This window comes from Hyperolius riggenbachi, chromosome 12 (assembly GCF_040937935.1).
Source record: "Hyperolius riggenbachi isolate aHypRig1 chromosome 12, aHypRig1.pri, whole genome shotgun sequence".
In the NCBI taxonomy this organism is placed as follows: Eukaryota; Metazoa; Chordata; class Amphibia; order Anura; family Hyperoliidae; genus Hyperolius; species Hyperolius riggenbachi.
The window spans coordinates 24,984,450-25,128,628 of record NC_090657.1 but is presented as its reverse complement, the minus strand read 5'-3'; the positions used below and the strand labels follow the sequence as shown (position 1 = coordinate 25,128,628).

Here is a 144,179-nt window from a genome sequence, read left to right as displayed (position 1 = left end):
CTAACAGACTTGCGGTGGCCACGGCCAGCGGGGGGGGGGGGGGGGGCTTTAAGAGGGGCTAGCAAGTTGCCAGCTGGGGCTGAAGCCTGGGCAAGCCCCAGTGTAGCGCCGCCACTGGGCTTAAGTGTCCCTCTTTCTAAAAACAAAACGTTGGGAGGTATGAGAGTGGTTTGGGGGGGCCCAATGTAAAACTTGCCCTGGGTCCCAAAGACAATCTGTAAGAAGGCTTACGAGGATGAGGAAGCCTCATTATAACCCAGAGGCTTCCTCATGCCGAGGTGGGGGAAGATGATCGGGGGGGGGGGGGAATTAGTCAGTGCAGCGCTTGCCCATTGTAAAACCTTTTTGCACCCTCTCCTCAACCAGATTTACATTCTGAAATTCATCACAGGCAAATATGATCAAATCTCTGCTGCGTGCACCACTTTAGCAAATCCTGTGTATAAAACAAAACCATACAAAGTGTAAACCTGTAATGGGTTTGTTTAGACTCCACATCCAGCAAACAACAATTGTGTAGGGTGGTTTAGGTGCTCAACATTCTGTGTCCCCCTCACTGTGGACGCTCACTAGATTAAGACCACCTCAGAATCCGGGTGGATCTAGCTCTTTCTATGTATTCCAATAGCGATCAACAGGTATCGGACGCACATCAAAGTAGGAAATCTTAAACTTTTATCAATCTTAAACTTTTATCAATCTTCAGCTCGATAAAAATATAGACAGAACATAACTGCAGCACTTCTGTATCCAGAAAGTTTCGACAGCACGTAACAAGCCGCTGTGCCCCCCTTCCTGGCTGCTACCCCCTCCAGCTCCACCTCGCGCCCCCCCCCCCCCCCCCCCCCCCCCCCCCACCGCCAGACGGGCCTGAGGAACCTGCCTTACCCTCGCCTCATGGGCAGCCCAGGGCTGCTTATTATCAAATATATCGTATTGAATAAACTTTGTTTTCAGAATTATAATGCATAAATAATAGTTTTGACATTTATTAGCTTACAAATATATCGCTTTTAATATTACAGTTTTAAGATTTTTAATGCGTACGTTATTGTTAAGAAATGTATTAGGTTAGGAATATATCGCTTTTTGCATTCATGTTATTTGCAGCGAAGAAGGGGAGGTCTTAGGGTTAGGCACCACCAGAGGGGTCTTAAGGTGGCCATACACCATACAATTCTTTACATATCTGTTCAATTCAAGAATTGCAATCCGTTTTTCTGACCGTTTGTAACATTTCAAAAATATGACCAATGTGCCACACATCTATGTTAAATTTTTCCCCAATTATGATGAAAATGATTGGAAACCGAGAAAATTGCTAGGGTGTGTATATTAATAAATTGACAACCTAACACACCATACAATCTTTAGAAAAATTGTAGAAAAATTTCCACCATCTCGGATCAATAAAAAAATACAAGAAAATGGGAAAAACCATTGGATTTTTCAGTTGAATGAAAAAAAAAAAAAAAAAATAAGCTTTTGATTTTTTTGGGGGGGAGATCCGATGATATTTATCAAAGTACCGTAAAATTAGATCATTTTATTTTATCGTTTGTGACCACCTTTAGAGTTAGGCACCACCAGGGAGGTCGGGTTGGGCACCACAGGGGGGGGTCTTAGGGTAGGGCACCACCGGGGGGGGGGGGGGGGGGGAGTCTTAGGGTTAGGCACCGCCAGGGGAGTTTTAGGGTTAGGGACAGATACAGCGAGGGTTCTGTGTGATAGTAGGGTTAGGTATAGATGTAGTAAAATATCTAATATTTACACATTTACTATGCCTAATACAAGTGTAAATATCATTTCATTGTTAGATCTTTTGCAATTTTATTACCATTATTTCAACAGATTTATTAATCTATCTTAGATTATGATGAAAAAAATAAAAATATTGTTCTACATAATCTCTTACATTTTCATCTATCTCGCACCCTTTTTGACATGCGTATGCCATCACTGACCCCCTTTCTATTACTCCTCATCACACACCACTATCTGTTAATACTTGCCACTGTCTGCCACCTACTGCCTGTCCCTGGAATCTACCTTCCTACTTTCCATCACTACTTTCCTACCACTAGAATTTAATTATCACTGCCTGCTGCTAGGATCTACTGACCACAGCCTGTGTTTGAAATTCACCGTTCACTATCTGCAAGCCTCTAAAATCTACCGATCACTATTCACTACCTGCCTTTTGCCAGAATGTGACAATCTGCCTGCCAGGAGATTTTATTCACTACCTTTAAAGTGAACCAGAGACGAAGCACCCTCATGTATTTTACCATAAATATCAGTGGGAACATTAGAGAAAACACCTCCCCTGCTCTCTGTTTCATTCTTCACTGTTCAGCTTGCTTCTTATCAGCCCTGATAAAATCCCTGACTGAGCATTCAGTCTGGCTTTGCTCAGGAATCATTATAGCCAAGTCTGTCTTCTCTGATGTCTTTTCAAGCCCAAGCCTTCCCCCTTCTGGCTCTGCTATAATGACTCAGCTATAATGATTCCTGAGCAAAGCCACACTGAATGCTCAGTCGGGGATTTTATCAGGGCTCATTAGAAGCAGGCTGAGCAGTGAAGAATGAAACAGAGCAGGGTAGGTGTTTTCTCTAATGTTCCCACTGATATATATGGTAAAAATACATAAGGGTGCTTCGTCTCTGGTTCACTTTAAAAACAAACTATATTTAGCCATTATTTTGAAGAATTAATTTTTACCATTCTTAATCCTATTTATACTGCCCGTGACACCCTTCTTGCAGTTTTCTTCTTTCACATTGTTTTGGGCAGCAGAATACACAGAAACCTTTTTCTACATTCACATTTAGTCTAATTCAAAAGGCAGCAGTAAATGCTTCTCTGCAGACACTAGTGCTAGCCCCAGATTATATTCAGATGGTCCCAACAATTGGTGTGTACTATAGTTGACTATAAGGACCTGAGGGAACGAAATAAACTGCCTGGATTTAAACTACCTTACTTGCTGTCTGTATAATTAAAATATATATCCACATCTGTTTTGTTTTGGAATACTATACGTAGATTACCACATGATGGTGCTGTGGGACAGCTGTAGGAGAATGAATAACCAGAAAGCCCTATAGCACTGTTTTCACATGTGGCTTACCACATCGTCGCAGAGGAAGCAGGAAAAAAGGGCGCATGCGGCAAGTGGAGTAAATGGGTGCCGCCATAGGTGCCAATACAAAACAGGGGTCATTGAGGGCTAGAGCAGAAATTTGGGAGCCAGATATACAATCGGGCATCGCGGGTGCCCAAATACCACTATTATGCGCTATTTAATGTTTTGTTGTGTTTTTTTGTGTGGTGCGCGATCATCGCACCCCACTACGGCTTGGAGGGAGGGGGTGGTAACATTAGCTAGCTAGGTTGTGCGGGTGGGGGGTTAGTTTTAGGGATTAAATAAGTAGTGTGTGGGTGCGGGTGGGGGGTTAGTTTTAGGGATTAAATAAGTAGTGTGTGGGTGGGGGGGGGGGGGTTAGTTTTAGGCATTAGGTAGGTAGTGTGTGTAGATTGGGGGGGGGGGGGGGGTAGTTTTAGGCATTAGGTAGGTATTGCGTGCAGGTGGATTAGTAGCATTAGGTAGGTAGTGTATGCTGGTGGGGGGGGGGTAGGTAGTGTCTGTGGGTGAGGAGGTTAGTGTTAAGCATTAGGTAGGTAGTGTGTGGGTGGGAGGGTTAGTTTTAGGCATTAGGCAGGTAGTTTGTGTGGGTGGGGAAGTTAGCTTTAGGCATCAGGGCTCATTCACACTAGGAGCTGATCCGTGTGTTTTGACAGATCGCTCCCAAAATGCGTGTAGAAAGAGAACATTCCTGCCAGGGGAATTAGAACTACCGCTGCTAATCAGCGTCGCACCACAACTTCCTGACGTCACACCACAGGTCATAATGCATGCATGAAATTGGGGTCATGCACATGTTATGTAATGTGAAAGAGGCCTCAGGCAGGTAGTTTGTGTGTGTGTGTGTGTGTGGGGGGGGGGGGGGTAGTTTTAGGCATGGAGGGGAGGTTAGGGTTAGGCCGCAGGGAGAGGGTTCTGTGCTAGTACGGTTTGTTTTGGCCATAGTAAAATATCAGGATTTAATATCAATATTCTACGCTTTTTATAGTAAAATATTGGTATTTAATAACTATATTTTACTATTGGCCCTAACTAAGCGCCCACATTTCCAGGCGCCCTTAATTGACGTATGCCTCGGAGAGCCTATTGGTCCAATGCACAGTCCGTCTTCATCACCTGGCCATGCTCCTTGGCATGGAGAACGCAATCATACTGGGCATTTACAAATAAGGTCAGTGTATGCTCAATAGAACAATGCTGCTATTGCGGGTCTTAAAGAAACGGGGAAAAACATAAAGTGCGAGGTTAGGCGAAGAATAATCAAGAAATGATTGATATTTGCCATGTAATTTGTTCATATTGTTTGATCTGCAATCAGCCTGTACATAATCATCTTTACTACTGGCGGACATGAAAGAAAAAAAAAAAAAAAAAGACAGCAATAACTGCTATTATGTACAACTACACCCAGTAACAATGCAACAGGCTAAGGTTTTTTATAGTCATACAAATGCACAGAGGGAGATACTGGTGTGCTTGGCAGTTGTAAGAAGCCGCTATTTCCCACAATGCAACGAGGTTCACAGGCAGCAAACTGTCAGGACCATGGCCATGACATCACACTGTGGGAGGGGTTTCTCCACAATATCAGCCAAACTACCCCCCCCCCCCTCCCGTGATCGATTTGAGGAAAGGTAAAGATTTCTCACAGGAAAGTGGGTATCAGCTACTGAGTGGAATGATGTTCAGTCCTTGGTTACAGTTCCTCTTTAAACTCTGTCCATGAGCTCTTCCTTCTACTGGACACACGTGGACCTTACCTGTGCATGCCCGGTACGGAGGTGTTCATCTGCTGCGACTCACAATTGTAAGGAACGTATTCGCTGAGTCGAATAGGATGTAGTGGGAGCCTGCGCTGGATTGGTGCGCTGCAGGAGGATGCAGGAAGCCTGAGGACTATCCAGTGGCTTCCCACTACTGAGGAATCTAGCTTCTTTTATATTTTCACTCCGGGTGTCCTTTAATTAAATTGTAATATGAACATAGAGGCTGTCCTAACAAATAACTGAGGGAACTGGACAGAACCTCCAATTACAGAGAGTGATTAACGTGAAACTGTTGTACGATGATTCACACGGATGTTTCGCTTCTAATCCTCCTATGTGATAGAGCTAAATGGCTAAACGCTGCCTATCATCAGATTAGGTAGAGATTGGTTTGGTTTTGTGTTCTGTTCTTTTAATTATTCCATAGAATTTGTTTCCCATCCATAAATACTGTACAGCGGATGTCAGTCACTATTAATGCTATGCGTCATGGTCAGTGTTAATTTCCATCCATAATTATGTTGTACAGCAGCTAGCAATTATCACTGGTAGTGAATGACGTTAATTCCTCCTTTACATGTGTAATTGTATAATTTTATGCAATTATACACAGTACATTGTGCACCATTCTGCGTTTGGAAACCTCTAATAAAATGTGTTTTAAAAGAAAAAAAAACTGGGCATAAACATAACAGGCATTCCCAAAACCCAAAAAAACTGTTGTCGGTGGGCCCCACCCCATCCCTGCACATGACCAACCACACATCAAATACACCCACCCCTCAAAGTAAGCACAGTGCTAGGTCTCCTTGGCAGCTCTATCACGTGACCAGGGCCGGTTCTAGACCTTTTTTGCTGTGAGTCTGTGACAAACTGCTCACCCTCAGCCAGGCCTGGATTTACCTCACAGGAGCCTATAGGAACAGATGTCCTGGCACCTGAGACTTCGCTCTCTATGAACCTGACAAACCTCCAAACTGCACCGCAAGTGTACTGGCTAGTGGCTACCCCAGCTGTCACTTTTCCCTTACTTCCATTGCCCATCATAGGTAGCTACAGGTGCCCCTTAGTATTAGAGAGCCAGAAAAACCGTCAATATTAAGTAGCTAGAGGTGCCCCCAAGTATTAGGTAACTAGAAGATCCTCAGTATTAAGCAGCTAGAGATGCCCCTGACTGAAGGAAGATCTCATCAGTGGAATGCTGAGCTGGGTGAATAACCTCATTTACACTCATCAGGACTTTGCATAGGAAAGGAGGGAGGTAGGCACTGGGGGAGGGGAGTATGCCGGCTTTCCATCATCGGGCGCCTGTAGGCAAGTGCCTACAGTGCCTTATGGTAAATCCGGCCCTGCCCTCAGCCACTCCATTCCTCCTCAGGAAGGTACACAGTGCAAAAATGCTGCCCTTGAAATCTCTGCACCTGATGCAAATGTTTCACCTTGCCTTATGTGAGAACCTGCCCTGCACGTGACATGCATTGAGAGGTGGACAGTGGCAGCACAGAGCGTGTGGCTGGTAAGAGGAGACCTGACAGCGCTGGAGCGAGTAAATATACACTGCTCTGCTGTACTTGCTCTATAACATGGGAAGATGCAACAGCCCTTATAGTCCCTGCTCACCCCTTCCTCTCTTCCAGTGGGCTAGTGGACCTGGACCCCTTTGCTCCAGAACACCAGTGCAACGGCTCTGAGTATAAACCCCCCGGCTGTACATAAAAGTCACCAGGATCACTGTGAACATAGCTGCAGCCTCCTTACCAAGCTCTCTACCCCCACAAAAATACTTGGCCCTGGCGGTATTGTATTTACTTTCATAGGGGATGGGACCACCTGCAGTCCCCACCAATCTATCCACTGGCTGAAAGTCACTGGGGAGGGATGACTGATGGGAAAAGCAATCATACACGACCCTCCATCATCTCCAAATGCAATTCTAAAAATGTGTGATCTAGGGCATTAAAAGCTCAATACCAGAAATCAATTTTTCTTTCTGTTCCTCCACCTCTACCTAGAAATGGTCTTCCAACTCATAGAGCACACCATACTGCAGTGGAGAGCTCTCGTGGGTTTTTGACACGGCACACATTCTTAGGCCACACCTTCTTTCTACGGCAAAGAGCAGGTTGAGTAGCAAGCCAACATACCTACTCTTACAGGCTAGAAACATCCATGCCAATTCCCCAAAGACATGGCAGTAGTGATCGTAATGGTACATTTTTGCTTTCGCGTAACATTGCTTAATTTTTGTAATGATTACGACTAATAGCAAAATCTTAATTGTGAAAAATTACACAAATTGTACGTAATTACAAGCATATACATCATTTTTGTAACTATTTTCGTAATAGCGTATTCAGAATTATGCACAATTTACATAAGTATGACCAATTTTCACATTATTTCGATTACAATTAGTTTTCGTGTACATATGATAAATTAAACAAAATTAAGAGCAGGCCTATACTGTGGTTGCAGGAACTGCAACCCACCTTTGTGAGTATATAGCTATATAACTTTATCCTCCCTATACCTGACAATACTGCACCATTGAACTCCCAGTCTCTCCCTACTTCTCACCTAGGTATTCTTTGGTCCCTACAAGAATCGCTAAAGAAAACCCCTCTATACATTTTTAAAACAGAAGTAGTGGTGCATTGTGGGTAACCACGGATGTTCACTTAAAGCTGAATTATCGCAAATACCTTTTGTTTTAACTACTTACTGTAGTATATTCACGGCTCGGCAAAACTTCACTTGAAGTACCAGGACCGTGAACATAAGTCTTCAGCGGCAGGCGGCCGCTGCGCGCGCTCCCGTCGCTGCCTGTTAACGGACAGATGAATGGGAACGCAGATCCCCGATTCAATGAACGCCGGCATCTTTAAGACGTCTGCATCCATTTCATCTTTCTGTTACAATGCACGCCTTACTTCCGATTCACGTACGTAAGGATAAATAATGACTGAGGACATCTTGTGGCCAAATAGTAACACTGCAGCAAAAAACATTTTATTTAATAAATACCTACACTTACATCTAAAAATAACTGTTTCCCTAAGAGGTCTAACACACCTTATCAGAGAACACTCCTTATCAGTGTAGCATAGCGAGCGCTACGAACCTGCAGGGGTTTAGGGCAGGACGAGTGGAGCTCTCATCAGTGCCAATTAGCAGGCATAAGTTCATAGCGCTCGCTATGCTACTCTGATAAGGCGTGTTATCTCAGATAAGGCACGCCATTTGTCTTAGTGAATCAAGCCCATGGTGTGCAGAAAATGCACACAGAAAACTGACAGACTAATGTGCTGAGCTCCCAGCTCCCAGCTTCTTATTACACTCACTGTCCTAGGATGGAGCAGAACTGGCTGTGCAGACTCCTCCAGCAGCATCACTACAGTACACAGCACTTGGGGAGGGGGTGGGACTCTGCAGACTCCTCCAGCACACAGCACTGGAAGGGGGTGGAGAGGTTGGGGGCGCTGTAGAGACCCTGCTGCACACTGAATAGTGACTATCTACAAATCTTGTCTACAAAACTTTGTATTATTCCTCATCAGTGGCTGAGCAGATTCAGTCATTAAAACAATTGTGCAGAGAGCAGAAAGCTTTTTTTCTCTGCACCCTTAGTTGTCAGTCTCAGGATAGAGAACATTTTTTCTAAACTGCCAGAAAATTTACAGCGTCTTTTTAGACAAGTCTACCTTGGAGGCAACCCCTGTAGTGCTTGTGGTTTGAAATACCTCTAGAAGGGCCTAGGGTAGGGAGTCACAGAAAAAGTGGGGAGCTTGGGCACCCAGAACCCCCCTGTGCACATGCCTACGAAAGCTTGCAAAAAAATCTTGTACGGTTAGGCTCTGTTCCCACTAGAAATGTGTCCGCCCTCTGCTCACTGCAAGCCGTACAGTGAACGTCTCCTATGTTATACATAGGAGCCATTCACTCTTGACATACAGCAATGGATCCGCGGGATCTGTTGCAGTTATCGGAGTGTACTTCTGCCCAGTCTGCAATAGTCCCAGGCAGGCGGATGCATCTGACCCGGGCTGCGCAAATCGCTGCTGCTTGGTACCTATATACAGGGAAGAAGCATGGGGATCCCCATTGGGCTGCAAAAGACCAATGGAAATCCTCAGCAAAATGAGAATTCTCAATGGTTTATGGTGAACCAATGAAAATTCTCCCTGTTGCTAGGAAGAATTGACCTATGCAGCCCTATGGAGAGCCCCATGCTCCTGCTGGCCCCGAGGCTTATTTCAGTGTGGGACCGAGCAGCAGCAACACTGGTGCACAGCAATCGATTCGGATGGCAGGCGGACGCTAAGCGGATGCTAAATGGATGGCACACATCCACTTAGCGGATATGCTCAATGGGCTCTATTCTGAAAGAGCAAAAATTTCCGCAAAATTTTACCGCTATATTTCCGCCAGCGGTAAACTCTGCATTTTTTCCACATTCACTAATATTTTCCGCATGTTTTCCGCATGCGGGAAAAAATATGCGGAAACAGCTATTATTCATGCGGGAATCATGCGGTAAAAAGGTCGCATGAAAAAGTGTTTAAAAAAAAAATTAAAGTCCAGCAAGCACAGCCCTTAACCTCCTGGGCGATAATCCCGAGCTGAGCTCGGGGTATATCGCGCAGGAGGATTTCTCAGGCCCTGGTGGGGCGATTTGCTGCGTGTAACTTCCGATCGCCGCCGCTCGCCGCCGATCCGCCGCTACCCGCCGTGCCGCGCAGCCCCCCCCCCAGACCCCTTGCGCAGCCTGGCCAATCAGTGCCAGGCAGCGCTGAGGGGTGGATTGGGACTCCCTCTGACGTCACGACGTCCATGACCGGAGAAGCCCAGCAGGAAATCCCATTCTGAACGGGATTTCCTGCTTACTCTGATCGCCGAAGGGGGGGGGATGCCGCTGCGCAGCGGCTATCATGTAGCGAGCCCAGGGAAATCCCATTCTGAACGGGATTTCCTGCTTACTCTGATCGCCGAAGGGGGGGGGATGCCGCTGCACAGCGGCTATCGTGTAGCGAGCCCAGGGCTCGCTACAGGATTTAAATTTTTTTTAAAAAAAGTGCTGCGCCCCTTCCTGGGCGATGCAATTGTATCGCCCAGAGGGTTAAGCCATCAGACTTCATTAAAGTCAATGGGATGCGGAATATATCACCTACTACTTGTAGGTGATAAAAAAAAAAATCGATAAATGACGAAATGATGCGCCTGAACATTTTTGAGAATTGATTTTTTATTGCGGAAAATACCGACTTTTGCGGAAATTTTTCCGCATGAATCCCGCAATTTTACCGCACTTTTTCCGCATGCGGAAAAAACATGCGGAACATTTTGAGAATGTCAACTTGACGGTATTTTGGTCGCAAACTTCCCGCATGTATTTTACGGCATGCGGGAAGTCTTTGAGAATAGAGCCCATTGTGGCCTCAATTCACTAAGCTTTATCAAACACTTTATCAAACGTTTGATAATGTACCTCATGGGTAAAATCTCATTTTGATTTTACTAAGGTGTTATATATTTATCGAATGTTTTATCGATAAAACGTTCAATAAATCTATAACACCTTTACCCATGAGGTAAATTATCAAACGTTTGATATAGTGTTTGATAAAGCTTAGTGAATTGAGGCCTGTGTCCATGTTGCATCCGCGCTAGTGGGTACAAAGCCTTAGTAATGGTATCACCTAAACAGCTTTTGTTATGACTTCAGTTTCTCTCTATGAACAAATTTAGTGATCATGCAGAACATTCCAAGGGTAAGGTCACAAGGATACAGTTGTAGAGGATTCCGTGGTCACTGTGGTAGAATAAGCAAGGTTTGTGTACCCATAGACAACCACAGAGCCACAGATAGAGTAGTCCAAATGTCACCCAATCACAGTGGCTCTGTACAGTGTCACTCATGTACAGCATGTATAGTGTCACTCATTTGCCATCACTGGCCCAATTACAGCCAGACCATGTACAAAAGAAAAGGAGAAACGGAGAGCTCACAATATTGTGATAGGTTTAACATAATGAGTAAACGTTTAACCACTTGAGGACCCAGCCTTTACCCCCCCTTAAAGAGACTCTGAAGCGAATAATTCTCGCTTCAGAGCTCATAGTTGGCAGGGGCACGTGTGCCCCTGCTAAACCGCCGCTATCCCGCGGCTAAACGGGGGTCCCTTCACCCCCAAACCCACCCCCGCAAAAGTTGGTCGTAAAATTGGTCGTATATTTCCTCTTCCTGGAGGCAGGGCTAACGGCTGCAGCCCTGCCTCCAGCCGCGTCTATCAGACTCGCATCGCCGCCTCTCCCCCGCCCCTCTCAGTGAAGGAAGACTGAGAGGGGCGGGGGAGAGGCGGAGATACGCGCTGACAGACGCGCGTGGGGCAGGGCTGTGGCGGTTAGCCCTGCCCCAACCAGGAAGAGATCCCCGGCTGCTCGAAGGGGATTTGTGAGGTGAGGGACCCCCGTTTAGCGGTGCGATAGCGGCGTTTTAGCAGGGGCACACATGCCCCTGCTATCTATGAGGTCTGAAGCGAGATTTATTCTCGCTTCAGACTCTCTTTAAGGACCAGCGCTGATTACTGAGTTCTGTGCTGGGTGGGCTCTACAGCCCCAGCACAGATCAAACATTAGGCAGAGCGACAAGATCGCCCCCCTTTTTTCCCCACTGGGGGATGATGTGCTGGGGGGGTCTGATCGCTCCTGCCTGCGTGTGGTTGGGGGGGGGGGCCCTCCACCGCAGGATTCCCCCTCTCCCTCTCCTCCCTCCCCTTCCCCGGAGATCGGAGGTTGCACAGGAACGGATCTGTCCTGTGCAGCCTCTAACAGGCTCCTGGCTGTCATGTGACAGCGATCCCCTGCCGCTGATTGGCCGTGGATCGCTGATCTAGTACAACGCTGCTACTGTTAGCAGCGTTGTACAAATGTAAACAAAGTGGATTATTTCCGCTTGTGTTTACATTTAGCCTGTGAGCCGCGATCGGCGGCCCGCAGGCTATTCACGGAGCCCCCCGCTGTGAATTGACAGGAAGCAGCCGCTCGCGCGAGCGGCTGTTTCCTGATTAATGGTCCTGCAGCTACCACTTTGCCGACACGCATTATGAGTGCGCGGTCGGCAAGTGGTTAAGAAGGATAAATAATACTCACAAACAAGGGTTACCACTCAGGCAAACACTGAAAAGGCAAGTGGGGAGATTTGACCTGACCCCACTCAGGTCAAGAAATTGCTCTCGGTAGATAGGAAAAGTAGGGGATAACACCCTATAAATTTGAACAGAGGTGCCAATAATAAAATTTGCTAAAATCCATTTAAAAACGGAGATAGTGGTGAACTTACCTCCCCAAAAGTAGACAAGATTCTGTAGATTAAGTCAATAATTTGCTTTATTTGAATTCTCCACGATACAATGCATTTCGCAGGTACAATCCGGAGCAGTGCTTTTCAGCGCTGCTAGATTTGGGCGCAGCCGGCGCCTCCATAGACTACAATAGGAATCATTCCTATTGTAGCGCTCAGTGAGTAACGTCGCCTCCGTCAGAGGACGGAGCCGAGGTTGCTTAAAAACATAATAATTTGGCCTCCAGCAATCGCTGGAAGCCGAATTATTTCATTCCCCCACTATCCATGGCGGGCCTGGAGGGGGAATAGTAATTAAATCGGCCCGGACTTGTGCAGAAGCAGGATCAGCCATATACCGCTGTATCCTGCGCCCAAGTCTACCGGTGCCAATTTCAAATGTACTCGGTACAATCCTACTTCATCAAGCAGATATCAAAGCAACTATAATAGGTCTAGTAGCAAACCAAGCACCTCTGGGCCAGACGTCCTTGGCTTGCTACTAAACTTATTATAGTTGCTCCAATATCTGCCTGATGAAGCAGAATTGTACCTGTGAAATGCATTGCTTTGTAGAGCGTTCAAATAAAGAGATTTGTTGACAAAATCAACAGCAGCCAGACTATGATCAATCAGCTATATTCATAACATGAAATATATATGGAACACTCATCCCCAAGTCATTCAGAACAGAAGACAGATGTTGAATCCATGGTGGCTACATGTAGACTGTATCAGAGCTTGCTCCATATGATGCTGCAGGTCACAGTATTGTTCCCTGAGAATCCCGCATGCGGAAAATGTTTAGTGAATGTGGAAAAAATGCGGGAAATTATCACTGACTGTAATATAGCAGAAAAAAACTCTTACCGCATGTGTGATTATGAATAGAGCCCAATGTTACTGAACACTGTACACATTTACTGCAACATTACCGAACAATTACTGACCGCTTATCAACCGTTTTACTGCCTTTTTATTGAACATTAATCGCAAGTCAATCACACTCAGTAAATTTTTAGTGAAGACAAAGTTTGGTAATCACTGGAGGTATTTTTGGGACCAAAAAAAAAAGTTGCCACACGTTATTGTGATTAGAGTTGAATGTAAAAGAAAGCGCACTGTGTGTGAATTAGGAAATGTGGCCAGCCGGCTGTAGAATGATCTCACCTCAGATTAGTGCTCGCTAGCCCGTATGGGTGTACCAGCTCACAGACCTGTCCCCTTAAAGGAATACTATCGATTCACATATTTTTTTCAATTGACACAGGAATTGTTTGGGAAATGCTGCTAAGTACTGGTATATACATTTTAGTAGCAACTTTGTTTACTGTTAGCAAAACACTTTCAAAGTTTACTGACGCCTAAACTGACGGCTGACTGAGCCGTGAGGAGAGGGGAAATTCCCCTCACACTTCATCAGTTAACTATGTGTAGCGCTGTGTGTGACAGAGAGAGAGCGCTCCCAACGAGTACATTTGAAAACGGCACCGTTAGACTTGGGCGCAGGATCCAGCTGTTATACGGCTGATCCTGCTAATTACTATTCCCCCTCCAGGCCGCCATGGATAGTGGGGGAATGAAATAATTCGGCTTCCAGCAATTGCTGGAGGCCGAATTATTGTGTTTAAGGAACCTCGGCTCTGTCTTCTGACGGAGCCGACGTTACTCACTGAGCGCTGCAATAGGAGTGATTCCTATTGTAGTCTATGGAGGCGCCGGCTGCGCCCAAATCTAGCAGCGCTAAAAAGCACTGCTCCGCTCCCAACAGCTGCAGATCCTGTGTCCTGTGTTTCTGACTGAGGTGTCTGAAGAGAGCAGAGGAAATGTAACTAAGGGCCCTTTTCCACCAGCGCGTTTGCGCTGGCTGAATCGCAAAGACGCAAACCGCTAGCGATTTTACAATCGCTACAGTTTGCTTTTTAACATAGGAATCGCGGTAGGTCATTTCCACTACCACGATTCTTTTTTGACGGGAACGCGAACGCACGGTGGAGCGATATTTGCCGCGATTTTGCTATGCAGTGCATAGCATAGCAAAATCGCGGCCGCGAACATCGGGGAATCGCCGGTAATTGCGATTCAGCAATCGCTAGCGTTCAGCGTGAACGCTAGCGACTGCTAGTGGAAAAGGGCCCTAATTGTCACAGCTTTTCATACTGTTTTTGCTTTCAGAGTTTGATATGTTTGATATTTGCTTTCTGTAGTCTGATATGCAACTCTGGCTGTGCATTGAAGCAGACACCCCTTCTGCAATTGATTTGTCCCAATATAGCTAAATCCTACCCTCAATAAATTACAGTTTTTGCCTCTGATATTTAACATGAAAAGTAGGAAAATGTTTACACAGCTACTTAGACATTATTTGCACACTGTCATTTTAGAACACTTGGGTATCGATAGTATTCCTTTAAGCCAGGACCCAGGCTCGTGACTACGTGGATTCCTTCGCTCCTCTCAGCTGTGGATACTAGCACTGCTCACCTTGCAGTCACCAGCATTCTGCACTATGCAGGTGCTCAGGCACTAATTGTAAGAGTATCTTTCCTCTTTGGAGGAATTAGAGCACAAGCCATATTCCACCTTCCAGCACAAGCATTACCTGTACTCTGCGGGTGCTCCTTAGCTGGTGGTGTATAATGCAGTTGGTAGGGTGAGGTGCAAGTCTGTGCAAACAACAATACACGGGGAAGCCGTGAATTGTAAAGATCCATTTATTATAACATATTTTGCAAGGGACAGAGCCACCCCTTCTCCTTTGGACAAATGTTTAACCACCTACTGAAGCATTGCTTAAAGGACTTACGAGGCCATAATGTCTAAAAAAGCAAAGTACCTGTAAGCTGTTTAAATGCACGGAGGACGCCGTCCGCGCCCTCCGTGCAGTTCCGCCGGGTCCCCTTCCTGAGATCGCCCCCAGCGCCGACCCCGACCCCCCAGGCCGGGTCGGGCTCTCGTGCCGCTCTCAATATGGCCGCTTCCATTGGCCGCGGCTGCGCAGTCCGCCTGGCCGCGAGTGCGGCTGCGCAGCTCTACGGCCAACCCCCCGAACCACGCACTGTAGCGTGGATCGGAGGGGTTGGCCGTAGAGCTGCGCAGCCGCACTCGCGGCCAGGCGGACTGCGCAGCCGCGGCCAATGGAAGCGGCCATATTGAGAGCGGCACGAGAGCCCGACCCGGCCTGGGGGGTCGGGGTCGGCGCGGGGGGCGATCTCAGGAAGGGGACCCGGCGGAACTGCACGGAGGGCGCGGACGGCGTCCTCCGTGCATTTAAACAGCTTACAGGTACTTTGCTTTTTTAGACATTATGGCCTCGTAAGTCCTCAATTGGCTTAACGATGGAAGTCACATGTTAGGTAGTTTGACTAATAGGTTTCTGCATTTTTTAAAAAATCCTATCAGAATGAAGTATGCAAATAGGATGAGGACCATGATCCTCTGCTCTGTATCCTATCAGAATGAAGTATGCAAATAGGGTGAGGACCATGATCCTCTGCTCTGTATCCTATCAGAATGAAGTATGCAAATAGGGTGAGGACCATGATCCTCTGCTCTGTATCCTATCAGAATGAAGTATGCAAATAGGGTGAGGACCATGATCCTCTGCTCTGTATCTTATCAGAATGAAGTATGCAAATAAGCTGCATATAAGCAGAGTTTATACATCTTTTGATAGTTATATGAGTAGAATAAATTAATCAGTCTCATTTTAAAAGTCTAATTAAAATCATTAAAGTAAAACTCCAATAACAGTGTTGGGTTAAAATAAGTTTAAAATTGCATTAAAGCTGGTATATATTTCCAAATTAGGGTATCAAGGAGCATAAGGGTAAAAAGTTTGATTGTGATGTAATGGGTTCTATTTACAATAAAGGCAGCCATACACTGGTCGATGTGCCATCAGATCGACCAGCTGACAGATCCCTATCTGATCGAATCTGATCAGATAGGGATCGTATGGCTGCCTTTACTGCAAACAGATTGTGAATCGATTTCAGCCTGAAACCGATCACAATCTGTTCAGCTGCTCCTGCCGCCTGTCCTCCCCCCGCGCATACATTACCTGATGCGGGCTCCTGGGCATCTTCTCCACGCTGCACCGCTCTGTTCTTGCTCCATCTCGGCGCTTCCTGTGTCACTCTGTGACCAGGAAGTTCAAATAGAGCGCCCTCTATTTGAACTTCCTGGGTCACTGCAGTGACCCAGGAAGCGCCGGGATGGAGCGGGTGCAGCGCTGAGAAGATGCGGAGAAGACGCCCGGGAGCCCGCATCAGGTAATGTATTTTTCATCGGATCGGCCGCCGCTAGCGACGCGCACTTTACCCGCGGGCGATCGAGGGTAATTTCCCGCACGGCGCGATCGACGGACCGATCCGATTTCGGGAGGAAATCGGATCGTCGGCGGCGTTTACCGCGAACGATTGGCAGCAGATTCGATCCCAGGATCGAATCTGCTGTCGAAACGGCCGGGAATCGGGCCAGTGTATGGCCACCTTAACATTTGTGGCAATTCTTTTTTGGGGTGAAAAATTACTTCTAGTGAAAATTAGTGATTTTTTATTGAGTATTCATTAAAAATTTACTGAGTGTGATAATTGTTTGATAAAAGTGTGATAAAACAGTCAGTAATATGTACGGACGTACGGAGACAACCCAGGAAAGCCTGTCACATTTAAAGTGGGAGCTGAACTCTTGCACAGGACAGAAGGAAAACATATAGAAATGCACCCTGTATGTATATAATTTAGCCTGTCTAATTCCCTCTCATCTGTGAATAATCACAACTGTAATTTGAGCTCTCAGCTGTGCCAGCTGGCTGCCTCAGCAAAGCAGCTAATTTTTAAACACAGGATGTTACTCCTATGTCTGCTTCCATGGAACCTGGAAGTACACACAGTGGAAATGTTTTGCTGGATTTGTATCAGCTGTAACAAAGAAATGTTTTCCTTTATAGGTTATTATGTTGTTGCTTATCTTTTAGAGCAGAGATGAATTTCCTCCTCGGCATCTATAAAATCATCTAAAAGACTATATGAGGTGTGAAAGTGCGCCTTGAGATTAGACACACTCGTCTTCTCTGCCTCCTTCTATGTACAATGGACATAAACTCGAGCAAAACAAGCTGAAAAGGCTCCACCCTGAAGGCCAACAGCAGAGAAGTGATAATTATCACCTACCATTTGTAGGTGATAAAAAAAAATCCTTAATTAACACCAGCTAGTCCCTGCGTACAGCAGGGATATTTATCTCTGTGTAGCTGGGTCCGGGCTTTTTGCTACTGCGCATGTGCTTAGCACGGACCCAGCCTCACACAGACAGGAGGGCAGGGACAGGCCCAGGGAGCCAGGCGAATGGCTGGGTTTGCGTCGGGTGTGCGCGCGACACGCGTTGGGTGCGCAGCACATGCGGCGGACGGTGGCGAAAAACACAGACCCTAGAGCAGAGGCGGGACAAGGTCCTCCAGCACCCAATGCTGAGACGCCAAAGTGCGCCCCTCCATCCCTGCCACCCCAGCCATCACACACTGATTGCTATTAGACTAAGAGGCGCCACAGGGCCCACAACCTCCCCAACACCTTAATCTCTAGTTATCTGGCTTGCAGTCACTGCCATGTATCCCCTTTTCTTATTTCTTTCTGCTTCAAACACAATTAGGAATGACAGCTGAATTAATTCTGCGCCCCCTCCTACACTGCGCCCTGAGGCTGGAGCCTCTCCAGCCTATGCCTCGGCCCGGCCCTGCCCTAGAGCTCGTTTTTAAACAGGCTTGGGTCTGCTAGTTGGAGATAAATTTGGAGATCATTTAAGTGGAGATGCATGCATATGGGCGCCCGATCTCCTGCAAAACCCCTCCCCAGTACTTGATGCCAATTGGCGTTAGGCGGTCCTGGGGCTGACTAACTTATATAATCAATTTACAACTCCATGCAATAAAGAAATCTAGAGGATTCTCCAGATGGAAATGACACCAAATGGCCTGAATATTGCTCTTGAAAATATGAATCAATAAATGTAGCAGATGTTTAAACAGCCTTTCATGCAGTACACAAGTTTTAGAACTTTTTGCAATTTAATCCATTTATTTAAGTGTGTAAATTTTTTATTATAGCTGTGTCTTTTGTTTTTATTTTGTAATTTTTACCAACTTATTACAATTTAACATTTTCATTAGTATATAAGTGGCACAAATTCCATGCTATATCATTATCAAGTTTATCTCTTGTTTTCCTTGATACCCTAATTTTAAAATATATAAAAACCTTATGGTGATTTTTAACTTATTTTAAACCACACCTGTTATTTGAGTTTTAAATTTAATGATTTTAAACCGACTTTTAAAATAAGACTGATTAATTTATTCTACCTATATTATTATTAATAATATTTATATACTCTGCTTATATACAGAGCAGAGGATCATGGTCCTCACCCTATTTGCATACTTCATTCTGATAGGATACAGAGCAGAGGATCATGGTCCTCACCCTTTTTGCATACTTCATTCTGATAGGATACAGAGCAGAGGATCATGGTCCTCACCCTTTTTGCATACTTCATTCTGATAGAATACAGAGCAGAGGATCATGGTCCTCACCCTTTTTGCATACTTCATTCTGACAGGATACAGAGCAGAGGATCATGATCCTCACCCTATTTGCATACTTCATTCTGATAGGATTATTTAAAAAATGCAGCAACCTATTGGTCAAACTACCTAACATGTGACCTCCATCGCTAAGCCAATTGACTATGTATTTAAGCAATGGCTCATTGTGTGCTCAAATATTTGTCCGATGAAGAAGCGGTGGCTTTATCCCTTTTGAAATGTGTTACAATAAACAGATCTTTACATTATACGGCTTCGCCATGTATTGTCATTTGCACAGACTTGCACCTCCCCCCTGACAACTCCATTATAGACCACGAGGTAACGCTTGTGCTGGAAGGTGGAAACCGCCTTGCACACCAATCCCTCCAAAAAGGGAAGACGCTCTTACAATTGGCACCTGCTGTGGCCACTGAGCACCTGCATATAGTGCACTAGTGATTGCAAGGCGAGCAGTGCTATACACAGCTGCGAGAGGAGAGGAGCGAAGGAATCCCCGTAGTCACGAGCCTGGTTCCTGCCTCGAAGCCTGGGAGCTGGTACACCCATATGGACTAACCATCACTACAGTGAGGTGAGATCATTCTACAGCCAGCTAGCCACATTTCATAATTCACACAAGTGCGCTTTCTTCTACTTTAGGCTCTATTCGCAATCACAAATGCAGTAAGAGATTTTTTGGTACTTATCCGTTAGCCGGGTGCATCCTCTAGGTGGCGACAAAACTCCACCAGAGTTACATCTTTCCCTACTATCCATGTCAGCCTAGAGGGGGAATAGTAATTAGCGCCACCTGCCGGATGCGCCCGGCTAACGGATAAGTACCGATTTTTTTTTTTTTTTTTTTTTTTTTTTTTTTTAAACACTATATTACCGACAGTGATAATTTCCACATTCACTAAAATGTTTTGCATGTATTCCACATGTGTTAACAATGCGTAAAAAAATGAGGAAACATGGGTAATTACATAGTAACCCTGTGGATGCCATGCCTATAAAAGTGGCATAAAAACAACTTTTTGGAAAAAAAAATTAAGTCCAGCAAACACAGCGCTCAAGGCTACATTTAAGTCAATGGGAAGCAAAATATATCACCAAGTACTAGTAGGTGATAAAAAATCGGTAGTTAACCACCTTAGCGTTACGGACGAGCTCAGCTCGTCCATTACCGCCCCGGTGGATATCGCAGCCCCTGGTGGGTCTTTTTTTACAATTTTTTTTTTTAAATGCGCAGCTAGCACTTTGCTAGCTGCGTGTTGAATTTGACACACCGTGAAAGACGCCCCCCCCCCTCCCCAGACCCTCCCCAGACCCTCAGCGCAGCCTGGCCAATCACCGCCAGGCTGCGCTATGGGGTGGATCGAGACTCCCCCTGACGTCATGACGTCATTCCGATTGTTGCCATGACGACGAGGGAAGCCGTAAGAGGAAATCCCGTTCAGGGCGGGATTTCCTGTTGGGTATGATCGCTGGCGGCGATCGGAGGGGTGGGCTGGATTCCGCAGGGAGGGGGAAATCATGTAGCTAGCGCTAGGCTAGATACATAATAGAAAAAATAGGTTAAAAAAAACCACCTGCGGCTGAGCGCCGCAAAAAATCAAACCGCCAGGGTGGTTAAGTCAGAAATAAGGCGCCCCTTTTTGTTTGTGAATTTTGATTTATTTTTTTTTGCAGAAATTACCGACTTTTAAAGACTTTTACTGCACTTTTTACGCATGCGGGCAAATAATGCGTACAATTTTGTGAATGTCAAGATGGTCTTATTTCAGTCGGGAATTTACTACAACTGCATTTCAGCATGCGGAAAATGATTGTGATTAGAGCCCTAAGTGCGCTTTCTTCTACTTTGGGCTCTATTCACCATCACATATGCGGTAAGAGATTTTGTTACTGCTATATTACCGGCAGTGATAACGTAAGTATTTTTACTGCATGGGAAAAAATTTGGGTAAACATACGGAATTCTATAGTAAACATGCAGAAAAAAAGTGGCAAACAAAAATTGTCAAAAGAAAAATATTAAGTCCAGCAAACACAGCGCTCAAGGCTCCAGACTCCATTTAAAGGGAAGCTAAACTGAGAAGGATATGGATTTTTCCTTTTAAAATACCAGTTGCCTGGCTCTCCTGCTGATCCTATGTCTCTAATACTTTTAGCCACAGCCCCTCAACAAGCATGCAGATCAGGTGCTCTGACTGAAGTCAGACTGGATTAGCTGCATGCTTGTTTCAGGTGTGTGATTCAGCCACTACTGCAGCCAAAGAGATTACCAGGACTGACAAGCAACTGGTATTGTTTAAGGCTAGTTACACACCAGGGCGTTGCGTTTAGGGGACGTTATAGGGCACATAGCTCACTCTGGCGTCCGTGATGCCGTGATGCGTACTCTTGGACGCATGCGGCATCACGTGGTCCCGCCCGGCCAATCGCCGCACAGAGCGGCCGCTCCAGGAAGTAAACACTGCATGTCACTGAGTGCAGTGAATATTAATTAGCCATGTGCCCGGCCGCTCTCCCCTCCTCCCCAACATGACTGAGCATGTGCAAACAGTCTAACGCGGCTTAGCCGCAGAGAACGCACAGCATGCAGTACTGTGCTGCGTTACAGTGTAACGCAACGTGGGCAGTGTGAACAGCCCTCTTGTGTTACATTGTTGTGCGTTGGGGGAGCGTTACAGGCTGCACTAACGTGCGCCTGTAACATCCCTGTGTGCAAGAAGCCTAAAAGGAAACATCCATATCCCTCTCAGTTAAAGTTCCCTCTCAGTTCTTACAATGGGAAGTGAAATATATCACCAAGTACTTGTAGGTGATTTAAAATCGGTAGTGTGACGCGGATTACGTCACACGCCGGCCGCCTCGCATCATCACGGCGGCCGGCGTGAAAGCACTGCGCATGCGCGATTACAGCGCGCATGCGCAGTACTTTCACGCCGGCCGCCGTGATGATGCGAGGCGGCCGGCGTGTGACGTAATCCGCGTTATATGCGGAAGAAGCAGCCCGACACTCGGGAGAGTGTCGCCCGGGCTGCGGCCTGTCAGCCATTCCGGAGCGGGGAGAAGGAGAGGAGCCAGGACGCCGGCATGGGACCTCCCGACCAGCACTGGGCTGGAGAAAGCCCCTGGTGAGTACAACTTTTATTTTTTAGATGAGCTCGGAGTCCCTTTAAGTCAGAAATAATGTGCCCCTTTTACTTTTTAAATTTCGATTCATTTTATTTTTTTTTGTGGGGGAATTACCGTCTTTTGTAGACTTGCCGCACTTTTTACGCATGTGGTAAATAATCATGCATAAAATTTTGTGGTCTTATTTCAGCCAGGAATTTACCGCAAGTGCATTTCCGCATGTGGAAAATGATTGTGAATAGAGCCCTTTGTCTCCATATATTGCATGATATACAGTATATTATTGGTATTTGACTGTCCTTTTCAGTATCTGCATGTCATTATTTGCCTGCTGGTATTATCTGTCTCAGGGGCATAACTAGAAAGACTGGGAGCAGAGCAGCCAATGCAAACACAGTAAGAGTAAGGGAGGAAATGATGTCCGGATTGGCTTCAAGATAGACACAGACAATAAGAATTATTTTCTCTTTTTTTACTATAGAAAAACCACTAAAATAAAATAAAAATGTGGACAGCGCAATACATGTTATGTAAGTAGAGCAAGTATTTATCTACTTATATACGTGTTGTTGTTTTTTCTAAGATAGTATGGCTGACAGCTCCACTTTAACAGCCCCCCCCCCCCCCCCCCCCCCCACACACACACACACCTCCCAATGTTCACACCATCACTTCCCTACTCCTGGTGATCCTCACAGCCTGGGAGGCCATCTAACAAGGGTCATAAAACAAGTGTGGACATCATAATCCTCTCACCCATAATAAGGATAGCCACAAAAACACTGATCTGGAGGACGGACCCCTTTATCAGAGGGAGTGAAGTAGTAATTGGGGCCCCAGCTCTGGGCCCCCTTGGCTGCTCCCCTCTTGGCCAAAGTCTCCTACTGAAAAGGTCTCTTGTGTCAGAGAGGTAGATCCCTTAACCAGTCAACAAGGGAAGTGAAAAGTACAAAGCCAACCCTGACTGTAACGTAGTGTTCACTGTGCAGAATAACCAACTGCAATAACAGTTCACTGTACAGAATAACGATGTAACTGTAATGCCAATTCACTGTACAACACATTTAAGGCTTGGTTTACACATAAATCTGTATATTTCTGCTCTGGTCTAGTCCTGTCAGTTTTGCACAAGTCTTCTATCAGTTTTACCTGACTGGGCCGGAAAATGTACACTTTTTATATGTGAACACACCAATAGAAACGCGTACAGAAGTGATGTCAGCTGTTAAAAACAGACAGGACACCTTTTTATGTGGGAACCAAGCCTAATATACTGTAGTGTCAGTTTACAGTACAGGCAAGTATGCAGGATATGTAGCTATAATGTCACTTTACAATACAGGCATGCTTGCAGATTATGCAGCTATAATGCCAGTGCAGTATACAACAGGCTTACAGGAATCTACGCAAAGGGCTCAAATTCACTAGCAGTGATTTCTAAGCGCTAGTGATTTGAAAAAGCTCTCGCTAATGCAATGCTATGTGGGATTTTTATAAAATCACATCGCTCAGGTGGGATCACACCCCATAGCAGTACATCAGCAAGAGCTTTTCAAATCACAATGCGCTCAGAAAATCGCTCCTAGTGGGTTCCAGGCCCAACTCCTAGCTTGTGAAAATACATGGAACCATCAGGTCTCTTTGCCCCCATTGCATTCATACATCTGGCATTCCAATCAGCCAATCAGCACTTGTTATCCCTGATAAACCCTTCCACTGCCAATAGATAATCAACACACCCCCTTTTTTTTAATGCAAAGGGCATGTAAAGTTTTTTTTTTTATATGGATTTTGTACATCCTAATAGCTTTGCATGAATATTTAGCAAAATATTTTCTGTAAAATACAGTAAACATTATATTATTTATATAGCACTGACCTCTTCCGCAGCACTGTACAGAGTATATATTGTCTTGTCACTTAACTGTCCCTCAGAGGGGCTCACAGTCTAATACCTACCATAGTCATATGTCTGTATGTATTATGTAGTGTATGTATTGTAGTCTAGGGCCAATTTAGGGGGGAGCCAATTGACTTACCTGTATGTTTGTGGGATGTGGGAGGAAACCAGAGTGCCCAGAGGAAACCCACACAGACACTGAGAGAACATACAGATTCTGTGCAGATAGTGCCCTGGCTGGGATTCAAACCAGGGAGCCAACGCTGCAAGGCGAGAGCACTAACCACTATGCCAATGTGTGCTGCCCATTATATTGGGGAATGTACATATATCTCAATCTTCCAAATTCCCACTGAATGACTTTGCATTAGTAGATAACAAATGTCTAAATTTTAGCCTCCTTGGCGGTAACCCCTACCTACACTTGGGGTAGCCGCAAGACGCTCTATGCAGAGCAATGCGCACAGCAGGCGTTTCAACTCACCTCCCAGGGGATCCAGACGTCGGCGGCCATTCTTCTTCCGCTCCACCGAGGCTCTGCTTCCCCCTGGTGAGATCACCGTCTGTCGTCATGACGACAGACGGCAATCTCACTTTAGGGTTACAGCGCCACCCGGAGGATGGAGGGAAAACTGCAGCACTGGAGCCAGGGCGGTGAGTGATTGCTGGGCTGCTGCAGATATCTCTGGCAGCATGATTTATTCCCAGGTTTTAGGGTCTGAAAGCATGCAAAAAAATTGCACCACTTCTGGAACCTTAAAATCCGGAAAAAAGAATCATAACACCAAGCGGGTTAAACTGATTAATAAATTAAAAACTAAATTTTAAACTGACTGATGAACTTTGACTTAAATGGACCAGAGGCCAAAGATTAAAAAAAAAAAAAAAAAAAAAAAGACCAAAGTAGAGGAAAGCCTCTGAATCTTTCTGAGGCTTCTACACTGTGCTTTAGTCCTCCGTTGCTGCCTGGGAGCCATCAGCTGATCGAGTCCACTTAGGGCCCGTTCAGACTACAAAGTGCGGACCGCAACGCATGCGGACCGCAACGCGTACGAACGCACGCCATCCGCGTTCATATGCGTTGCGTGGCTGATCCCATCACTGAAAAGTGAATGGGACAGCCGCGCGTTTTTGTAAAATCTGCGTGCAGCATGCGTTCCCGGACCGCACAGGTCTGGAACGCATGCTGTGTGAACATCAGACATTGCACTCCATGCAATGTCTGATGTCCTGCGTGTCGGCCCCCCCGCACGCGTTTCCAAAACGCATATGGAAACGCGTGCAGTGTGAACGGGCCCTTACTGCACAGGCACCAGCCATACTTGCTCAAGTGCAATTCAGCCACACTCGTGCTTGAAGAGAAGTGTGGCCCCCATCATATTAGTGACAAGCCCTTATCAGCAATCTTGGGAGGGTTGGCAATGGGGATTGGAGCACTTCATGCGCAGCCTCATCAGGATCCACTCTTCTTAGGTATGTGTATGGTTTTGTACCCAAGCTCTGGCTCAGGTACACTTTAACTTGGATGTAGATTAAAGGACCATCAGAACAGCTCACCATACATGCCTGCTCCCCCTGTTTCTCATCATCATTAGGGCTCTGGTATCCTTTAACTTCCATTTTAGTTGAAACATTTTAAGTTGTACTGTATTGATGGCACAGGGGCATGCAAGCCTCCATCTAACAGAATGTGTGGCAGGCCCTCTTTATGGATACATCTGAAGTCTCTTTATAGAGACCGCTGCTTACTATGTCATCAGAAAGGGTGAGGAGATGCAGCTTCTCTCACTTGCCGTACAGCAGCCAGTACTGCCTCTGGCCATGACCACAGAAGTGACCCGTAACATCACTTCTGCGTCCGCTGTGAAGTGACTGTGATGGCTGTGAGGCATTGAGGATTGGAGGTGCCAAGAGGCTGTCCACCAAAAGTCAGATGCTCCAGCGGTGAGGGGAATTGGCAGATTAAGTGGCTGTCACAGCTATTAGCTTGTTTTCAGCCCACTGACTTCACAAGAATTCCTAGTCACTAACTGGCAGTCAAAGTTAAAGTAGAACGAACGTCAAATTAACATGTCCACTATACAGCAAAGTGCATAGTAACACCAGTGAGGGCTTCTTTACATTAGAGGGAATTGTTTTGTTTTTTAGCGCTGGCGATTTTAAAAATCGCCTTAACAGCGCTTGTGCAATGTCCGCTTATGTGAGTGTTCTCACATAAGCGATAAGCTTTCTATCCAATCGCAAACGCGGCTCCTGCACCATTTTCAGAGCGTTTGCGATTCAATAGAAAGGACAGGAAAAGCACTAAGAGCTTGAAAAAGCACTTTGAAAAGCGATTTCCCGAGTGCTTTTAATGAATAAATACATTGTATGTATTCATTTCGGGGGCAAAGAGCTCACTTCCTGACTGAAGTCAGGAAGTAAAAAAGAAAAAAAAGTTATACAAAAGTGATTTTCTAAGTGAAAATCGATCTGAAAGAGCTTAGAAAAGTGATTTATAATGTAAACAAGGCCTTGGGGATGGTCAGATATGCCTATTTCCGATTACGCGTAAGTTACGATTTCCACCAATGCTAATTACCGATTCTGCGGATTTCTGATTTAGATGCTTCCATTTGTATTCTCTGATTGGTCCAATGCTTCCGCGTTCTGGGATTGTGCGAAAATGACCTGGTAGCGGTAATATGGTATGTTAGCAGAAATCTGATTTCCATGTTACAGTAGTTAGGGCCCGTTTCCACTTGTGCGTTGTGATTCCAGTGTGGAAAACGCATGTGCGATTTCGCATGCGGATGCGTTTTTCCATGCGTTTTTCCATGCGTTTTTCTATGCGATTTCGCATTCGTTTTGTGGCCAAGCGTTTTTAACCATGTCAATGCTGGTGTGCTTTTTACATTGTTTTTACGCAAAAACGCATAGAAAAACGCATGGCAAAAATGCACACGTTTTTCCTATTACATTGTACCGCTTTGCGGTATGCGAATTCTGAGGGCTCTGCCGTGCAGATTTTTTTTCTGCACAGAAAAACGCTCAGAAATCCTGACAAGTTGAAACAGCCCCATCCACTTGTATTGGTTATGCGCACATCTGCATGCAGGAAACGCATGCAGATTCGCTCTAGTGGAAACGGGCCCTAAGGGCTGGAACCCACGAGCGGTTTTGTGAGCATTTCTGGAGCGATTCAAAACACTAGCGTTTTGCCAAGACGCTCAGCTAATGTTAATGGATGGAGCAACTTTCACTGGAGCGATTGCGCTTCCTGAAATCGCAAACGCAGGACATGCAGCATTTTGGGAGCGTTTGCGCTTCAATGTAAAGTATATCATCGCTGGCGTAATCGCTCATCAAAACTTGCACGGAGCGATTTTGCAAGCGTTTTAAAGTTACTGCACACTGTTACAAAATTAAAATGAATTGAACGGACCAATCAGACATTAAAACGCTAGTCGCTAATCGCTACACAACCGCCGGCAAATTGCTTACACTTTTTAAAAACGGTCCCTTAAATGCTCATGAAATCGCTTACAAACTGCTCATACAAAACGCTAGTGATTGCGATTAGCGATTGCGTTTTGCAGTGGGTTCCAGGCCTAAATGCAGATTTTTAATAGGAGATGAAGCTATTTAATTCAAATTACAGTGTGCGTTCCCATGTGCTGCGTTATAATGCAGCTGCTAACATCCTAGTGCAGGATGCATGCATGAAAATGAAGCTGCTGACATATATGATTTGATGCGTTGAGAGGCGTGCTTCCATGTGTTGCAACGCGTGCACAAGAACCCGTTCCTGCATGCGTTTCCCAGTGTTAATGATCCCTGCTAATGAAATGGAGGTGAGCCCACTAGAGTGATTGCGATTTTGAAAATCCAGAACATGCAGCATTTTGTGAGCGTTTCGGCTCCAGTACATAGTATGAGTTGTTGTAATCGGCAGAAAACGCAGCTCAAATCGCTACCAAAAATGGCAACTCAGGCCTCTTGCACAAGACATGCAATTCCGATTTATTTTTTATACGATCCGATTTTTGATTCCGATTAAAAAATGTAGCAGCATGCAGTGCTTTTTTTAATCGGAATCAAAATTCGGATTGTGTAAAAAAAATTGTGCAAGAGGCCTCAAAGCGCTAGCGGTTTATGATTTCAAGTTTGTCCCAGCAAAAAATCGCATTGCAATCACCGCGCTTATGATTGTGTGACTAGCCAGAGAGAGATTTCTCATCTGTGAACCCATGCTATGCATCTGAGTGAACCTAACTTGCCTAATCTCCATGCTCCATCCAGTGACTGACTAAGCATTACCTGGTACTCCTACTGTGCTGCATGATCTAGTCTTTCTTGTATTCCTGTATTGTCATATTGCTGTATGTCACCCCTAAATATTGTCTGTAACCTAAACTAATGTCCAGCGCTGCATAATATGTTGGCGCTTTATAAATAGATAGATAAATAAATAAATCTCCATAGTAGAGCATTGCTGCAGACAGTTTGTTTCCACAGACTCTGAGTAAGGGCCAGTGCACACCAAAAACCTCTAGCAGATCCGCAAAACGCTAGAGGTTTTTGAAGCAGATTTTCAGAGCGATTCTAGGCATGTTTAGGTCCCATTCACACTTGAAAGCGCAAAACGTTTTGCTTGAGTGATTTTTCAGCGGAAAAATCACTTAACACTGCGGCGAATTTTCTGCGATCGAGTTTATCTCTATAGCACTGAAATGCGATCGCTGGGAAATCACCTGAGAATGGTGCAGGTGATGCCTTTGCGTTTTGCCATTTTGGGCGATTTGCGGCGATTACCGCAAATCGCCCAAGTAAGAACGGGCCCATAGGGTTTAATTACTCTAGCGCTTTCAAAAGCGCTAGCGTTTGAGCGTTTTGCTGAAATCGCTGGCAAAATGTTCAAGTGTGAATGGGCACTTAGAGAGGTTTTCTAAACATGCCTAGTGTTTTGAGCGTTTTTGTGTAGCACATTTCATATATTGTTACAGTAAAGCGGTTACTGAACAGCTTCTGTAACAAAAACGCCTGGAAAACCGCTCTGATCTAGGTTTTTCAGAGCGGTTTGAGCTTTTCCTATACTTCACATCGAGGCAGAAATGCATCTGCAAACCGCAAAAATGCTGCAGGACCCACGTTTGCGGTTTGCTAAGGGCCCTTTCACACCAGAGGACTTTTTCGGCGTTTTAACGCCTCAGCCGAAGTTGGCGTTTTCCAAGGTAAAATGAAAGTCCATAGACTTTCATTTTACCTTTCACATCTAACTCGGCGTTTTGGAGCGTTGCATTTCAACGCTCCCAGGAGCTTTTTTAGGGCTGACCGCAGCGTTTCTCTTTACAATTGATAGTAATGTGTTGGCGTTAAACGCCTTCAAAACGCCTTGAAAACGCAGCCAAAACGCAGCATTTTAGCCTTTTTACCACTGCCTGTAGCGTGAGAGCAAACCGCTGGTGTGCACCAGCCCATTGAGATACATTAGCCAAGCGTTTTCACAGGCGGCAGCTGTTTTGAAAACACTACCAAAAACGCTTGGTGTGCACTAGACCTTATTTATGGACCACAAAGACAGTAGAAATAAATTTATGAATGGACTGTCTGAACATAATGGTAAGCAGCAGTGAGTGTCATACAATGCAAGATGCATGGGTGTGGCCTCTGGACAGACAGCGATTACACCCAGGATAAACACACACCATATGATCTCGTTTCCATGACAACAAAGGGAAGGGTTTCTATTCACGCCCACTTCTGATATCCCGGAAGTGGAGAAGCCGACCGAGTCCTGCTGCTATTCCAGTGTGACTGTGACATACTAGGCGGGGAGGGAACTAGGGAACTGGAGGTTCTGTGTCAGGGAAGGCGCTATCAGAAGAGCACCATGGTTAGCCGGGGACTGGTATATATGCACTAGCAGCGCAGCAGGTGCGGGAGACGTGTCACTGGAGGAAGTCTGCTCACAAGTCTCCTAGCTGCAGGTGGGATTCTGCTCTCCTGCTTATTAGTGCTTGTGGATAGAGTCATGTAATGAGCTCGTCATAATGTGTGTTCTGTATGTCCCATGCTGCATTCCTTATTTATCCAGCATGAATGTCTATGCCTTGTCTATGGACCACTCCTGGCTTTTTTAGGTGGCAACTCATACTTTGTTTTTGTTGCAAGTGACTGGCTGTCATTGCTTAGATCACGTTCTGGGAAACACTGCATATAACACTTTAAAGTGAAAACTACTTATTTGAAAATGGATAGATGGTCTGTGTTGTGCAATTGTTTTATTTCAGTATCATTTCAGTTTTCACTTTAATCTGTATGTCTTGAATTTGTACTGTCTTTTCTGTGCATTATGGATACTGCAGGGATGTTCATCTCCAGTCCTGGAGGGCCTGGTCCTCGCACAATTTTTGGCATACCTCTAGTTTACTGATAAGACTGAATCAGGAAAGATGTGCTTCATAAAATATTATATATTTCTCAGTTTATCCTAACCTAAACACTGGCATGGATATGGCCCTTAGGACTTGATTATACAATATACATCTAACTGCATGAGTTATTGGATGCACAGGGCAGAAGCTTATTTGTCATGTTCCATTGCATCTCTGGGCTGGGAATCTAGTTTGTTTAGAGCAGCCCTGTAATATTGTTTGGGGATCTGCTTTAAAGCACTACTGTTGGGGGTTCGGGGGAAAATGAGTTGAACTTACCCGGGGCTTCTAATGGTCCCTCGCAGACATCCTGTGCCCGCGCAGCCACTCACCGATGCTCCCACCCCGCCTCCGGTTCACTTCTGGAATTTCCGACTTTAAAGTCGGAAAACCACGGTGCCTGCACAGCTGTGTCCTCGCTCCCGCTGATGTCACCAGGAGCGTACTGTGGAAGCACAGACCATACTGTGATGTCAGCAGGAGCGAGGACACGGCAACGCAGGCACAGTGGTTTTCCAACTTTAAAGTCGGAATTTCCAGAAGTGAACCGGAGGCGGGGCCGGAGCATCGTTGACTGGCTGCATGGGCACAGAATGTCTGCGGGGGACCATTAGAAGGCCCGGGTAAGCTCAACTCATTTTCCCCTGACCCCCCCCCCCCCCCCCCCCCCCCGCCCTACAGTAGTCCTTTAAGAAAAAATGAGTGCATTGTCCCCTTTTGTTGCCAACTGTTCTTCCTCCTCCTCCTCTCTCCATATAACATCATACCCTGTTCAGGTGTAGCTGTGCTGTGTTTGTACAGTGTTTTTCCCCCAAACTCACTGTATTCATCAATTAAACAGAAAATGAGCATATGTATGTATGTATGTATGTATGTATGTATGTATGTATGTATGTATGTATGTATGTATGTGTATGTATGTATGTGTATGTATGTATGTATATGTATGTATGTATATGTATGTATGTATATGTATGTATGTATATGTATGTATGTATATGTATATATATATATATATATATATATGTATATATATGTATATATATGTATATATATGTATATATATGTATATATATATATATATATATATATATATATATATATATATATATATATATATATATATATATATATATATATATATATATATATATATATATATATATATATATATATATATATATATATATATAGCTCTGTGGATTATGTATGCAGTACATGCATGTGTTTTATATGTAAATTAGTCTATGGGTATTTTAAATAAGCTGAAATAAAGTTTGTCATTAATCACTGCAATGTACAGTATAGAGCTAATCTGAAGAAAATTGCCTTCTCAGCAATAGTGGTGTTCCACTTTAAAGGTGGCCATACATTGTCAGATGGCCACCAGATTCGACCATCTGATAGATCCCTCTCTAATCGAATCTGCCCAGAGAGTGATCTGTTACCTGCCATGTACTAAAGATTTTCAATAGATTTCAGCATAAAATCAATTGAAAATCTGTGAAGTCTCCTCTGTTTGATGGGCCCCACATCTCTCCCCTTATGTAATATGTACCCCCCCTACCCCCATGCTCTGGTCTTATAACGCAGCTTACCGCACTGCAATGAAAAGTGTATGCGACGTTAGCGTTGCAGTGTAACGTGTAGCGTTATGGTAACGCACTGCTGCAGAGCAATACCTCTCCACGCACACATTACCAGATACAGGAAAGCATACTTTTCATTGCCTGTATGCTTTACTGTACCTACTTTATGCGACAGTAACGCAACGTTAATCTGCATTACCACTTTTTTGTTGTGTTGTAATGCTGCGTTGCAACTTTAACGTCGCATCACAATGCAACATCTTACTGTGAACCTAGCCTGAGGGCGCCTGTGACCCCACCACATGTACTGAAGTACATGCGTCGGGTGCACTGGGTATAGGTTTCCCAGCGGCAATGGAGAAAGATGCGGGAGAAGGCATGGAACTCTCACCATGGGCCCAGGGTTACACATTTTACGTGGTGGGTGGACCAGCTGGGGGTCCGTTGGCTGTCGGGCAATTGAACAATGCTAGCGCCACGCACTCCACTGATCCCTTTCAAGTGACCTCTTTCTAGCCAGTGGCATAGCTAAGAAGCTGTGGGAGCCCCCCAAGCACTCTCTATATAACAATTGATACAGCGCACCAAAACCTGCCAATGGCAACTACAGTGTCAGAGGTGCAAGAAGGAGATTGGGAACAGCTTGCCACTGGAAAGATACGTAGAGGGCGCACTTCTCCTGCGTAGCTGGCCATGACTGACGTCAGTGACAAGACCCGGTTCCCGAAGCTGAGGACGGCGGCGTGGGAAAGATCAGAGCAGATGGGACTGGAGGAAGCCCCAGGCATGTATAAAATCTATTTAAATATTCAGCTCTGAGTCCCTTTAAAGGACTTACGAGGTGAATTGCATAAAAAAAGTTACTTACCTCATTACAAAAGCAGACCTCAGGGCAGATGAACAGCGCCTTCCTTGTCGTCTGGCGCTTTATCAACCTTATACACTCTTCATTGTAGGTCCTGACCCTCCCCAGGGTCGCCTTATGACTAACTACACTGCCAGCAGAGAATACAAGCGCTGAGCGAGACTCGGCGGGGCGTGGCTGGTTGGCAGTGCAGTTAGTCATGTGGGGCCGCCCACATGACGTAAAATATAGCGCACGGAGTGAGGACGGACACGGGCAGGGCTGTAATCCTGCGCTGCCACGGCTATGCGAGCAGCTCAGAAGGTAGATTTTTTTTAAAGCTGCAATTCTGATAAGGCAACCCTGGGGTGGGTCGGGACCTACAATGAAGAGTGTATTATGCTGGGCATACATGGTTCGTTTATGCGCCGGTATCGAACCAGCGCGTCACTGCTCGTGCGCACGGATCGATTCCCGCTCGTCCCCATGGGCGCTTCTTATCAGTGCTTTGTTTTTTTCTATTGTCCGCCCACGGGGATCGAGCTCTGTATCCATCCGCTGCGGTGATCGGACAGGTTGGATCTTATCAATCGAGCCATCAGCGGCTTGATTGATAAGAACTATCTAACCGTGTATGCCCACCATTAGGCTGATAAAGCGCCAGATGACAAGGAAGGCGCTTTTTGTCTGCCCTGAGGTCTGCTTTTGTAATGAGGTAAATGACTCTTTTTTTTTTATGCAATTCACCTCATAAGTCCTTTAAAGGGCAACTGAAGTAAGAAGGATATGGAGGCTGCCATATTTATTTGCTTTTAAACAATACCAGTTGCCTGGCAGCCCTGCTGGTCTATATGGCTGCAGTGGTGTCTGAATAACACCAGGAACAAGCATGTGGCTAAACTTGTCAGGTCTGACAATAATGTCAGAAACCCTTGATATGCTGCATGCTTGTTCAGGCTCTATGGCTAAAAGAATTAGAGGCAGAGGATCAGCATCCTTCTTACTTCAGTTGCCCTTTAAGTATTCGGGAAAGTAAAACAAAAGTCAAAGGATCTGTGGGAAAAGGTAGTTGAACCCTTTAAAACAGGAGAGGGATATAAGAAAATATCCAAGGAATTGAGAATGCTAATCAGCACTACTCTAATTAAGAATTTTAAAATTATGGGTTCTTTTGAAAGCAAACCACAGTCGGTAGACCAACTAAAATTTCAGCCACAACTGCCAGAAAAATTGTTCAGGATGTAAGGAAATAAGGACAAGTTCAGGTTAAATACGGGACTGTCTGGAAGAAATGTGGTGTGGTACTTTTAAAGCGACTCTAAAGCCAATTTTAAAAACGGCTTTTTACCTTTTATTTATGTTAGCCAGGTTTGCCCTGTGAAAACGCAGCTATCCCGTGACAGAACAAGGGTTTTTTAACCCCCAAATCCCCTGGGGCACATTGCGGGGAGCGCTTCCGTGAGAGGCAGAGCTTTTGGCTGCAGCTCTGCCTCTACTCACGTCCATCAGCGCAGATCGCCGCCTCTCCCCGCCCCTCTGTCTTCCTTCACTGAGAGGGGCGGGGTAGAGGCGGCGATCAGCACTGATTGACACACATGGAGGCAGAGCTAAATCCACGATCAAGAAAGTTGTGGATTTTGCACTAGGGATTTGCGGCGTAAAAAATCCTCGTTCTTCTGCGGGATGGCAGCAACGGGCAAACATGCCTAACATAAAAGGTAAAAAGCCGGTTTTTAAGTGCCTTCAGTGTCTCTTTAAGATGCACAATAGGGAGGCACTTGAAGATACTGTAGATCAGTGGTCCTCAAGCTAAGGCCCGCGGGCCGAATGCGGCCCCCTGAGGCTTTTTTACCCCCCCCCCCCCCCCACACACACAAAATGTATTACATATAGATGCGGCAGTAGTGCTGGCACCACGTTTCCACATGGAGGCCAGCAAGAAATCAATTGCTGGCTTCCAATCCAATTCCACATTAGGTGGCACTGCTGTCCAATTGCATGGCAGGTTGTCTCCTGGGTATGCTTCACTGTCTGGTGCACAAAAACATTGTGGTAGTGGTGGGGTGGTTGGAGGTAATATAAAAGCAGTGTGCGTATGCGTGTGTAGGGGTAGATCATTTTCAGTCCTTGCAATTACTGGGCAAAGTGGGTTGTTTTGGGGGGACTTTTGAAAATATGTATTTTTAACACTGATTGCTTTGCGTGTGGGGATGGTGTTTCAGGCGCTGTTTACTCTACCTAGGTTCAATGTAAGGGTTTTTCCAAAACATTTTATGTACGTTCCGGCCCCCCAGCAGTCTAAAGTATGTTGACCCGGCCCTTAACTCAAAAAGTTTGGGGACTCCTGCTGTAGATGGACTGCATGGTTGAGTTGCCAGAAGAAAGCCATTACTATGCAAATGCAACAAAGTATCCTGCTTGCAGTATACCAAACAGCACAGAGACAATCCTCAAATCTTCTGGCACAGAGTCATTTGGAGTAATGAGACTAAAGTTGAACTTTTTTGGCTAGAACCATAAACTCTACATTTGGAGAGGAGTCCACAAGGCCTATTATGATAGGTACATGATTCCTACTGTGAAACATGGTGGTGATTATGGTTAAGAATCATAAATTCTGCTATGGTATGTAAACTTATGTGCAAAACCATACATACATACATACATACATACATACATACATACATACATACATACATACATCTTAAAGAGACACTGAAGCGAAAAAAATATATATGATATAATGAATTGGTTGTGTACTATGAATAATTACTAGAAGTTTAGCAGCAAAGAAAATATTCTCATATTTTTATTTTCAGGTATATAGTTTTTTCTAACATTGCATCATTCTATAATATGTGCAGATTACACAACACTCAGCATTCAAAATGATTCTTTCAGAGCAGTCTGTGAACTAATGACCTCTCCTCTGCCAGAGGAAAAGTAAATAGTCCAATAACACTTGAGATAATAAAAGTCAGATATCAGCCCTCTCCACGACTTTGAAAGTCGCAGAGCTTAATTGCTTTTTTGCATAGAGATAACAACTAGAGTTTCTTAACTCTTCCTGTACTGGAAACAATTAGACTGATGTATCTGATCTTAATGTTCTATTTCTTAGCTGTACTACACATACAAATCATATCATAATTTTTTTTCCGCTTCAGTGTCTCTTTAAAGCCCTATTCCAGGTAGGCATGCATACATACATACAGTGGCTTGCAAAAGTATTCGACCCCCTTGAAGTTTTCCACATTTTGTCACATTACTGCCACAAACATGAATCAATTTTATTGGAATTCCACGTGAAAGAAAGACCAATACAAAGTGGTGTACATGTGAGAAGTGGAACGAAAATCATACATGATTCCAAACATTTTTTACAAATCAATAACTGCAAAGTGGGGTGTGCGTAATTATTCAGCTCCCCTTTGGTCTGAGTGCATTCAGTTGCCCATAGACATTGCCTGATGAGTGCTAATGACTAAATAGAGTGCACATGTGTGTAATCTGTCACTACAAATACAGCTGCTCTGTGACGGCCTCAGAGGTTGTCTAAGAGAATATTGGGAGCAACAACACCATGAAGTCCAAAGAACAAACCAGACAGGTCAGGGATCAAGTTATTGAGAAATTTAAAGCAGGCTTAGGCTACAAAAAGATTTCCAAAGCCTTGAACATCCCACGGAGCACTGTTCAAGCGATCATTCAGAAATGGAAGGAGTATGGCACAACTGTAAACCTACCAAGACAAGGCCGTCCACCTAAACTCACAGGCCGAACAAGGAGAGCGCTGATCAGAAATGCAGTCAAGAGGCCCATGGTGACTCTGGACGAGCTGCAGAGATCTACAGCTCAGGTGGGGGAATCTGTCTATAGGACAACTATTAGTCGTGCACTGTACAAAGTTGGCCTTTATGGAAGAGTGGCAAGAAGAAAGCCATTGTTAACAGAAAAGCATAAGAAGTTCCATTTGCAGTTTGCCACAAGCCATGTGGGGGACACAGCAAACATGTGGAGGAAGGTGCTCTGGTCAGATGAGATCAAAATGGAACTTTTTTGGCCAAAATGCAAAACGCTATGTGTGGCGGAAAACTAACACTGCACATCACTCTGAACATACCATCCTCATTGTCAAATATGGTGGTGGCAGCATCATGCTCTGGGGGTGCTTCACTTCAGCAGGGACAGGGAAGCTGGTTAGAGTTGATGGGAAGATGGATGGAGCCAAATACAAGGCAATCTTGGAAGAAAACCTCTTGGAACCTGCAAAAGACTTGAGACTGGGGCGGAGGTTCACCTTCCAGCAGGACAGCGACCCTAAACATAAAGCCAGGGCAACAATGGAATGGTTTGATACAAAACCTATTCATGTGTTAGAATGGCCCAGTCAAAGTCAAGATCTAAATCCAATCAAGAATCTGTGGCAAGATCTGAAAACTGCTGTTCACAAACGCTGTCCATCTAATCTGAGTGAGCTGGAGCTGTTTTGCAAAGAAGAATGGGCAAGGATTTCAGTCTCGATGTGCAAAGCTGGTAGAGACATAACCTAAAAGACTGGCAGCTGTAATTGCAGAAAAAGGTGGTTCTACAAAGGATTGACTCAGGGGGCTGAATAATTACGCTTACCCCACTTTGCAGTTATTGATTTGTAAAAAATGGTTGAAATAGTGTATGATTTTCGTTCCACTTCTCACGTGTACACCACTTTGTACTGGTCTTTCACGTGGAATTCCAATAAAATTGATCCATGTTTGTGGCAGTAATGTGACAAAATGTGGAAAACTTCAAGGGGGCCGAATACTTTTGCAAGCCACTTTATATCTTAAAGCCCTATTCCACGTAGGCATTGTTTCCAACCATTATAGTGTTTGCACATGCGCAGACATACACATTTAAACCCGTGTGCCTGTAGTGGCAGTACAAGTACAGTTGTAATTTAAAAAAATAAAAAAAAATGGACAGCTTAAATCCAACGCTGGGCAAACTGCTGTTGCTCTGGCCCGCCACCAGTCTGTCAGATTCCTCTCTTCCCCCCTTCCTTGCAGAGTTGTGAGCTGGCGGAAACAGGGGGACTTAAATCGCTCCGCATCGCTGAATCCAGCGTCACGTCTCCATGGCAACAGTGCATCACATGACACGACATCGGGACGTGCCAGTGTATTAAACGCTGGTAGCCAGAGTTTATATCTCCCTTTACAATTCTGGGCATACATTGCTGTAAATCTCACCACTGGAATTTACAAGAAGCAAAAGAATTCAACAGGTCATTCAACCTGCTTGTTCAATGCACACCTGCCACATAAAATAGGTTTATTGCTACGACAGAGATTTGCTCTCTGTATCCTGTAATTATGGTTTCTCATTGAAAAGCTGCGTCCTAAATTTCTGTGGGTGATTTCGTCCTCTTTCTTCTAATTTTTCTTTGGGTCACAGTTCAGCTATTTTTGCAATGCAAATAGCCGAAATGTGACAAAAAAAAAATCTGTGACGGAAGACATCATCATGGTATTGCTAAGGTTATATACAGTTATATTGTAATGGAATGTTCAAAACCGACGCGGCAACAGTGCAGTGGGATCCGCTGGCATAAAGCAATACGTTTCTGTACTGCTAATAGTGTGCATGTTAACAGGTGCAGGAAAGCATACTTGACATGTATGTTATGCATCACTGTATTGCACTGCACATATAATATGCAATGTGATTTCCCCCCCCCCCCCCCCTCCCCCCCTAGAATGTTTGCTTGAATGGGGAGAAAGTTTGCTACACTTCTCTTGTTATCTGTATGAGTGACTGACTAAGCATTACCTGGTACTCATACTGTGCTGCATGATCTGATCTTTCTTGTATTCAGGTATTGTCAATTTGCTGTATGTCACCCCTAAATATTGTCTGTAACCTAAACTAATGTCCAGCGCTGCATAATATGTTGGCGCTTTATAAATACAGAAAATAAATAAGTACTATCAGGAGCAGGGAGAGGTTGAATACCATGGAATATGTCAGCGCTTTATAAATCATTAATAATAATACACCTGCAGATGCCCTATCTGTCAGTAAGAGTAAACGGCTGTGACTGAATGCCCCTGTTCAACTTTTATTCCAATCCTTGTTAACACTGTGCGGAATTTTGAACAGCATCAAGTTTTGTCTGGTACTTGCTGTTAGGGACAGATTTACCATCGGCCGCCATCAGGAGGGACAACTAACACTTGTGAGGGGCCCGGGCCCTTCTGTGCAAGCTGCTTCCCCTCTGTGTTGCCACTGCATGAGCCCCTCTTTCCATATCAGACCTCTGATCAGCGGTAGAGACAGACAGCACACGCTACTTGCGCCCGATGTATGTAATCCAAATGTGGAAGTTACCAATGACGTCTGATGCTTGAATGGAGAGAGGGGCTCAGGCAGGAGACAGCAGGAAATTTGCAGGACAGGTTGCCGCTTATCTGAAGTAAAAGCATCCTATCCCTGCCTGCACTGCACCCATCACGCTGCCCCAGCCTGCACCCTGTTTGCACCAAGCAACCTGCCCCTGACTGCACCCATCGCCCTGCGCGAGTCTGCATCCTTCCCACATACAGCACCTTGACTGCACACAGCCAGCACCCTAACTTTTACATGGAGGGGCGCAATTACAGTGTTTGCCATAAACGCTGTATTACCCAGATACACCTCGTCCCAACTGTGTTTAAGAATTGAAATTGTGATTCCAGCTTTGACGATCACATCTATTTTTTTTCTTCTCCCCCCCCACACACACACACACAGTAATAGGGGGTGGCTAATAATGCTACTCACCGTGCCTCTCACCTACGCAGATCGCAACACCAGCTCTGATCTCCTCTGTCTATGGCATGTGGGTAGGGGGAAAGAATTGGGGGGGGGGAATGTGTTAGGGGCCCCAACATTTCTGATGGTGGCCCTGTCTACCATAACATAACAGTTTAACATAAACATAAATCCGTGTCCAGGCCAGTTATTATGAGTAAGTTGGCAAACAATGTCCTGGCTTGGAAACATTTAAATTATTCCATCACTTCTAATCCACATAACGTGTATGTGCACCCTAAGGTTTCTATGGCCATTACCACCATAGCACCCATTACACAAATCCCAGGTGAGGACAGTGTTTTCTCTTTAGTTTGCAATGAGTGATGCCTTGATTCTACAGAAAATTGTGCTCACTCTTGAAATTTTGAAAATGTAAGATGAAACCTGTAACTTTTAAGGTTACTATTTAAAGTGGATGTAAACTGGAAAATTCCAAAGTAAAAAAGCCAGAATGACAATTACTGTTCCCACTTTTCTTCAACCAATGCAGCGGCATCTTATTTCTGTACTAAGCAAAATGTAAAGATGTCCGCTCTGGAGGGCCCCATACAATGTCTGGCACTGGGAACACCGTGGTTGGCACCTCTGCTTTCTGTGAGAGGCCGGCTTAAGGAGACAGATGTATAGAACCTCTCAGGCCACACCCATGATGCTGGGCATACACTGCTCGTTTTTGGCACTCGATTCTCCCGTTTGATCATTTTGCCGCTCGATTCCGCAGTCGATTCTCTTATTTTACACTTATTTTTCTTATCTTTTTCCATTCACTGCAATCCGGAATTGAGCAGTGAGACGATCGGGTGGGAGATCGGACATGTCGGAAATTATCTATCGAGCCATCTTAATGGTTCATAAATGAGCCGTGTATGCCCAGCATAAGGATGGCCACCATATTAGACCATCAGATAGATCCCTGTCAGCTCAAATCTGATCTGAGAGGCATCTATTGCAGCCACACACTAGGCATAGATTTTTAATAGATGTCAGCATGCGATGTATTAAAAATCTTATCTAAGCACAGCACTGCACTGTTCCTTGTAGTGCGACATTATGGGCTGTCGCCTTGTCATCACTTATCAATATCTTCCATCCAGCACAATTGTGGCACCAAATGCCTTTTTTTTTTTTTTTTTAATATATATTTTCATGAAGCAGTTCATTTCCGCACCGAAGCTGGGCACCGCTATAGCAGAAATGCTATGCTGCGCGCTCCGCGTATAAGTAATTCAGGTATCCGGCTATTGCCAGACCCCGAGCACCTCCTCCCTCCGAGTTGCTACAACTTGGAGGGGGAATAGTATTTAACGCCGCCGAGGAGTTAAGCGGCAGCAGGGAGGGCTGTCATTTGGCTCGCCCTGCACCGAACTGGCCAGTGGCGAAGTAACATGTACCCATTTTATTTATGCTATTGTAATTGCTTCCTGTTACGATTGTTTGGATTTTAGGTCGGCTTTAAAGGAATACTATAGGGGGATAGGGTGAAAAAGAGTTGAACTCACCCGGGGCTTCTAATGGTCCCCCGCAGACATCCTGTGCCTGCGCAGCCACTCACCAATTCTCCGCCCCCTGCAGACATCCTGTGCCCGTGCAGCCACTCCCCAATGCTCTGGCCCCGCCTCCGGTTCACGTCTGGAATTTCCAACTTTAAAGTCGGAAAACCACTGCACCTGCGAGGCCATTTACTCACTCCCAATGACCTCACCAGGTGCTGACTGCGCAGGCGCAGACCGTACTGGGCCTGCGTAATACTCTGCTGGTGACATCAGCAGAAGCGAGGACACGGCAACACAGGCGCAGTTGTTTTCAGACTTGAAAGTCGGAAATTCCAGAAGTGAACCGGAGGCGGGGCCAGAGCATTGGTGAGTGGCTGTGCGGGCACAGAATGTCTGCGGGGGACCATTAGAAGCCCCAGGAACGTTCAACTCTTTCTTTTTTCTTTTTTTTCCCCCTACAATACTCCTTTAAGATTTTTTTGTTAATCTGCCAGTGCTGTTTTTTTAAATTGAAGGGCTTTGATCTACATGGAGCTCTGGGCAAAACATAAGAAACTTATTAGAAGAACGCACTCACATGCTCCATTGGCATCTATATAACTTCTGTTGATGGCACAGATTCATTTAGTTGTGTGACAGACTAACATTAGAGTCGTTGTGTCGCCCAATGCCCTTATTACATAGTAGGCTGTGTGCTCCTTTCCATAGTGGCTGAAACAGCTGGGAAAATGCCAGGAAAACATTTTCTATAGAAAACTGTTGTAGCATTAGACTTGGTACTATTGTTCTGCTATTTGAGGAATTCGGTCAGCATGACACTTACACAGCAGTAGAAAACTGGTGAATATGGATTGTCTGGTCAGCAAAGACTTATTAGGGGCCTGTTCATGCTATATAATGAGATTGTGGTATTAAAAAAGTAATGTATTCCCATTACTGGGGATGTTTTTCTTGTAAGCAGGGAAAACCTGATATGACACAGTTCAGCTATCATCTCCGTGGTTGAACAATGAGGATTTAAGAAAAACTTTTTTTTTTTATTTTAGAAAAGAAACAATTGGCTCTTGGGTGCATGCAAAAAAAAAAATCACTTTTATTAAACCATACTCAAAAAACCCAATAACTAGAAAGTATGCACATAAATCACAAAATACTATATAACCCCAAACAAAACCACTAACTCTTAAAGAGAATCTGTACTCTAATATTCTTACAATAAAAAGCATACCATTCTATTCATTATTTTCTCCTGTGCCCCTCTGTGCTGTTTCTGCCACTCTCTGCTGCAATCCTGGCTTGTAATTAACAGTTTTAGGCAATGTTTACAAACAAACTAACCAGCTTCTAATAGGCTCAGCTAAGCATAGTGTGTGAGTCATTCAGAGTGTGCAGGGGGCCTGCAGAGGGTGTGTATCACTTCTACCAATCACAAGCAGCCCTGCACATTCCACACAATCAATCCTTAGCCCGACAAACAGGACAGAGGAAAGATACATTGATTTATTACAGAGACAGTGCAGTTAGGAAAGACTGCAGTAAGCCAGAGCAGATTAGAACAGGCATAGGAACTTATAGGATAGAAGAACTAAGGCTGCAAAATTTGTTACAGAGTCTCTTTAAAGGAGGCCCCCTCCTGTACACTGGAGTAAAAGCATGTAGTAAGTCACTACAAACTGTGTCCATCCAGACTGATGTTTAAGATATCGAAATTGTTGATCTCAATCCTAGAGTGAAAATCCACTGAAATGACAATAATGCAGGAACTGATCCCAATCGCAGAACTGTCCAAAAGATGGATACTCTGAATGCAGCTGCACTCAGTGAGTAGTGAGTCCACAACGGCGTATCATCACACAGGGAATCATCAAGCTTCCATCTGTTCCACTGCTCTGGACTTTGGTTCACACCTGGTGCTCTGAAGAGGACATCTTTTAGCTGTACTGGATCTGTGAATGGGATCTGTCTAGCTGCTGTCTTCCCTGATATGTGTTTAGTCTCTGTGTGATGATACGCCGTTGTGGACTCAGTACATGCTTTTAGTGCAGCCGCATTGAGAGTATCCAATTTTTGGACAGTTCTGCAATTGGGATCAGTTCCTGCATTATTGTAAATTCAGTGGATTGGTATTTTCGCTCTAGCATTTAGACTGTGACAGTTTCGGTATCTTATACAGTGGAATTTTGGTTTGCGGGCATAATTCTTTCTGGAAACATGCTTGTAATCCAAAGTGCTCTTATATAGTATATGGGCAGCATGGTGGTTAGCGCTCTCTCCTTGCAGGGCTGGGTTCCGGGATTGAATCCCAACCAGGTCAACATCTGCAAGGAGTTTGTATGTTCTCCCCGTATCTGTGTGGGATTCCTCCGGGTACCTAAGGTTTCCTCCCACATCCCAAAAACATACAGAAAAGTTAATTGGCTTCCCCCTAAAATTGTCCCTGGACTGATACATACACTACACGACACATACATAGACATATGACTATTGTAAGGACTAGATTGTGAGCCCCTCTAAGGGAAAGTTAGGGACAACAAGACAAACAACATTTATATTGTGCTTTTCTCCTGGCAGACTCTACTAGGACGCGCTCTATAGGCAGTAGCAGTGTTAGGGAGACTTGCCCAAGGCCTCCTACTTAATAGGCGCTGGTGTACTGACCAGGCAGAGCCGAGATTCGAATCCTGGTTTCCTGTGTCAGAGGCAGAGCCCTTAACCATTACACCATCCAGCCACTTATTAGGGACAAGACAGTACAGTGCTGCCTAATATGTCGGCGCTTTATAAATTCTTAAATAAAATGGCAAAAGCAGATTTCCTCACAAGAATGAATGGAAACCCAGGTGATTCGTTCCACAATTCATAAAACAGTTAAAGTAAAATAAAAATGTCAATGCAAAAACGGTATCATTGCCATCTGTTAGCTCACCCCAACCTATTTGTGTCTCCAGTGACAGTTGATTTTGCCTACTTTTGAAGATTTCATGGAAATGTGATTTTGCACATTCTCTACACTGAGATTCTGTACAATCCTGCAGTGCTAAAGGGAGAAGAACTATCGGCTCAGTTGTGATAGCATCTGTCTTCACCCAATTCAAAAATGGATCCGTGGGCGATCCGGGGGATCCAGCTTGAAAAACTGAACGGAGAGTTCTGGATTTGTTGGGACTTCATGGATTCCGGATACACAGAGGAGTAGTGGCAGGCAATTTAAAAACTGATCTCCCTCTACACAGACACAGAAATGGAGGGAGATCCATTTTGCCTGCTGCCTGCTCCTCCCCTCAAATCATAGGTGTCCCAAGGTAGGCAGCCAGGAAGAGGGGCAGCGGGCACAGAGGAGAGGAGGGAGGTCGGACACCCCACCCCTTCACCTGGGTCCCCCCTTCCACGCTCCCTCTCCAGCTAGTTTCCTTAAAATAAAGCCTGTAGCGAGCGGGAAACTCACTTCCTTGCGTCCCACCACTCGCTGCGTCACTTCCTGCAATGCTGCCCTCTATACTTCAGTGGGCGGCATTGCAGGAAGCCACGCGGCGAGCGGTGGAACAAGGAAGTGAGTGAGTTGGCCGTTCGTTGTATGCTTGATTTTAGGAAACTAGCTGAAGGGGGAGCATGGAAAGGAGGTCCCAGGTGAGGAAGGGGGGGTCCCCCCCTTCCCTGCCGCTGTGCCCGCTGCCCCCCTTCCTGGCTGCTTCTCCCTCCAGCATGGTGGCCCACTCCCCACCCACGGCTATGGGCACAGATCTCTTTTGCAAAACATAAACGGACTGGAAACGTGCTGCAAAATGGCAGCACGGATCCGCTTCCTATCCGTTTACGTTCCGGTTTACAAAACCGGAGCCCGAACCGCGGATTGCGCTCTGCAACCACACGTAGTGTGGACCAAGCCTTACTCAATCCAAGGTTTTACTGCACATCAGTCTGTGGATGGACACTATGTGAAGACTGCAGACTCACTACATGCTCCTACTCCAGTGTACCGGGGGGGGGGGGGCTCTTTTAAGAGTTAGTGGTTCTATTGTGCTATTTATGTGTGTACTTTCTAGTTATTGGGTTTTATCGAGAATGGTTTAATAAAGTGATTTTTTTTTTTAATTTTTTTTTTTAATTTTTTTTTACACCAGCATGCACCCAAGAGCCAATTCTTTTCACTGGCTGCTTTTCTATGTATTTGCTGACATGGTGCATGTTAATAATTACATAAGAGGGAGTTATACATTTTTTGATTATCTGTCTGATTATTGATCCATTTAGCCTCCACCTTTATGTAAGTTGTTGCTCTTTCTTTTTAATTTTGCCCTTTTCTACTACACAGGTTAATAAAATAATTGTGTGACAGTTTCTGTAGCGTATTTAACCACTTCGCATCCAGACCTTGTTTCCCCCTTATTGACCAGAGCCGTTTTGATGTTTTAGTTACTCAGCAATAACGTTATCCCTACTCATGACACTTAAATGATCTATATACCGTTTTTTTTCAAGACAAACTAGACTTTAATTGGAGAGTATTTTGTACTAAGAAAATTGTTTTTTTCTATTCATTTTAATGGGAAAAAAGAGGGAAAAAATTAAAAATGCATGTTTTCTCAGTTTTTATCGGTTTCAGCTTAAAAATAAAGTGCTACGGTCATAAAAACCATGCCACTAGTATTATGTCCCCCAGAATATATAGCCAGATGTGTCCCCAGTATCAGCCCCTCCCAGGATAGTCAGATATGTCCCCAATATAAGCCCCCCAGTATAGTCAGATGTGTCCCCTGCATTTGCCACCCCCAGCATAGATCGTCAGATGCACCCCCTAAGAATAGTGCCCCTAATTATAGCCAGATGTGCCCCTGGGATCAGCATTCCCCCATTTTAGCCAGATAAGCCCCCAGGATTAGCACCGGCCCCCCATCATAGCCAAATGTGCCCCCGGTATTAGATAACCCCCCCCCCCCCCCCAGGGTAACCACATGTGCCTTACTATTAGACACTCCCCCCCCCCCCCAGTTAGCTAGATGTCCCCCAGTGATCTTAACATCCCCCCTTTTTAAATAACCCCTCCCCCAGGATCGATAGCCAGATGCCCCCCTCCCCCAATCTCCGTGCATAAATAGTAAAAAAAATAAATAAAAAAAAATAAATCCTCCAGCGTGCAGCCTCACTCACCTTACCTCGTTCCTGCGTCGATCCTGAAGCCCGAGCCTCCGACGTCATCAAGCTGGGACCCGGGTATTCGACATAGCGGGGCTGACTGCAGAGCGGGGATCTGAGGCTCGGGCTTCAGGATAGTCGCAGGAACGAGGTAAGGTGAGTGAGGCTGCTTGCTGGAGGATTTTTCTGAACTATTTATGCACGGAGGGGGACAGATGAAGGATCGCTGCAGTTGACTACTGCAGCGATCGTTCATGGGAGGGGGGTGGACTAATTGGCTATAAGGGACATGTTCCCTTTCGCCAATTAGTAATGCAGCTGACAGTGCCGGGGTCCTGATCGTGCACAGCAGGGCTGCAAACAAGTCAGTATATCTACGCCATTGTGGATTAGAGGGTGCCACAGCTGACGTAGATATACTGTAGCAGTGGAGGAAGTGGTTAAGAATAATCAATCATAATATGGGGTTGGAATGGGATTCTCTGCTTATGTAGCCGTGTTAGTTTCAGAAATAATTGGCCACAAACACAGCTTGTAGAGAAAGTAGAAGAGCTGTGTATGCAGCACACGTGCAGCAATGGCACAATCTGATTTAATATATTGGGTTTGTTTGCATCCAGAGGTCTGATTGGGCCTGCTGAATGTTACTGGGTGCCCCAGGGTGCTGCTCCCTCCTATCTCTCTGACAAATTAATAAATGGAAATGCAATACAGGGGAGAGATAATTGGTTTATCTTGCACACGCGTATGATGTTCTTGGCTTGCAGACGTAGTGTCCCCTGGCTCTGTGCTACCTGCGTCATCTCTGCACTCCCCCTGTTAACCTTATCTGTGACAGACACTGCGTTCAGCAGTGCACTAATAAAATAATCACAGATATACATCGAACACACAAGCAGAGCACTCGCATCATTTTCCACATATGGATTTTGGAAAGCTGTCTGTGTGACTGTTGTAAGAGGTTTGCACTGTTTGAAAGTAAATATTTATACATTGGATGACCTTTGTGATGTACGTGTGACGTTTGGCCGCTGTCTTGATGTGTTTGTGCACAGAAATGTCCTCAGTACCAGACAGTTGTGGCTGACACATGCCCCATATTGTTGCAAGTAAAGTATATATGAGAGTAGACCTGTGATGCAATGGGTTCAGCCTTGTAAATTGTAGCAGTGTTGAGCTAGTAATGAACATGGAATAGGATACTAAAGAGTACCTTAAGTGAAATACATCTGGCTAGTTTAACCATTTCAGCCCGCAGGTATTTTTCAACTTCTGCATCAGAGCAATGTAATTCATTCGCCAATAACTTTGTCCCTAATTATCACAATGAATTGAGCTATATCTTGTTTTTTTCGCCACCAATTAGGCTTTCTTTGGATGGTACATTTTGCTAAGAATTATTATTTTTTTTTTATAAATGCATTTTAACAGGAATATTAAGAAAAAAAATTGAAAGCATTCATTATTATTATTATTTATTGTATTTATAAAGCGCCAACATATTACGCAGCGCTGATTATTTCTCAGTTTTCGGCCATTATACAGTGGGTTGCAAAAGTATTCGGCCCCCTTGAAGTTTTCCACATTTTGTCATATTACTGCCACAAACATGAATCAATTTTATTGGAATTCCACATGAAAGACCAACACAAAGTGCTGTACACGTGAGAAGTGGAACGAAAATCATACATGATTCCAAACATTTTTTCAAATAAATAACTGCAAAGTGGTGTGTGCATAATTATTCGTCCCCCTTTGATCTGAGTGCAGTCAGTTGCCTATAGACATTGCCTGATGAGTGCTGATGACTAAATAGAGTGCACCTGTGTTTAATCTAATGTCAGTACAAATACAGCTGCTCTGTGAGGGCCTCAGAGGTTGTCTAAGAGAATATTGGGAGCAACAACACCGTGAAGTCCAAAGAACACACAAGCCAGGTCAGGGATCAAGTTATTGAGAAATTTAAAGAAATGGAAGGAGTATGGCACAACTGTAAACCTACCAAGACAAGGCCATCCACCTAAAGTCACAGGCCGAACAAGGAGAGCTCTGATCAGAAATGCAGTCAAGAGGCCCATGGTGACTCTGGACGAGCTGCAGAAATCTACAGCTCAGGTGGGGGAATCTGTCCATAGGACAACTATTAGTCATGCACTGTACAAAGTTGGCCTTTATGGAAGAGTGGCAAGAAGAAAGGCATTGTTAACAGAAAGCATAAGAAGTCCCGTTTCAGTTTGCCACAAGCCATGTGGGGGACACAGCAACCATGTGGAAGAAGGTGCTCTGGTCAGATGAGACCAAAATGGAACTTTTTGGCCAAAATGCAAAACGCTATGTGTGGCAGAAAACTAACACTGCACATCACTCTGAACACACCATCCATACTGTCAAATATGAATAAACATACATATATCCAGGCACATCGCCTCTAGTTAGGACATTAAATAAATTTTTAGGGAAAGGGAGGTGCAGAAGGGGGTGTGGCTAGAAACAGCAAAAATCAATTAACCCTAACTGCATTCTTCTGTGAACTAAAACCCTGGCTTTTAATTTAGCAGTAGGGATAACAGTTGTGCCTGGATGAGTAAATCTGTGAATGCATTTGTTTGAACATTTGCATGTGAGTGTGCGAAGGGTTAATTGATTTTCACTGTCAAATATGGTGGTGGCAGCATCATGTTCGGGGGGTGCATCTCTTCAGCAGGGACAGGGAAGCTGGTCAGAGTTGATGGGAAGATGGATGGAGCCAAATACAGGGCAAATTTGGAAGAAAATCTCTTGGAGACTGCAAAAGACTTGAGACTGGGGTGGAGGTTCACCTTTCAGCAGGACAATGACCCTAAACATAAAGCCAGAGCAACAATGGAATGGTTTAAAACAAAACATATCTATGTGTTTAGAATGGCCCAGTCAAAGTCCAGATCTAAATCCAATCGAGAATCTGTGGCAAGATCTGAAAACTGCTGTTCACAAACCCTGTCCATCTAATCTGACTGAGCTGGAGCGGTTTTGCAATGAAGAATGGGCAAGGATTTCAGTCTCTAGATGTGCAAAGCTGGTGGAGACCTACCCTAAAAGACTGGCAGCTGTAATTGCAGCAAAAGGTGGTTCTACAAAGTATTGACTCAGGGGGCCGAATTATTACGCACACCCCACTTTGCAGTTATTTATTTGTAAAAAATATTTGGAATGATGTATGATGTTCGTTCCACTTCTTACGTGTTCACCACTTTTTTTGGTCTTTCACGTGGAATTCCAATAAAATTGATGCATGTTTGTGGCAGTAATGTGACAAAATGTGGAAAACTTCAAGGGGGCCGAATACTTTTGCAACCCACTGTAGCTTTGAAATAATACATGCTACATAATTAAAACCCACATATTTTATTTGTCTTTGTTGTCTCGGTTATTACACAATTTAAATTATGTCCCTATCACAATGCATGGCGACAATATTTTATTTGGAAATAAAGGTTCGTGTGTTCAGTTTTGCATCCATCACTATTTACAAGCTTATAATAAAAAAAAATGTTCGTAATATACCCTCTTCACATGCATATTAACCACTTCCGGATACCGGGTGGTTTTGCTGATCGGTGCTGCGTGGGCTCTCCAGCCCGCAGCACCGATCAACTAGCAGCCAGGCCGATCAGACTTCCCCCCCCCCCCTTTTTTCCCCACTAGGGGGATGTCCTGCTGGGGGGGTCTGATCGCCGCCGGCTGCTTGCGCTTGCGGGCTGGGCTCTCTTCAAAGCCCCCCTCCGCAGCGCTTCCTGGCCGCCTTCCCCTTCCCTCCCTCTACCTCCCCCTGTGAGCGGCGCAGGACGGAATTCCGTCCTGCGCCGGATAGGATAGGCTTCAGCCTATCAGGTGCCGGCGGTCCCCGGCCAATCAGAGGCCGGGGATTGCCGATCTCCGCCACGGCGCTGCTGCGCAGCAGCGCCGTATACATGTAAACACCGGGGAAGATCTTCCCCGTGTGTTTACATTTACCCTGCGAGCCACGATCGGAGGCTCGCAGGGTGTTCACGGAGACACCCTCCGTGAACTGACATGGAACGGCCGCTCATACGAGCGGCCGTTTCCATGCAATCCACTTCAGGATTCAGGGGCGTAGTTAAGCGTACGCCGAATCCTGAAGTGGTTAAAGTTCAGACCCTTAGGTAACTTTGTTTTTATTGTAATTTTTCATTAAAAATTTTATTTGGGTAATTTTTGGTGTGGGAGGTAAGCAGTTATTTTTAAATATAATAATGTGGGTTTATTTTTGTAAAAAAAAAAAAAAATAGTATGTAGATGTAGTTTTACTATTTGGCCAAAAGATGGCCACAGTGAGATTATTTTTTTTAAAGCCCTGGAAGCAAAGTGCTCGCTTCCAGGAAGTATAAGGACGGGAAACTTTTTTTTTTTTCAATCAGAAAGACAGCGGTTTCTCCTGGGGACTTGGATCAATGAAAGGGAACCATGTTCCCTTTCATTGATCTCCGGGCTAATGGGGGGGCAACACGTGTGTGCACGTGTGCAATCGCGCAGCAGTGCTACACCAGTGACAATAACATATAGGCGGCTTAAATGCCAGTAACTTCAGTGGAGATCAATTTAATACTAATAATATTTTCTATGGATTAGTTTGTTCCCCTGTGGGTCTATATGTGGAGCGGGTGTCTCTAGATAATATTTTTAGATACCAATGAGGCACCGTTATGTATTTTACCACATGATCCCCCAGGCGAACAATCAATCTATTTAGGATCATTCTGACGTGGCTCAGTTTATGATTAAATGTTGTTTAGGGGCCTGTGACCCTGGTTGGCTGCTTGTTTTTAATTGTTTTTAAAGTGAACCTAAAGTCAAGTAAAAAAAAATGAATTAACTCACCTGGGGCTTCCCTCAGCCCCCTGCAGCCGATCGGTGCCCTCGCAGCCCCGCTCCGATGGTCCAGGACCCGCCGGCGAACACTTCCGGTTTGGCCGTCTGAAATCTGGCTGACTCTGTCAGTTGCGAGGCACTGTGCATGTGCGGCCATATTCCTCCATGATTGAGCTCCCGTGGCCAGGAGCATTCTGCGCATGCACAGTAGCAATGTTTACTTACTGGGCAAGCACAGAATGCTCCCAGCCACGGCAGTGTGATGGAGGAAGTGCACGGCACGTGGCCTTGCATTCGCAGGGGGACAGTGGATACATGGAGCAGTGTGAAATGACTGTGAGGGAGCCAGAACTACTGCAAGGGGCTGTAAGATACCCCCTCCCCCCCAAGGACATCTGTATGGCTGATATTGTGGTGAAACCCCTCACAGTGTGATGTCAGGGCCATAGTTCTAACAGTTTGCTGTCTTTGAACCTCCCTGTATTGTGGGAAATGTGGTTTCTAACTGCCAAGCAATCAATATCTCCCTCTGTGCATTCTGTACAGATTACCTGGCAGGCCTAAAGATGTCGCTACCTGTGATAGATTTAAGAATGTAAATCGGGATGAGGAAAGAGTTTAAAATGGGCAAACGCTGAGTAAATATTGTAGTAAAAAAAACAAAAAAAAAACTGTTTTATTCATTGTTCTTTTCACTATAGTTCCTTCTTAAGGCAGAGTAGATGCATCTTTCTTTCCTATACACAGTGGAAGTATTGCCTTATTTCTCCCTGATATCCTAATTGCCACTGTTTGGGGAAAGTTGTCAGTACTTGGTTGATCCCTGTTTTAAAAAAAATTAAAAGTTTGGATAGAAATGATCTGTAAGCAGTGGTAATGGGCATCGTTGTCTTATACTCCGTTGTAATTGCATGTGAGTGAGGAAGTTGTGTGTTTTTTTTTTTTTGTTGTTGTTTTTTACAGCAATGGGATTTACTGTTACAATTTTTGTATTAAGGTTTTGCATAGTCACTGGGACTGCTCTGTATAATTCGAGAGAGCAGTCTGACTCCACCCACTTGTACGCTGAGCTGCTTATACCCCATGTCACCTGTGCTAGGGCTACTACTACAGGGAGAATATTGTGCAGAGCTCGATCCAGCTTTTTATCCTACAGTCAGACCAATGAGCAGAATTTACACAAGCTTGTTTTACATGGAGGGGTGAGCGGATGGAGCCCAATTGTGCTAGGGGAACACAGTAGCAGATGTCTGAATAAAAAGAATGTAGCCGATTTATTCCTCTGAGCAAGTTGGCTACATTGTGCGCGGGACAGTTGTACAGACATTAATCTGTCCCCCAATTCCAGCATTAAATGTAAATTTAAGGCACGTTTTTCTGAGAGCCGCAAAGCTGGGTACTTGCCATTCAGTATTGAATGTGAAAACAAGTTTAGCACATCAACCTTAAAGCAGATCCGAGATGAAAAACTAACTATAGCAAGTAACTTGTCTATATATATCAACTAAAGTTTAGATTTAGTTTACACAGCATATCTAGCTGCAAACAGCTTCAAACGTTTATGATTATTTATTCCTGTGATACAATGAGGGCAGCCATGTTCTCTTTGTCACATTGTCACAGGCTGAGGGCTGGAGATGCTATCAGCTTGCCTGTGTGTAAATTCAGTCCCACTCCTCCTCCGCCTCTGAAATCTCTGGCTAGTAACCTCCTCCTCCTCCTGCCCAGACTGAGCTCCCATAAGCCCTTGCTACAGTGCCAAGGCATTGTGAAAAGCTGTGGGCGAGGCTTGTTTAATTTTATAAGGAGTTAGAGTATTAAAACAGAACAAAGTATTTGGCTTGAGGAATGCCCTACAAACTATATGAAAGGAACACAATTATGCAATGAGTAAAAATTTATCTTTGATCCACTTTAAAGAGAACCCGAGGCGGAGTCCTGACAATGCAATCCACGTACAGAGGCTGGGTCTGCCTATACTGCCCAGTCTCTGTTGCTATTTCAATCCCCCCTAAGTTCCCCCTGCGCTCTGCAATCCCCCATAAATCACAGCCGGGCTGTGTTTACATCTGTACTGTCGCTCTGCGTGCTCCCCCTGTCTCCTGTATAGCTTCGGTCCCGCCCGCGTCCCTTCCCTCCAATCAGGAGGCGAGGGAGCTGCAGACTGACAGTACAGAGATAAACACAGCCCGCTGTGACACACTGCGTGTCGGCAGCGCGGCTGTGATTTATGGGGGATAGCAGAGCGCAGGGGGGGCTTAGGGGGATTGAAATAGCAACAGAGGCTGGGCAATATAGGCAGACCCAGCCTCTGTATGTGGATTGCATTGTCAGAACCCCACCTCGGGTTCTCTTTAACTCTCCGCTTGGAATTCAGCAGCAACCCTATTACACTCAGATACCTGGGCGTGCAACAAGTCACTTGTAAACTCTCCTGGGATGCCTCTTGGCTATACAATTTTGGTTGTACAATATTGTTAAATTTTATCAAATCTATGCATAAGGATTAACTGAATATACTTTGAAAGGATACTTAAGGTACTAAGGGTGCGTTTCCAATTCCATTATTTTTATTGAAAAATTTTGACATATACAGAAAGAAGAAAGTTATGGTTAGGTTACATAGTTACATAGTTATTTTGGTTGAAAAAAGACATACGTCCATCGAGTTCAACCAGTATAAAGTACAACACCAGCCTGCTCCCTCACATATCCCTGTTGATCCAGAGGAAGGCGAAAAAACCCTTACAAGGCATGGTCCAATTAGCCCCTAAAGGGAAAAATTCCTTCCCGACTCCAGATGGCAATCAGATAAAATCCCTGGATCAACATCATTAGGCATTACCTAGTAATTGTAGCCATGGATGTCTTTCAACGCAAGGAAAGCATCTAAGCCCCCTTTAAATGCAGGTATAGAGTTTGCCATAACGACTTCCTGTGGCAATGCATTCCACATTTATTTATTTATTTATTTGTTGTATTTATAAAGCGCCAACATATTACGCAGCGCTGGACATTAACATCTTAATCACTCTTACTGTAAAGAACCCTTTCCTAAATAAATGGTTAAAACGTTTTTCCTCCATGCGCAGATCATGTCCTCTAGTCCTTTGAGAAGGCCTAGGGACAAAAAGCTCATCCGCCAAGGTATTATATTGCCCTCTGATGTATTTATACATGTTAATTAGATCCCCTCTAAGGCGTCTTTTCTCTAGACTAAATAAACCCAGTTTATCTAACCTTTCTCGATAAGTGAGACCTTCCATCCCACGCATCAATTTTGTTGCTCGTCTCTGCACCTGCTCTAAATATCTTTTTTGTAATGTGGTGCCCAGAACTGAATTCCATATTCCAGATGTGGCCTTACTAGAGAGTTAAACAGGGGCAATATTATGCTAGCATCTCGAGTTTTTATTTCCCTTTTAATGCATCCCAAAATTTTGTTAGCTTTAGCTGCAGCTGCTTGGCATTGAGTACGATTATTTAACTTGTGGTCAATGAGTACTCCTAAGTCCTTCTCCAAGTTTGATGTCCCCAACTGTATCCCATTTATTTTGTATGGTGCTAGACCATTAGTACGTCCAAAATACATGACCTTACATTTGTCAACATTGAATTTCATCTGCCATGTATGTGCCCATATAGCCATCCTATCCAGATCCTGTTGCAATATGACACTACCTTCCTGAGAGTTGATGATTCTGCACAATTTTGTATCATCTGCAAAAATAGCAACATTGCTCACTACTGCATCTACTAGGTCATTAATAAATAAATTGAAGAGCACTGGACCCAGAACAGACCCCTGTGGGACCCCACTGCTAACAGTCTCCCATTTTGAGTACGATCCATTGACCACAACTCTTTGTTTTCTGTCCATTAGCCAGTTCCCTATCCATGAACACAGACTCTTCCCCAGTCCTTGCATCCTCAACTTTTGCACCAGACTTTTGTGGGGAACAGTGTCGAAGGCCTTTGCAAAGTCCAAGTATATCACATCTACAGCATTCCCAATATCCATATTAGCATTCACTACCTCATAAAAGCTGAGCATGTTAGTCAAACAGGACCTGTCTTTAGTAAACCCATGTTGATGCTGAGAAATAAGATTATTTTCTACTATGAAGTCATGTATAGTATCTCTTAGTAACCCCTCAAATAGTTTGCAAATAGGTTAGAACAGTGTACATGAATTATTATATGTTGTTACAAATAGTATATAATACAGTAATACAAAACAAAAACAATGGTGCATGGCAAGCTTTAATAGTAGACATCATAAGTTCAAATGTTTATTGCGAAAGTCTAAAACACTGTCCCAATAAGTGGGAGTAGTCAAGAACAATACTTGACATAGTCTTGCTATGGAATGAATACTGTGAATTTAAGGGGAATTGTAATATTACAATTCCCTTATGAGTTAATTAAAGGGGGTATTTCTCTGTTTAAACTATCAATTCCACCAGTGTCCTTGGGTGAGGGTTCTCATTCCCAAAGAGTATCATGTTCCGATCTTGGAGGTCATATTGGACTTGTTACACTATAAGACTCATATGTGTAAAGCTTCGTATTAAGGGTGCGTTTCCACTAACGCGAATTCGCATGCGTTCCCCGCATGCAAATTCGCATAACCAATAAAAGTGAATGAGCCTGTGTCCACTTGTCAGGAAAACGGAGCGTTTTCTTGTGCAGGAAAAATCTGCTCAGCAGAGCCATCCGAATTCTGACACCGCACACACGCATGCGATTCGCATACAATGTATTTAATAGGGAATTCGCATGGTGTTTTTTCATGCGAATTTTCATGCGAATTTGCATACGATTTCGCATGGAATCAATGAAAAAGCACGCAGGCACTGACATGGTTAAATTTGCACACAGCGTCATCCATGCGAAATCGTATGTGAATTTGCGGTAAAATTCGCATACAACCGCATGCGATTTCGCTCCTGCATGCGAATTCGTCCACGGAGAATCCGCGGCGATTTCCCACCGCACTAGTGGAAACGCACCCTAAGAGATAATAATAATATCCTGATGGAAGTGTTCATTTATAATACAGGGATAATTGGTTATGGATGAGTATTAACAGCTGCTTGGAGCTGAAAGAGCAGTCCGTATCAATGCTTGTGTTTACATGGACCACAGGAAGTCTAAATATCTTCCTGTATCCATATCCTTTGCACAATCACAGATGTAAGGGGAGGGCGGATGTTGGACATGAGGGAGGAGCCTAAACATGCAGCTCATTTAGCCCCCTACAGTAGAGCAGGTGCCTGTAAAGCACTGTATACTATCTGTTATATGATGATTTTTTTTTTCTTCACAGGTAAAGAGACCTTTCGCTCTTCACGATGGAGGAGAGTGTTGCTCGTCAGAACACTGGCTCGATGCCGTACCTAGTTGCCACATCTCAGGTGTTGGGGGTGGCAGCGCTAGCCATCACAGGGACTTGGCTGTCCCATTACAGAGGAGGCTTTTCCTGGGAAGGAGCAGAACAGTTCAACGTCCATCCACTTTGCATGGTGCTGGGAATGGTATTCTTGTGCGGTGATGGTGAGTATGTGTGGCAATCCTCCTACTTAATGATATAAATAATGCACTGTGCAGTTCATATGTCATATATACTGGTACATATAACCTGTAGTCTGTGTGACTTTCACCATGTCATTCTTTTCCATGAGTTATGGGTTCCAAAATGTAATTTCCACTTACTTTAGGGATGGTTCAGACGATGGACTGTTAGGGATTGTCCCCTGTAGATAACGCTAGGGATACACTGTCGTAATGGAGATGAATGGGAACGTTCATCTCACAGCGTTTAGTCATTCGCCGTCATTACGTCAAGTGACGCGGCCGAGCAAGTTTTCCCAGAAGCTGCATGAAATGTCTCTTCATGCCCGGCGGATCGCTCAGGAACAGCCGTATCAGTCTGACGACAGAGCGTACACACGCCGGACTGTCGCTGGCACGCCCACCCAGCGGGAGGCAACGACGGACCCGTCGTTGCCTAAAGTCTGGCGTGTGTACGGACCTTAAGTTGATTGTGTTTGTGGTTCTATTAAACTTCCCTAGGCTCTAAACTCCAAGTGACAACAAATTGTGATTAACTGTATCAGTAGCAGAAAAGCGTTTGAGCGAGATGAAATGAGCTGCCGGGAGCAGTTGGTGTGAACCATCCCTTAAATTAAACCCGTGACTTGGTAAATGCAAAAAATGGATACTTAACTAGGGAGGGAAAAGCCTCTGGATCCTAATGAGGCATCCGTAGCCCTCCTCTGCAGCCCTGTTCCAGAGCTGGGACCCCTTAAGTATAGCATCCCTGAGCACGAGCACTAGAACCGTCTGGCTCTGGTGGAAATGGCCTAGCCCGATCAGGTCTATGCTATTGCGTTGGTGCAGACGGGCCGCGCCTGCTCAGCAGTGTGGACCCAATCCAGCCTGGCTTTTTTCCAATGAAAGCTGAGCGGAAGGGTGCTGGTGCGTCTGCTCAAGCTGCTGTTTTTTGAGGGTCCCAGTCCTGGAGTAGGGATGCTTCTTTAGGATCCAGATGTTTCCCCCTCCCAAGGAATGTATTTCCTAGGGGCTTTTTCTGCCACAGGTACACTTAGTTAAAACTAAGTTTATTTATGAAGTAAGGAGGTAGTAAGTCCTTGAGAGTTTCAAGTACTGCAAAATAGTAGTTAATGTAATTACTGGTGATCAAATAACCACACAAGACAAAAAAAAAAAAAAAACAATAATGCAGTCTATTGGCATTGTTGATTAATGGTTCCTCAAACAATTGTTTATAGTGAAATGGTAAAAAAATACAGTAATCACCGTAAAACAGAAATCATTTTACATGTAAAGTGGTCACAAAAACATGGACTATAAATGAAATCTCTGTTTATGTATGCTGGGGTTTTGCTGGTCAAAGTCCACAGTGTGGGTTCTGTAGCCAGTTTTTTTCTGGCTGAGATTTCTCTTCTCTAGTTAAATTTAACGTTCCTTCTTAAAATACAAAAAGTGGGCACAGGCTATTGGCAGCCTGATTATACAAACGGTTACTTCCTGACTCCGATTTCTGCTAAAAACAAATCAAAAGTTGTTTACAGCAGTACCCTGCTGATTTTGTACTGACTGAAGTCTCTAGTGACCCCGAGCAGGATCAATAGGCGTACAGGTACAATTGTGTATATGCAGAAATGGAGTGCAGCCATGTTGTGGCATTGATTCTGCCAATTAGTTCTTGGCATGGAGGCTTGCATAATAGGTCCATTAAAACAGACCTTACAGTGGATCTGCTGTAAGAAGGTTGCCTATAGCTGTAGTTTGGAGGAGAGCGCTGTAATCAGCAGAGTGATGCAAGTTATGAGGAGCATTAACTCAGAAAACAGAAGCTGATAGTTACTCGCGTTCAGAAATGACATTATGATAGGTTAATTAAGGTGCCCCCATACATTACTTGATTTGCAGCATCGATACCTTACCTGACTGATTCGATCGTAATGATCAAATATGCTCCCCATAAAATGCTGACATCTATTGGAAATCTGTTTGAATACAAAAGCAGCAACCTATTCCCCTCTGATCACATAAGGATGTATGTAATGGTTGAATCTGCTGACCCTCTGCTAGCGTATGAGTGGCTCATCTATAGTATGTAGGTAATCAACTTTATGGAATGCAGGATCTCCCTCCTCATCCTCCCACCTCTGCGATCCTCCATATCCTCCATCTCCTATTCTATATTCCATCCTCTATCCTACCTCATTCTCCCTCCAAACCCAGGCTTTTTTTTTGGGGGGGGGGGGGGGGGGTCTTGGGGGGTAGGTAGGATTCCTAGGGATTAGATTATGAGCTCCTCTGTGGACATATAGTGACATGACTATAACTCTGTAAAGCACTGCAAATTGTGTAAGTGCCATATACATACATATTAATATGGTAGGACATTAGACTGACAGGTAGGATTAGATTGTGAGCTCCTCTGAGGACAGTGACATGACTGTACTCTGTAAAGTGCCATGGAAGATGTCCGTTAAATATAAATACATAAGTCTTTAGAATGAGACCGTATCGGATTTTGTATTTTTTTAGGAGGAGGGTGGGAGAGAGATGGTGAGCCAGAGAGAGGAGATTGGGAGAGATTGGGGAGAAAAAAAGAGAGTGGGGGACTGGTAGAGAGAGGAAAGTGAAAGACAGTAAAGGGTAAGAGACATGAGTGAGTGTCTGTGGGGAAGAGTGGCGGGAAGAGAGAGGAGAGGCGAAGAATGAGAGACAGGAATGGGGAAGACAGAGAGACGCACAAAGGACAGACTGAGGGGGGATAACTGGTACCCAAAAATCCCACCTCAAACTTGGCTATGCTCATCCACCATATCTTTCCTCCTCCTCCATTCTCTTGGATCCTCCATGTTGTGGCTTTATATATCTATATCTATGTAAATAACTGAACTCCACTAGTACAAGAGTTCTCTCCATTCACTGTGTAACTTGTGCTGTCCTATAATATGGAGAAAGGAACAGCCACAAAATATATTGTCAGTATCAAGCCCTTGACTGAAAATTACTCACTCTGCCGTTGCTTGAAAAGTAGATTATAGCATGAAAAGGTTCTGCCTATTGATTTCAGTAGCTTCTCACGTAAAACATAAAATATCTTGCTTTTCCGTGAGGCTGGAGTTATTTTCATGGGACTAGATTGTAGTTCAAACTTCAGACTCAAGTGAAGGATAATGCTAGCTACACACCAGACAGTTTTCTGTTAGGTTTTTTGTTCCAACATTGTGGAAAAAATCTATCTAGCAGGTAAATCTAACAGAAAAAGTAACAGAAATTTGTATGGTGTGTTCCTAGCATAACATCGTTGCTTTGATGTGCAAGAATGAGTAGATCATTCTGTGGAAAGGATTTGTACTGGAGCATGTGTGTTGTGGTACTGTAGAGAAAAACCTGGTGGGTATATTTATAAAGTGTCAAGAAAACTGTGCTTCATATGCTGCCTTGCACTACTACCTATAACAGTGGTGAACAATAGAAGCCTCAGTGTATCTGTAATGGGTGATTTTTTATTTATGATGGTTTAAGTAACATTAACTGCTGTAATGTTCTTCCTATTCTGCCCTCTGCTTGCCCTCCATAGGCTTATTTGAGCTATATGATGCATACTGTGTGACCTAGCTAGCTGGTGAGGGAGTATCCTAGCTCTTAGACAAAAAATAACCATGGCAATTAGGAACTCTAGAATCTAGATTAATGAAATGAAATGAAAGCCCCCTGAGTGGGAGGGGCTTGCACCCACCTCTGCTGCCTTATTGCAGTTTTGCCAACAGGTTTGCTCAGGCTTCCGAGACAGGCTACAAAATGAGTCCTCTCCTAGCATTTGTGTTTAAAAACCAAACTATCTTGAAGCAGATAGCTCAACACTGTGGAAATACAGTAAATGTGTAATGCCTTACACCGAGTGAATATGTTGAATAAATACTTCAGGGAGTCCCTACTACTGTATTACATAGAATGGTAAGATTGGACAAAAAGATTAGATCACTAGTTGGCACCCCAAGGTGCAGTATGCTCATGCTGGATCCACATACCTTTGTGTGCTGTCTTCAATATTCAAAGCAGGAAAAGGCAGGCTTGCTAGGATGTTCCATCCCATCGCCCTCCCAATCCTTCACCTTCCCCTCCCCGTTCACTCCCATAACAGAGGAACTGTTACATAATTCATACAATATATATATATATATATATATATATATATATATATATATATATATATATATATATATATATATATATATATATATATATATATATATATATATATATATATATATATATATATATATATATATATATATATATATTCTTAAATTTCACAGTAGAGTATTGTACCGTTTTAGCCATCAGTAAAGGCAAGATGATTTGGTATCATCCTGATTCAAAACTTCTTGCTTAAAGAGGAGCTGTTAGGTATAAGGTCTCAGAGAAAAAAAAAACCACATATATCAGTAGCTAAATATTGGCTGTACTTACATTACATATGCATTTCACTGTCCACGTTTGGATTTCACAGAATTTTTATATAGTATATGCAGAGATTGATGCTCCTGACAGCTCATGGCAGGCTCCATGTTTGTCTGTCTTGTATGAAGCCAATTGTGATGTCATATCCTCTTACCCTGCTTCCTGATGATTTGACTCACAAAAAAGGTCCGGATCAAAGATCCTAATGGTTCATAATCCGGACAACACTACTGTGCAGTGAATATTAATTAGCCATGTGGCTAGGAACAATAGCGGACTCATGCAGTATACTCTAACGGAACATGTGCCCTGTGAACAGCACATTGATTTTTCAGTGCTGTGAGCTGGGCTGCAAGATACAAGCTGCTGTAACATGAGCCTGTAACTTCTCACTGTGAAAGCAACCTTGTGAATAAAGAGGATTGCTGTTCAGCAAACATCAAAGTAAGAGAGATTTTTAACTTCAGTATATTTTGGCTTTTTTCTAATCTGTTTAACACAGGGAATAGAGGTTTAAATTAGCTTTTGCAGCCTGACAGTTACTCTTTAAATGATTTAGTCAGTGGTTGTCCATTGTAAAATCTTTCCTCTCCCTGATTTAACATTCTGAAATTTATCACTGGTGGTGAATTGTTGGTGGTGACGGCGATCTGTACGGAATGTTTATTGAGAGTTCTATGCACGAAGGGAGAATGTTGCTTGCTTGGCAGTTGGAAAAAAGACATGGTTTCCCACAATGCAATGAGGTTCACAGAAAGCAAACTGTGATGACCATGGTCATGACATCAGTCTGTGGCAGGGGTTTCAACACAATATCAGCTATACAGACCCTCCCCCCCCCCCCCCCCCCCCCCCCCCGATGATCTTTTTGAGAAAAGGTAAATATTTCTCATGGGGAAGGGGTTACCAGCTACTGATTGGCATGAAGTTCAATATTGGGCTAAAGTTCCTCTTTAAAGGACACCTAAAGTGAGAGGGATATGGAGGCTGTCATATTTATTTCCTCTTTAGCAATACCAATTTCCTGGCAGTCCTGCTGATTCTAATACTTTTAGCCATCAATCCTGAAGCATGCAGCAGATCAGAAGTTTCTGACATTCCTATCAAATCTGACTACATTAGCTGCATCATGCCTGTTGCTGCTCTTATCAGACACTATTGCAGCCAAATATATCAGCAGGACTGCCAGGCAACTGGTACTTTTTAACCTCCCTGGGGTTTCATATCTGCTGGATTTCTGTGCAAAAAGTGATCCAATTAATAATTTTCTTAATTTTTTTTTTTCTTGTAACTTACCAAAATGTGTCAAGCAAGGATCTAGTATACATTTTGAGTATAATAAAGCTTGAAACGCAAAATCAAATTTAAAACTAAATTTAAAAAGGACACCCCCCCCCCCCCCCCCCCTTCCCTCTACCCCCTCTAGAGATGTTGTGATTTTGGCAGGATGAGGAGAAGGCTGATTATACTTGGGACACATCCATGCAGAAGGCATTGGAAAAATGAGTTTGCCTTGGTGTTGATGTGCATTGTACAAGCATCATTGAGCATTGGTAATCTTACAAGCCTACTACTCTCATTTTCTGTAGGAATACCACTTTGCTGTTCCAGTATCAACCGTGTCTTGTCTGACAAATCTGATTTGACTTAAGTGGGTAGGAGCATGTGTATCAGCAGGGCCCATGTCAGCATTACAAAGAATCGTTTTACATAGAAAATGCCACTTTCTTGCTAGAAATAAACCTGTTGCTCTGAGCTTTGACATCCTCTGTGTGTCTAGCCATAAACAGAAGTTGTGTGTCTTACAATCTGTGTGCACCAACATCATGTGACTCCTAATTTGAGACTGTCAGCAGAATAAAGACATCAGATAGGGTGTGGCAAGAGGCAAAACTACAAAGCAGCTATGTAATCAGAAAATAGGAGTGCACTATGTAGCTGTAACATTACTAAGTCTACATCTCATGCATTGACACATACTTGTGATTACCAGAATTATATCAGGCTGACCTATTGCATGTCTATCTACATCACTAAAAATGACTAATCTCCTAGCTCTGGACATTACCTTGTAAGCTCCGCAGACATGAGTAGCTGAATGGTCTGTGTACCATGAGCATGAATATAAATGTATTTTATAATAAAAGCTTGAATAACTAGTATGCAACTAGGCTGTAGTTTTTCATCCATATTTTTAGCAGGCTAAATTTTACTGGCAAGAATAGTTCTAAGGCTCTTATGTGTGTTGTGTTTAGTCACATGATAGCTGAGATGTGTCCCTGTGCAGGTTTAGCTACTCCTGTGTAGTCTTTCATCTGTAAATGCATGTAAGTGAGAAATGTAGGGCCTTTTACTCTGTTTACTTTGTGTTGTGTTCCTCTTGGCTGCAGACAGATCACCTGCTGCTGTGAAAGTGTTACAGCACACAGCCTGCGGCAGCTTCACTGACTCCTGTGCACTCCTGTTTGGTCAATAAAGCAAACCTGTATTAAGATGGGATTAAGTTATACTTATAAATGCACAGTTTAAATTAAAGCGGATCCGAGATGAAAAACTAACCATAACAAGTAACTTGTCTATATATCTTATCTAAAGTTTAGATAGTTTACACAGCAAATCTAGCTGCAAACAGCTTCAGAAGTTTATTTATTCCTTTGATACAATGACAGCGGCCATGTTCTGTTTGTCAGATTGTCACAGGCTGAGAGCTGGAGATGCTATCAGCTTGCCTGTGGGCAAATTCGGTCCCCTCCCCTTCTCCCCTCTGCCTCTGAAATCTATGGCTAGTAAACTCCTCCTCCTCCTGCCCAGACTGAGCTCCCATAAGCCCTTGCTACAGTGCCAAGGCACTGTGAAAAGCTGTGGGCGAGGCTTGTTTAGTTTATAGGGAATTAGAGTATTAACCACTTCCCGACCGCCCAACGCACAGAGGCGGCCGAAAAGTGGACCCCGCAAGGACCAGCTCATGCACAAAGGCGGCGGTCCTTGTAGGGGCATGGGCGGCGCGATCGCGTCATTCGTGATGCGATCGGCTGCTGGGGACTGGCTCCGCCCACCTCGCGCTGTAACCCGCCAGCCGTTCGGAAGCGCCGGCGGGTTACTAGCACCCGGATCGCCGCATACAAAGTGTATAATACACTTTGTAATGTACACAAAGTGTATTATACAGGCTGCCTCCTGCCCTGGTGGTCCCAGTGTCCGAGGGACCACCAGGGCAGACTGCAGCCACCCTAGTCTGCACCCAAGCACACTGATTTTGCCCCCCCCCCTGCCCCCTGATCGCCCACAGCACCCCTCAGACCCCCCCCCCCCCCCCCGCCCACCCCCCAGACCACTGTTTGCACCCAATCACCCCCCTAATCACTCATCAATCACTCCCTGTCACTATCTGTCTTTTTTTTTTTATTCCCCCAGACCCCCCTCAGACCCCAGCCCTGATCACCTCGCCAGTGCATTGCTTGCATCTATTCCCCCCTCTAATCACACCTTGAGACACCCATCAATCACCTTCTTTCACCCCCTAGCACACCTACCCATCAGATCAGGCCCTAATTTGCCCTGTGTGGGCTCCTGATCACTCGGCCAAACCCTCAGATCCCCCTCAGACCCCCTTCCGATCACCTCCCCAGTGCATTGATTGCATCTATTTTCCCCTCTAACCACCCCCTGAGACACCCATCAATCACCTCTATCCATCAGATCAGGCCCAATACAACCTGTCATCTAAGAGGCCACCCTGCTTATGACCGGTTCCACAAAATTTGCCCCCTCATAGACCACCTGTCATCAAAATTTTCAGATGCTTATACCCCTGAACAGTCATTTTGAGACATTTGGTTTCCAGACTACTCACTGTTTTGGGCCCCTAAAATGCCAGGGCGGTATAGGAACCCCACAAGTGACCCCATTTTAGAAAAAAAGACACCCCAAGGTATTATGTTAGGTGTATGACAAGTTCATAGAAGATTTTATTTTTTGTCAAAAGTTAGCGTAAATTGATTTTTATTGTTTTTTTATCCACAAAGTGTCATTTTTCACTAACTTGTGACAAAAAATAAAATCTTCTATGAACTCGCCATACACCTAACGGAATACCTTGGGGTGCCTCCTTTCTAAAATGGGGTCACTTGTGGGGTTCCTATACTGCCCTGGCATTTTAGGGTCCCTAAACCGTGAGGAGTAGTCTAGAAAACAAATGCCTCAAAATGACCTGTGAATAGGACGTTGGGCCCCTTAGCGAACCTAGGCTGCAAAAAAGTGTCACACGTGGTATCACCGTACTCAGGAAAAGTAGTATAATGTGTTTTGGGGTGTATTTTTACACATACCCATTCTGGGTGGGAGAAATCTCTCTGTAAATGGACAATTGTGTGTAAAAAAAAAAAATCAAACAATTGTCATTTGCAGAGATATTTCTCCCACCCAGCATGGGTAGGTGTAAAAATACACCCCAAAACACATTATACTACTTATCCTGAGTACGGCAATACCACATGTGTGGCACTTTTTTGCAGCCTAACTGCGCTAAGGGGGCCAAAGTCCAATGAGCACCTTTAGGCTTTACAGGGATGCTTACAATTTAGCACCCCCAAAATGTCAGGACAGTAAACACACCCCACAAATGACACCATTTTGGAAAGTAGACACTTCAAGGTATTCAGAGAGGACCATAGTGAGTCCGTGGCAGATTTCATTTTTTTTGTCGCAAGTTAGAAGAAATGGAAACCTTTTTTTTTTTTTTTTTTGTCACAAAGTGTCATTTTCCCCTTACTTGTGACAAAAAATATCTTCTATGAACTTATGAACTCACTATGCCTCTCAGTGAATACTTTGGGATGTCTTCTTTCCAAAATGGGGTCATTTGGGGGGTATTTATACTATCCTGGAATTCTAGCCCCTCATGAAACATGTCAGGTGGTCAAAAAAGGCAGAGATGCTGGAAAATGGGAAAATTCACTTTTTGCACCATAGTTTGTAAATGCTATAACTTTTACCCAAACCAATAAATATAGGCTGAATGGGTTTTTATCAAACACATGTTTGTCCACATTTTTCGCGCTGCATGTATACAGAAATTTTACTTTATTTGAAAAATGTCAGCACAGAAAGTTAAAAAAATCATTTTTTTTGCCAAAATTCATGTCTTTTTTGATGAATATAATAAAAAGTAAAAATCGCAGCATAATATATTACAGTGGTATTAGTGCTCAACAGGACTCTCCTATATGTTACTTGTAGTTCCACTATTGTGATTGTGCCACACAAACAATCATATAATACAGTGCAAATTTCCCTTAAAACTCTCCAGGATGCAGTACATAAGAAGCCTACTATTTAAAAGAGGTAAAAATTCTCATAACACTCTCCCAAACTATATATGCAAGCAGTCTGTTAAGGGTTTTAGTCCATTCTCCTTTGGCACCCTTTTCCTAGACTTCAATTTCCACTATTGCCTCTCTACAGCACATATAACTAACACTCGCAAAAGTCCTAGTTTTCAGGTCCAAAAACCAAACCGTATCAGCAATGGGGAGAAATCTTCACAGCTGCATGTTTTATCCTCATAAATACAGTATATCTGCTCACCGACTCGAAATGCCAATCACAACAGTTGGCTTTAATCGCTTGTGGCCCAGCCTGTCAGGTATCTCAGATTCTTCTCTGTTTCCAACCGTTTCTCAACCGTGCCAGATCTTATGGCTGATCCAATCTGACCAGCATGCTCGCTTGTAAACCACCTTTGTTCTCTTTCACAGCGTTCGCATTACATCAGGCACCTTAGACTCAAACAAACGAGTTGCATAGCGTAATACTGTTTATTCCACTTAAAAAAGTTAAGATTGCACTCACAATTCTCCAAATAAAATGCGCATATAGGTAAAATCCACGTGGTGTAGCGTCTCCTTCCGTGTTTAGGCTCCGCCCAAATAGTTTTGTCACGGATGACTCATCAGGGGCAAGCAGAAACACCTGATCAGCATATGCTTATTTAGGGTCTATGGCAGCACTGGGCAAACTTTGGGCCATAGCCATACATTTCTTTCCTCCCTCTCTGCAGATTTGTGAGTGACAATAACAGAGGCTGAACACTCACCTAATCGCCATTTGTAACGTCAGGTCTCCAAGCCATATTACATGCTACCACGTCCTGATGGTGTGTCACGTGACACCCTGTTGCCATGGAGACCAGACTTGAGTGTTAACCCCCTCTAATTGCCGCTCGCCATTCTGGAAGGAGGGAGATTATTTTTTTTAAAAAGGAATGCGGCCCATATTCTGCAGCTGGCTAAACTTTGCCCAGGCCTGGTCTGTGGCTAATAGTGGCAGAGGATCAGCAGGCTAGCCAGGCAACTGGTATTGTTTTTAAAAAGGGAAATAAATATGGTAGTCTCCATATCCCTCTCACTTCAGTTGTCCTTCAATCTCTTCAGGAAACTGAGTTTGACCAAGTGACTAGCTCAGAGAAGTTCTTTTGCATAGATTATTCATTTTGTTTTTGTTTTTTCCTAAGTTGTGGCACAGATGTCACTCTTCACCACCCCCCATGCTTCACTGTGCGTGTGAGTACTGTAATCATGGAGAGGACACTGGGGGTGCTGCTGAAGAGTGAAGTCAGTGCTGGAACGCATGGAGCTGGTGAGTGAGCATCCTCTAAGGTGCTACACGCTGCTGCAGAGGGAGTTGCCGCTAGTTATACTAGGGGCACCGATACTTGACTACCAATACTGGGGGCGACTATACCTGGCTACCTATACTGGGGCTGACTATACCTGGCTACCTATACTAGGGGTGACTATACCTGGCTACCTATACTAGGGGTGACTATACCTGGCTACCTATACTGGGGGTGACTATACCTGGCTACCTATACTAGGGGTGACTATACCTGGCTACCTATACTGCAGGTGACTATATCTGGCTACCTATACTGGGGCTGACTATACCTGGCTACCTATACTGGGGGTGACTATACCTGGCTACCTATACTGGGGGTGACTATACCTGGCTACCTATACTGGGGGTGACTATACCTGGCTACCTATACTGGGGGTGACTATACCTGGCTACCTATACTGGGGCTGACTATACCTGGCTACCTATACTGGGGCTGACTATACCTGGCTACCTATACTGGGGCTGACTATACCTGGCTACCTATACTGGGGCTGACTATACCTGGCTACCTATACTGGGGCTGACTATACCTGGCTACCTTTTCTTGGGGCACCTTTACCAGACTTCCTATACTGGGTGCACCATTACCTGGCTTACTATACTGGGGGCACCTTTACCTGGCTTACTATACTGGGGGCACCTTTACCTGGCTTACTATACTGGGGGCACCTTTACCTGGCTTACTATACTGGGGGCACCTTTACCTGGCTTACTATACTGGGGGCACCTGTATCTGGCTACATATACTGCTGGCGGCACCTGTATCTGGCTTACTATACTGGGGGCACCTTTACCTGGCTACGTATACTGCTGGGGGCACCTGTATCTGGCTACGTATACTGCTGGGGGCACCTGTATCTGGCTACGTATACTGCTGGGGGCACCTGTATCTGGCTATGTATACTGCTGGGGGCACCTGTATCTGGCTACGTATACTGCTGGCGGCACCTGCATCTGGCTACGTATACTTGGAGGCACCTTTACCTGGCTTACTATACTGGGGGCACCATTACATGCCTACCTACATTGGAATCAGCTATACCTGGCTACCTATATGAGGGCCAGCTATACCTGGCTATCTACACTGGGGGCCATATACAGTGGAGGAAATAATTATTTGACCCCTCACTGATTTTGTAAGTTTGTCCAATGACAAAGAAATGAAAAGTCTCAGAACAGTATCATTTCAATGGTAGGTTTATTTTAACAGTGGCAGATAGCACATCAAAAAGAAAAAAAGAAAAAATAACCTTAAATAAAAGATAGCAACTGATTTGCATTTCATTGAGTGAAATAAGTTTTTGAACCCCTACTAACCATTGAGTTCTGGCTCCCACAGAGTGGTTAGACACTTCTACTCAATTAGTCACCCTCATTAAGGACACCTGTCTTAACTAGTCACCAGTATAAAAGACACCTGTCCACAGAATCAATCAATCAATCAATCAAGCAGACTCCAAACTCTCCAACATGGGAAAGACCAAAGAGCTGTCCAAGGATGTCAGAGACAAAATTGTAGACCTGCACAAGGCTGGAATGGGCTACAAAACCATTAGCAAGAAGCTGGGAGAGAAGGTGACAACTGTTGGTGCGATTGTTCGAAAATGGAAGGAGCACAAAATGACCATCAATCGACTTCGCTCTGGGGCGCCACGCAAGATCTCACCTCGTGGGGTGTCAATGGTTCTGAGAAAGGTGAAAAGCATCCTAGAACTACACGGGAGGAGTTAGTGAATGACCTCAAATTAGCAGGGACCACAGTCACCAAGAAAACCATTGGAAACACATTACACCGCAATGGATTAAAATCCTGCTGGGCTCGCAAGGTCCCCCTGCTCAAGAAGGCACATGTGCAGGCCCGTCTAAAGTTTGCCAATGAACACCTGAATGATTCTGTGAGTGACTGGGAGAAGGTGCTGTGGTCTGAATGATTCTGTGAGTGACTGGGAGAAGGTGCTGTGGTCTGATGAGACCAAAATAGAGCTCTTTGGCATTAACCTGCTGAGCGGTCTGGACGAGCTCAGCTCGTCCAGTACCGCCGGAGCCTGCCGCTCAGGCCCTGCTGGGCCGATTTGGCTCAAATAAAAAGCAGCACACGCAGCCGGCACTTTGCCAGCCGCGTGTGCTACCTGATCGCCGCTGCAGTGCGGCGATCCGCCGCATGCAGCGGCGAAAGAGGGTCCCCCAGCCGCCTGAGCCCAGCGTAGCCGGAACAAAAAGTTCTGGCCAGCGCTAAGGGCTGGATCGGAGGCAGCTGACGTCAGGACGTCGGCTGACGTCCATGACGTCACTCCACTCGTTGCCATAGCGACGAGGTAAGCGAAACACGGAAGGCCGCTCATTGAGGCCTTCCGTGTTACTTCTGGCCGCCGGAGGCGATCAGAAGAACGCCTCCGGAGCGCCCTCTAGTGGGCTTTCATGCAGCCAACTTTTAGGTGGCTGCATGAAATAGTTTTTTTTTATTAAAAAAAAAACCCTCCCGCAGCCTCCCTGGCGATCTTAATAGAACACCAGGGAGGTTAACCCAACTCGCTGTGTTTGGAGGAAGAAAAATGCTGCCTATGACCCCCAAAACACCGTCCCCACCGTCAAGCATGGGGGTGGAAACATTTTGCTTTGCGGGTGTTTTTCTGCTAAGGGCACAGGACAACTTAATCGCATTAACGGGAAAATGGACGGAGCCATGTATCGTGAAATCCTGAACGACAACCTCCTTCCCTCTGCCAGGAAACTGAAAATGGGTCGTGGATGGGTGTTCCAGCACGACAATGAACCAAAACATACAGCAAAGGCAACAAAGGAGTGGCTCAAGAAGAAGCACATTAAGGTCATGGAGTGGCCTAGTCACTCTGGACCTTAATCCAATAGAAAACCTATGGAGGGAGCTCAAGCTCAGAGTTGCACAGAGACAGCCTCGAAACCTTAGGAATTTAGACATGATCTGCAAAGAGGAGTGGACCAACATTCCTCCTAAAATGTGTGCAAACTTGGTCATCAATTACAAGAAACGTTTGACCTCTGTGCTTGCAAACAAGGGTTTTTCCACTAAGTATTAAGTCTTCTATTGTTAGAGGGTTCAAAAACTTATTTCACTCAATGAAATGAAAATCAGTTGCTATCTTTTATTTAAGGTTGCTTACCGAACAAATAGATCGACTGAGGATGCCATCTGTGTAGCTCTCCATGCTGCCCTCTCACACCTGGAAAAGCCCAACTCCTATGTTAGGATGCTCTTTGTTGACTACAGCTCAGCATTTAACACCATTGTACCTAGCCAGCTGACCAACAAACTCCATGCACTAGGTCTTGCTCCCTCCATATGTACTTGGTTATTGGACTTCCTTACTAATCGCCCTCAAACTGTCAGACTAGGAAAACAGACTTCCTCCACCCTTACCCTGAGCACTGGCGTGCCACAGGGCTGTGTATTAAGCCCTCTCCTCTATGCACTTTTTACCCATGACTGCCAGCCTATCCATACCTCAAACGTAATTAAGTTTGCAGATGATACGACTGTCATTGGGCTTATATCAGACAATGAGGAAGCTGCATACAGAGAAGAAGTTAGGAACCTGACTGCATGGTGCGACATTAACAACCTGTTATTAAATACAAAGAAGACCAAAGAAATTATTCTGGACTTTAGGACCACCAAAAAGACTACTCACCTACCGCTAATGATCAATGCAGAGGCTGTGGAGAGAGTTTCCAGCTTCAAATTTTTGGGAGTCACCATCGCAGAGAACCTGTCCTGGGCTGACAATGCTTTAGCTCTAACTGGCAAAGCACAACAACGCCTCTACTTTCTGAGAAAACTAAGGAGCGCTAACCTCCCACAGAAGCTGCTGGTTAATTTCTACAGATGCACTATAGAAAGCGTTCTGACCAATTGCATGGCTGCCTGGTACAACAGCTGCACGAAGGCTACTAGAGAAGCCCTGCAGCGAGTTGTTAAAACAGCAGAAGCCATTATTGGCACTGAACTACCATCACTGGAACTTTTGTATAATACTCGCAGCTTGAGAAGGGCCAAAAACATTGTCAAGGACAACACTCACCCTGGAAATGCCCTGTTTGAGCTCCTTCCATCAGGTAAACGTTTTAGATCAATCCGCACACACACAAACAGACTGAAAGACAGCTTTTTCCCATCCGCCATAAACTTGATAAACTCTGAATCCTCTCTGAAATAATTAACACTGTGCACAAATTGTTTAAACATCTGTAATACCTGGCATACTTGTATAATTTCTTCTCTTCCTTGTTACTATCACTATGTTCCCTATATGCACCGTGGGGTTTTCATGAAAAGTAATTTTGTTGTGTTACACAATGACAATAAAGTGAATTGAATTGAATTGAATTGAAAGGTTATTTTTTTGATGTGCTATCTGCCACTGTTAAAATAAACCTACCATTGAAATGATACTGTTCTGAGACTTCATTTCTTTGTCATTGGACAAACTTACATAATCAGTGAGGGGTCAAATAATTATTTCCTCCACTGTATACCTGGCTTCTTATACCGGGGGCACCTTTTCCTGGCTACCTACACTGGGGGCCATATATACCTGGCTTCTTATACCGGGGGCACCTTTTCCTGGCTATCTACACAAGGGGCACCTATACCTGGATACCTACTGACTTATACCGAGGGCATTTTTTTGGTTGCACCATGACTATGATGGGGGAAGGGGGGCACATCCTGACAAGTTTGCTTCAGGCAGCTAAAAGTCTAGAAATGGTCCTGTATAGGCAGTTCAACATCAAGCCACTGCTTGTATGCATTTACTGTTCTGATGAAGAAATGGCAAATAGTACAAGGTTGAGGCTAGAAAAACAATTATCTTGTAAGTGAATCAAGTATTTGTTTAATCCCGCTGCCAATATTGCAAGGAAGTGACAGCTAGCCAAGGAGACGAGAACTGAAGGCGCAGACAGTTTGTTTCTGGCCCAAGACTCTCACTACAATTTCAAAACAAAAACTATGCAACACGGAACAATTACAAGAATGCAAAATGTAAAATGTTTTACATCCTTTCTAGAGAAGGAAATGAATAAGGGCACTGTGACTTGGAAGTGTAAGCAGGATATGGCCATGTGGAGGGGTTTCCCCTCACTCCCTATGATAGTTGGCATCAGGGCAGATTGAGTTTAAACTGAGAGGGATATGGATGTTTCCTTTTAACCACTTAAGGACCGCAGGAATTTTGAATGATCTGTGCTGGGTGGGCTATTCAGCCCCCAGCACAGATCGTGTGGCAGGCAGGGCGATCAGACTCCCCAACTCCCCCCCCCCCCCCCCGCCCCAATATCCTTTCCCCACTAGGGGGATGTCCTGCTGGGGGGGGGGGGGGGTCGATCGCCGCCGTTCACTTTCGCCTAGTGGGGGGGGCTCCTCAAACCCCCCCTCCGCAGCGCTATTCCCCTCCCTCTTTTTCTCTCCCTCTCTTGCCCAGTTTAGGCTGTACAGGACAGCGATCCGTCCTGTGCCGCCTCTGATAGGCTTCAGCCTCTTCAGCTGCAGTAGTGGCTGAATCACAGACCTGAAACAAGCATGCAGCTAATTCAGTCTGACTTCAGTCAGAGCACCTGATCTTAATGCTTGTTGAGGGGCTGTGGCTAAAAGTATTAGAGACACAGGATCAGCAGAAGAGTCAGGCAACTGGTATTATTTTAAAAGGAAAATCCATATCCTTCTCAGTCTAGGTTCCCTTTAACACAAAGCAGTAATTAAGCCTTGTGCACATGCTAGATGGTTCTCAGCCAAAGTGGCCTGTTTGGGCCATCTCTGCCAAGAATCTAGCGTATGTTAAGTGGCCCCGATGCCAAGAGATCCAGAGTGCCAGATGCCTCAGCCAAGCACATTGTTCTCCTCCTTACCCCTCTCCCTCAGTTATTCTGTTGTGCCCTGCACTGCCTTCCCCTACCCTCTTCACCTCTTAATAGCAACAGAATGCTTTGCCAGCCTGTCTGTAAAGCACTCTGCCATGAACTTTCACCTGAGTAGTTGAGTCCCGATCACTACCATTGCCAGTAATTGTGCATGTGTATGCACCTTAAGGAATCTTGATCAGTATGTGCAGTACAGTACTTGCCATATGCATGATGCTGACTAGAAAATCAATGTCTGAAGATCCCACACCACATCCTCTGCCTACAGAGTGCTCCCACCACCAGTCGCTATCACGGACACCTACCGGCCTCTTCTTATTGATTTATAAAGTGCCAACATATTCCTAGGAGGCCTCTCCCACCACCTCTGCACACTAAGCCCTCCCGCCACCAGTCACTGCCATGCATAGCTGCTGGCCTCTTGGGAGGCCTCTCCCACCACCCTAAATCCTCTGCACACTAAGCCCTCCCGCCACCAGTCACTGTCATGCATAGCTGCTAGCCTCTTGGGAGGCCTCTCCCATCACCCTGAATCCTCTGCACACTAAGCCCTCCCGCCACCAGTCACTGCCATGCATAGCTGCTGGCCTCTTGGGAGGCCTCTCCCACCACCCTGAATCCTCTGCACAACGAGCCCTCCCGCCACCAGTCACTGCCATGCATAGCTGCTGGCCTCTTGGGAGGCCTCTCCCACCACCCTGAATCCTCTGCACACTAAGCCCTCCCGCCACCAGTCACTGCCATGCATAGCTGCTGGCCTCTTGGGAGGCCTCTCCCACCACCCTGAATCCTCTGCACAACGAGCCCTCCTGCCAGCAGTCACTGTCATGCATAGCTGCTAGCCTCTTGGGAGGCCTCTCCCATCACCCTGAATCCTCTGCACAACGAGCCCTCCTGCCAGCAGTCACTGTCATGCATACTCTGCTAGCCTCTTGGGAGGCCTCTCCCATCACCCTGAATCCACTGCACACCGAGCCCTCCCGCCACCAGTCACTGTCATGCATAGATGCTAGCCTCTTGGGAGCCCTCCCGCCACCAGTCACTGTCATGCGTAGCCGCTGGCCTCTTGGGAGGCCTCTCCCACCACCCTGAATCCTCTGCACAACGAGCTGTCCTGCCAGCAGTCACTGTCATGCATAGCTGCTAGCCTCTTGGGAGGCCTCTCCCATCACTCTGAATCCTCTGCACAACGAGCCCTCCTGCCAGCAGTCACTGTCATGCATAGCTGCTAGCCTCTTGGGAGGCCACTCCCATCACCCTGAATCCTCTGCACAACGAGCCCTCCTGCCAGCAGTCACTGTCATGCATAGCTGCTAGCCTCTTGGGAGGCCTCTCCCATCACCCTGAATCCTCTGCACACCGAGCCCTCCCGCCACCAGTCACTGTCATGCATAGATGCTAGCCTCTTGGGAGCCCTCCCGCCACCAGTCACTGTCATGCGTAGCCGCTGGCCTCTTGGGAGGCCTCTCCCACCACCCTGAATCCTCTGCACAACGAGCCCTCCTGCCAGCAGTCACTGTCATGCATAGCTGCTAGCCTCTTGGGAGGCCACTCCCATCACCCTGAATCCTCTGCACAACGAGCCCTCCCACCACCAGTCACTGTCATGCACAGCCGCTGGCCTCTTGGGAGGCCACTTCCATCACCCTGAATCCTCTGCACACTGAGCCCTTCCACCACCAGTCACTGTCATGCACAGCTGCTAGCCTCTTGGGAGGCCTCTCCCACCACCCTGAATCCTCTGCACACCGAGCCCTCCCGCCACCAGTCACTGTCATGCATAACCCGCTGGCCTCTCGGGAGGCCTCTCCCACCACCCTGAATCCTCTGCCCACCGAGCCCTCCCGCCACCAGTCACTGTCGCGCACAGCCGCTGGGGAGGCCTCTCCCCCCATTGCCCCTTACCCTCCCCTCCCCCAGTTGGGACACTGTATACCATCAGACTGTACCACAACGGCCTTATTGTGAATGTTGCATTGCTTCTGTATTACAGTGCGATGTTCTGGTTCACAATGCAGCCATTACGCTGTCACTGCAATGCCCCACTGTGACCTTAGCCTGAGAGAATTCTGCAGTGGGGACACCAATTATTGGACTTGTTTGCAAAGATTTCTTCTAGCTAAAGCAAAAAAATGTCAATATGCTCCTCCCCTTGTGAGATCTGTTTATGCCTGGGGGACTCGGAGTAGTTCAAAGCTCTGCAACATGTTTTTTTTTTTTTTTTACAAGAAAAGGTACTTTTATTTATAGACAGAAAACCAACATCCCTGACGTGTGCTTCTGATTAATATGGAGAGCTATTTTACTAATAGATTATCTATAATATTCAAAATTAAAATGCTACTAAACAAAAAAACAAAACTCAGAAATGTTAGATTAGCTGAACAGCAGAAAACCTGAATGAATAATTTTATAGGGAGAAGGGTTTCCTCTCCTACCAATTATGAGTGTTTGCTGGTGACTTGATTGTCTTAAGATGATGTGACAGCCATTGTAAAGAGCGATGCTGTGTGTGAACTCTGGGGCAGTGAAGGCTAGCCAATATCCAGGCTTATCTGTAAGGCCTGGCTCGCATTGGACAAAAAAAAAAGTTTAGTGGACCGTAACAGAACTGACTATAACAAAGGTGAATGGATTAATAGGATCTGTTCACATTGCTCCGTTCAAACGGATTCATTTGGTCCATTTCACCAAACAGATTGCAAGTTTGGGTTTGCAGCCATTTTTCTGGATCGACTGTTGCGTCACATTGACCGCATGCTAACAGAATGGAGGGCCACTGATGGAAAACTGATGCTGTTTCACTGATCAGTTTTTACCATGATCGGTTTTCCATCCGTCCCCGTGTGAACCGGGCCTTAGAGTGGAGCATTCTGGCTGCTGGGTTGGCCACTGATTGGTTGAAGAATAGAATTAGAGCTTGGATGTTATGACGCCTGGGTTACTTTGTAAGTGTAAACTTGCAAAAGCAAGAGGTGTGTGCTCAGACCAGGTGTCACCTGACTTATATACTGGCTGCCATTAATCAGAATCAGAAAGAGGTTTTATTAGCCAAACATGACAGTCATGCCCGGAATTGGGGTTGGCACAGAAAAACCGCTCTGGTGGGAAGACCATAATCATTAAGACAATTGATGACGGTAAAGCAACCATAGACATAAAACCAAACAAAAAGAAAAACAAAACAACCATAAGTCTATTGACTTAATAAAATGGTACAAAAATGCTTATTGCATAACCTTGCCAGAATGTGCAGGGTCTACACTAACTCACGTATATTCCCTGCAGGCCCACGTAAAAAATCTTTGCATCTCAAATGGGAATGCAACATGTAAACCTCCTTCTTATTAAAGAGTAACTGTCAGGCTGCAGAAGCTAATTTAAACCTCTAGTCTCCTGTGTTAAACAGTTTAGAAGGAAGCCAAAAAGACATTACTGAAGATAAAGATCTCTCTTACCTTTGATGTATGCTTATCAGCAAAGCTTAGAGCTAAGCAGGACGCAAGCCGCATAACATACTGCAAAGCATTCTGGGGCCCTCACCTCGGCTGCTAAGGAGAAGACGGGATCAAGTTTCAGCAGCTTCTAAAACTCAGTCCAGCCACAGCACAGATAAATCTCGGGGCAGCGTACACTGCAGGAGTCCGCTATTGTTCCTAGCCACATGGCTCATTAATATTCACTGCAAACTAGTGTTATTCAGTATGAGCTGTTCTGTGATCAGAAGCAGGCAGGACATGACGACACATTTGGCTTCACAAACATGGAACCTGCCATGAGCTGTCAGGAGCATCATTCTCTGCATATACTATATACAAATTCTGTGAAATCCAAACGTGGACAGTGAAATGCATATGTAATGTAAGTACAGCCAATCTTTAGCTACTGATATATGTGTTTATTTTCTCTGAGACCCTATACCTAACAGCTCCTCTTTAAAGTTTACCTTAGATGGGCTTACTAAAAGGTTTGATACTTACCCGGGGCTTCCTCCATCCCCATGAGCACTGATGCATCCCTCGCCATCCTCCAAAGTGCCTCCATTCGGCTGCAATCAGCCCCGGTAATCTGGCTCAGTAGTGCCAGTTGGCTTTTTTACACGGCCCCTCCGCACATGTGCAGAAGAGCCCGACTAGCACGGCTGAGCTAGTTACCAGGGCTGAATGGAGGCACCCTGGAGCATGGAGAGGGATGCATACCAATGGGGCTGGAGGAAGCCCTGTGTAAGTATCAAATCTTTTAGTAAGCACATCTTAAAGGGATACTGTAGGGGGGTCGGGGGAAAATGAGTTGAACTTACCCGGGGCTTCTAATGGTACCCCGCAGACACTCTGTGCCCGTGCAGCCTCTCACCGATGCTCCAGCCCCGCCTCCGGTTCACTTCTGGAATTTCAGACTTTAAAGTCTGAAAACCACTGCGCCTGCGTTGCCGTGTCCTCGATCCTGCTGATGTCACCAGGAGCAAACTGCGCAGGCCCAGTATGGTCTGTGTCTGCGCAGTACGCTCCTGGTGACATCAGCGGGATCGAGGACATGACAACGCAGGCGCAGTGGTTTTCAGACTTTAAAGTCTGAAATTCCAGAAGTGAACTGGAGGCGGGGCAGGAACATCGGTGAGTGGCTGCGCGGGCACAGGATGTCTGCGGGGAACCATTAGAAGCCCTGGGTAAGCTCAACTCATTTTCCCCTGACCCCCCTACAGTATCCCTTTTAAGTTTACTTTAAAGGATACCCGAGGTGACATGTGACATGATGAGATAGACATGGGTATGTACAGTGCCTAGCACACAAATAACTATGCTGTGTTCCTTTTTTTCTTTCTTTGCCTGAAAGAGTTAAATATCAGGTATGTAAGTGGCTGACTCAGTCCTGACTCCGACAGGAAGTGACTATAGTGTGAGCCTCACTGATAAGAAATTCCTCTTTTATATCTCTTTCTTGCTCTCAGAAGCCATTTTCTGCTAGGAAAGTGTTTTATAGTTGGAATTTCTTATCAGTGAGGGTCACACTGTAGTCACTTCCTGTCTGAGTCAGGACTGAGTCAGCCACTTACATACCTGATATTTAACTCTTTCAGGCAAAGAAAGAAAAAAAGGAACACAGCATAGTTATTTGTGTGCTAGGCACTGTACATACACATGTCTATCTCATTATGTCACAGTTCAGTTGTGGTATCCTTTAAAGGTTACTTTTTTAGTGAGCCAAAATATGGGTTGAAAAAAAATGTATAAGCATATTTAAAAGTACTGATCCCTTCTTTTCCCACAGCTCTGCTGGTGTATCGGGTGTTTAGAAATGAAACCAAGAGGGCCACGAAGATACTTCATGGAGCGCTGCATGTCATGGCGCTGGTCATATCTCTTGTGGGTGAGTGATGACGCTTTTCTGTGCAGTCCTTTTACTCTCGGGTCAGGGAGATGTAGGTTTGCTGCAATTGGCTGCTGTCATTAACTTCCCATTTCAGTTACAGGCATTAATCACTTAACGACCGCCTAATGCCGATAGGCGTCGGCAGGTCGAAGTGGTGTTACCATGGAAACTGCTGCTCTTTCAAGCTGCTGTTCCATGTCAGTTCACGGAGGGTGTCTCCGTGAACAGCCTGTGAGCCTCCGATTGCGGCTCACAGGCTAAATGTAAACACGAGGGGAAGAAATCCCTGCTGTTTACATCATAAAGGAGATCGGCGATCCCCGGCATCTGATAGGCTGAAGCCTGTCAGACGCGGCGCAGGACGGATCGCCATCTTGTGCCGTCCAGAAAGAGGAGGGAGGGAAGTACAGGGAGGCTGCGAATCGCTGTGGAGGGGGGCTTTGAGGAGACTCCCCCCCCCCCCCCCCCCCCCTCGCTACATGCAGGTAGCCGGTGGCGACCCCCCCCCCCAGCACATCCCCCTAGTGGGAAAAAAGGGGGGGGGGGAAGTCTGGTCGCCCTGCCTGCAAAGTGATCTGTGCTGTGGGCTGGAGAGCCCACACAGCACAGATCACAGAAAGATAGCCCGGTCCTTAAGTGGTTAAATGGTAAATACTTGCTGAAGGAATGAATCTCCTCCTCAGACATCTACATACAGTTTACACTTAGCCTAGGAAAACCACTCCAGTTTAGTGACATGTAGGGAGGAGAGTGATTTGTTCTTTTAGCTGAAGACTTGCCTCCCTTTCCACTCATATCCTATCAGAAAGGATGGCTTCAGAGTGAAGGCACAACAAGCAGGCAGCTGGTGATTGCTGGGAAACTATGCACTAGGCATTTTCTGTTCATTTGAAAGAAAAAATCAATTTATTTAAAACCTTTTTATTTGTAATATATTCAACATATTCTATTAAACTCCCTTAAATGAAAACCATTCCTGCACGGAGGCTCTGACCCAGTGAGCTTTCTACTGATAGCTTCCAGCATACCTGACTGCCCCTTGCTGGGGTAAAGTGCATTTGCAACAGACATCAGGGTGACACTTGACAAAGCTGATTTGGAAATTCAGACATTAAAGGGAAGGTCCAAGCAAAAAAAAAATGAGTTTCACTTACCTGGGGCTTCTACCAGCTCCATGTAGCCATCCTGTGCCCTCGTAGTCACTCACTGCTGCTCCAGTCCCCCGCTGGCAGCTTTCTGACCTCGGAGGTCAGGGCCACATTGCATACATTTTTACGCATTCCAGCTAGTGCAGGAACAAAAATGTACACGTTGCACCACTAACGCGTAAAAATGTATGTGTTAATGTTCCTGCACTAGCGGGAATGTGTAAAAATGTACGCAATTCGGCCCTGACCTCCGAGGTCGGCAAGCTGCCAGCGGGGGACTGGAGCAGCAATGAGTGACTACGAGGGCACAGGATGGCTGTATGGGGCTGGTAGAAGCCCCAGGTAAGTGAAACTCATTTTTTTTTTTTTTGCTTGGTCCTTCCCTTTAAGTATGCCGGTTGGAGATTCAGGACATATTCAGAGGGACATTGCATTTTAATGTAACTTTAAAGTCGCAAAGCGTCTGCGTTTAGAGGTAACACGCTGCAAGCAGTGAGTTACCATAACGTAACGTTTTTCAATGCGACGTTAACGTCGCACTGTGAACATCACATAGGATTATTATTGCAGTGCTGTAAGCTGCGTTATAAGACCTAACACAGCTCCGCAATGTGCCAGTGTGAATGCGACCTCAGACAATAATTATGCCAGTTAAAAATTCAAACCATAATTATGCCAGTTGTGACTTCATTATGTTTTTACCCTTGGTAGATACCTAATGCCTGTAAGCACCATGTCTTTTTTTCCTGTCAGACCGGTCTAATCGATTATTTTCAACATGTTTGATCTGATTTCCGATCATTTTTTTTCTGATCAATTTTCCAGTCACTCCTATAGAAAATTCGATAAGAGAAACGACTGGACCTGTTGGAAATAATCAAATCGACCTGTCTGTTGGGAAATTGGATGGTGTATACCAGGCATATCTGTAATCCTTTCTTGCATGCTTTTTGCCAATAATTGTCACAGCCGGCAAATACTGTTCAAGACGGGACAGTTTATTGTACGCGTATCTAATATTTACCACAAAAGATTTCTACACAGTGACAGGAAGGAGTGTAGAACACTCACTAAAATGGACAGAAAAAAATCTTTCAACAATCACTATCATGCAAATACAATAGGATCAAGAACCAGAGAAATGTGCTTTATTTTCTTGCCATTAGGAAAGCCTGATACACGCCATGCAATGTTCACTTCAGATCCTATTTCCGATTCAGACAAAGATCAGATCGGACAAAAATGTGTGTATATATATATATATATCTCTATATCTCTATATCTCTATATATCTATCTCTATATATCTATCTCTATATATCTATCTCTATATATCTATCTCTATATATCTATCTCTATCTATATATCTATATATCTATCTCTATCTATATATCTATATATCTATCTCTATCTATATATCTATCTCTATCTATATATCTATCTCTATCTATATATCTATATATCTATCTCTATCTATATATCTATATATCTATCTCTATCTATATATCTATCTATCCTACTAACTGCCAGCGACTGATCCCAAGCTCAAAATCTCTTTCCTTATTATTTTCCAGCATATATTCAATCTGTTTCAAATCAGAATACTGCCTATGCACTCCATGTGTATGTATCTGATTGGAAAAAAAAAATCACCCGCTTGCATAGGATCTGAAGTGAAGAATGCCTGGTGTATCCCATGCTTAACCCTCTTGATCTGGGGGGGGGGGGGGGGGGTCAAACTCCAATACAGAGTGGACTGAAATTGAACACTGGAACCAAGTCACTGACCAGCCTCTGTCTAATGGCCTCTTCCCACCATTATACAGTTCCATGGAGTCTAATGCCCCACCCCCCCATCTTTTATACATTTCCCTGGAGTCTAGTGCCACCCACTCCCCTATACAGTTCCCTGGAGTCTAGTGCCACACAGTTCCCTGGAGTCTAGTGGCCCCCCCACTCCCCTATTCATTTCCCTGGAGTCTAGTGCCACAGACTCCCCTATACAGTTCCCTGGAGTCTAGTGCCACCCACTCCCTTATACAGTTCCCTGGTGTCTATTGGCCTCCCTCCCTCTATGCAGTGTCCTGAAGTCTAGTGGCCCCCCACTCACCTATACAGTTCCCTGGTGTCTAGTGCCACCCACTCGCCTATACAGTTCCCTGGTGTCTAGTGCCACAGACTCCCCTATACAGTTCCCTGGAGTCTAGTGCCACCCACTCCCTTATACAGTTCCCTGGTGTCTATTGGCCTCCCTCCCTCTATGCAGTGTCCTGAAGTCTAGTGGCCCCCCACTCACCTATACAGTTCCCTGGTGTCTAGTGCCACCCACTCGCCTATACAGTTCCCTGGAGTCTAGTGCCACAGACTCCCCTATACAGTTCCCTGGAGTCTAGTGCCACCCACTCCCTTATACAGTTCCCTGGTGTCTATTGGCCTCCCTCCCTCTATGCAGTGTCCTGAAGTCTAGTGGCCCCCCACTCACCTATACAGTTCCCTGGTGTCTAGTGCCACCCACTCGCCTATACAGTTCCCTGGAGTCTAGTGCCACCCACTCCCTTATACAGTTCCCTGGTGTCTATTGGCCTCCCTCCCTCTATGCAGTGTCCTGAAGTCTAGTGGCCCCCCACTCACCTATACAGTTCCCTGGTGTCTAGTGCCACCCACTCGCCTATACAGTTCCCTGGAGTCTAGTGCCACCCACTCCCTTATACAGTTCCCTGGTGTCTATTGGCCTCCCTCCCTCTATGCAGTGTCCTGAAGTCTAGTGGCCCCCCACTCACCTATACAGTTCCCTGGTGTCTAGTGCCACCCACTCGCCTATACAGTTCCCTGGTGTCTAGTGCCACAGACTCCCCTATACAGTTCCCTGGAGTCTAGTGCCACCCACTCCCTTATACAGTTCCCTGGTGTCTATTGGCCTCCCTCCCTCTATGCAGTGTCCTGAAGTCTAGTGGCCCCCCACTCACCTATACAGTTCCCTGGTGTCTAGTGCCACCCACTCGCCTATACAGTTCCCTGGAGTCTAGTGCCACCCACTCCCTTATACAGTTCCCTGGTGTCTATTGGCCTCCCTCCCTCTATGCAGTGTCCTGAAGTCTAGTGGCCCCCCACTCACCTATACAGTTCCCTGGTGTCTAGTGCCACCCACTCGCCTATACAGTTCCCTGGAGTCTAGTGCCACAGACTCCCCTATACAGTTCCCTGGAGTCTAGTGCCACCCACTCCCTTATACAGTTCCCTGGTGTCTATTGGCCTCCCTCCCTCTATGCAGTGTCCTGAAGTCTAGTGGCCCCCCACTCACCTATACAGTTCCCTGGTGTCTAGTGCCACCCACTCGCCTATACAGTTCCCTGGTGTCTAGTGCCACCCACTCGCCTGTACACTTCCCTGGAGTCTAGTGCCACCCACTCGCCTATACAGTTCCCTGGAGTCTAGTGCCACCCACTCGCCTATACAGTTCCCTGGAGTCTAGTGCCACCCACTCGCCTATACAGTTCCCTGGAGTCTAGTGCCACCCACTCGCCTATACAGTTCCCTGGAGTCTAGTGCCACCCACTCGCCTATACAGTTCCCTGGAGTCTAGTGCCACCCACTCGCCTATACAGTTCCCTGGAGTCTAGTGCCACCCACTCACCTATACAGTTCCCTGGAGTCTAGTGCCACCCACTCGCCTATACAGTTCCCTGGAGTCTAGTGCCACCCACTCGCGTATATAGTTCCCTGGAGTCTAGTGCCACCCACTCGCCTATACAGTTCCCTGGAGTCTAGTGCCACCCACTCGCCTATACAGTTCCCTGGAGTCTAGTGCCACCCACTCGCCTATACAGTTCCCTGGAGTCTAGTGCCACCCACTCGCCTATACAGTTCCCTGGAGTCTAGTGCCACCCACTCGCCTATACAGTTCCCTGGAGTCTAGTGCCACCCACTCGCCTATACAGTTACCTGGAGTCTAGTGCCACCCACTCGCCTATACAGTTCCCTGGAGTCTAGTGCCACCCACTCGCCTATACAGTTCCCTGGAGTCTAGTGCCACACAGTTCCCTGGAGTCTAGTGGCCCCCCCACTCCCCTTTTCATTTCCCTGGAGTCTAGTGCCACAGACTCCCCTATACAGTTCCCTGGAGTCTAGTGCCACCCACTCACCTATACAGTTCCCTGGAGTCTAGTTCCACCCACTCGCGTATATAGTTCCCTGGAGTCTAGTGCCACCCACTCGCCTATACAGTTCCCTGGAGTCTAGTGCCACCCACTCGCCTATACAGTTCCCTGGAGTCTAGTGCCACCCACTCGCCTATACAGTTCCCTGGAGTCTAGTGCCACCCACTCGCCTATACAGTTCCCTGGAGTCTAGTGCCACCCACTCGCCTATACAGTTCCCTGGAGTCTAGTGCCACCCACTCGCCTATACAGTTCCCTGGAGTCTAGTGCCACCCACTCGCCTATACAGTTCCCTGGAGTCTAGTGCCACCCACTCGCCTATACAGTTCCCTGGAGTCTAGTGCCACCCACTCGCCTATACAGTTCCCTGGAGTCTAGTGCCACCCACTCGCCTATACAGTTCCCTGGAGTCTAGTGCCACCCACTCGCCTATACAGTTCCCTGGAGTCTAGTGCCACCCACTCGCCTATACAGTTCCCTGGAGTCTAGTGCCACCCACTCGCCTATACAGTTCCCTGGAGTCTAGTGCCACCCACTCGCCTATACAGTTCCCTGGAGTCTAGTGCCACCCACTCGCCTATACAGTTCCCTGGAGTCTAGTGCCACCCACTCGCCTATACAGTTCCCTGGAGTCTAGTGCCACCCACTCGCCTATACAGTTCCCTGGAGTCTAGTGCCACCCACTCGCCTATACAGTTCCCTGGAGTCTAGTGCCACCCACTCGCCTATACAGTTCCCTGGAGTCTAGTGCCACCCACTCGCCTATACAGTTCCCTGGAGTCTAGTGCCACCCACTCGCCTATACAGTTCCCTGGAGTCTAGTGCCACCCACTCGCCTATACAGTTCCCTGGAGTCTAGTGCCACCCACTCGCCTATACAGTTCCCTGGAGTCTAGTGCCACCCACTCGCCTATACAGTTCCCTGGAGTCTAGTGCCACCCACTCGCCTATACAGTTCCCTGGAGTCTAGTGCCACCCACTCGCCTATACAGTTCCCTGGAGTCTAGTGCCACCCACTCGCCTATACAGTTCCCTGGAGTCTAGTGCCACCCACTCGCCTATACAGTTCCCTGGAGTCTAGTGCCACCCACTCGCCTATACAGTTCCCTGGAGTCTAGTGCCACCCACTCGCCTATACAGTTCCCTGGAGTCTAGTGCCACCCACTCGCCTATACAGTTCCCTGGAGTCTAGTGCCACCCACTCGCCTATACAGTTCCCTGGAGTCTAGTGCCACCCACTCGCCTATACAGTTCCCTGGAGTCTAGTGCCACCCACTCGCCTATACAGTTCCCTGGAGTCTAGTGCCACCCACTCGCCTATACAGTTCCCTGGAGTCTAGTGCCACCCACTCGCCTATACAGTTCCCTGGAGTCTAGTGCCACCCACTCGCCTATACAGTTCCCTGGAGTCTAGTGCCACCCACTCGCCTATACAGTTCCCTGGAGTCTAGTGCCACCCACTCGCCTATACAGTTCCCTGGAGTCTAGTGCCACCCACTCGCCTATACAGTTCCCTGGAGTCTAGTGCCACCCACTCGCCTATACAGTTCCCTGGAGTCTAGTGCCACCCACTCGCCTGTATACTTCCCTGGAATCTAGTGCCACCCACTCGCCTGTATACTTCCCTGGAATCTAGTGCCACCCACTCGCCTACACAGTTCCCTGGAGTCTAGTACTCCCCACTCGCCTGTACACTTCCCTGGAGTCTAGTGCCACCCACTTCCCTGGAGTCTAGTGCCACCCACTGGCCTGTACACTTCCCTGGAGTCTAGTGCCACCCACTGGCCTGTACACTTCCCTGGAGTCTAGTGCCACCCACTGGCCTGTACACTTCCCTGGAGTCTAGTGCCACCCACTGGCCTGTACACTTCCCTGGAGTCTAGTGCCACCCACTGGCCTGTACACTTCCCTGGAGTCTAGTGCCACCCACTGGCCTGTACACTTCCCTGGAGTCTAGTGCCACCCACTGGCCTGTACACTTCCCTGGAGTCTAGTGCCACCCACTGGCCTGTACACTTCCCTGGAGTCTAGTGCCACCCACTGGCCTGTACACTTCCCTGGAGTCTAGTGCCACCCACTGGCCTGTACACTTCCCTGGAGTCTAGTGCCACCCACTGGCCTGTACACTTCCCTGGAGTCTAGTGCCACCCACTGGCCTGTACACTTCCCTGGAGTCTAGTGCCACCCACTGGCCTGTACACTTCCCTGGAGTCTAGTGCCACCCACTGGCCTGTACACTTCCCTGGAGTCTAGTGCCACCCACTGGCCTGTACACTTCCCTGGAGTCTAGTGCCACCCACTGGCCTGTACACTTCCCTGGAGTCTAGTGCCACCCACTGGCCTGTACACTTCCCTGGAGTCTAGTGCCACCCACTGGCCTGTACACTTCCCTGGAGTCTAGTGCCACCCACTGGCCTGTACACTTCCCTGGAGTCTAGTGCCACCCACTCGCCTGTACACTTCCCTGGAGTCTAGTGCCACCCACTCGCCTGTACACTTCCCTGGAGTCTAGTGCCACCCACTGGCCTGTACACTTCCCTGGAGTCTAGTGCCACCCACTGGCCTGTACACTTCCCTGGAGTCTAGTGCCACCCACTGGCCTGTACACTTCCCTGGAGTCTAGTGCCACCCACTGGCCTGTACACTTCCCTGGAGTCTAGTGCCACCCACTGGCCTGTACACTTCCCTGGAGTCTAGTGCCACCCACTGGCCTGTACACTTCCCTGGAGTCTAGTGCCACCCACTGGCCTGTACACTTCCCTGGAGTCTAGTGCCACCCACTGGCCTGTACACTTCCCTGGAGTCTAGTGCCACCCACTGGCCTGTACACTTCCCTGGAGTCTAGTGCCACCCACTGGCCTGTACACTTCCCTGGAGTCTAGTGCCACCCACTGGCCTGTACACTTCCCTGGAGTCTAGTGCCACCCACTGGCCTGTACACTTCCCTGGAGTCTAGTGCCACCCACTGGCCTGTACACTTCCCTGGAGTCTAGTGCCACCCACTGGCCTGTACACTTCCCTGGAGTCTAGTGCCACCCACTGGCCTGTACACTTCCCTGGAGTCTAGTGCCACCCACTGGCCTGTACACTTCCCTGGAGTCTAGTGCCACCCACTGGCCTGTACACTTCCCTGGAGTCTAGTGCCACCCACTGGCCTGTACACTTCCCTGGAGTCTAGTGCCACCCACTGGCCTGTACACTTCCCTGGAGTCTAGTGCCACCCACTGGCCTGTACACTTCCCTGGAGTCTAGTGCCACCCACTGGCCTGTACACTTCCCTGGAGTCTAGTGCCACCCACTGGCCTGTACACTTCCCTGGAGTCTAGTGCCACCCACTGGCCTGTACACTTCCCTGGAGTCTAGTGCCACCCACTGGCCTGTACACTTCCCTGGAGTCTAGTGCCACCCACTGGCCTGTACACTTCCCTGGAGTCTAGTGCCACCCACTGGCCTGTACACTTCCCTGGAGTCTAGTGCCACCCACTGGCCTGTACACTTCCCTGGAGTCTAGTGCCACCCACTGGCCTGTACACTTCCCTGGAGTCTAGTGCCACCCACTGGCCTGTACACTTCCCTGGAGTCTAGTGCCACCCACTGGCCTGTACACTTCCCTGGAGTCTAGTGCCACCCACTGGCCTGTACACTTCCCTGGAGTCTAGTGCCACCCACTGGCCTGTACACTTCCCTGGAGTCTAGTGCCACCCACTGGCCTGTACACTTCCCTGGAGTCTAGTGCCACCCACTCGCCTGTACACTTCCCTGGAGTCTAGTGCCACCCACTGGCCTGTACACTTCCCTGGAGTCTAGTGCCACCCACTGGCCTGTACACTTCCCTGGAGTCTAGTGCCACCCACTGGCCTGTACACTTCCCTGGAGTCTAGTGCCACCCACTGGCCTGTACACTTCCCTGGAGTCTAGTGCCACCCACTGGCCTGTACACTTCCCTGGAGTCTAGTGCCACCCACTGGCCTGTACAGTTCCCTGGAGTCTAGTGCCACCCACTGGCCTGTACAGTTCCCTGGAGTCTAGTGCCACCCACTGGCCTGTACAGTTCCCTGGAGTCTAGTGCCACCCACTGGCCTGTACAGTTCCCTGGAGTCTAGTGCCACCCACTGGCCTGTACAGTTCCCTGGAGTCTAGTGCCACCCACTGGCCTGTACAGTTCCCTGGAGTCTAGTGCCACCCACTGGCCTGTACAGTTCCCTGGAGTCTAGTGCCACCCACTGGCCTGTACAGTTCCCTGGAGTCTAGTGCCACCCACTGGCCTGTACAGTTCCCTGGAGTCTAGTGCCACCCACTGGCCTGTACAGTTCCCTGGAGTCTAGTGCCACCCACTGGCCTGTACAGTTCCCTGGAGTCTAGTGCCACCCACTGGCCTGTACAGTTCCCTGGAGTCTAGTGCCACCCACTGGCCTGTACAGTTCCCTGGAGTCTAGTGCCACCCACTGGCCTGTACAGTTCCCTGGAGTCTAGTGCCACCCACTGGCCTGTACACTTCCCTGGAGTCTAGTGCCACCCACTGGCCTGTACACTTCCCTGGAGTCTAGTGCCACCCACTGGCCTGTACACTTCCCTGGAGTCTAGTGCCACCCACTGGCCTGTACAGTTCCCTGGAGTCTAGTGCCACCCACTGGCCTGTACAGTTCCCTGGAGTCTAGTGCCACCCACTGGCCTGTACAGTTCCCTGGAGTCTAGTGCCACCCACTGGCCTGTACACTTCCCTGGAGTCTAGTGCCACCCACTGGCCTGTACACTTCCCTGGAGTCTAGTGCCACCCACTGGCCTGTACACTTCCCTGGAGTCTAGTGCCACCCACTGGCCTGTACACTTCCCTGGAGTCTAGTGCCACCCACTGGCCTGTACAGTTCCCTGGAGTCTAGTGCCACCCACTCGCCTGTACAGTTCCCTGGAGTCTAGTGCCACCCACTCGCCTGTACACTTCCCTGGAGTCTAGTGCCCCCCCTCCCCTATACAGTCTGCACAGTTTTTCTTGGCTTAGGGATTTAATGTGTATCATGAACAACCTATGGTTTTTGTTACTAATACTTCGGGTCAACGCTTGACCCAATGGGTGATGCATTAACAATGTGTATAAACTTTATTGGGTATTCTCTCACCCGTTTTCTGTTTAAAATTGATTTGGCTATTATGTTCTCCGTATTGACCAATGCTATATATATTCATGCTCAGGGCCCCTGTGTTGAGTACCTTTTTGTTTAAGATGGATGCATACTTGTAGTAGCAAATGTCTTCCAAAAATAAAAGATATATTTAAGATATGAATAGAGGAAATAGTAGATTGGAGTGTGATATTAATCTGTGTTCTTTTTCAGGAATCATTGCGGTCTTTCAATTCCATAAAAATAAAAATATTCCGGATATGTACAGCATGCACAGCTGGCTAGGCATTGTTACATTCAGCATCTATATTCTACAGGTAATTGTATGTGTAATTTGAAGGGTTATAAAAGGCAACAAAGTGTTCTGTTATATGTCATACCATTTGCATTCGCCTGACAGTTATTGTCCCCAATGCTGGTCCAGGATGTTTCCAACAGGACCATAACATTGCCACATACCACTTGGGTCTAGACAGGGTTTTCTGATTAGTCAGCAGTTCTGAGCAGAGAAGTTAAAGGACAACTGACTGTAGTGAGAAGGATATGGAGGCTGCCATATGTATTTCCTTGTAAGCAATACCAGTTGCCTAGCAGTCCTGCTGAGCAATTTGGCTGCAGTAGTGTCTGAAAAACACAAGAAACAAGCATGCAGCTAATCTTTTCAGATCTAACAATATTGTCAGAAATGTCTGATCTGCTGCGTGCTTGTTCATGGTCTATGGCTAAAAGTATTGGAGGCAGAGGGTCTGCAGGATAGCCAGGCAACGGGTATTGTTTAAAAGGAAATAAATATGGCAGCCTCTATATACCTCTCGCTTCAGATTCCCTTTAAGGCTCGTACACACGTCTGACTGAAGGCAACGACTGGTCCTTCGGCACCTCCCGCTAGGCAGGTTTTCGGCAGACAGTACAGCGTGTGTACAGTCTGTCGGCGGACTGTTACGGCTGTTTCTGAATGATCCGCCGGGTGGATTGCTCAGACACAGCCGTAACAGTCCGCCGACAGACTGTACACACGCTGTACTGTCTGCTGAAAACCTGCCCACCCGTCGTTGCCTTCAGTCAGACGTGTGTACGAGCCTTTAGTCTTGTTGCTCAGAATGGAGTCTCCACTTTCTAATCAAGCAAATGAGGTTTCTCACCCTTAGGATTAATAACTGTATGAGAAGTAAGGCTGCAATTACTGGCCACTCAAACTGCAGGACATTAGTGGCTGTGATAAGTGACTTGTAGCTGGCTATGACTTCCTGCCTTCTGGAGAACACTTGTAGACAGACTCCAGCTGACTGATAGTTAGCGCTAGGGACCTTGAAAAAGGCTACTACTCAGTAAGGTAAAGAATTCTTACATTTTAAGAGAAGAATTTCATATTTGAAGTCAAGTAAATCTGAAATTAACATTCATACAGATATCAAATGGCAATTTTCATCTAGCAATGTTGATTGTGGGTTTCATTCATTTATTGAGAGCTCAGTCCTTGTAACGATTTCCTTTCTCCTGAGCCTGCTGTGGTTTTTCCTGCCAAAATGCTATGAATACAAGTTTGCTTTCTTAATTAATTTGCATATATTCAGCAGTGATGCACTGGGAGACATCTCAAGCTCACTCCAACCTGAATTATCGCAAAATCTATCTGTTTTAAGAAAGCAAACTTTTGTATTCATAGCATTTTAGAAAGGGGGCTTTTAGGACCATTGTAGCCCCTCACACACTCCAATGAGTTGTGGTTCACCATGAGCTTGCTGGTTAGTCTGTACCTTACTGTAGTTATTATGGCAGCACAGGCTGCTTATTATAGTTCATTAGAAGATATTCCCCCCTTCTAACTGCATTGATACGTTTTGAAAATGTCCCCTGAACACAGGTGGCACACTGTCTGTACCTCTCATATGGTAGTAGTTGCCTCACTGGCTACTTGCACTCCTTGCCTGTGAAGAGGTTTCTTAGTTGTTCGGGCAGAACTTCAACATCCATTTGTGTAGCTGCGCCTGTATGCTGCTCTATTGACTCCTCAAGCATGTGCTAGTCTGTCAGTATGGACATGCAAGGAGTGCAAGCAATCAGTATAATGTATACAGACCATGCGCCCCTATAATGGCAATAGCTGCCTTTTCTCTGCTGCCATTACACTTGAAATTCATCTCTGTCTGGGTCTCTTGTAGTGCGATTAGGACTTATGGGGGAAAAATGAGAATGTTAAATGTAAACTTCAATATGTATAATAACTAATATATTATAATATATTAATGGCAGTGGCGTAGCAAAGGAGCTATGGGCCCCAGTGCAAGTTTTACAGCGCCCCCCTATACGCAAGCACTCTATACATAACAATTGATACGGAGCACCAAAACCTGCCAAGGACAACCACAGTGTCAGAGGTGCAAGAAGGGGATGGGGAACAGCTTGTTAATGATTACAAGTATTTACAGCTTCTATAGAAGGGATTATTACCAGCACAGGGCCAATAGAGAACTAATACTGTGTTTGAGGGAGGGCCCCTCTGGCCCAAGGGCCCCGATGCAGTTGCAAAGTCTGCAACCCCTATTGCTACGCCACTGATTAATGGTCCTCTAAGACTGTCAATGGTGGGCTAGACAACAAGAAGCCATTGCTAGCTCAATTTTTGTTTTCCATTTCCCTTATATATTCTACTAGTAGACCTAAGCCCGTTTCAAAACTGGCTCTCGATCTGTGTTGAAACCCCGCCTCCCTCCTATCTCCTCCACTCCCCTCCCCTTCCTTCCCTCTCTCCCCATGACCGCCGCAGTCACCTGCATGCGCACACCGCTGGCCCGTCCTCCCTCAGTCTCTGCATCCCTCCCTGCACATGCGCAGTGGCGCAAAACACGGGACACACACCGGAAGTGCAGGGATGGGACGCAGAGACATTAGGGTTTTATTATAGAGGATGAATACCCTAGGGCAGGGGTGTCAAACACTATCACATTAGGGGGCAGGGCCAAAAATCTAAAACATATTATAAGACATGGGCCAAATTGTTTAAGATTTAACATTTACTGAACAGTCTAAAACTGGAGGGAGCCCATGCTAATTTTGTAGGAGGGTGGGGATGAGGGTGTACCGTGTGTTATTGCTGCATCCTGCCTGAAACTGACATTTCAATCAAACATATTGTCACTGGTGTGCTCCTCCTGACAGGAAGTCTTTCTTTTGCTGCTTACAATGATGGACATGTCAAGGGCCACCTGTGCCCTAGGGCAGGGGTCCCCAACCTTTTCCGGCCCGGGGACCACTTACTGACCAAATTTTTCTCAGGTGTGTGTGTGTGTGTGTGTGTGTGTGTGTGTGTGTGTGTGTGTGTGTGTGACCTAGTGGACAGTGTCGTGCACAGCGGGTTACGGGGGGAGGGGCTGGGGTGCGGCGGCATAGCTAACATAGTTGCCTCAGTATAGGGAGTTTAGTTGCCCCAGTATGGCTAGTATAGTTACCCCAGTGTAGCTAGTATAGTGCCCCAACATAGCTAGTATTGTGACCAGTATAGCTAGTATAGTCCCAGTATGGGTCGGTAGTGCCCTAGTATAGCGCCCAGTATAGCTAATATAGTATCCAGTATGGGTAGGTAGTGCCCCAGTATAGCTAGTAAAGTGCCCAGCATGGCTAGGCTAGTATAGTTGCCCCAGTATAGCTAGTATAGTGCCCCAGTATGGCTAGTAAATTGCCCAGCATGGCTAGTATGGTTACCCCAGTATGGCTAGTATAGTGCCCCAGCATGGCTAGTATAGTGCCCAGTATGGCTAGTATGGTTACCCCAGCATGGCTAGTATAGTGCCCAGTATGGCTAGTATAGTGCCCAGCATGGCTAGTATAGTGCCCAGCATGGCTAGTACAGTGCCCAGCATGGCTAGTATAGTGCCCAGCATGGCTAGTATAGTGCCCAGCATGGCTAGTATAGTGCCCAGCATGGCTAGTATAGTGCCCAGCATGGCTAGTATAGTGCCCAGCTATAGCTAGTATAGTGCCCAGCATGGCTAGTATAGTGCCCAGCATGGCTAGTATAGTGCCCAGTATGGCTAGTATAGTGTCCCAGCATGGCTAGTATAGTGCCCAGCATGGCTAGTATAGTGCCCAGCATGGCTAGTATAGTGCCCAGCATGGCTAGTATAGTGCCCAGCATGGCTAGTATAGTGCCCAGCATGGCTAGTATGGTTACCCCAGCATGGCTAGTATGGTTACCCCAGCATGGCTAGTATAGTGCCCCAGTATGGCTAGTATAGTGCCCCAGTATGGCTAGTATAGTGCCCCAGCATGGCTAGTATAGTGCCCATCATGGCTAGTATAGTGCCCCAGTATGGCTAGTATAGTGCCCCAGTATGGCTAGTATAGTGCCCCAGCATGGCTAGTATAGTGCCCCAGCATGGCTAGTATAGTGTCTCAGCTATAGCTAGTAAAGTGCCCAGCATGGCTAGTATGGTTACCCCAGTATGGCTAGTATAGTGCCCAGTCTGGCTAGTATAGTGCCCCAGCATAGCTAGTATAGTGTCCCAGCATGGCTAGTATAGTGTCCCAGCATGGCTAGTATAGTGTCCCAGCATGGCTAGTATAGTGTCCCAGCATGGCTAGTATAGTGCCCCAGCTATAGCTAGTATAGTGCCCAGCATGGCTAGTATAGTGCCCAGTATGCGTAGGTGGTGCCCCCGCGGCCACCGCTTCTGTTACCTTATGAGCGGGCGGGCGGCCGCTTCCGGATTCCCCCATGCGCCGCTCTCCTTCATGCATGCAGTACTATCTCCTCCTATAAAAGCAGCGCGTCTTGCGTCTGCTGTAAGGAGGGAAGGAGACGGGGCAGCGTCTTCCTGTAGCGGCGATATGCATCGCCGCTACCATGGGAACCGCTGCCCCGCCTCCTTCCCTCCTTACAGCAGACGCAAGACGCGCTGCTGTTATAGGAGGAGATAGTACTTCATGAAGGAGAGCGGCGCATGGGGGAATCCGGAAGCGGCCGCCTGCTCATAAAGTAACAGAAGCGGCGGCCGCAGGGGGAGGGGCAAGATGACAGACCCGCCGCCGCCCATCCTGGAAACTGCAAACGGACCGGCAGTGGGCTGCGGCCCGGTGGTTGGGGACCCCTGGTGTATAGAACGCGATCTACTGTTTGGCTTCTTCTGTCGCCATGGCTACGATCGGAATGACGTCATGGATGTCAGACCCATCCGATCCAGCCCTTTGCGCTGCCCGGGACTGATCGGTCCGGGCTGCGCAGGGCTCTGGCGGGGGTGCCCTCTTCTGCCGCTGCGTGCGGACGATCGGCGCAGAGCGGCGGCGATCGAGCTGGATGCGCAGCTAGCAAAGTGCTAGCTGCGCGTACAGCACTTTGCTGAAGTGAAATCGCCCCACCAGGGGCTGAGATATCCTCTGCGGCGGCACCCCGAGCTCAGCTCGGGGTTACCGCTAAGGAGGTTAAATAATTAAAGGACCACTATACTGTATGCACTGACTTTATGATATTAGTTTTGAGGCTTTCAGGCACCATTTTAATTACTATGCAAAACTGGAGTGCAGTGGAATTGTTGAGAACATAAATACTATGTTTGGTTGTCATTTTTGTTACTTTTAGATTAGTGGCGCACCACTGCTAGGGGGAGGTTAGTGTGATGCGCTGGAATCTGGGGGCGATGTACATATGCTAGATTTGCTTCCCCAACTAGCCGCCTCACCTGAGAACCATCTAGCGTGTGTATATTACATATCAGTTGCAACTCCATGGACACCCCAAGCACAAGGGGTGAAGAAAACTCATCCCGTTGGGGATTTTTTTTAATACAAAATTGTGCTTTTAATTGATCAGTCTTCCTTAAACCCTTGCTCTGTTTGCCTTTTCAGTGGATACTTGGCTTCATCCTGTTCTTTGTTCCTGGAGTGGCTTTTGCATACAAGAGTCGTTTCAAGCCGTTGCATGCCTTCTTGGGCTTATGTCTGCTGGTGATCGCCATTGCTACATGCCTGCTGGGCCTTACAGAGAAACTCCTCTTTGCTATCCCGTGAGTATGTTGTGCCTGTGCAGTGCAGCAGGATAGATGACATGAGCTATGCGCTGACACACAGGCCTGGGCAGGAATTGGTAGGTGTGAGTTAAAATTATACATATGACAGTTTTGTAATGTAAGCAAAGGCCTTGTACACACATCCAGTTTTGATTGGTCAATTTTACCACTTCCACATAGTATGAGAGCCAATAGATTTGTAATACTATGAACAGATTATGCAGGTAAGCTCTCCTACTACAGGGAAGTGGTAAAAATTTGGCCAATCAAAATTGGATGTGTGTACCAGGCTTTAAGGTGACCACACACAATAAAATAAAATCCAATTGTACGACAATTTATTAAAAATGATCAGTTGTCTTGAAAAATGTAAAGCTTTTTTTTAGTGAGAAATCCGATCAGATGTCCCTTTTTTGTTTTTCAATTATAAGCTGATCAAGTTGATAAGTGTAGGGATGATCACAGATATGCAAATTGTTCTGAGTTGATGCTAATTTTTATGCAAATGTATGCAGCTTGAATATGGACCAATCAATTTAAATTGATTGGTCCATTTTCGAACTGCATACATTTGCATAATTTCGGAACAATTTGCATCTCATTGATCATGCAGTCATATTCAGATATGCAGCAGCAAGTTGGAACATCAAGATTGTCAACTGACTGGTCAGTGTGGTGTCATACAGGCTCCTCCCACTGAAGGCAAAATTACCAAAAGCCTTAAAGTGGATCCGAGATGAACTTTTACTCCTTGCATAATTGTGTTCCTTACATATAGTTTATAGGGCATTCCTCAAGCCAAATACTTGTTTTGTTTTAATACTCTAATTTCCAATAAACTAATCAAGCCACACCCACAGCTTCTCCAGAGTGCCTTGGCGCTTGCAAGGGATTGTGGGATTTCAGTCTGGGCAGGTGAAAAAGGTGTTACTAGCTATAGATTTCAGAGGCAGAGTTTTCACAATCTGAGAGCTGCAGTGCAGATACAGATCAGTTGCCTGTGTAATGGAGGAGATAAGAGTGGAGTTTTCACAGAATATGCAGATTAGCATGCCTAGATACAGATAAGCTTGCCTGTGTGTGTAATTGTGTAATAGTGACAAGCAGAAAACATGTCTGCTCACATTGTATCACAGGAAAAAATATTAATATACTGTTGAAGCGGTTTGAAGATAGATTTGCTGTGTAAACTATCTAAACTTTAGATAAGATATATAGACAAGTCACTTGTTATATTTAGTTTTTCATCTCGGATCCGCTTTAAGGTGGCCATTTAGCTATCAATCTGCCACCAGATTGATTATCAGATCCCTCTCCCAAATCTGATCAGACTGGGATTTATATCCTGCTCACACACTGTAGATTTCAAATGAGATCTATTGGAAATTGTCCTAGCGCTGCTTTACCAGATATTCTCTTTGGATTGTGAACCTGAAAAACTGATTCGTGGAAATTTTTTTTTTTTTTTTTTTTTTTTTTTAAGGCATTGGTTTTCCACCCATGACCCTTTGATCCATTGATCTGCAAGAATCCCTCCAGACCAAAACTTGCGCTTCATTTGACGGAATGGGCCAGCGGATTCATTTGAGCAGAGCATTGTAAACAGATCCTATTAATTAACATAAAATCCGTTCACCTCCATTATGGTCCATCCCATTCCGCTAAATGGCCTTTTTTTTTTCACTAACGTGAGCTAGGCCTAAATCTTTCAAGCTTGGTTACTTAAAGTAAACCTAAATTGAATTAAGTTTTAACTTGCCTGGGGCTTCTACCATCCCCCTGCAGCCGCCCTGTGCCACCACAAAGTGATCATCCGGTTTCCCGCAGGGCCCTACTTTTGTTGGGGCCCTGTCTGTGCACCTCCTGACTGCGCTCCCGTGGACAGGAGCGCTCTGGGCATGCTCAGTACAAAAAAAAAAAAAATCACTGCATGCACAGAACACTCCTGGTGAGGGGAGCGTGAGTCCGCGCATGCGCAGTGGCCCTCAACTATCCAGTTGGCTGGCCGGAAGAGGGTCACTGCGGGGAGGACTGGAGGATCGCTTAGTGAGTGGCTGCGAGGGCACAGGACGTCTGCAGGGGGCTGGTAGAAGCCCCAGGTTGGTAAACTTTTTTTTTTGTAATTCACTTTAGGTTTCTTTTAAGGTTTTGAGCCCACTATGTGTTTTTGTAGAGCACCCCAACCCCACCCCCTTTTTTTTTTTCTCTAGGTGTTTGATCAGGAAATTGCATGCATTATTTCATGTCGAAAGTGCAGCCAGTTAATTGGCACTATTTACATCATACATCACAGCAATACTACAAAAAAATGTGCATTGCGTTTGGGATTGTGTGTGCATTTTGCAATGCCTGTAGCCGTGGTCACCTGTCTGCCTTTTTGCTTTAGATACAGTGCGGAAGGGAAGGAGGCTCTCATGGGTGTTTATTGCTGCCGGTGTACCCTCTAGGTAGATTTCCCACACTTTGTTTTTGGTGACCAAGTAATTAGGAGACGTGTAAAGATGGCTCTACATCTGGAGATTTTGCGGCTGGTTGATCATTCGGTTTGATAACTATTGAATCTGATAAATAGGTGGCGCAACAAGCATGCCTGATTGACAATTTGACCAGTTTCAGGCAGAAATTGGTCAAATGCATCGATCACACGTACTGTGAAATATCAGGCCGATATGGTCCATCGGGTGTGCGTCAGTGACAGCTTGCGATATCGGGACTAATGAGACGGAACCTCTTTCTGCTGTCACCCCAAATGTTGTGTCCCCTGATGCCCATGCATTAAAATAACTCACCTTTCCTGCCACCTGCTTCCGCATTCACCACCCCCATTAGCAGCCGTCCTATAGCAGCATCACAAATAAGATGGTGGACAGGTGGACAGTAGTGACAAGACAGGTGAGATAGGCACAGGGAGTGTATAATATTTGGGGGAATAAGCGTTGGATGCAGCCTGGCGGTGTCACAAGGCCAATTCCCAAAAGATGCCATGCTGAAATCCTTTGGAATTCGGCATACTGTGTATGGGCAGCCTCTTGGACACATCTTGTGCACTGTAGCGCATGTTTCCAAGTATGCAAATTTGCATCCTATTTTGTGAATTTGGAATTGCATGTTGTTTTTTTGTATGTGAATTCACATGCGTAATTGCAATATTTTTTGTTTCTTATGACATGAAAATGTGCAAAAATGCAAACGCAAAAACAGATGCAAAAATCTGATGCGGCATCCAGAATGCTGTCCAGACTTTCCATTATATGCAATATTCCCATACAGGAAAGCAGGCCCATTGAAATGCACTGATAGGCACATTTTTGTGCAGCAAATCCACACAAATTCGTATCTTGTGAAAAATGGCCTTTAGGCTATCTGGACTGATTAGGTAGACTAGGTCACCAAGAACTTGAAGTGAGTGTAAATATCTCTAGTCCAGAAACAAAATGACAGTTTTACTCCTATAAGCATAAACCTGATACACTCGAGGACTGTCGCTTGTTGGGATTGAGACTTGAGTGGCAATTTAGGACCAAGTTCTGTACACACTTATCACTAGCCTACAGGCCTTCAGTTGCCATGGAGGGCCGATGGATTGGCATGGTGTGATTAGGCAAACAATGCCCTAGGCCAGGCATGGGCAAACTCTGCCCTCTAGCTGTTACGGAACTACAATTCCCACAATGCATTTGCCTTTGAGTCAAGACTGTGGCTGTCAGACTCCTGCAATGCATTGTGGGACAAGTTCCTTAAAGTGAATGGGAACTGCATAAAAAAAAAAAAATGAAGCAAATACTTACCTAAGGAGAGGGAGGAGAGGCTCTGGGTCGTATAGAGCCTTCCGTCTCCTCTCTCGGTGCTCTCTATCCTGTGCTGGCTCCCCCCCCCCCGTTTCAATCCCCCACCGAAAGGGTATTTGGAAGTCTTCGGGAGCTGTGTCTTCCCGAAGACGTGCGGCTCCATACTGCACAGGCGTGAGCGTGCGAGAGAGCGTGCTTGCGCAGGCGCAGTACAGGGCCGCCCTTCTTCAGGAGCACTCGGGCTCCCTGAAGACCTCTGAAGCCTCCTACGGCGGGTAAAGCAGTATTTGACTAAATTAGTAAAATACTGCTACCGGGCGAGCCAGCACTGGAACGAGGGGACCAGGAGAGGCGCATGAAGGCTCTATAGGATCCAGAGCTCTCCCTCTCCTTGGGTAAGTATCTGTCTCATTTTTTTTTAAATGCTGGAGGGCCAAGTTTGCCCATGCCTTCCCTAGACAGAGATAACCTGCCAGTCTGATATTTTGCTGTTCAGCAACACTTTGATACATTGCCCTCCAGTGAACAGTATCTGGTTCCGATTGTCAAGGAATAGCTCAATGCTACAATTATGTGGCTATTACAGGCAGTTGCAGTGCAGGCACTGCTCTAGAAATATCAGTGGGAAAGTAGTAAATGGAAAGTGGATTTATGTGACAGGTCTTAAGGACTTTCCCCTCTTTTCCTGTAACATTGCTCGAGTATGTTGTCAGTTAAGTTTTTAAAATGACTGTCCTTTTATTTTGTTTTATTAAACAGGGAGCAGTACCCTCATCTGCCAGCAGAAGGCGTTCTCATCAATGTATTAGGATTGTTGCTTGTAGCATTCGGAATGGTGATTGGCTACATCCTTACACGAGAAGAATGGAGGCGGCCACTGTTACCAGAAGAGCGTGCTCTATCCATTGACTTCAGGACTCTGACAGAAGGCGGGAGCCCAACAGAGCCTTGATAGTGTACATTCTCGTACAACTCTGCTCAGTGTTTGTCAGCTTTCTTTCTACGCTCAGAAGTTTTGTTATGTACAGTCAGTTAGCAGTATGTTTGTTGTGGTCTCAGTATGAAAACGGAGCTGTGCAGTAGCTGTATTAGCTTGCTGCCTATACTGCCCACTGCAAGGAAGCAGATTTTCTTGTGATCCTTTCATTCTGCACAACAGCCAGGTATGGCATAAGATAGGCTGTAGGGCAGAACTTTGATATCTCACCTTCATGTCTGATGCCTTCTGCATATTTATCAATGCCTGAGAATTCAAGTATGCTAGTTTAAAGAACCATTGCTGTGAGAGGGATATGGAGACTATCATATTTATTTTCTTTTAAACAATACAAGTTACCTGGCAGTTCTGCTGATCTGTCTCTAAGGGCCTTTTTCCACTACCCTGTGATATGATTCTGATTGTTAACAGATTGTAAAAGGCAAAGTACATTGAACTAATGGAAATGGCAGCTGCAATTTTCATTAGTACTATCTGATTGATTTATGTTTTGATTTAAGTGCAATCATCATCATCCTGCTGCTGTTTGGATGCAATTGAGTTCCACTATGCTGAGTATAGTAGCTAAATTGCATAGTGGAAAAGAGTTCTAATACTTTCAGCCATAGACCCTGAACAAGCATGCAGCAGATCAGGTGTTTCTGACATTGTCAGACATGAGAAGATTAGCTTGCTTGTTTCTGGTGTTTTTCAGTCAACTGGTATTGTTTCAAAGGAAATAAATAGGGCAGCCCCCATGTACTTGTCATTACAGTTGTCCTTTAATAATGTCCTGCTCTGTATTCAGATCAGGAAAGCCTTTTGGTTTGACAGTTAATGTCTCTTCTCCAGACCATGAATGTAAACACTTATCAAACCATTGCCAGGAGGGTTTTGACTAAGGATGATCAATGAGATATGTGAAATTTTAAGGATATATTATTTGCAAGTATTATGCAGCTTTTTCTTGGACTGTTAAAATTGTCAGGAAGTTATTCTGAATTGCCCAGTTTAAAGCTGCATATAATTTTATTTGAAATTTAAATGAATGAAGAAATTATTTGTATTATGTTTATCATCCCTAATCTTCAAGAAAATTTTTTTTTTTTTTTTTGCTGGAAATGTATTTATTCTGTGAAGTAATAATTTTGTAGATGTATTTTTTTTTAGTGGAATTGGAATGTATATGGCTGTTCTCTTGCCAAATAGCATTTGGATGATGATGATGATGCTGCAAGTTGTATATTAACAGTATTTTTGATTTATTAGAAAGCAGTTGGTATAGAGGTAGCAAATTGTAGGGTGAGGTAGTGGGAGGGTAGAAGGGTAAAAGGGGTGAGGTAGTGGGAGGGTAGAAGGGTAAAAGGGGGGAGGGTAGAGGGGTGGAGGGTAGAGGGGGGGAGAGTAGAGGGTGGGGGAGGGTGGGGGAGGGTAGAGGGTGGGGGAGGGTGGGGGAGGGTGGGGGAGGGTAGAGGGTGGGGGAGGGTGGAGGGTGGGGGAGGGTGGAGGGTGGGGGAGGGTGGGGGAGGGTAGAGGGTGGGGGAGGGTGGAGGGTGGGGGAGGGTGGAGGGTGGGGGAGGGTGGGGGAGGGTGGGGGAGGGTGGGGGTGGGGGAGGGTGGAGGGTGGGGGAGGGTGGGGGAGGGTGGAGGGTGGGGGAGGGTGGAGGGTGGGGGAGGGTGGAGGGTGAGGGTGGGGGAGGGTGGAGGGTGGGGGAGGGTGGAGGGTGGTGGAGGGTGGGGGAGGGTGGGGGAGGGTGGAGGGTGGGGGAGGGTGGAGAGGGGTGGGGGAGGGGGGAGGGTGGAGGGTGGGGGAGGGTGGAGAGGGGTGGGGGAGGGTGGAGAGGGGTGGGGGAGGGTGGAGGGTGGGGAGGGGTGGGGGAGGGTGGGGAGGGGAGGGGGAGGGTAGAGGGGGGGGAGGGTGGAGGGTAGAGGGGGGGGGAGGGTGGAGGGTAGAGGGGGGGGAGGGTAGAGGGGGGGAAGGTAGAGGGGGGGCAGGTAGAGGGGGGGAGGGTAGAGGGGGGGCAGGTAGAGGGGGGGGGAGGGTAGAGGGGGGGAGGGGGGAAGGTAGAGGGGGGGAAGGTAGAGGGGGGGAGGGATGGGGGAAGGTAGAGGGGGGGAGGGTAGAGGGGGGGGAGGGTAGAGGGGGGGAGGGTAGAGGGGGGGGAGGGTAGAGGGGGGGAGGGGGGGGGGAGGGTGGGTGAGTGGGGGGGGGGCGGGGGAGGGTGGAGGGTAGAGGGGGGGAGGGTGAGGGTAGAGGGGGGTGAGGGTAGAGGGTGGGGGGTAGAGGGTGGGAGGGTAGAGGGAGGGTGGGGGGGGGGGGTAGGAGGGAGGGTGGGGGGAGGGAGGGGGGGTAGGAGGGGGCGGAGGGTAGAGGGGGGGAGGGTGGAGGGAGGGTAGAGGGAGGGTGGAGGGTAGAGGGAGGGAGGGTAGAGGGGGGGAGGAAGGGAGGGTAGAGGGAGGGAGGGTAGAGGGAGGGTAGAGGGAGGGAAGGAGGGTAGAGGGAGGGAAGGAGGGTAGAGGGAGGGAGGGGGAGGGTGGAGGTAGGGAGGGAGGGTAGAGGGAGGGTGGAGGGTAGAGGGAGGGAGGGGGGAGGGTGGAGGTAGGGGGGAGGGAGGGAGGGTAGAGGGAGGGAGGGGTGGGGGGGGGAGGGTGGAGGGTAGAGGGAGGGAGGGAAGGAGGGGGGAGGGAGGGTAGAGGGAGGGAGGGTGGGTAGAGGGAGGGAGGGTAGAGGGAAGGAGGGTAGGGAGAGGGAAGGAGGGTAGGGGGAGGGAGGGTGGAGGGTAGGTGAAGGGAGGGTAGAGGGAGGGAGGGTAGAAGGGAGGGTAGAGGGAGGAAGGGAGGGTAGAGGGAGGGAGGGTAGGGGGAAAGAGGGTAGAGGGAGGGAGGGTAGAGAGGGAGGGTAGAGGGAGGGAGGAAGTGTAGAGGGAGGAAGTGTAGAGGGAGGGGGGGGAGGGAGGGAGGTAGAGGGAAGGAGGGTAGAGGGAGGGAGGGAAGAGGGAGGGTAGAGGGAGGGGGGTAGAGGGAGGGAGGGAAGAGGGAGGAAGTGTAGAGGGAGGGAGGAAGGAAGTGTAGAGGGAAGTTAGAGGGAGGGAAGTTAGAGGGAGGGTAGGGGGAGGGAGGGGGAAGGGTGGAGGATAGAGGGAGGGAGGGGGGTGGGAGGGAGGAAGTGTAGAGGGAGGGAGGGTAGGGGGAGGGAGGGTAGGGGAGGGAGGGTAGAGGGTGGGAGGGAAGAGGGAGGGAGGAGGGTAGAGGGTGGGAGGGTAGAGGGAGGGGTAGAGGGGGGGGAGGGTAGAGGGAGGGAGGGTGGAGGGTAGAGGGAGGGAGGGTAGGTAGCGGGGAGAGGGAGGGTAGGGGGGGGGGAGGGTGGAGGGAGGGTAGAGGGGGGGAGGGTGGAGGGAGGGTAGAGGGAGGGAGGGAGGGTGGAGGGAGGGAAGAGGGAGGGAGGGTAGAGGAAGAGGGAGGGAGGGTAGAGGAAGGGAAGGAGGGTAGAGGGAAGGAGGGTAGAGGGAGGGAGGGTAGAGGGGGGGAGGGTGGAGGGAGGGTAGAGGGAGGGAGGGGGGAGGGAGGGTAGAGGGGGGAAGGAGGGTGGAGGGAAGGAGGGTAGAGGGAGGGTAGAGGGAGGGAGGGTAGAGGGAAGGAGGGTAGAGGGAAGGAGGGTAGGGGGAGGGAGGGTAGGGGGGTGGAGGGAGGGTAGAGGGAGGGAGGGTAGAGGGTAGGAGGGAGGGTAGAGGGAAGGAGGGTAGAGGGAGGAAGGGAGGGTAGAGGGAGGGAGGGTAGAGGGAGGGAGGAAGTGTAGAGGGAGGAAGTGTAGAGGAAGTGTAGAGGGAGGGAGGGTAGAGGGAGGGGGGGAGGGAGGGTAGAGGGAGGGAGGGTAGAGGGAGGGAGGGGGGTAGAGGGAGGGAGGGAAGAGGGAGGAAGTGTAGAGGGAGGGAGGAAGGAAGTGTAGAGGGATGGAGGGAAGTTAGAGGGAGGGAAGTTAGAGGGAGGGTAGGGGGAGGGAGGGGGAAGGGTGGAGGATAGAGGGAGGGAGGAGGGTGGGAGGGAGGAAGTGTAGAGGGAGGGAGGGTAGGGGGAGGGAGGGAGGGTAGAGGGTGGGAGGGTAGAGGGAGGGAGGAGGGTAGAGGGAGGGAGGGGTAGAGGGGGGGGGAGGGTAGAGGGAGGGAGGGGTAGAGGGGGGGGGAGGATGGAGGGTAGAGGGAGGGAGGGTAGGTAGGGGGGAGAGAGGGAAGGGTGAGGGAGGGAAGGGAGAGGGTAGGGGGAGAGGGAGGGTAGGGGAGAGGGAGGGAATGGAGAGAGGGTAAGGGGGAGGGAGGGTAGAGGGTGGGGGGGAGGGAAGGTAGGTGGAGGAAGGGGAGGGAAGGAGGAGGGAGGGGAGGCTAGCGGGAGGGAGGGGAAGAGAGGGAAAGGTAGGGGGAGGGAAGGAGGGGGAGGGAAGGGTGAGGGGGAGTGTAGGTGGAGGGAAGGGAGAGCGTGAGAAGGGTAAGGGGAGGGAAGGGTGGCGGGGGGGGGGGGAGGGAGAGTAGAGAGGGGGAGGGAGGGAAGGAAGGGTAGCGGGGGAGGGAAAGGAGGGAGGGAGAGGGTAGGGGGGAGGGAGGGAGAAGGGGAGGGAGGGAAGAGGGAGAAAGTGAAGGGTAGGGGGGAGATAAGGAAGAGTAGGAGGGGGAGGGAGGGAAGGGAGAGGGTGGGAAGAGTAAAAGGAGGGAGGGGGGAAGGGGAGAGGGGAGGGAGGGAAGGAAGGTAGGGTGAGGGAGGGTAGGGGTGAGGGAGGGAAGGAAGGAGGGAGGGGGAAAGGTAGGAAGGGTGAGATGGAAGGGTAGGTGGAGGAAGGGAGAGCGTGGGAAGGGTAAGGGAAGGGTAGGGGGAGGGAAGGGTATGGGGGAGGGAGGGGAGAGAGGGAAGGGTAGAGAGGGGGAGGGAAGGTAGCAGGGGAGGGAAAGGTAGGGAGGGAGAGGGAAGGGGAGAGAGGGAAGGGAAACGGTGGGAAGGGAAGCAGGGGAGAGAGAGGAGGGGGGAGGTAAGGGTGGGGAAGGTAAGGGTAGGGGAGGGAGGGAAGAGAAGGGGGGAGGGGAAGGAAGGTAGGGGGAGGGAAGGGAGAGGGTGGGAAGGGTAAAGGGAGGGAGAGGGGAGGTGGAGGGAAGGAAGGGTAGCGGGGGAGGAAGGGGAGAGAGGGAAGGGCGGGGGGGAGGGGAAGGGTAGGGAAGGTAGGGGGAGGGAGGGTGGAGGGTAGGGTCAGGGTAGGTGGAGGGAGGGGAGGTAAGGAGGGGGTAGGGAAGGAAGGAGGGGGAGAGGGAAGGGAGGGTAGGGAAGGGTGAGAGGGAAGGGTAGGTGGAGGGAAGGGAGAGCGTGGGAAGGGTAAGGGGGAGGGAAGAGTATGGGGGAGGGGATAGAAGGAAGGAAAGGTAGCAGGGGAGGGAAAGGTAGGGAGGGGGAGGGAAAGGTAAGGAGGGAGAGGGAAGGGGAGAGAGGGAAGGGTAGGGGGAGGGAGGAGAAGGGTAGGGGGAGAGGGGGAAGGGAAGGAGGGAAACGGTGGGAAGGGAAGCAGGGGAGGGAGGGAAGTGTAGAGAGGGAAGGGTAGGGGAGGTAAGGGTAGGGAAGGAAGGGGGGGAGAGAGGGTGGGGAGGGTAAAGGGAGGGAAAGGTAGAGGGGAGGGAGGGAAGGAGAGAGAGGAAAGGGTAGAGAGGGGGAGGGAAGGGTAGAGGGAGGGAAGGGTAAGGAAGGAGGCGAGAAGAGTAGTGAGGGAGGGAAGGGTAGGAGGCGGGAAGAGTAGGGGGAAGGGAAGTGGGGAGGGAGGGAAGGGTAGGGGGAAGGGAAGTGGGGGAGGGAGGGAAGGGTAGGGGGAAGGAAGTGGGGGAGGGAGGGAAGGATAGAGGGAGAGAGGGAAGGGGGGTAGGTGAAGGGAAGGTAGTGGAAGAGTAGGGGGGAGGGAGATAGGGAGAGGGAAGGTTAAGGGGTGGAAGAGGGAGAGAAGGGTGAGAGCGGTAGAGGAGGTGGGATAGGGAATGGTGGCAGAGGGAATGGTGGAAGGAGTAGGGTGGTGGGAGAGGGAGGGAAGGATAGAGGGGGTGGGAGAAGGAAGGGTAGGGGGTGGGAGTGAATGGGGTGGTGGGGGAGGGAAGGGTAGGAGAAGTAGGGGAGGAAGGGGTGGGAGAGGGAGGGGAAGGAGAGGGAGGAAGGGTAGGAGGTGGGAGAGGGAGGAAGGGTAGGAGAGGGAGGAAGGGTAGGACGTGGGAAAGGAAGGAAGGGGAGAGGGAGGGAAGGGGTAAGGTGGTGGGAAGGGGGGAGAGAAGGGAAGGGTGGGGGGAGAGGAAGGGTAAGGGGGGGGAAGAGAGGGAAGGATAAGGGGTGGGAGAGGGAGGGAAGGGTGAGAGGGGTAGAGGAGGTGGGAGAGGGAATGGTGGCAGAGGGGGTGGTGAGAGGAGTAGGGTGGTGGGAGAGGGAGGGAAGGGGTAATAGGGAAGAAGAAGGGAAGGGTGGGAGGGAAGGGTAATGAGGTAGAGGGGGTGGGAGAGGAGGGTGGGTTAGAGAGGGAGGGATGGGTGGAAGAGGTAGGGGGGGTCGTAAGGGTAGGATGGGGAGGGTATGGGGTGGGGTAAGGGTAGGGGGAGAGAGAGAGGGAAGGGGGTAGGAGGGGTTATGGGGGGAAGGAACAGTAGGGGGTGGTAGGGTTAGGGAGGAAAGAGTAGAGGGTAGAGAGTAGAAGGGTAGTGGAGAAAGGTTGGGAGGAGGGGGTGGGAGGGAAGAGTAGAGGTAGGAAAAATAGGGAGGGAGCAGTAGGGGGAGAGTGGGAGGGAAGAGAGAGGGTGGAGGAAGGTAGAGGTAGGGTGTGGGAGGGGTGCAGGGAGAGGGTAGGGGTTGGGAGAAGATGGGGTGGGAGTGTAGGGACGGAAAAGTGTGAGAGAGAGGTAGAGGGAGACAAGGGTAGATGGAGCGAGGGAAGGTTAAGGGGGTGAGTAAGAGGGTGGAAAGGATGTAGTTAGGGAGGGGGAGAAGGTGGGAAGGGAGAGAGGTAGAGTAGCAGAGGGAGGTAAGTGAGGTGGGGGGGGGGGGTGAAGAAGGTAGAGGGATGGTAGGAAGGTAGAGGATCTAAGGGAGGGGAGAAGGAGGGATGGATAGGTAAGGAGGAGGGCAGGGAGGAGGAAGGTAGGAGGTGAAGGGGTGAGGTAGGGGAAGGAGGTGAGGAAGATGGGAGAGGGAAGGAGTAGGGGAGGGAGTGGGAGAAGTAGGAGGAGGAGGTAGGAAAGGGCAGGAAGGAAGAGAAGTAAATGAGAGAGTGAAGGGGGAAGTAGAGGAGGAGGAGGAAGGAATGCAGTAAAGAGAAAAGGAGGGTGGGAACCAAGGAGGGGGGGGGGGGGGGTAAATGGAGGTAATTCTCCCAATTTCCAGTAGCAAAGCAAATGGATATGTGCCGTTTTGTCATTTGTGATTTTCATGCATTTAACACACAAAAAAGGGATTATTCAAAGCCTCCTTTTTATTATTTCCTTGTAGTGGTCACACTATAAGCATTCAGCCATATAAGATGCATTTCCAAATTCCTAGGAGCTGGCTAGCCATACCACCTCCAGACTGTGGCAAAACACTACACAATGCAGTTGGTTTTCCAGTTTGTATGCAGTAGCTTTACTTATTTAGTGTAAGTTATCAAAAGCTAAAGAGATAGAAAAGTGATTACACAGGAGTTAACATAAATCAACATAACCAGTGCAACCAAATGTGGAATGTGCCATTTTTAATTATGAGGTTCAGACTGTGGGTTACTATAGACATGTTTTATCTTCTTTCATTGTGTGCCAAATCTGTTTAATGAGTTGTAAGTTCATGTGTATAGTCTGATGGTAGTTTGTACGCTTGGGTGAGGGAGCTGCACTAGCTCCGGATTGAAGAAGCTTATAAAGCTGGCCACTAACGGTCCAATTTCTAGCGAAAAATCGTTCGAGCAATTAGAAATTCTGATCGGATTGGTTGTAAATAATCTCCATTGGTGGACACAATTGATTAGGAACGAGTGAAAAAAATGTCGCCCAAATGAATTTGTCGAACGAAAATTTGAATTTTCTTGGTGGTCGTGATAGATAGGAAGCAATAATTGGTTAGTTGATGGTGTAGTGAACGATTTTTCGGCCGATCAGAATTTCTGATCGCTCGAACGATTTTTCGCTATAAATTGGACCGTTAGTGGCCAGCTTAATTCTACCAGGTATGCAGAATAGAACTGGGCCAGTCAAATGAACTTGGGCCCAGAATAGAACAGATGAAGGATTCTCATTGGTAACTTTAAGCTTTCTTCTCCACACTTTTTTGCATTGAATTTGCTAAATTGAACTGTAAACCAGCTACAGATGTGTTACAGACCAGCCGGAAATGATAGTTTTGTTTGTTAACTTTGAAAATGCTCCTACTGGCTTTGATGCATCTTTCACACTGAATGAGTTGCTGTCCGTTATAACAGAATGTACAACTGACGTGCATCCCAGTTTCCATGTTTCCCTATGGGCCAGTTCACATCATATGCGTTTTAACTGGGGATATGAGACAAATGATCAGTTAAAACATCAATTTTTGCAGCTGATTGACCTTGAAGCTCACAAACAATATATAACATTTCTCACTGAGTTGTACACATCTGTAGCTGGTTCACTGTTCCCACTGTATAAAAGTGGAATTACTCTGTACACAGCACTTTATCAAAAATACTATTCAGGTCATACAAAAAAAAATTATTTGCGTTGTTTACAAGAGACTGTGGCAATATAGTGTGTCTTTTTGTTGTCTTATTTAAACTGCATTAAAGTATCAGTTTTGAAGAAATATCAAGAGTGTACTGGAATTATTTCCAAACAGGTGATACACAGCACCATCTATGTTTTGGCACCATTAGCATTTCTGGCCTCATCCAGAGTAATCAACAGCAGTGCCGAAAATTAACGTGCGCATTTACAATGACGGTGTAGCATATTTTTCATTGTACCGTATGTTGCACCACACATCTTAGCTTGTGATGCAACTTTTCAGCATCGTTGTGATGGTATTACAATTAGTGATGGGCTCACGAGTACATAACTAGCCGAATTCGTGATTCTAATGAGGATAGCCTCAGGTGTGCAGCTGGGAGAGCATGGGTTAATTACCCAGATGTCCTGCGCTGCTATGCGTATCCCATGGGGCGCGTTCCACGACTCAATATCGCGCACTTCCTTCTTCGGGCAGAAGAAGAAAGTGCGCGGTATTGAGTTGTGGAACGTGTCCCATTGGACGCGTTTGAGCATGTGATATGCATAGAAGCGCAGGACATCTGGGTAATTAACCTTTTCTCTCCCAGCCGCACACCTGAGGCTATTAAGCCTCATTAGAATCACGAATTTCGGCTAGTTATGTACTCGTGAGCCCATCACTAATTACAATGTAACGTGCAGAGTGTGAAAGTAACTTGGTTCTGAATCTTAATGTGATACCAATCGTTCCAAGTTCATACCCAATTATGCAGATACTGCATGCAAATGTATACAGCTTGAAAATGCACCAAATTCTACCTTCAAGCAGCATATATTTACATACAAAATTGGCATAAACTCACATCAACCTGGAATCATTGGCGCTAGTTTACTTTAAGCCCCATCTACACGATACAATTCTTTGTGCGACTCGATTACGATTCTATTTACGATCCGATTAAATCTGACATGTCCAATCGGGATTCGATTCAATTAGATTTGCTAAATTGAATCCCGATCGGACATGTCGGATTTAATCGGATCGTAAATAGAATCGTAATCGAATCGCACAAAGAAATGTATCGTGTAGATTGGGCTTTAAGGTGGCCATACACTGGTCGATTTGCCTTCGGATCAACCAACAGATAGATCCCTCTCTGATTGAATCTGATCAGAGAGGGATCGTGTGGCTGCCTTTACTGCAGATTGTGAATCGATTTCAGCATGAAACCGATTCACCATCTGTGCAGCTGCCGCTACACCCCCCCATGCATACATTACCTGATCCGGCCGGCACAAGTCCCCCGGTCTCCGCTGTCTTCTTCTCCGCTCTGGGCTCCAGCTTCACTTTACTTCCTGCCGGGGGAAGTAAGTTTAAACAGTAGAGGGCGCTCTACTGTTTAAACTTCCTGCCGGGACAGGAAGTGCAGTGAAGCCTGCCGGGCTCGGAGCCCAGCGCGGAGAAGAGGATAGCGGAGAGAGTGGAGACTCGCGCCACCGGAGCAGGTAATGTATTGCCGCTGTATTGCGTCGGTCATTCGAACACCGCAATCGACGCACTCCCGACCCGCTGGCGATCAAACAAAATCTTCTGCACGGACAGAACAACGGGAACGATTGATTTCGGATGGAAATCAATCGTTCTGTCAGCTTTTGTGCAACGATTTCACAGCAGATTCGATCACAGTAATCAAATCTGCTGTATATAGACGGGAAAATTGTTAGGTGTATGGGCCCCTTTAGGGACATAGGAAACCTCATATGGATCAGTTTTCCAATCACAACACCATCTTACAAAGTGTTGTGATTGGGCAAATAGTGTGGGCGTAGTTTACTACAACCTATTCAAAACCTAGCAGCTTGAAAGGGTGCCGCCCACCCAATCCCATTAGCTAAATTTCCCTATTAGGTGTCTTGCTGGGTCCTCTAAAGTAGATTTGCAACAAATCATTTGCATCTCACTGACCATCCTTATGGAATAAATGTAGGCAAAACCTAATTTAGGGCCCTTTTTCACTACACTGCGATTCAGCAAAATGCTAGCGATTTTTAAGTCGCTAGGGTTGCTACTTTACCATAGGAATCACAGTAGGTATTTTCCACTACCACGACTTGATTATTTTACAAAGCGCAATAGCTTTCTGCAGCGAGTCTGAGAGTGATTTTGCAATGCAAGTGCATTGCGTGTATATAAAATCACTTAAAGGGACACTTAAGTCAAACAAAAAAAAAGAGTTTTACTCACCTAGGGCTTCCAATAGCCCCCTGAAGCTGTCCGGTACCCTCGCCGTCTCCCTCCGATCCTCCTGGCCCCGCCGGCAGCCACTTCCTGTTTCGGTGACAGGAGCTGACAGGCTGGGGACGCGAGTGATTCTTCGCAATCCCAGACACATTAGCACCCTCTATGCTGCTATATGATATATGCTATAGTAGCATAGATGGCGCTATTGTGTCTGGGAATGCGAAGAATCACTCGCGTCCCCAGCCTGTCAGCTCCTGTCACCGAAACAGGAAGTGGCTGCCAGCGGGGCCAGGAGGATCGGAGGGACACGGCGAGGGCACCGAACAGCTGCAGGGGGTTATTGGAAGCCCCAGGTGAGTAAAACTCATTTTTTTTGTTTAAGGGACTTAAGTGTCCCTTTAACTAAATTAATGAAATATCGCAATCGCTGGCGTTTAGCGATTGTTATTGCTAGTGGAAAAGGGCCCTAACAGCAACTAAGACCTGGATCACATTGACGTTGTGAGCAAAAAGGATCCGGTGAGCGGATCCAGTCTCCGCTTCACCGGATCCGGATGACTTAGTCTGTGGCCCGGTTCACATAGTGAAAACAGATCTGATCAATGATTGATCGGATCAGTTTTCACTCAGCAAATACATACCTTATTTACAGTAGTAGCCGGCAGTAGAGGCTTCCTCTTCTTCTGCTATGACTACAGAGCGCGTCATGTGATTAGTCACATGATGCGGAAGAAGACGGAAGCCTCTACCGCCAGCTACTATGAAGATAAGGTATGTCTAAACCCTCCCGTCGCTAGATTTGCGTTGGCCCATGCCTCCATCCCCCGTGGAATGGTCCATTTTTTCACTAGTGTGAAGAAACATTCCGTTTCCCATTGCCCCAATGCTGCAGTATTTTTTTGTCCAGATCAATCATTTTGTCCGGAAAATTAGGTCCTGCAGCATTTTTTTTAGATCCATAGACCGGAACGTATCCGTACCAACGGACGCATGTGGATGGATCCATAGGTGAACATTGGATCCATTCACATCCATTCCATTTGTACAGTATAAGTTCCGGTTCCGATCCGGAAAAACGCTAATGTGAACCGGGCCTAAGCCTTGTACACACACTTCATTAAAGTCGCCTGAGGTGGCCAATAACAACTGCCTCAACCGATAATAAAGCATGTACACTAGTCAGATGGCAGATCAACTCACCTGAGCAATGGTTGATCCCTCCGTTTCCGCCACATGAAGTCACGCATGCACTGCTCTATCAGCCCAACCCCCCCCCCCCCCCCCCCCCCAGAACGCGTTGTCAGCTGACTTAGCATCTGCACAGCTTAGCCCAGCAATGTCGCCCAAGGGGATTGGGATCCCAATGGGCGACTTTACTCGAAGGTGTATCCACGCCTATAGTCAATCATGTGAGAGTGCAGCTATAGAGCAGAGTCTGGGCTGCTGCTATCACCTAGAGACAGTAAATAACACGCAGCTACCATACTGCAGCCTCCATATCCCACCGAAAGGCAGCTAGACTCCCCCTGACCGCCTCCTCCCCCCGCAGCACCCCTTGGACATAAGCGGGACACATCCCCAGCACCTCCTGAGCTACACGCTCACTGAACGCCGCCATCTCCCAGCCAGACTGAGCTCCTTACCGGGAGGCGGGGCCCATGCTTCGCGCATGCTCCGCCCGGCTCTCCGCTATGTGAGGTGATTTGTTCTCTGCAGCTCACCGTCCAGAGCACAGGTGGGAGCGGCGCAGTTGAAATTAGATGAGAGGAAAGGGAAGTGATGAGAGGAGATCAGAGAGAAGCTGCTGCACGCCAATGGCGGGGAGTCACTCAGCGCTCTATCAGCAGCTTGTGTGTATAGGAGGTGAGCTGCTCTGTGTAAGTTACATGCAGTCTGCTGGGGAGCGGTGAGGGGGGACAGTTATGAACGCAGAAATACTACAGTGACTGGCTATTGGGAATACCAAGCTATAGTGACGGGGAAACGCACTGACCGTTACCAAGAGTGGAGGTAAAGAAGCCAGGATAGCAGCACCGGGAAGCCGCAGCTACTGAGAGAGTAACCTGGGGCGAAGCATGCAGAAGCTGCGGTAACACTGGGAAGCAGTGGGGTAGCTAAGGAGCTGTGGGCCTCAGTGCAAGTTTTACATTGGGGGCCCCCCAAGCACTCTATACATAACAATTGATATGGCTCACCAAAACCTGTTAATGGCATCTACAGTGTCAGAGGTGCAAGAAGGGGGTGGGGAACAGTTTGTTAATGATTACTACTATCCAAATTATCTATAGAAGTGATTATTATGAGCACAGGACCAACAGAGAATTAATAATGCAGTTGAGGGAGGACCACTTGGGGCCCCTCTAGCCCAAGGGCCCCAATGCAGTCACAACCTCTCTGCACCCCCTGTTGCTATGCCCCTGCTGGGAAGCACATTGACTAGGGAAGAAGCATTGGGAAGTCTGAACTATTGTGTGACCTGTAGAGCTGGGGAAATGAGTTGAAATCTGTCTTCTTCCACGCAAATTTCATTCCTTGCATCTCGGACCTGGGCCAGTCAGAACTGTGAGGAGGTCAGTCTGATCGGACCAGTTCCAAACAGCACAAAATGTGGATGCAGTTTAGATCATAAATTAGTGACTTGGTAAGCCAAAGCTATAATGACCAGGGGCAAAGTGCTGGGAATAATGAGGTATAGTGATTAGGCCCAGGGTAGAAGTGTTGGGAAGACAGGAATAGAGACCAGGGGCCCATATGCAATTTACTTTCTCCAGTTTTCTCCTAGGTGATATTTTCCCACCTTCTCATAAAATGCTTATTCTAGTGTACTGTAGACCAGTTAATGTAAAAGATTTATACATACCTGGAGCCTCCTCCAGCCCCCATGCGCACGGATCGCTTCCATGCTGCTGTCCTCAGCCTTCTCCAGCTCCGGTACCCGTAACTTTAGCCAGTTGCAGCCAGTCTGCACAAGAGAAGTGCGCCCTCTACATATTTCTCCTGCGGCTGCTGGAGATGCATAAAGGGCACACTTCTCTTGCACAGACTGGCCGAAGTTACAGGACCCGGAACTGGAGAAGGCTGAAGACAGCGATCCATACGCATGAGGCTGGAGGAAGCCCCAGGTATGTATACACTTTTTATATTAACTGGTCTCTGGTTTCCTTGAAACCACCAGTGAGAGAAAATACACAAAATTTTGATAGTACTTTTTCACCTTCTTTTAGTCCTCCTTTCCATGGACTGTTGAGCTGTGTGCTCAGCGAGCAGTTATCAGGCAGTGAGCAGTTACTAGGCAGCAGTAAGCAGTGGTGAGAGTTAGAGGCATTTCACTGCCTATAAACAGTCTGTGGAAATGAGGCCTTAGTTAGTTTCAAATGTAAAATGCTTGTTGTTTCAGAGAATATGAAAATTCTACAATAACATTTGTAAAGTGCTTTTCTCCCATAGGACTCAAAGCCCATTCTTATCTCCTAGGTGTCACTATACAGCCAATACAGTTTTGTATACAATTCTGCCTTGGCCATTTTTGTAGTGATCATTATGCTGCATACACACTTGAGATAAAAGTCTCTGGAAAAGGCAAGATCACAGACCAATTTTACCCCCTTCCATGTAGTATGAGAGCCATACTCTACACAGTCTATTCTATGGAGCTGCACTCCCCATCAGATAAAATCTTTGCAAGATGCTGCACACAAAGATTGCCCATACACATTCAAAAGATCATTATCTGCAAAAGATCTCTTCCTGCAATAGATCCATTCCTGCAAAATGCATTCATAGTCTATGAGATCTGCAGATCATCATACACACCTTGTTTAACAGACTTCATCTGCATATCTGGCAATCATCTGCAGATCTGAAAATCTATCCTGGTGGATCTGATCTGCAGATGATTGCCTGTTAAACAAGGTGTGTATGATGATCTGCAGATCTCATAGACTATGAATGCATTTTGCAGGAACGGATCTATTGCAGGAAGAGATCTTTTGCAGATACTGATCTTTTGAATGTGTACGGGCAATCTTTGTGTGCAGCATCTTGCAAAGATTTTATCTGATGGGGAGTTCAGCTCAATAGAATAGACTGTGTAGAGTATGGCTCTCATACTACAGGGAATAGAGTAAAATTGGTCTGTGATCTTGCCTTTTCCAGAGACTTTTATCTCAAGTGTGTATGCAGCATAAGGGATGGTCAGGAAGATGCAAATGATTTTGAGTTGAGCAGCTTAAAAATAAATCAGATCATGCTAAGGTAAAATGCAATTGGTTTGTTTTCACGCGGGATACGTTTGCATACACATTTGAATTTGCATTATCCTGTATCAACTCAAAATTTGCATATCATTGACCATCCCTAGTTACCATATACTTACTGCTTAATATAAATTGCATTCTACAGTTTCTATGTATATGGTAACTACAAAAAAGGATTTGACATTACAAGAAGAAAACATTGATTTGATTTGTTAATATGCTGGAGTTACCAGCTGCTATCTAAAGTCTAGTAAGAACAAAGTTCCACAGCACCATGTTAATGTATTTAATTGCTGTTTATTGGGATAAAAATTGAGATATTGCTATACAGTAGTATGCTGTACAGCAATCTCTCTGGTGTTTATCCCAATAAACAGCTATTAAAAGACAACTGAAGTGAGAAGAATAGAGGCTGCCATATTTATTTCCTGTTAAACAATACCAGTTGCCTGGCAGCCCTGCTGATCTATCTATATGGCTGCAGTAGTGTCTGAATAACACAAGAAACTAGCATGCAGCTAATCTTTTCGGATCTGACAATAATGTCAAACACTTGATATGCTGCATGCTTGTTCAGGGTCTATGGCTGAAAGTATTAGAAGCACAGTATGAGCACGATAGCCAGGCAACTGGTATTGTCTAAAAAGAAATAAATGTCAGCCTCCATATCCCTGTCACATCAGTTGTACTTTAAATACACGGAGATGCTGCAGAACTTTTGTTCTTGCTACATTAGACCCTGCTGGGCTATAGGGTTTCTCTGCTGTAGCACACATCTCTCCCCATTGGTTGCTGGTCCACCCCACTGCTACTGATATCTAAAGTCTGTGTTATAATTTACCCAGGTATAGTTTGAACTTTGCAATCATCTTTTTACATTCTGGTAGAGTATAAAGGTGGCCATACACCTATAGATGGCCACCAGATCCACCATCGATAGATTCATCTGATCAGTAAGGGATCTATTGGCTGCCCACAAATTTTGAATCCATTTAATATGTGGGGCCACTGGCTGCCTTGCTGCTTAAGGAGTTCCCCGCCCATTCTCCTCTCCCCCTGGCTAGCAGCAGTACTCTCACCTGTCTGGCTGGCACATTTACTGCCAGGCCCAAGCCACTGTTCTACATCATGTAACAGAAGCTAAAGTTCAAATACTGGAGCTCCAGTGTCTCGTGTGTTTGAATTTTGGCTTGTGTCACATGATACAGACGTGAAGAGGACAGGAGGAGGAAACCTACCACATGAAGTTAAACCACCAGACCTGTGAGGACACACGCCAGCCCGGGATGGGTGAGCGTACTGCCACTAACACCGGCATGATCCTGTCTGGTATATATGCTTTTTATTGCCAACTGTCTTACAACAACATTGGAAGAAAGTGATTTTTAGGCCTGGTTCACACTGGCAAATAGTGGCAAAACAGATCTGATTACCGGTCAATCAGATCAAACGTTTGCCTTCTGCTGCTTCCGTTCCATTTCCCCATATCCCCCCCCCCCCCCACACACACACACACACACCCACCCACACACCTACCTCCAAAGTGAATTTTGCTGGCTAGAACAGTTTGCTTTTTCACCAGTGTGAAAATACATTCCATGTTCTCATTGCCCCCAATGCAGGGCTCCAGCGTTTGTTTCCGTTCCGCTGGGGTCAGCGGTCTAGAAAAAATTGCTGCAGGACCAAACTTGTGGTCTGTTCAGCTGAACAGATCCATTCTAACAGGCCAACGTGAAAAGAGCCTTAGGTTTACATTGCATCGGTTTTCATCTGTTAGGATCTGCAAACTAACTTTTTTTTTAATGTTAATGTGAAGAAATGTTTATTACATTTTCCATTTGTTTTTTGTGATAGTGATCCTTTAACCAAAATACTTTATTTCTCACCGCCCAGCAATGGCTTTGCCTACACTGTATGAATATTAGGGTTACAGTGAATGTGCCAGCGGATCTCCTGCTAGGTAGATTCCATGCCTTTCTCACTGTAATGACCTTGCATCTGCAATTCTTAGAAAATGCAGCACTGCGGTGCCACTACATTGTACTGACACATCTGCACAGTCACTGTAAGCCTACATTTCCATCAATACAATTCTACATGTAAAAGTGCCACAACTGACCTCCATAAGTACATCTTAATCACCAGATTGTATACAATCATTCCATTTTGGCACAAAGATGCTAGGTGTACAATATTCTTTTTCCTAGATCTTCAACAGAAATTTCCTCTGGATAAAGGTGGCCACACACCATACAATGTTCATGCACTGACAGTACAATTTATATAATCTTACCAACATCCATGTAGTATAACAGCACTTTGTAATTGATTAGCCAGATTGTATAAAAATTGTATGGTGTGTGTGTGGCCACCTTAATATAGATCAGTCATGGTGAACCTGTGCCAGATAGGGTATTCAGAACCCACTCTGAGGGCATGCAAGCCAGTTTTGAGGCACTGGTGGAGGGCAAAGTTGCAGCTGGGGAGAAAATTGCGCATAAAGCGGGCACAGTGGCGGGGTGAAGTTCAGCACTCGTCTCTCCAGGATCCACAAGGACGCACATGACTCATCTTCCTCCTCCAAGGCATTCTCTATGGTGCTGCACCCTAGAGACAGAACTCCTGAGAGGAGAAAGACTGTCTTGTACGTCCTTGTGGTTCTCAGGGAAGCAAGTCACTTAACCCCTCTGCTGGGCACTCTGCATGGGAGGGAAATCATTTGGCTACTTTCCTAGCATGGTGGTTGGTAGTGGGGGGGGGGGGGGAGGAGGAGTCATTGGTGCACATTGGGTATTATTGAGCTTCCAATTTACCTAGTGTGAAAGACTTCTTCACACTAGGTTTACCAGATCCTTAGAGACACTGAAGCGAGAATAATTATCGCTTCAGAGCTCATAGTAAAACGCCGCTATCCCGCTGCTAAACGGGGGTCCCTTCACCCCCAACCTCCCTCCCTGCTAACTATGAGCTCTGAAGCGAGATTTATTCTCGCTTCAGACTTTCTTTAAAGGGATACTGTAGGGGGGTCGGGGGAAAATGAGCTGAACTTACCCAGGGCTTCTAATGGTCCCCCGCAGACATCCTGTGTTGGCGCAGCCACTCACCGATGCTCCGGCCCCGCCTATGGTTCACTTCTGGAATTTCTGACTTTAAAGTCAGAAAACCACTGCGCCTGCGTTGCCGTGTCCTCACTCCCGCTGATGTCACCTGGAGTGTTCTGCGCAGACACAGACCATACTGGGCCTGCGCTGTGCGCTCTTGATGACATCAGCGGGATCGAAGACACGGCAACGCAGGCGCAGTGGTTTTCTGACTTTAAAGTCAGAAATTCCAGAAGTGAACCGGAGGCGGGGCCGGAGCATCGGTGAGCGGCTGCACGGGCACAGGATGTCTGCGGGGGACCATTAGAAGCCCCGGGTAAGTTCAGCTCATTTTCCCCCGACCCCCCTACAGTATCCCTTTAAGGTTCAAACTGGGTTTACAGACTGTCTGCTGAATTCAAGGTCCGTACTCACTGCACATTTTTCCCCAATTATATTTTTGACCTACAAGTCAGTTTCCTCGCTCTTGCAATGTAGGTACAGGCGCATGATTTCTCAAAAGACACTTAGTGGAGTGTGAAGATAACGACCGTCACAGCGGATCGGATATATAAGCCTGAGATCGCTTGACCGCTTGTTTGTGCCCATTGTGTGCCGTCGGGGATTGCTCGTTATCCTGGAACGTCGCTGAGATCTATTTTCCTGGGGTGCGAGGTGAGTATTCAGCTGCAGTGTGAACAGCCTAATGTCATGCAGGGAAAAAATATCCTATGAAACTCACCTCAGGGAGAAAAAGCACTAAAACTACATGAAGAAGCAGGACAAAAAAAGCCTGATTATATGGTAAAAAAATAAAAAAATTATAAACCCTAATGTGAATAGCCTGTTCACAATATGACAACAAACCACTAAAAGAACAAGCCATTTACACTATGCAAAAATGTCCTGTTCTCATAAACCTAGTGTGAACGGCCACATTTCCTGAACCCAATCTGAACAGCCTGTTTTCATAGAGTGAAGGGCCTGATCACAGGCACACGCTTGTGTGAACATGTTACAGTGAGAACATACATGTCACAATAGATTTAAGAGATCAGGTCATTTGCTTAGTGTGTATGACTGTTCACTCAAGGGTTGAGATTAGGCCATTCACACTGAGAACTGGCCTACTGCACTATGCAAACTGGCTATTCACATTATGGTTATGAGATCAAGCCATTTATAGTATGCTAAAAGGCCATTCACACTAGGTTCATGAAATTAGGCCTTTTGAACTATGCAAACTGGCCATTCATGCAGAGATCAGGCTGTTTACACTATGCACCCTGCTTAGCCTGTTCTCATAGTGTGAATGGCCAGATCTCCTAAACCTAGTGTAAACGGCATGGTCCCGTGAACCCTGTGCGAGTGGTCTGTTTGCGTAGCAAGAATGGCTTGATCTCATAAACCTAGTATAAATGGCCAGTTCACATAATGCAAAAAGCCAGACTGATAAACCTAGTGAACTTGCTTTTTCTCAGTGTGAACGGCCTAATCTCATTGCCTATTCACACTAGATTTATGAGAACAGGCCTTTTGCACTATGCAAACTGGCTGTTCACACTTAAGCATATGAGATTAAGCCTTTCACACTATGAGAACAGGCCATACACAATGAGTTCAGGATATCAGGCTTTTCTCACTATGAGCACAGACAGTTCACTAGGCATATGTGATCAGACCTTTCACAATGGGTTTATGATAGGCATATGTGATCAGGCCATTCACACAGAGAACAGGCCTTTTTCATTATGCAGTCAGTTCTCATAGTGTGAAAGGCCTTATCTCAAAAACCAGTATGAACGGCCAGTTTGCATAGTGCGACAGGCCTGATGTCTTAAGGTGCGTACAGAACGACGGGTCCGTCAGACCCTCCCACTGAGCGGGTGTTCTCCCGACAGTAATGCGTGTGTACAGTCTTTCCGACACACTGTACACATGCACTACTGTCGGGAGAACGACTGCCCAGCGGGAGGGTCTGATGGACCCGTCGTCCTCTATAGTAGTGCGTGTGTACGCATCTTAAAACCTAGTGAACTGCCTGTTCTAGCATGAAAGGCCTGATTTCATAAACCTCATGCAGATGGACAGTTTTGCACTATGTAAACTGGCCGTCCACACAAGGTTTATGAAATCAGACCTTTCACACTATGAGAACAGGCAGTTCACTAGGTTTATGACATTAGCCCTGTCGCACTATGCAAACTGGCCGTTCACACTGGTTTTGAGATCAGGCCTTTCACACTATGGCCTCGATTCATAAAACATTCCCGCATTCGGAAATGCTGAAAACTGCTCACTTTACCGACCACACAGCAAAATCTGTATTCATAAAGGCTTTTTCCGCATGAAAAGCCGACTTTCGCGAGCAGAGTGATAAATCACTGCCTTGCGCAGTGATTATCATAGCAAAAGTAACAAGTAGTCAATTCATAAAGATTAGAGGTAACGGTATGCGGACGGATATTACCGCTACCTCTGATGTGGCGAGAAGCGTGCGGAATACATTGCAGTGAATGGGACAGACCTCCCAAGCAGCTGCAGAGAGAACACCGCACGGAGGGATTCCGCCTGCTTCTCCTGTTTCCGCATGTCTCCCGACAGCCTAACGCCTGCCTACAGTGGAATATCTCCGCACGCCTGTCACAACTAGCAAAATTTTTATGAATTACCACCCTGAAGGCGGAAATACTGACAGCGGTGTTTCCCCGCTCGACGTTACCTTCCCGACAGCACTTTTATGAATCGAGGCCCATGAGAAAGGACCGTTTGCAAAAGTGAAAAACGCCTGTTCTCAGTGTAAATGGCCCATTACCATAGTGTTGAAAGGCCTGATCACATAAGCCTAGTGAACTGTCTGTTCTCATAGTGGGAAAGGCCGATATCCTGAACCTATTGTGTATGGCCTGTTTTCATAGTGTGAAAGGTTTAATCTCATAAACCTATGAAAGCAGGCAGTTCACTAGGTTTGAGAACAGGCTTTTTGCACTATGCGAACTGGCTGTTCACACTAGGTTTATGAGTTCAGTCCTCATGTTTATGAGAACAGGCCTTTTGCACTATACAAACTGGCCATTCACACAAGGCTTATAAGCTCAGGCCTTTGATACTATGAGAACATGCAGTTCACTAAGATTATGAGATCAGGCCTTACACTATGAGAATGGACAGTTTGCATAGTGAAAAAGGCTTGATCTCATAAACCTACTGTGAACAGCCAGTTTGCATAGTACAAAAGGCCTGTTCTCATAGAACTATTGTGAATAGCCTGTTTGAATTTTGTAAATGGCCCGATCTCATGAAGCTAGTGTGAGTGGCCAATTCACATAGTGCAAAAGGCCTGACCTGATACAAATAATGAACTGCCTGTTATAGTGAGGTTAGGCCTTTTGCACTATGTGAGTTGGCCGCTCACACTAGTTTCATGAGATCGGGCCATTTACAGTATTCAAACAGGCTGTTCACAATAGTTCTATGAGAACAGGCCTTTTGTACTATGCAAACTGGCCATTCACACAAGGTTTATGAGATCAGGCCTTTTTCACTATGCAAACTGTCCATTCTCATAGTGTAAGGCCTGATCTCATAATCTTCGTGAACTGCATGTTCTCATAGTATCAAAGGCTTGAGCTTATAAGTCTTGTGTGAATGGCCAGTTTGCATAGTGCAAAAGGCCTGTTCACATAAACTTTATGAGGACTGAACTCCTAAACCTAATGTGAAAGGCCAGTTCGCATAGTGCAAAAAGCCTGTTCTCATAGCGTGAAAGGCCTGTTCACACTAGGCTTAGGAGATTAAATCTTTCACACTATGAAAACAGGCCATACACAATAGGTTCAGGATATCAGGCCTTTCTCACTATGAGAACTGGCAGTTCAGTAGGCATATGTGATCAGGACTTTCACACTATGGTAATGGGTCATTCACACTGAGAACAGGCCTTTTCCACTATGCAAACTGTCCATTCTCATAGTGTGAAAGGCCATTTTGCATAGCACGACAGACCTGTTCTCCTAAACCTAGTGTGATGGGCCTTTTGCACTATGCAAACTAGCTGTTCACACTAGATTTATAAGAGCAGGCCTCAAATTAGGTTTATGAAATCAGGCCATTCATAATGTTCAGGCGATCAGGCTGTTCTCAATATAACAGGCAGGTCACTATTTGTATGAGAACAACCTGATCGCCTGAACAGTTTTTGAATGGTCTGATTTCATAAACCTAATGTGAAGCCTGCTCTCATAAATCTAGTGTGAACAACCAGTTTTCATAGAGCAAAAGGGCCGTTCGCACTAGGTTTAGGAAAGCAGGCCATTTGCACTATGTAAACTGCCCATTCACCCTAGGCTTTTGAGAGGAGGCTGTTCACACTATAAGAAAAGGCAGTTTACTAGGTATGACATCAGGCCTTTTGCACTAGAACAGGGCGTATAAACCTTGTGTGAATGGCTAGTTCTTACATTGTAAGAGGTCAAGCCTTTTACACAATACCAGGCAGTTCACTAGGTTTATGAAATCCGGCCTTTTGCACTAAGCAAACTGGCCTTTCACACTAGGTTTATGAGATCAGGCCTCTTTAACCTATGAGAATGAACAGTTCACATAGTGTGAATGGACTAATCTCATAAACCTAGTGTGAATGGACTAATCTCATAAGCCTAGTGAAATTTGCATAATGCAAAAGGCCTGATCTCATCATGAACCTAGTGTCAACGGCCCGATCTCATCATGAATCTACTGTGAACGGCCCGATCTCATCATGAACCTAGTGTGAACGGCCCGATCTCATGTTGTGAACGGCCCGATCTCATGAACCTAGTATGAGTGGCCCAATCTCATCATGAACCTAGTGTGAACGGCCTGATCTCATGTGTGAAAGGCCTGATGTCATCATCAACCTAGTGTGAATGGCCCAATCTCATCATCAATGTAGTGTGAACGGTCTGATCTCATAGTGAACCTAGTGTGAACGGCCTGATCTCATCATATACCTAGTGTGAACGGTCTGATCTCATCATGAACCTAGTGTGAACGGCCTGATCTCATCCTGCGTGAACGGCCTGATCTCATCCTGCGTGAACGGCCTGATCTCATCCTGCGTGAACGGCCTGATCTCATCATGAACCTAGTGTGAATGGCCCAATCTCATCATGAACCTAGTGTGAACGGCCCAATCTCATCATGAACCTAGTGTGAACGGCCCGATCTCATGAACCTAGTGTGAACGGCCCGATCTCATCATATACCTAGTGTGAACGGTCTAATCTCATCATATACCTAGTGTGAACGGTCTAATCTCATCATATACCTAGTGTGAACGGTCTAATCTCATCATATACCTAGTGTGAACGGTCTAATTTCATCATATACCTAGTGTGAACGGCCTAATCTCATCATGTGTGCACATCAACCTAGTGTGAACAGTCTGATCTCATTGTGAACCTAGTGTGAACGGCCTGATCTCATCGTGAACCTAGTGTGAACGGCCTGATCTCATCATGAACCTAGCGTGAACGGCCCAATCTCATCATGAACCTAGCGTGAACGGCCCAATCTCATCATGAACCTAGCGTGAACGGCCCAATCTCATCATGAACCTAGCGTGAACGGCCCAATCTCATCATGAACCTAGTGTGAACGGTCTAATCTCATCATATACCTAGTGTGAACGGCCCGATCTCGTCATGTGTGAACGGCCCGATCTCGTCATGTGTGAACGGCCCGATCTCGTCATGTGTGAACGGCCCGATCTCATCATGAACCTAGTGTGAACGACCCGATCTCATCATGAACCTAGTGTGAACGGCCCAATCTCATCATGAACCTAGTGTGAACAGCCCAATCTCATCATGAACCTAGCGTGAACGGCCCAATCTCATCATGAACCTAGTGTGAACGGTCTAATCTCATCATATACCTAGTGTGAACGGTCTAATCTCATCATAAACCTAGTGTGAACGGTCTAATCTCATCATATACCTAGTGTGAACGGCCTAATCTCATCATGTGTGCACATCAACCTAGTGTGAAAAGTCTGATCTCATTGTGAACTTAGTGTGAACAGCCTGATCTCATCGTGAACTTAGTGTGAACAGCCTGATCTCATCGTGAACTTAGTGTGAACAGCCTGATCTCATTGTGAACCTACTGTGAACGGCCTGATCTCATCGTGAACCTACTGTGAACGGCCTGATCTCATCGTGAACCTACTGTGAACGGCCTGATCTCATCGTGAACCTACTGTGAACGGCCTGATCTCATCGTGAACCTAGTGTGAACGGCCTGATCTCATCGTGAACCTAGTGTGAACGGCCCGATCTCGTCATGTGTGAAAGGCCCGATCTCGTCATGTGTGAAAGGCCCGATCTCATCATGTGTGAAAGGCCCGATCTCATCATGTGTGAAAGGCCCGATCTCATCATGTGTGAAAGGCCCGATCTCATCATGAAACTAGTGTGAACGGCCCGATCTCATCATGAACCTAGTGTGAACGGCCCGATCTCGTCATGAACCTAGTGTGAACGGCCCGATCTCGTCATGAACCTAGTGTGAACGGCCCGATCTCGTCATGAACCTAGTGTGAACGGCCCGATCTCGTCATGAACCTAGTGTGAACGGCCCGATCTCGTCATGAACCTAGTGTGAACGGCCCGATCTCGTCATGTGTGAACGGCCCGATCTCGTCATGTGTGAACGGCCCGATCTCGTCATGTGTGAACGGCCCGATCTCGTCATGTGTGAACGGCCCGATCTCATCATGAACCTAGTGTGAACGGCCCAATCTGATCATAAACCTAGTGTGAACGGCCCAATCTGATCATAAACCTAGTGTGAACGGCCCAATCTGATCATAAACCTAGTGTGAACGGCCCGATCTCGTCATGTGTGAACGGCCCGATCTCGTCATGTGTGAACGGCCCGATCTCGTCATGTGTGAACGGCCCGATCTCGTCATGTGTGAATGGCCCGATCTCGTCATGTGTGAACGGCCCGATCTCATCATGAACCTAGTGTGAACGACCCGATCTCATCATGAACCTAGTGTGAACGGCCCGATCTCATCATGAACCTAGTGTGAACGGCCCGATCTCATCATATACCTAGTGTGAACGGTCTAATCTCATCATATACCTAGTGTGAACGGTCTAATCTCATCATATACCTAGTGTGAACGGTCTAATCTCATCATATACCTAGTGTGAACGGTCTAATCTCATCATATACCTAGTGTGAACGGTCTAATCTCATCATATACCTAGTGTGAACGGTCTAATCTCATCATATACCTAGTGTGAACGGCCTAATCTCATCATGTGTGCACATCAACCTAGTGTGAACAGTCTGATCTCATTGTGAACCTAGTGTGAACGGCCTGATCTCATCGTGAACCTAGTGTGAACGGCCTGATCTCATCGTGAACCTAGTGTGAACGGCCCGATCTCGTCATGTGTGAACGGCCCGATCTCGTCATGTGTGAACGGCCCGATCTCATCATGAACCTAGTGTGAACGGCCCAATCTGATCATAAACCTAGTGTGAACGGCCCAATCTGATCATAAACCTAGTGTGAACGGCCCAATCTGATCATAAACCTAGTGTGAACGGCCCGATCTCGTCATGTGTGAACGGCCCGATCTCGTCATGTGTGAACGGCCCGATCTCGTCATGTGTGAACGGCCCGATCTCGTCATGTGTGAACGGCCCGATCTCGTCATGTGTGAACGGCCCGATCTCATCATGAACCTAGTGTGAACGGCCCAATCTCATCATGAACCTAGCGTGAACGGCCCAATCTCATCATGAACCTAGCGTGAACGGCCCAATCTCATCATGAACCTAGCGTGAACGGCCCAATCTCATCATGAACCTAGTGTGAACGGTCTAATCTCATCATATACCTAGTGTGAACGGCCCGATCTCGTCATGTGTGAACGGCCCGATCTCGTCATGTGTGAACGGCCCGATCTCGTCATGTGTGAACGGCCCGATCTCATCATGAACCTAGTGTGAACGACCCGATCTCATCATGAACCTAGTGTGAACGGCCCAATCTCATCATGAACCTAGTGTGAACAGCCCAATCTCATCATGAACCTAGCGTGAACGGCCCAATCTCATCATGAACCTAGTGTGAACGGTCTAATCTCATCATATACCTAGTGTGAACGGTCTAATCTCATCATAAACCTAGTGTGAACGGTCTAATCTCATCATATACCTAGTGTGAACGGCCTAATCTCATCATGTGTGCACATCAACCTAGTGTGAAAAGTCTGATCTCATTGTGAACTTAGTGTGAACAGCCTGATCTCATCGTGAACTTAGTGTGAACAGCCTGATCTCATCGTGAACTTAGTGTGAACAGCCTGATCTCATTGTGAACCTACTGTGAACGGCCTGATCTCATCGTGAACCTACTGTGAACGGCCTGATCTCATCGTGAACCTACTGTGAACGGCCTGATCTCATCGTGAACCTACTGTGAACGGCCTGATCTCATCGTGAACCTAGTGTGAACGGCCTGATCTCATCGTGAACCTAGTGTGAACGGCCCGATCTCGTCATGTGTGAAAGGCCCGATCTCGTCATGTGTGAAAGGCCCGATCTCATCATGTGTGAAAGGCCCGATCTCATCATGTGTGAAAGGCCCGATCTCATCATGTGTGAAAGGCCCGATCTCATCATGAAACTAGTGTGAACGGCCCGATCTCATCATGAACCTAGTGTGAACGGCCCGATCTCGTCATGAACCTAGTGTGAACGGCCCGATCTCGTCATGAACCTAGTGTGAACGGCCCGATCTCGTCATGAACCTAGTGTGAACGGCCCGATCTCGTCATGAACCTAGTGTGAACGGCCCGATCTCGTCATGAACCTAGTGTGAACGGCCCGATCTCGTCATGTGTGAACGGCCCGATCTCGTCATGTGTGAACGGCCCGATCTCGTCATGTGTGAACGGCCCGATCTCGTCATGTGTGAACGGCCCGATCTCATCATGAACCTAGTGTGAACGGCCCAATCTGATCATAAACCTAGTGTGAACGGCCCAATCTGATCATAAACCTAGTGTGAACGGCCCAATCTGATCATAAACCTAGTGTGAACGGCCCGATCTCGTCATGTGTGAACGGCCCGATCTCGTCATGTGTGAACGGCCCGATCTCGTCATGTGTGAACGGCCCGATCTCGTCATGTGTGAATGGCCCGATCTCGTCATGTGTGAACGGCCCGATCTCATCATGAACCTAGTGTGAACGACCCGATCTCATCATGAACCTAGTGTGAACGGCCCGATCTCATCATGAACCTAGTGTGAACGGCCCGATCTCATCATATACCTAGTGTGAACGGTCTAATCTCATCATATACCTAGTGTGAACGGTCTAATCTCATCATATACCTAGTGTGAACGGTCTAATCTCATCATATACCTAGTGTGAACGGTCTAATCTCATCATATACCTAGTGTGAACGGTCTAATCTCATCATATACCTAGTGTGAACGGTCTAATCTCATCATATACCTAGTGTGAACGGCCTAATCTCATCATGTGTGCACATCAACCTAGTGTGAACAGTCTGATCTCATTGTGAACCTAGTGTGAACGGCCTGATCTCATCGTGAACCTAGTGTGAACGGCCTGATCTCATCGTGAACCTAGTGTGAACGGCCTGATCTCATCGTGAACCTACTGTGAACGGCCTGATCTCATCGTGAACCTACTGTGAACGGCCTGATCTCATCATATACCTAGTGTGAACGGCCTGATCTCATCATGTGTGAAAGGCCTGATCTCATGTGTGAAAGGCCTGATCTCATCATGAAACTAGTGTGAACGGCCCGATCTCGTCATGTGTGAACGGCCCGATCTCATCATGTGTGAACGGCCCGATCTCATCATGAACCTAGTGAGAACGGCCCAATCTCATCATGAACCTAGTGTGAACGGCCCAATCTCATCATGAACCTAGTGTGAACGGCCCAATCTCATCATGAACCTAGTGTGAACGGCCCAATCTCATCATGAACCTAGTGTGAACGGCCCAATCTCATCATGAACCTAGTGTGAACGGCCCGATCTCATCATGAACCTAGTGTGAACGGCCCGATCTCATCATGAACCTAGTGTGAACGGCCCAATCTCATCATGAACCTAGTGTGAACGGCCCGATCTCATCATGAACCTAGTGTGAACGGCCCGATCTCATCATGAACCTAGTGTGAACGGCCCGATCTCATCATGAACCTAGTGTGAACGGCCCGATCTCATCATGTGTGAACGGCCCGATCTCATCATGTGTGAACGGCCCGATCTCATCATGTGTGAACGGCCCGATCTCATCATGTGTGAACGGCCCGATCTCATCATGTGTGAACGGCCCGATCTCATCATGTGTGAACGGCCCGATCTCATCATGTGTGAACGGCCCGATCTCATCATGTGTGAACGGCCCGATCTCATCATGTGTGAACGGCCCGATCTCATCATGTGTGAACGGCCCGATCTCATCATGTGTGAACGGCCCGATCTCATCATGTGTGAACGGCCCGATCTCATCATGTGTGAACGGCCCGATCTCATCATGAACCTAGTGTGAACAGCCCAGTCTAATGTGTGAAAGGCCCGATCTCATTATGAACCTAGTGTGAACGGCCGATCTCATCATGAATCTACTGTGAACGGCCCGATCTCATCATATACCTAGTGTGAACGGTCCGATCTCATCATGAACCTAGTGTGAATGGCCTGATCTCATGTGTGAACGGCCTGATCTCATCATGTGTGAACGGCCTGATCTCATCATGTGTAAACGGCCTGATCTCATCATGTGTGAACGGCCTGATCTCATCATGTGTGAACGGCCTGATCTCATCATGAATCTAATGTGAACGGCCCAATCTCATGAACCTAATGTGTATGGCCCGATCTCATGTGTGAAAGGCCCAATCTCATCATAAACCTAGTGTGAATGGCCCGATCTCGTCATAAACGTGTGAACGGCCCGATCTCATCATAAACGTAGTGTGAACGGCCCAATCTCATCATAAACGTAGTGTGATCTCATCATGTGTGAACGGCCCGATCTCATCATGAACCTAGTGTGAACGGCCCAATCTCATCATGAACCTAGTGTGAATGGCCTGATCTCATGTGTGAATGGCCTGGTCTCATCATGAACGGGCTTTAGATCAGGTGTTTTGCCTTATGCGTACAGGCAGCTCGCTCTATGTTCATGAGATCAGGCCGTTCACACTGAAAATAGGAAGCTCACTCTATGTTCATGCGATCAGTCCATTCACACTAGATTCATGCGATCAGGCCGCTCACACTAGATTCATGCGATCAGGCCGCTCACACTAGATTCATGCAATCAGGCCGCTCACACTAGATTCATGCAATCAGGCCGCTCACACTAGATTCATGCGATCAGTCCATTCACACTAGATTCATGCAATCAGGCCGCTCACACTAGGTTCATGCAATCAGGCCGCTCACACTAGGTTCATGCAATCAGGCCGCTCACACTAGGTTCATGCAATCAGGCCGCTCACACTAGGTTCATGCAATCAGGCCGCTCACACTAGGTTCATGCAATCAGGCCGCTCACACTAGGTTCATGCGATCAGGCCGCTCACACTAGGTTCATGCGATCAGGCCGCTCACACTAGGTTCATGCGATCAGGCCGCTCACACTAGGTTCATGCGATCAGGCCGCTCACACTAGGTTCATGCGATCAGGCCGCTCACACTAGGTTCATGCGATCAGGCCGCTCACACTAGGTTCATGCGATCAGGCCGCTCACACTAGGTTCATGCGATCAGGCCGCTCACACTAGGTTCATGCGATCAGGCCGCTCACACTAGGTTCATGCGATCAGGCCGCTCACACTAGGTTCATGCGATCAGGCCGCTCACACTAGGTTCATGCGATCAGGCCGCTCACACTAGGTTCATGCGATCAGGCCGCTCACACTAGGTTCATGCGATCAGGCCGCTCACACTAGGTTCATGCGATCAGGCCACTCATACTAGGTTCAGAATAACAGGCAGCTCGCACAACGTTCATGAAATCAGACATTTACACTATGTGAACAGGTGCCACACACACTAGGTTTAACAGATTAGGTAGTTCACACTATGCAAACAGCCTATTTACACTAGGTTTATGTGATCACTAGGTGTATGCAATGAAGTTGTTTACAATAGGTTCATGATGAATCGGGTCACTCACTCTATGCAAACTGACCATTCACACTACGTTTATGATGAGATCAGGTCCTTCACCCTAGGCCTGATCTTGTCAACCTAGTGTGAATGGCCTATTCTCACTAGGTTTGATACCAGGTTCATGAGATCAGGCCTGCTCGCAAAAGGTTCATGATGAGATCAGACCATTCACACTATGTGAACAAACCAAACCATTTGCACTAGGTTTATAGAACAGGACATTCACTCTATGCAAAGTGCGAATGGCCTGATCTCATAGTGCAAATTAAGTGTTCTCATGTGTTACCAACCTAATCACACCATGTTTTTTTTTTCCCTTTGGGGGAGGGGGGGAGGTGTTAGAGGTCATCTGGATACACATACTGAGCGGGTACCAGTTTTCTGACAAATAACACGCGGGGTTACAGGTGCTACCATTCGGCTCTATAGCAGTGCACCCATAAGACACTTAGGGCCCAAAGTAGAGCGTTTAATCTGCCATGTTAGCACTTTGCAATCAATGAGTTCTGAATTGCTGTTTGGCACTCAACATTAGTGATAGTTAGTCATTTTTCCTGTCTACATTGGTATATGTACATGAAAGGTTAAGATTAGCAGTAACTGTGTCTAATGTAGGCATACACTGTAGAGCCTGAAAAACACTCCAATTAAAGGGGCAGTATTGCGAAAATAGTCCTTTTTACTTCATTACATATAAGTTATGTACAAGTGGAGTAATACTTTAAACACGTTTAGTGGCTGAACAAATGTAATTAGTACACTGGCATTACCTATTTTAAGCAAGGGAGCCACGTCAGAAGAAACATTTACTGACGCCGATTTAGACAATACCATTATGCTGTAGGAGGCAGCTAAATCAGCTGTTTGGGGTGGCATTATATTTCCCCCTTGAGACGTTAGAAATAGGATCCTCCACCTTGTAACTGCACTCTCGTGCAGTTCCCCCAGCTCATGTGAGCTGCGTGACGTCACCGCACTTCACAGATCCTAATGCTGTCTGCCAAGGCCCCTTCACCGCTGCTGGCAAGGACACGGACACCTATTGCTGTCCGTTGCTGTGGTTACTAGCTTTCAGCTCTGCGCAGCATTGTGGCAGCAGCACGGAGCAGCCAGGAGTTGTAGCTGTGTCCTGCTAGCATCTAACTTTACGATTAAAGTTGTTGTTTTATTCACGAGGCAAGCATTCTTAGAAGGAAAGCAGTAAAAATGTAACTCTTTCCTTCTAAGAATGCTTGCCTCGTGAATAAAACAACAATTTTAATCGTAATGTTAGATGCTAGCAAGACACAGCTACAACTCCTGGCTGCTCCGTGCTGCTGCCACAATGCTGCGCAGAGCTGAAAGCTGGTAACCACAGCAACCGACAGCAATAGGTGTCCGTGTCCTTGCCAGCTGCGGTGAAGGGGCCTCTGCAGGCAGCATTAGGATCTGTGAAGTGCGGTGACGTCACGCGGCTCACATGAGCTGGGGGAACTGCACGAGAGTGCAGTTACAAGGTCGTGCAGTTCCCAAGGTGGAGGATCCTATTTCTAACGTCTCAAGGGGGAAATATAATGCCACCCCAAACAGCTGATTTAGCTGCCTCCTACAGCATAATGGTATTGTCTAAATCGGCGTCAGTAAATGTTTCTTCTGACGTGGCTCCCTTGCTTCAAATAGGTAATGCCAGTGTACTAATTACATTTGTTTAGCTACTAAACGTGTTTAAAAGTATTCCAGTCCACCAAACGAAGTTGCGATCACAATCCTGCCTCCCCAATAGGAGCCTAGGATTTCCCTGTAAAAAAGCAGGTGATAGTGCAATACTGCCTTTTAAGAAGCAGTGTGTACTCGGTTGAAGTCTGCGGATCCCCAATACAATAATTGGTGACATTGGTGCAAATTTATATATTTATACTTATATTACTGTGGAGCGCTGTCCTTTTCTCCTCTCCCGGGAGTGATCCTTGGTGTTTAAAAGTATTACTCCACTTGTACATAACTTATATGTAATGAAGTAAAAAGGACTATTTTTGCAATACTGCCCCTTTAAGTAGCGGCTCGGGATCAGGCGGAAATGGCTGATCCCAGTCAGGTTCATTCTACGGCGCAGGCGACTTGCACCTGTGCAGTAAAGTGGACCCAACTGGGATTTGGCTATTTCCACCTGATCCTGAGCTGAGAGCCGCTACTGCTCCTGTGCTGGAGCCGGGAAGGTAAATATTGCAGACGTTACTTACTGCGCCTGCGCCACAGCCTGACAAATTGTCAGCTGTGGCTTTGGAGGGTCCCAGCAAGACAAATTGTCGGCTGTGGCTTTGGAGGGTCCCAGCGAGACAAATTGTCGGCTGTGGCTTTGGAGGGTCCCAGCGAGACAAATTGTCGGCTGTGGCTTTGGAGCGTCCCAGCGAGACAAATTGTCGGCTGTGGCTTTGGAGCGTCCCAGCGAGACAAATTGTCGGCTGTGGCTTTGGAGCGTCCCAGCGAGACAAATTGTCGGCTGTGGCTTTGGAGGGTCCCAGCGAGACAAATTGTCGGCTGTGGCTTTGGAGGGTCCCAGCGAGACCACCATGGGACGGAGGACGACGGGGAAGCCTCGATAGGATCCAGATGCTTCCCCCTCCCGAGATACGTACCCCCCCATCTCCCCAGGGGCCCTTTTTTTTTAAATTACAGAGTCTCTTTAAGATTGTGATAATATGGTATATTGTAAGGAGCTTGGAACTGAGTGAATCAATTGTACTTCCTGATGATTAGAATTGGCCCAATTTCAAGCTGCATATAATTTACACTGTGTTGATCAGCTCTACTCTACAATTATCTCATTTTGCTTGATATTTTGTGCCTTTATTCCAGATAAATGAAAACTGATGTTCCTATTTTTTTTATATATATATCCCTGTAGAAAACAAGGCTTTCAACAACTTTCCATGCCCATCTCTGTACTGCCTACACGGCCCCACTCCTTCTTCAGAACGCATTACAATACAGATAATGTGTGAAAAAAGTGTACTTGTCATTTGTTCTGCATGTTGACATAATGGCTGCTGTCTGGCCCACCAAATAGACTCTTTGGAAGTGCAGTTTTAGAGCCACTGGCCCATTGAGAGGACTGATTGCTAATTGGCTCTTTCGTACAGGAGCAGGCCTGGCCCTAAGCCAAGTACACACACTAGAATTGTCGCCCGTCCGGGATAGAGACATGATCCCTTGGGCGGCAATTTGTGGAACGATGCTGTACAGACACAGCCTTAAGTCTAGCGATGTGTTCTGTTGCTATGGAGGGGGGCAGAGGGACAACGATCGGCGGACGACGAAGCAGCTTTAACCACTTGCCGACCGCACACTCATAACGTGCGTCGGCAAAGTGGCAGCTGCAGGACCAGCGACGCAGTATTGCGTCGCCAGCTGCAGCCTAATTAATCAGGAAGCAGCCGCTCGTACGAGCGGCTGCTTCCTGTCAAATCACGGCGGGGGGCTCCGTGAAAAGCCTGCGGGCCGCCGATGGCGGCTCGCAGGCTAGATGTAAACACAAGCGGAAATAATCCGCTTTGTTTACATTTGTACGGCGCTGCTGCGCAGCAGCGCCGTAAGGCAGATCGGCGATCCTCGGCCAATCAGCGGCCGGGGATCGCCGCCATGTGACAGGGGACGTCCTGTCACTGGCTGCACAGGACGGATAGCCGTCCTGTGCAGCCCCGATCACCGGGGGAGGCAGCAGGTAGGAGAGGGAGGGGGGAATTTCGCCGCGGAGGGGGGCTTTGAGGTGCCCCCCCCCGCCACCCACAGCAGGCAGGAGAGATCAGACCCCCCCAGCACATCATCCCCATAGGGGGGAAAAAAGGGGGGCAATCTGATCTCCCTGCCTGCACCCTGATCTGTGCTGGGGGCTGCAGAGCCCACCCAGCACAGATCAATCAAACCAGCGCTGGTCCTTAAGGGGGGGTAAAGGGTGGGTCCTCAAGTGGTTAATCAGTCAGCGAAACTTGTAAAAAGCATTGCGAATGGTCAATGCTTGGGCATCGGGGGTCATTAACCTCCCTGGCGGTATGATTCCTTCCTGATTTTAGGGTCTAAAAGTGGTACCATTTTTTCATGTGCTTTTAGACCCATAAATCATACCACGAAAAAGCCTGGCGAAGCCCCTGCACTTATGCACCTCCCTGGGATCCAGCGCAGCAGTTCTCCCTCAGTCCTCCAGATGGCACTGTAACCCTATAGTGAGATTGCCGGCTGTCGTTATGGTGACAGTCAACAGTCGTACCGGAAGCAGAGCCTCGGAGAAGAGGAATGGCCACCAGTGTCTGGATCGCCCGGGAGGTGAGAACGCCCGCTGTGCGCAATGCTCTGCATTGACCTCCCGGCAGCTACCACGAGTGTAGCTCGGAGTTACCACTGTGAGCTGCATTTTTCCACCCCAGAGTGTAGCTTGTGGTTACTGCTAAGGAGGTGAAGGATCTGTCAGGATGGATCTTTAATGATGCCCAAGCAATAACTATCAGCGGTCGCTGTACACAACAATCGGTGCACAAAAATGAAGAGTAGAAACTGGCACTAGATGTGGGCAAAAAGGGAGAGATTGGCAAGACAACGGAGTAGGCCCAGCACATACGAGCTCTCTTATGGACAATCTTGTATGCATGCAGAAGAAAAGACAACGAGGCACTGTAAATGCACAAAGTGTACCTTTACTCAACGGTGATCACACATCGGGTTAGCGGTGGGGGTGACAGAGGCCTGACAGCCGTTTCGCTTACAACTAAGCTTCCTCAGAGGCCAATGTAGAGTACATCAGAACCCAAGTGTGTAAGGTTTTAAATAGGTCTCCCTTACCGCAAAGTTGCGGCTGATGCCGTCCGCTCGTGCTGGCCGCGGCTTCCCCCCCGGAAGTGACGTAGACGCCGCTCTAACCAATTGGTGAGCAACGGGTCTCCCCGCTCATACGCGTTGTCAATTTCCTTATGGGGATGTCATCGCGCGCCTGCCCATTGGTCAGCGATGGCGGCGGGTTGCCATAGTGATCATTGACCCTATCAAAACACACAGAGGGACACAGCCGTCTGTCATGAATTTGCTGCAACATGAAGCCAGATTGATTTATGAGACAAAAGCGTGTGGCCAACTAGGGCTAAACGAAAGGAATGAGCTGCATTGCTTTCTTTCTAAGTATTAATGGTCAACTACCTCTCTATGTCCATTTATTGCACGAGTGTTCTTTTTCTATATGTAGTTTTAAAGTTTCTAACTTCACTATGTTATTCATGACAGACAGCTGTGTCCCCCTGTGTGTTTTGATAGGGTCAATGATCACTATGGCAACCCGCCGCCATCGCTGACCAATGGGCAGGCGCGCGATGACATCCCCATAAGGAAGATGACGATGCGTATGAGCAGGGAGACACGCTGCTCACCAATTGGTTAGAGCAGCATCTACGTCACTTCCGGGGGGCGGAGCTTCTGCGCCGGAAGCCGCAGCCAGCACGAGCGGACGGCGTCAGCCGCAACTTTGCGGTAAGAGAGACCTAATTAAATCCTTACACACTTGGGTTCTGATGTACTCTTTATTGGCCTCTGAGGAAGCTTAGTTGTAAGCGAAACGGCTGTCAGGCCTCTGTCACCCCCACCGCTCACCCGATGTGTGATCACCGTTGAGTAAAAGTACCCTTTGTGCATTTACAGTGCCTCGTTGTCTTTTCTTCTGCATGCACACAACAATCAGTGGCTGAAACACTTATCGGCTATTTAAGATGGCGGTTATCACGTGTGTCCGTCGCTTTAAAGGGAACCTAAACTGAGAAGGATATTGATTTTTCCTTTTAAAATAATACCAGTTCCCTGACTCTCCTGCTGATCTTGTGTCTCTAATACTTTTAGACACAGCCCCTCAAAGAATATACAGATCAGGTGCTCTGACTGAAGTCAGACTGGATTACCTGCATGCTTGTTGCAGGTATGTGATTCAGCCACTACTGCAGCCAAAGAGATCAGTAGGACTGCCAAGACACTGGTATTGTTAAAAAGGAAACATCCATATCCCTCTAAGTTAAGGTTCCCTTTAAGTTTCACAACACCTTGAGCGAAACTTGACTTTGGTGCCCCCTCAGAAGCTTGGCCCTCACACTGGGTCATAAAACAATACCGTCAAACTCAAATGCGCAACAAATAAGCACACTGGGACATACTCACTAAGCAGGGGTAATATTGTGCGTATAACACACACCGCAATTTCACTGCTACTTACAGCAGGTGTGTAATGACACCCTGAGCGATCACTCAGGTCTAAGGCCGGCTTGACAGCGTACGCTTCAGCATTGGCCAGTTCAGCCTTCCAGCCACGAACACCTTTGGAGGCAATTTCATGCAAGGCAGTAACCCCAGGCCTGTATTGTTTGACACACAGTGTGTTACCTGCCATCTAAGAAAAATGTATACACAATGTTTTTTTCATTATCACATTTACTCTTTACTCTTTAAGGGGAACTGAAGTAAGAGGTATACGGAGGCGGCCACATTTATTTCCTTTTAATCAATACCAGTTGCCTGGCAGCCCTGCTGGTCTATTTCTCTGCAGTATTATCTGAATTACACCAGAAACAAGCATGCAGCTAGCCTTGTCTGATCTGATTTTAAAGTCTGAAACACCTGATCTGCTGCATGCTTGTTCAGGGGCTATGGCTAATAGTATTAGAGGCAGGGAATCAGCAGGGCTGCAAGGCAACTGGTATTGATTAAAAGGAAATAAATATGGCAGCCTCCGTATACCTCTTACTTCAGTTCCCCTTTAAGCAGACATTCACCATGTACAGTGGCTTGCAAAAGTATTCAGCCCCCTTGAAGTTTTCCACATTTTGTCATATTACTGCCACAAACATGAATCAATTTTATTGGAATTCCACATGAAAGACCAACACAAAGTGGTGTACATGTGAGAAGTGGAACGAAAATCATACAGGATTCCAAACATTTTTTTTTTACAAATAAAAAACTGCAAAGTGGTGTGTGCATAATTATTCAGCCCCCTTTGATCTGAGTGCAGTCAGTTGCCTATAGACATTGCCTGATGAGTGCTAATGACTAAATAGAGTGCACCTGTGTGTAATCTAATGTCACTACAAATACAGCTGCTCTGTGAGGGCCTCAGAGGTTGTCTAAGAGAATATTGGGAGCAACAACACCGTGAAGTCCAAAGAACACACAAGACAGGCCAGGGATCAAGTTATTGAGAAATTTAAAGCAGGCTAAAGCCCAATCTACACGATACGATTCTTTGTGCGATTCGATTACGATTCTATTTACGATCCAATTAAATCTGACATGTCCGATCGGGATTCGATTCGCCATTGCAAAACAATGGCAAATCGAATTGAATCGAATCCCGATCGGACAAGTCAGATTTAACCGTATCGCAAATAGAATCGTAATCGAATTGCACAAAGAATCGTATCATGTAGATGGGGCTTTAGGCTACAAAAAGATTTCCAAAGCCTTGAACAGGAGTATGGCACAACTGTAAACCTACCAAGACAAGGCCATCCACCTAAACTCTCAGGCCGAACAAGGAGAGCGCTGATCAGAAATGCAGTCAAGAGGCCCATGGTGACTCTGGACGAGCTGCAGAGATCTACAGCTCAGGTGGGAGACTCTGTCCATGGGACAACTATTAGTCACGCACTGTACAAAGTTGGCCTTTATGGAAGAGTGGCAAGAAGAAAGGCATTGTTAACAGAAAGCATAAGAGGTCCCGTTTGCAGTTTGCCACAAGCCATGTGGGGGACACAGCAACCATGTGGAAGAAGGTGCTCTGGTCAGATGAGACCAAAATGGAACTTTTTGGCCAAAATGTAAAACGCTATATGTGGCGGAAAACTAACACTGCACATCACTCTGAACACACCATCCCCGCTGTCCAATATGGTGGTGGTGGCAGCATCATGCTCAGGGGGTGTGTCTCTTCAGCAGGGACAGGGAAGCTGGTCAGAGTTGATGGGAAAATGGATGGAGCCAAATACAGGGCAAACTTGGAAGAAAACCTCTTGGAGTCTGCAAAAGACTTGAGACTGGGCCGGAGGTTCACCTTTCAGCAGCACAATGACCCTAAACATAAAGCCAGGGCAACAATGGAATGGTTTAAATCAAAACATATCCATGTGTTAGAATGGCCCAGTCAAAGTCCAGATCTAAATGCAATCGAGAATCTGTGGCAAGATCTGAAAACTGCTGTTCACAAACGCTGTCCATCTAATCTGACTGAGCTGGAGCTGTTTTGCAAAGAAGAATGGGCAAGGATTTCAGTCTCTAGATGTGCAAAGCTGGTAGAGACATACCCTAAAAGACTGGCAGCTGTAATTGCAGAAAAAGGTGGTTCTACACAGTATTGACTCAGGGGGCTGAATAATTACGCACACCCCACTTTGCAGTTATTGATTTGTAAAAAATGTTTGGAATCACGTATGATTTTCGATTCACTTCTCACATGTACACCACTTTGTATTGGTCTTTCACGTGGAATTCCAATAAAATTGATGCATATTTGTGGCAGTAATGTGACAAAATGTGGAAAACTTTAAGGGGCAGAATACTTTTGCAACCCACTGTACCTACTTCCGGCCTGGCGAGCTGTGGCAGTAGTTTGCTGGCGTGGCGGCATGAACCTTTGTGGCTGGTAGCACTCTGCACATGCGCACTATATAATCACGGCGTGTGGCCTTGTTTGGGATGCCGTGACTAGGTAATGTGCATGCCACAAAGACAGCCACCACAGCTCGCTCGCCAGGAAGTAGCTAGATGGTGACCATTTCGTGGCATCACTACTCTTGAGGAGCACAGTCATCTGGCCAGGCACTTGCTAATGCTCAGCTCAGACGGCACCCCACGGACTTCCATCTGAGCATGGCGGTCTGGTGAAGTGAGAGGGATTGCCTGGTTGTCCTGCTGATCCCCTGCCATCGATCCTGAACAAATATGATGATCATTTGATGCATTCCTCATGCTTGTTTCAGGTGTGATTCAGATGCTACTGATGCATAAAAGATCAGCAGGAGGCCAGGCACATGGTATTATTTAAAAGGAAATAAATAGGACAGCTGACATTTCCCTCTCCCTTAAGAGTCTGAAGCGAGAATAAATCTCGCTTCAGACCTCATAGATAGCAGGGGCATGTGTGCCCGTGCTAAACCGCCGCTATCCCGCGGCTTAACGGGGGTCTCTTCACCCCCAAATCCCCTCCGTAAAGCGGGGGAGCGCTTCCGCATTGGGGCAGGGCTAACCGCCTCAGCCCTGCCCCACGCGCGTCTGTCAGACACGTATCTCCGCCTCTCCCCCGCCCCTCTGTGTCTTCCTTCACTGAGAGGGGCGGGGGAGAGGCGGCGATGCGCGTCCGATAGACACGACTGGAGGCAGGGCTGCAGCCGTTAGCCCTGCCTCCAGGAAGGGAAGATTTACGACCAAGTCTTGCGGGGGTGGGTTTGGGGGTGAAGGGACCCCCGTTTAGCGGCACGATAGCGGCGGTTTAGCAGGGGCACACATGCCCCTGCTAAGTATGAGCTCTGTAGCGAGATTTATTCTCGCTTCAGAGTCTCTTTAAGTTGTACTTTAATATTGGTGGGGGAACTTGTGAGAAAGTGTCAGAAAGGGGTTAACATTAAGATGCTGGTTAGTTGGAGATTCAGGATTAGGGGGTAGGCTGCAGTTAGGTGTCAGGAATGGGGTTCCACACCAGCAGTGATCGACACTAAAACTTATTCTTCAAGGTATACAGTAATTCAGTCGCTACCCAAGTGTATAGTGAGGCTATCCCATATACCTTGGACCTTACTGACATCACACATTCCATGCTGTCTTCTGATTGGATCAGGGCCCCACAGTCAGATTTGTATGCTTTCATGTGCTGGCTTTGGTGGTTATTTGTTCATCAATAAATGTGAACTTCTTATGGCAATCTTCTATAATATGCGACATCTGCAGTTTGAAGTAACAGACATGCTCACCATGGTTAAATATATCCCACAGGTGACTTCTGTTGCCTGCATGCTGGTAATGGAGCTGCTGCTTCTGATTGGTCAATTTTCAAACAAAATACATTTACATAAAATAAAGTCTGCATCACTGTAGAATTATTGGCATCCCACTGACTGTACATAATGGGTAGCAATGGTTAATGAGATGATTATCATTTTGGCTTGCATGCAGATTGGTTTTGACCAATCAAATGCACTCCCTGTGAATTCTAATTGGTCCAATTCTACACTGCATAAATTAGCATGGAAGCCAGAATGACTGCGATTTCATTGACCAGCTCTTCTGCTGGGCAGTTTTATCTTCTGACGAGGGCATGGCAGCAAGTCATGGAAGTGTCACAATAACCTGAGCTTAATCTGCATCTGTGTTCTGCATCTTTCCTTTAGCCTTTAAAGAGAACCTGAACTGAAAATAAAAAGTCAAAATAACCATAAATAGGTCATACTTACCTCCTGTGTAGTCTACTCCTCAATCTCTTTCTCCTCTCCTGCGTCCTGTTTGTCCACTGATCAATAGAATTCTCCGTCCTCCATGGCCATTACCCCATAACAGCTTCCTGGTCAGCACACTGTTAAACTGTAATATCACCCACTTGAGCCATAGGGAAACATGTTGTAACTGACACCAACTGGTATACTTCAGTTCTGGCAAAATCTTGTCAGAACTGGAAGGGATCACTGTAAGAAGAAAATGGTGAGCTTCTGAGAGGAACTGACGGTGAAGTAAGTATGTAATATTCATTTGCAGCTACGTCATGTGTTTATCTTAAATTATTTTACTCGCTTCAGGTTCCCTTTAAGGGCCCTTACACACAGAATGCGTAAAATAATGTTTAATCGCATTGAAACTAACGCAATGAGACTTCATTTACAGTTGCCGTGCGTTATGCGTCAACGTGCATCAAGACACACTAATTTCAACAAACGGCAACGCACATTTGCCTAATAATGCAATTTTGCGCATGCCTCTTGTGAAGCTTGCGCCTTTTAAGTGGCAGGTAAGCCTATATAGAGAAGAAATTGCCATCCAAAATTGATCAGCTTTGCGTTGTACAACATGTGACTTTGTTGCAGTGCAACTTTATTTTTTTATCGCTGCTATAACGTGACATATTTGGTGTGTAAAAACCCTAAAGGGAACCTGAACTGAGGAGTATATATATATTTTTTCTTATAATCAATACCAGTTGCCTGGCAGTCTTGTGTATCTATTTGACTGCAGTAATATCTAAATCACACACCTGAAACAAGCATGCACATAATCCTGTCAGATGTTTGTCAGAAACACCTGTTCTGTATGTTTGTTCACAGCCCATGACTAAAAGGCAGAGGATCAGCACGACTGTTAGGCAACTGGTATTGTGTAAAATGAATTAATAGTCAGTCTCCATATAGCTATTGCTTTAAGTTCCCTTTTAGGCCTCATTCACACTGGAGCGTTTTACTAGCGACTTCAGCTTGTCTGTAAATCGCTAGAGCTTGAAAATGCTCTGTGGCAATGACAATTAATGGTCGTGTTTACATTGAAATCTCAAATTGATGCACACAGCATTTTTGGAGAGATTTTGGAGAGATTGCATTTCAATGTTAAAGAATCACAAAATGCAATTACTTCAAAGGGCCCTTTTCCACTAGCGCATTTGCGGTAGCGGAATCGCAAAATCGCAAACCGCTAGCGATTTTACAATCAATAGGGTTTGCTAAATAACATAGGAATCGCGGTAGGGTATTTCCACTACCGTGATTCGTTTTTGCCTGAAACGCGATCGCTGAGCGATATTTGCCGCAATTTCGCTATGCAGTGCATAGCATAGCAAAATCGCGGCTGCAAACATCGGGAAATCGCCGGTAATTTTTTAGCTTTGCGATTCAGCAATCGCTAGCGTTCAGCGTGAACGCTAGCGACTGCTAGTGGAAAAGGGCCCAAAATCACGTTCCTGCACAGTGAGAAATCACAGGAAATTCTCTTTGCAAAACGCAAGTGATTTTTCTAGCGTTTTGCATTTCTTAGAGTGAATGGGGCCTAAGCACACTTTAGCTAGGTGGATTAAGCAGGCTGCCGCTCTGCCAGGATGATGTAGTGGAGAAAGCCTCTGCCACTGTTAAACACATCTACATAGTGCCCACTTCATCAAATGATACCACCTTTGTGAAACTGGATGTTGAAGCAGAACAAGACCTTTATGAAGCTACAAGATAGGAAGTGCTTTCATCAGCAGCCTCATCCAGAAGAACATCTCTACAAGAATCTCCATTAGGGACGGTCAAAATATGCAAATAATTCCCAGCTGTTGCTGGTTTATGTAAATTCTGTATGCAGCTTGAAAATGGGCCGATCAAATCCCACCAAGGGTTAATACCATTGGATCATTTTCAGGCTGCATAAAACTGCATACAGTATTTGCATAATCCCGCATCAACTCAGAATGATTTACATCTCATGGACAATCCCTTATCTCTATACGTGTGATAGAGGCAAAATGAAAGATTTTAGTTACGTTTTCCAATGATGGTGATTTCCACGCATTCTCCATGACCGAATGTAAGCAGCATAAGGTGGTACATAATCATCAGTGATGTCGGGGCTGTGGAGTCGGTACAAAAATTATCCAACGCCTCAGTTTATGAAACCACCGAGTTCAGGAACCCAAAAATTGCTCCCGACTCCACAGCCCTGGATGCACTGCAGGTACTTTCTAGACACATTTCTAAGCTTTGCTTCATGTAATAGGAAGGGCAGAGCAATCACTCTTTGTTCCTGACAAGGACTCCTCATGGATTTCCCATTTCCGGAAAAAGTAATTAGGATCCTCACTTTGTCTCTCTATCGGTTTTGTTTTAAGCAGGTTTAAGTTTAGCTGTCATGATGCAAAAAGCCACACACAAAAAACCACAGTAAACAGATGTAGCTGGAATGTGTCTCTACCCTCTCAGGTAACAGTACACAGCAGCATAAGAGTTACAACAATACACCTAAAACACAAGTTGGCTCATGTGAAAGAGCCGTAATGTCATTTAGATCAGCGGTGCAGGGACTGTTGTGAACGGTTCCGTGTTCTCTCTAAAAGAGCCTGCTCTGTATATAAATACAATATAAATAGCCAGCAATATCTTATAACACACAAACCTAGTTTGCTAGACAATGGGGAGGGAAAATGTACTACAGCAAGCATGCCACAGAATACATGTCTGGGTTCCTGGGGAGCTTGGAAATAACAAAAGGGGTCTGTACCGTGTTGGAGAAGATGCTGCAAGGATCCACATCTAGTATGTAGATCTCTATATAACACATAGGTAAGTGCAACTAAAGGTGCCCATACACTCGTCAGATTAGCAGCAGATAGATCATCAGATGGATTTCTTATCTATCTGATGTGTAAAAGGAACATTTTTTACTAGGATAGAATTCCAATAGATTTCAGTTTGAAATCTGTTGAAAAACGATCTGATGGCATTTTTTT

General features: G+C 46.8%; 1 protein-coding gene and 1 long non-coding RNA gene across 3 annotated transcripts; both read left to right on the top strand.

Annotated features, from left to right (window-relative positions):
• Positions 1-29,638: 29,638 nt before the first annotated feature.
• Positions 29,639-101,504, top strand: CYB561 (cytochrome b561). The gene is made up of 6 exons (XM_068264127.1): positions 29,639-29,853; positions 56,392-56,618; positions 78,912-79,010; positions 89,651-89,754; positions 95,279-95,436; positions 99,987-101,504. Exons 2-6 carry the CDS (start codon positions 56,417-56,419, stop codon positions 100,177-100,179), a joined length of 756 nt encoding a protein of 251 aa, XP_068120228.1. The 5' UTR covers positions 29,639-29,853; positions 56,392-56,416; the 3' UTR covers positions 100,180-101,504.
• An 11,413-nt stretch (positions 101,505-112,917) lies between these two features.
• Positions 112,918-136,378, top strand: LOC137541654 (uncharacterized). 2 transcript variants are annotated; one of them, XR_011025246.1, is made up of 3 exons: positions 112,918-113,019; positions 118,991-119,167; positions 136,001-136,378. It is a non-coding gene; the product is annotated as an uncharacterized lncRNA (long non-coding RNA). The 2 variants fall into 2 exon arrangements; XR_011025245.1 differs by lacking the exon at positions 136,001-136,378 and adding an exon at positions 133,608-133,709.
• Positions 136,379-144,179: the final 7,801 nt, after the last annotated feature.

What these genes read in the sequence shown, in the direction of transcription:
- CYB561 (XM_068264127.1), top strand. Translation starts at nt 56,417, where the DNA reads ATGGAGGAGAGTGTTGCTCGTCAGAACACTGGCTCGATGCCGTACCTA. An exon ending in GGTATTCTTGTGCGGTGATG is followed by an intron (nt 56,619 to 78,911) that starts GTGAGTATGTGT and finishes CTTTTCCCACAG; the next exon opens with CTCTGCTGGTGTATCGGGTG. An exon ending in GCTGGTCATATCTCTTGTGG is followed by an intron (nt 79,011 to 89,650) that starts GTGAGTGATGAC and finishes GTTCTTTTTCAG; the next exon opens with GAATCATTGCGGTCTTTCAA.